This window comes from Myodes glareolus, chromosome 6 (assembly GCF_982192425.1).
Source record: "Myodes glareolus chromosome 6, mMyoGla1.1, whole genome shotgun sequence".
Taxonomy (NCBI): domain Eukaryota; kingdom Metazoa; phylum Chordata; class Mammalia; order Rodentia; family Cricetidae; genus Myodes; species Myodes glareolus.
In genome coordinates, this window is record NC_142031.1 from 25,128,331 (window position 1) to 25,250,226 (window position 121,896).

The 121,896-nt window shown below is 46.6% G+C and overlaps 2 protein-coding genes, 2 long non-coding RNA genes and 1 pseudogene across 4 annotated transcripts; 2 read left to right on the top strand and 3 right to left on the bottom strand.

The window, feature by feature from the left end:
* Nucleotides 1–48,006: 48,006 nt before the first annotated feature.
* On the bottom strand, nt 48,007–88,651 carry LOC146894167 (uncharacterized). The gene is made up of 7 exons (XM_087907544.1): nt 88,336–88,651; nt 87,989–88,070; nt 87,125–87,916; nt 86,580–86,667; nt 73,907–74,006; nt 49,497–49,571; nt 48,007–48,175 (listed from the first exon to the last, which is right to left on the bottom strand). The coding sequence occupies exons 1-7, from the start codon at nt 88,649–88,651 to the stop codon at nt 48,159–48,161; spliced, it is 1,470 nt and encodes a 489-aa protein (XP_087763670.1). The 3' UTR covers nt 48,007–48,158.
* Nucleotides 82,961–83,503, top strand: LOC125388424 (large ribosomal subunit protein uL11 pseudogene; annotated as a pseudogene).
* Nucleotides 88,390–90,069, top strand: Pcbp1 (poly(rC) binding protein 1). Its single transcript, XM_048416564.2, has one exon. The coding sequence runs from the start codon at nt 88,650–88,652 to the stop codon at nt 89,718–89,720; it is 1,071 nt and encodes a 356-aa protein (XP_048272521.1). The 5' UTR covers nt 88,390–88,649; the 3' UTR covers nt 89,721–90,069.
* A 5,036-nt stretch (nt 90,070–95,105) lies between these two features.
* LOC148121685 (uncharacterized) lies at nt 95,106–105,829 on the bottom strand. The gene is made up of 3 exons (XR_015737971.1): nt 105,538–105,829; nt 98,708–98,795; nt 95,106–95,767 (listed from the first exon to the last, which is right to left on the bottom strand). It is a non-coding gene; the product is annotated as an uncharacterized LOC148121685 (long non-coding RNA).
* A 7,575-nt stretch (nt 105,830–113,404) lies between these two features.
* On the bottom strand, nt 113,405–120,191 carry LOC146894168 (uncharacterized). The gene is made up of 3 exons (XR_015002258.2): nt 118,556–120,191; nt 116,833–116,926; nt 113,405–113,976 (listed from the first exon to the last, which is right to left on the bottom strand). It is a non-coding gene; the product is annotated as an uncharacterized LOC146894168 (long non-coding RNA).
* Nucleotides 120,192–121,896: the final 1,705 nt, after the last annotated feature.

A 121,896-nucleotide genomic window follows, 5' to 3' on the forward strand; every position in this document is an offset into this window, starting at 1 on the left:
ATGCAGTGCTAGGGAGCTAAGTCGGGGCTTCATGTACGCTAGACAAGCCTCTACCGACGCAGCCACAGTCTCAGTGTCCGAACTTATCCCCCCTCTCAGTTTTGGAAATCCCCAAGTGTCTCAAAATCACAATCCCCAGACAAGAGTGCCTAGGTAAACACGGGACTCGCCTCAGCCACAAGCCGCAGTGGGTGGGAAATCACCAGCAAGGGGAACTCTCCCCACACTGCTTCTGCAATCCTGGCAGGCTCAACTCCTGATCCTCTGCAGAGGGTAGGTTGTGTAAGAGGCCAGTTGTTGAAAGACTTGGGGGCAAGACCCCTCCTCTAAGCTCTCTGTGACCTTGGATGAGGCCTTTGAATGTCTGGGTTGCCCAGCCCCATGTCACCTAGAAAGGGCTTCGTAGAACAGATGGGAAAAACAGCCCGACTCCCCTGGACTCCCCTGGAGTTTAGGCTGAAATGTGGGTAGATACAGCGCCACTTCTCATTGGTTCCTGGGGAGAGCCTGGTAGGAGCCATCTTCAGAGGGCCAGAGGGCTTAGCGATTTTTTTAATGTTTGATCCTGGAGTGAAGGAGGAAAGGGGGGAGGTTAGAAACAGGGGTGACCCTTGCACAGGACCGCTCGTTGGTACCCTCCCAAGACTGAGCTGATCCATCCTCCACGCTGAGAAAACCAGAAGTGGGCCCCTGTCCTCTGGTGACATCTAAGAAAGGGTATGGGCACTCCTAGGGCAGGACCCAAGTATGTATAACCCTGTCCCGAAGGGCCCTATCTAGGAGGAGCCTGTCCGTGGGGGATGGCTGTCCAGGGAGGCCATGTTCAGGGGGCCTGCTGGGGACTCTGGTACCTTCCCTGCATGAGCTCAACTAGGCAGGCGCCTTTCCTGGGCCACAGTCAGGGCTCTGCAGGGCCAGTGAGCCAGAAGGGCCTCGGGACTCGGAGACAGGCTGCACCCAAAAGAAGCTTCTGGTGGTGGTGGCGGCGGCGGCGGTGGCGGTGGTGGGCTATCCAGCCACAGGCTCTCTGTCCCACCAGGAGACAATGAGGGGACACAAAGGCAAGTTTACTTGGGCAGTGCCTCGTAAGCCTATTCTAGAAGAGATGCTTTCCGGTTTCTTCTGTGCCTCCTGGAGACAGACCCAGAGGACTGTAGAACCCATGTTGAGTCCCATCAGTCCTGGCCCTCACTATGGGAAGGCCTCCTCCCTACAATGAGAGCAGCAGGTTCCATGATGTGACAACCCGGGGAGACACAGCTAAGACAGCACAGGGGACACCTGGCCTGAAACCCAGAGCTTGTCCTGGTGCTGACTGAGAACTGCGAGAACCTCCCCAACTAGGCCAAGGACAGGCCGCAGCAAGAAAACAAAGTCAGCAACCATGTCCCAGGCCGACTGCTGCCAGGAAGCGCCAGCATCACCACAGCCCCGCCCGCAGTGACCTAAAACTATAGGAGTCCTCCGCTCACCACTAAGGAATGGCGGCCAGGATGGAGGTCACATGGCAGTTTAAAGGCAGTCAGAACATGGGCGCTGTCTCTGCTGCCTCTCCACAAGGCTGGACTGTCACTCAGTTTTTCACGGCACTGAGCTGGGTGGTGCGCTTCTGTCCCGTTCCCAGGTATCACTTGGGCTTCAGGAAGCACCATCTCTCCTTCCTTGATTTTCCTGGAACTGGGTCTTGATCCTCCTGCTTAAGAAGGAGATGAGAGAGAGAAGGGAGGAAGTTGGGGGGAGATGGCCAGCTTCCATGAGGCGGGCCTATCCAGAGCCTGGACAACAAGCACTGGATAGCCACCGGCTGAGCCTCAAGACTCGACCACTCATAGGACACCCCATTTCCCTGGCATCCTGTTCATGTTTTTTGGGCAGTGGCAGCAACCTCCTGAATTGAGGGGGAACCTTGTAGTGATGAATCCAATCACAGCCAAATGGGGCCTCATTGGGCAACAAGAAGCTACTGTCAGGGCTGAAGTCAGTCCAGGAGGGGTCTAGCCACCCTGGGGGTGTTGTTCTCCCAAGGCCAAGATCAGTGCACCTCACAACATCCAAACAGTGTCTACTGCTGGCCCAGGGTGTCACAAAAGTGCCACAGTCGTCATTCTGGTCCCTGCACAAGCCTGAATTTACTTCTGTTGAACAGATGGAAACACACACACTCATCAGCACACACACACACACACTCACCAGCAGTGGAGGACTTCCTAACAGGGCTGGGTCTGAGTTCCCATAGAGGAGTAGCTCACGATGGGGTTCTGTTCCCCATACTGCACAAACTGGGCATGCGAATTCACCTCTGTAATCCCTGTAATTCACCTCTGTAATCCCAACCCATAGGAGGTAGAAGTAAGAGAATCAGAAATTCAAGGTCATTTTTGGCTACACAGGGAGTTTGGGACTAGCCTGGGCTACATGAGACCCTGCTAAAGATAAAAAGTTGGCTGAGGACGCCTAGCCTTGTGCTGTTGTTGTGGTTATCACAGTGTCGAGTACCCCAAACACTGCTATTGGGAACACAGATCCAAACAACTGGGGCAAAGCATATAGCTCAGCAGACGGCTTCCATCCCCCGGGACCCCAGAAAAGAAATAAACAAAAACCCGCAGTTGCCTATGCTACAGACATTCATAGAGACGTGTCCTGTGTGTATACACACATGCCCACACCCTAAATACAACATGGGGTCCCAGATCAGATCTATAGGCAAAAGATAGACGTTTGTGGGAAAACTAGCAAAGCTCAAATCAAATCTGGCATATCGAAGGAGGCCAGCTTAACTGTCTGCTCAGACACATGTGCCCTGGATAGGAAGAACTGTCTTTGGAGGTGTCGGGAGTGACAGGTGGGCACCCCCCAACCATTGCCACCTCTTCCTTGTAGATCTGCTGATTTCAAAATAAAAGATTTCTTCTAAAAACAAACGTTTACAGTCTTTTACTCAGAATTTCACTTCTAAGATTTTTACCTCAAAACTTAGCAAAGCCTAAGATGGTCTTCAAGGATGAAATAATAATAATAATAATAATAATAATAATAATAATAATAATAATTGCAGGAAACTGGATGCGTCAGAACAGCAGGGTCAACCACAGGCTTAAGGCCAGGCTGGGCTACTGAGACCGTCTCAGTGACAAAACACAAAGGTGTGATCTAGATGTTCAAATGTAGCAGGCTGGCTGCCTGTGGTACAATGGACGCTTCCAACAGAAAGCCAGAAGAGCCAGCCAGGACAGCTCAGCCCGGTCCAACTCTCAATTCTGAGCCTGAGGGAATGCCACAGAGCGCCACAGTGGCCGGTCACTCATCATCATCTTCCTTTGTCCTGAGCGTATGTATTTATATGAATAATGTTTCTATAACAAATGGGTATTTGTTTATCAGGATGAAAATTAGAAATTCCCTACCCGTATTAGTTCCTCAAAAAGCGGTTCGTAAAATTACCATCTGACCCACAATTCACGACTCACTGTCCACCTGAGAAGTGAAAACTCACGTCCAAAATACAAGAGCAAGCGCGTGTTCTCAGGTCTTTCTCAGTGTATTCATGTGTGGGATGTGTGTGTGTGTGTGTGTGTGTGTGTGTGTGTGCCTTCCTCAGAACACGTGTGGAGATCAGAGGACAACTTTACAGAGTCTTGTTCTCTCCTTGCACCTTTACGTGTGTTCCAGAAACCAAACTCGGGGTACCAGGCGAGTGCAGCTAGCACCTCACTTGCTGGCCAGAAACACTATTAGCAATTGCCAAAGAACAGAGGCAATCCATCGGAATAATGTTCCAGTGGAACAGTATGCAGCTTGGTACAGGTTACTGCAGGCTGGGCCTTGAAGACTAAGACACCAGGCACAAAGCTGCATAGTGTGTGATAATTTTTATATAAAATATCCAGAATGGACAAATCCAAGGAGACAAAGAAGATTCATGGTTGCCAGAGGCTGAGCCCCAAGTGACTGGTGATAGATTTAGAGTTCTTTTCAGGGTGAGGAAAATATTCTACAATAAGACAGTAGAAGCCAGGCATGGCGGGTGCCTCCTGGTACTCAGAAGGCAGAGGCAGGTGGGTTCCTGAATTCGAGGCCAGCCTAGTCTACAGAGTGAGTTCTAGGACAACCAGGGCTACAGAGAGACCTTGTCTCAAAAAACCAGCAAAGATAGTGATGAAAGCACTGTAATGTATTTAAAAAAAACAGAAACAGACAAACAGTAAGAACAACATTAAACTGACTGTTTTAAAATGACTGGCAAGATGGCTCAGCTGGTAAAGAGCATTTGTAGCCAAACCTGATGATCTGAGTTCAAATCCCCAAGACCCAAGGACAAGTAGAAGGGGAAACTAGCTTCTGCAAGTTGTCTTCTGACCTCTAAAGGAGCGCACTGAGGAGAGAGCACTATGGAGGGGAGTACTGTGGAGGGGAGCACTGTGGAGGGGAGCACTGTGGAGAGGGCACTGTGGAGAGGGTACTGTGGAGAGAGCACTGTGGAGGGGAGCACTGTGGAGAGGGCACTGTGGAGAGGGTACTGTGGAGAGAGCACTGTGGAGAGAGCACTGTGGAGAGAGAACTGTGGAGAGAGAACTGTGGAGGGGAGCACTGTGGAGGGGAGCACTGTGGAGGGGAGCTCTGTGGAGGGGAGCACTGTGGAGGGGAGCACTGTGGAGGGGAGCTCTGTGGAGGGGAGAACTGTGGAAAGAGCATTTTGGAGAGAGCATTGTGGAGAGGAGCACTGTGGAATGAAGCACTGTGGAATGGAGCACCATAGAGGAGCGCTATGGAGGCAAACACTCTGAAGGGGAGCATTCTGAGGGAGAGTATGATGACAGGTGCAAAACCATTCTACAGACACAAATAAATAAAACAGCAAAAGGGTGATTCTCATCATTTTTTAAATTAAAAAACAAACAAAAAAATTCTTCCTTATAAATGATGCTTGGACCTACAGGCTCTTTAAGGGGACCTGAGTGAATGAATGGCTTTCCTCAGAAAGGACATGGGAACAGGAAGGGCTGGCAGATACAGCCAGGCCCGATCTGAGCCATTCCTCCCTGGCCTGGTGGGGTTGCAGGTCCTGGCTCTTGTTTCCCAAGACTGTGTCCCTGTAGCTCTGTCTTAGCAGCCCACCTGATGCCAGGCTCTCTACGGGGTTTGGCCAGGAATAAAATATAAAGGAGAGCCTGTTTGAAAGAGGGAAAGTGGGAGGAAGCAGTGGCGTCTGAGGCTGAGGGTGAGTGGGTGCGTGGGGCCCTGGATAGCAGGCCTTCAAATAAAGGTGCCAACCTCCTGGCCAGGACCACCTGCGAGAGCTAGCCCGCTGATGGAACGCTGAGGAGGTGGAGAAGGTGAGAACTACCAGTTGGGCAACCAACACGGCAACCAGCACCCAAGGTGGCAAACACCGAGTCGTGTCACCCTGTGGTGGCCAGAGGCCTGCTCCTCCCTCCTGGGTCCATGCCTCAGTTTCTGCAAGGGGCTCAGCCCTATGTCCTGGCTGGGTGGTCCGCACAGGACACAGACCAGACGTAGACTGGAAGATGGGACCTACAGGTCACACGGAAGCCGGTAGCAGCCCTCCTGCCCTTCAAGTCCCAGGTGCCCCTTGCCTGGCTCTCCTGGGTCCCTTTCAACCCTGAGAGTTAGGTGGCTTCTAATAAATGCCCCTTCTTCGCCTTAAAACTGACCCAGGGCACAGAACATGATGGTATGGTCACTCCCAAAGGCTCCAGAGTGCCCGCCACACAATAGGCACAGTAACCATTGATCTCCCCACCCAGGGAGGGGTTCGCTCCAGCCTGTAACAGCATAGTCAGAAGATACCGCTTTAGGTCCAGCTTGATCCGGCTTCCAAATTTAACCTTTTTCCTTCCTTTCGTCTTTCTGTCCTTCCTTCCTTCCTCTCTTTTTCCTCTGGAGTCAGAGCTCAAGAGCAGAGAAGCTGGTTAACAAGTATCTCTGGTTCCTGGCTTAGGGTGCTCAGGTAAAGCTTGTTTGTTTTGTTCTTTGGTTTGCTTGTTTATTTGGGGTTTGCTTTTCTTACTCATTCATGTTGTGTGTGAATGTGTGTTTCCTATGGAAGTCTGAAGACAACTTGCCGTAGTCAGTTCTCTCTATGTGGTACCAGGAATCGAACTCAAGTTGTTACTGTTATTTGTTTACTTGGTCTTGCTCTGTAGCCCTGGCTAACCTGTAAATCAGTACGTGGATGAGGTTGACCTCTGGCTTGCTTGTGTCCTCCTGCCTGCCGACACATAGGCCCTTGTGCCTGTTTACCCAAGCATGCCCCTCCTTGCTGAGCTGCTTTCTTTGTGGCCCCTAATGGCATCCACTTGTGGCAGGGCAGGGCCTTTGGTTGGCAGGCACACCTGATCCCTGGTAGCATCAAGTTTTTGAATTCTTTGGGTTGTTTCTCACAGGGATTCGAATCCAGCCTAGGCTGGGAAACATTCCAGGATGGCTCTCCGGAAGCCCCATCAGCTGGCTGATCCATCAACCCTGCGATGCTCAGCTCTGGGCAGGGCTGAGGTGTGGAAGGTCGAGAAAAAGGAAAATCCAGTTCCTGACCAAGTGTGTCTGGAGACCAGGCTCATAGCCAGGGCTGAAGGCTGAGGGATGGCTCTGGGATCTGCCCTCCAAGAGGAAGACCCTGAGGAGTGAGGAGGGCGCTGCTTCTCTTTGTCACAGGCTGTGGACTGGATGTACAGTAGCAAGGCCTGGGTGTGGTACGTCAGTCACGGTCACTAACCACAGGTTGCTGAAGGACATACATGTATGTAAGTACCTCTAGGTGTTACGCAATAACAGTGGCAGAGATTTTGACACATTTAAAGAGGAAGTTAGAGAGGCTACAGGCTGGAGACATGGCTCAGGGTAAGGATCTTGCCACCTGAGTTTGGGCCCCAGGATTCATATGGTAGAAAGAGCAAACAGCCGAGCCTGATGGTGCACACCTTTGGTCCCAGAACTCAAAATACAGAGGCAGGAGGATCTTTGTGAGTTCAAGGCCAGCTTGGTCTACATAGCAAGTTCCAGGACAGCCAAAGCTACATAAGAGAGACCCTGTCTTGAGGGAAAGGAGCTGACTCCCAGAAGTTGTCCTTTGACCTCTACCACTGCATGTACGCATGCACGCACACACACAATAAATAAATATACAAAAATTTTATACGTGCCATATAGCATGTGCTCGTGTGTGTGTGTGTGTGTGTGTGTGTGTGTGTGTGTGTGTGTTTATTAGAGAACACTTTAGTGAAGGAACCAGTCATCCTGGACTCATAGAGGCTAAGACTGAGGGTTCTGCCAGATGCCTGAGTAGAACACAGATGTCCCCACATCTAGAGAAAGCCGTCAAGTAGGCTAATTTGAATCCCAATCAAAGTACAGGAGTGTGAAGGGCTCTGTCCTCCAGGTGGGCTCATGGCTGGGCTACTCTGAGTGTGACCCATGATGCATGCTACGGGGCTGCTTGACCACAGACTAAATGGTCCTCCTCGGAATCCCACTGCCCACAAGTGAGAAGGCACTGTGGTCCCTGTCCCTCTGCAGAAAGTCTCAAGTGGATCTGAGCAGAACCTGTTGGCTAGGAGCTTCCACTTAAGGGAGGTCAACGTCCCCAGATAAACAGGTCCCTTGACTACTGCAGTGATTCCTGAAATGAGATCTCTCTGACCGAAGCTCAACTGTGCTGAGTGGGGACCCCGCCCCAGATCCTCACTCACCCAGAGGGCCATAAGTGATGGCTGACAATCATCACCAGCCCCTCCCCACTGGGGAATCATGCCCTGGAGGTCCTCCAGGGTGTGAGGGTCAGCAGACAATGTAGAGCCCTCAGCGGCTACTGGTCATTTCTGTGTCTAGTGTCACAGGTTGGAATATAGATTCGGGCCCTACTTGTCTTCCTTTCTGGGAAGGCTCTGGTGCTGCTCAGATAGTACCGAGGAGGGTCCACTGGCCCAAAGTTCACCTTCCCCCATGACAGGCTGCTAGCTAGCCACACCAGGCTGGTCTTTGTGCACAAGAGTGAGGTTTGGGGACTTGGCATCAGGGTTGAGGCCTGCTGAAACTATGGACCAGCCTGGGAACTGAGTACCCACAGTGAGGAAAGAAGGAAAGGGAAGGGACAGAATGCTTGGCGGGGGGCAGGGGGGGGTCTATGCCGAGGGCAGAGACAAGGCTGGAGAGGTGGCTGTGAATCAGGGTGGAGTGGAAAGAATCCGTGTGCCCTGAGGAATCACAGAGCCTCTGGGCCAGCCTCCCCCTCTCCCCATCACAGGCTGAAGCACAGGACACAGAAGATAAGGGGTGTCCCCATGCGCCTAGGCCTGGACCTCTTCGGTCTCCCATTCCTGAACCCCTACCAGGTCCGAACAGCCAAACAGTCCACAGAGAACGAGGCGTGGAAGGGGGGGCTTTCCCAGCCTCACAGCTCCCTGCTTCCTGCTCCTCACAGCATCGCTGATCTTACTGTTTCCTGGATGATGTGAAAACCATCACACACCCTCCATTCCCGCTTAAGGCCCCCACTGCCCTCGGGTAAGCCCCGCTCCACCTCAGATGAGGCACACATGTCCATGCGGGTAGCTGCTATACAGTGAAGGGGGTCATGACCTCCTTCCCACAGACCTCTGCGTGACAGGCTCCCTGCAGAGAGCGTCCTTTACACATACATGTTAGCAGGAATGTATCCCTGTAAGCAGTGATTTGCCCAATGCATGTAGATAAATGATCACACTAAAGTAGAGTCCACCCAGGATATGTGTCCTTCTTCCCTTGGCATTTGGGAAGCTGGTGAGATGTCTTAGTGGGTGAAGGTGCTTGCTGCCAAGCCTGATGACCTGAGTTTGATCCCCCAGTAGTAGGACAAAACCAACATGCACAGGTTAGTCTCTGACTTCCACATGCTCACACATATACATACAGACACACATGCACAATTGAATGGATGTTAAACAAGCAAGCAAAAGCTGGAGATATGGCTCAGTGGTAGGATGCTTGCTTAGCATATGCAAGGTTCTACGTTCACATAAATTGAGTGTAATGGCTCATGCCTATAGTCCTAGCATTCAGGAGGTAGAGGTAGGAGGATCATGAGTTCATGGTCATCTTTAGCTACAAGGTGAGTTCAAGGCCAGCCTGGGGTACATGGGACTGTATCTTGTGTGTGTTGCGGAGGTATGGTGTGTGAGTGTGTGTATGTGGGGGGGGGGGGGTTATGGTGTGTGCGTGTGTGCTCTTTTGCTGTTTCTGTTGTTAGGGACAATAGCCTTGGGTATCACAGGCATTTATAGCCATGACACTTTGTCCAGATCTCTGATCAGGCTTAGAGAACCAATAGCTAGCAGGCTCTCCCCAGAAGGGGTCTGTGGGCAGCTGGGGCTCCCAGAACAGAGCAGAGCTGGCTGGCTCAGCCTTCCTGGCCTGCTATACTCTGGGTGGTCAGCTATCAGATCCCTGGTTCCCTTGAGGGCAGGGCTCTCAGCTGAGTCACGTTTAACGTTTACCTGGGGTGGAGCACGGAAGTGCACCTGATTTGGGCACTGGAAACCTTGGCTCTAAGTTCTGACTTTTTATATGACACCTCATGTCTCAGGCTGTTTTCTTAGCTGTAAGTAGGCTGACCCTGACACCATCCATGACTCAGGGCAGGCCGTTTCACCACCGCCCAGCACAGCGCTGAGCAGAGGGACCTGCGGGCAGTTTCAGAGTACAGGCCTGAAGCTTGGGATGGGGGCTGTGACCCTCAAGCTGTGTGTGGAAGACGCTGGGATAAGACTGTTTCTGTGAACCTGCCAGGCAGCCCAGCCTGTCCTATGCTACTCTGGGACCTGTTGGGGACACAAGTCCAGCCACGCCCAGAGCATACGTCCCTGAGGGACTGCACCTGCCTCTGAGCAGCATCATGGCTTCAAAAGCTGGATCCCCTTCCATGGTCTCCCCAGGGAGGGTGCAGCTCAGGTGATGATCAGCCCAGGACTGCTCCCAGCTAACCCCACAGGCGTTCTGTGCCTGCCAGGCTAAGGTGCAACATCACAAAAGCAGGCACTGGGCCTCCTCTTCACTCCCCGCCACACACAGAACCCCAGAACTGCAGAGTGACTTGGTAGATAGAGCTGGTATCGAGACAGGCATGGCAGGGTTCCCAGGGCCAGGATTTAACTTTTGTTTCATTTTGTTTTTTGTTTTGTTTTGTTTCTCTGTAGCTTTGAGGCCTGTCCTGGAACTCGCTCTGTAGACCAGGCTAGCCTCAAATTCATAGAGATCATTCTGTCTCTGGGATTAAAGGTGTGCACCGCCGCCGCCCAGCTGGATTTAACTTTTTAAACATCGAAAGACTTGGGGATGTAGTTCAGTTGGCAGAGGGCTTGCCTAGCGTACACAAAGCCACGGGCTTCCCTTCACGGTGGTGGTGCACATCTGGACTGCCAGCACTCTGTCTAGACTCCACTTCTAGCGACTCTTCTGGAATGAGGGCCGCTGCACAGAAACAAGCTCCTGACCGAGGACAGAACGAGCAGACAGATCCTGACAGGGGCACGTGCTGGTAGACTTGGCCCTTCCTTGCTCTCGGCATTCCCTCAGTGACAGGCTGGTGACTCTGTCCATCTACGGGCTGTGCCTCCCACAGCCGCCACCCAGTCCTAGAGATAGGAATAATGGCACTTCTCCACCAAGAGCCAAAGAAATGGTCACAATAGACTCCTGCCCACACGATGCCTGTTCCTCCAGGCTCAGCCTGCCTCATCCTCCACCTGCCAGCCCTCGCCCAGGTCAGCACCCCATGAATCACTGCAGGCTCCTCCCCTCCCTCCCACACATGGGTGCCACCTTCTGCCCAGCTGGGTCTCCTCCTGTACACCTGCACCCAGGCAGGACTGCCTATTGATGTCCCTCTTCCTGTCATGGCCACCTCCAGCCCTTGTTTTGTTTTGTTTTTTTATTTTGTATGAGTAACAGAGTGACCCAGATATGTGTATAAAGTCTATATTGTGACTCAGTGGGTCTGGCCCAGTTGAGCAGGTGGGTTTTGTGGAAACAGCCCAGGTAACCCTGATACATCTGTCATGGCCTCCTCCTCCAGTCACGGCTAACAACAACAAAACAATTAGCGTGTTTCGTGCTCTCGCCAGCTCTGCCTCCTGGAATCTTCTTGAGAAGTCTGAGGCAGGAGCAACCATCTGCTCCCATTTCACAGTTATGGAAACTGAGGCAAAAGCCGTTCAGGAAAGCAGGGGTCAGCAAGACATCCATGCGCCCCACAACACCCTCAGTGACAGCTATAGGAAAAATGGCAGTGTGGGAGCAAGTGTATCCCTGAGAGTCACTAACTCAAAGAGGAGATCTTTGAGGGGAGACGGTTACAAAGTGGACACTTTACAAAAATTCACTGAGATTCGCTCGGGATCTGTGACTTCATGTTCATTAGCTCGCAATAGAAAAAACACTTCAGGGGCTGGAGAGATGGCTCAGTGATTAACAACAGGTATTACTCCTCCAGAGGACCTGAGTTCAGTTCTAGAACCCACATCAAATGGTTCACAATATCCTGTGACCAGTTCCAGGGAATCAATGCCTCTAACATACATGTATGTGTGTGCACGCACGCACTAAAAATGAATAAAGAAGCTGGAGAGATGACTCAGTGGTTAAGAGCACTGGTTACCCTTCCCAAGGACCTGGGTTCAGTCCCCAACATACACATGGTGTCTCACAGTTATCTGTAATTCCAGCCCCAGGAGATCTGGCACCCTTTTCTGATCTCTGTGGGCAATACATACATGTGGTGCACAGACATAGGAAAAGCACATATACACATAAAATTAAAATAAAAGTTTCTTTAAATAAAATAAAACCCTTTTTAAGACCACTTTAAAAAAGAAAGATGGCAGCACATGCCTTTAATCCCAGCACTCAGGAGGCAGAGGCAGGGGGATCTCTGAGTCTGAGGCCAGCCTGGTCTACAGAGTGAGATCCACGATAGCCAGGACTACACAGAGAAACCCTGTCTCAAAAGAAAAAGGGGAAAAAGCAAAGAAAAGAAAGGATGGCATACAGGGTGGCTCCGTGGGTGGAGGCACTTGCTTCCTGTCAGTGCAGGCCTGATGAACCAAGTTTGATCCCTGGAACCCACACAAAGGCTCATTACACACCAATAGAAATAATAACAAACCACAGCCTTTAAAACTGTCCAGGTCCAGGGCCGGGGATGTGGTGCAGCTGGTAGGAGCATATGTAGCATGACGCTCTGGACTCTGCTCCACGGCACGTAACCCAGACATGGAGGCACACACCTTTGACCTCCGTACACAGCAGGAATCTGAGGCTAGCTTGCTCCACAGAGAAAGTTCCAGGCTAGTCAGAATTCGAGGTAAAACCCTGTCTTTAAAAAAAAAAAAAAAAAAGGAAACAAGCATCTTCCAAAGAAAGCACAGAAAGGCTTGGTCACACTGGGAGCAATGGGCAAAGATGGCGGTGGCAGGGACGCAGCTCTGAGGGGCGAGATTGCATCTCTTCTCTTCTCTTTTTCCTTTTTTCCTTCTTTCCTTCCTTCCTCTCTCTTTTCTTTCTTCCATTCCTTTTCTCCCTTCCTTCCTTCCTATCTGTCCATCTCTCTCTCTCTCTCTCTTTTTCTTCCTTTCTTTCTTCCTGTGACAGGATGTCATTATGTCACCACGCCTGGCCTGGAACTTACTACTCCCTATGTAGACAGGCTGTGGACCTCAAACTCACAGAACTGTGCCTGCCTCTGCCCCCACGTGCTGGCACCGTGCCTGGCTTTAGGACTGTCTTCAGGCCGGGGACAAGGACTGAGCTACCAGGAGGCCAGTGATGAGATGCTTTTGTGGCTTCAGCACAGGAAGGCAGTCCAATCCCTCCAAATTCATTCCCTCACCAGTACATTCAGAGGTCAGGATTCGAAGGGCCCAACTGGGGTCCCCTGTGCTCCCACAGCCCCTGGGGCCCTCCAGTTTGGCAAACTGAGCTGACGTTCATTCCCAAAGAGCAACGGAAATGCTGAAAAAGTGTGATGCGGCCCAAAGTACCTGTGAACCCCGAAATACACAAAGGGCCCAGGTGTGGGGACAGACAGCACAAAGGATTCAGCCAGAGAGACATAGAAGGAACGCAGGGAGATGTCAGGCATGGCCAATCAGAGGGATGAGAGGCTTCACGTACATCACACTGCACAAACAGCATCCAGACTCAAGTTCAAATGCACTTTGGTCCCTGCCTGTAATCCCAGCGCCTGGAGGTAGAATCAGGAGTTCAAGGTCACCCTCAGCTACACTATAAATTCAAGCCCAGACTGATCTGCCTGAAATACTAAAAAATACTTTTTTTTTTCTAAAAAAAAAGCTAAAGCATTTAGGACCATGTTTGTGTCGCTTTATAATGCAATAGCAGAAGAGTTTCCTGAGTTTGACAGGGGCCTCTTGGTCTTAGAAACCCGAACCTCAGCTGGTTCTCCCACCGGAGCTTGCGCTCATCCAGCTCACGGGGACTCTCCCACTCCTCCAGCTCCTCAGTGCCCCCCCACCTGCTGTCCCCGGCATGGCTCACTGTCCTCCACCTGCTCAGCCCTTACCCAGGTCAGCACCCCTGAGTCACTGCAGGCTCCTCCCCTTCACCCCTCCCACGCGTGAGCACCACCTCCAGGGCTGCCTCTCCACTCCTGCCACACCTGCACCCTGGCGCGCACCCCACTGCCCCCACCAGCAGCCACCTCCAGCCCAGGGCTTTGAAGAGCCTGCGTAGCTGACCTTGGCCACACAGATATTTTAGACTTTTGAATGTTACTATAATTAATGAAACTAAAATGGCAAATGATAATATTTGTGACATAAAAGGTGGTAAATTAATAATCTGAAACGGAATTTCAAGCTCCTAAAAAGGAATAAGGAGTGCTGGGCGTTGGTGGCGCACACCTTTAATCTCAGCACTGGGGAGGCAGAGGCAGGCGGATCTCTGTGAGTTCAAGTCCAGCCTGGTCTACAAAGAGAGTTCCAAGACAGCCAGGGATACACATAGAAACCCTGTTGGAAGGAAGAGAGAGAGGGAGGGAGAGAGAAACAAAGAGGGGGAGGGCCGAGAGGGAGGGAGAGAGAAACAGAGAGGGGGAGGCCGAGAGGGAGGGAGAGAGAATGTTGATCAATGAAGTGGCTCAAGGGGTAAAGACACCGAGCTGATGATGGAAGTTCAGTTCTCAGGACCCACATGATAGAAGAAAATCAACTCCTGGAAGCTGTCCTTTGACTAAGACACACACAAACACCATCAACAACAACAATAAAAACAAACATGTACATGTGTTATTAGAATTACACGAGGGAAAAAGATGTAAAAAGACCAAATGTTAACACTTATTTCTGGCAAGTGTTCTTAGCGGAAGTTTTTTTCCTTCCCTGGGTTTCCTTCCAGGTAAATCTGACCCCGGCCTCACCATCCTTTTGGGCGTTCCCTCTGGCTCTGAGCATTGCATTCTTTCTGTGTGGCATATAGGTTGGGTCTTCTGTGGCTGTTTAATTTTCTGTTTTGCTTTTTCATTGCTGGACATTGAACCTGGGGCCATGCGCATGCTAGGCAAATGCCCTGCCAACTGAGCTACTCCCCTCCTCCATGTAACTTCTCCGGCTTAATCTTGTCTCCGATATTCACTAGATGAGTAAATCTCTACTCTATTTGCTCCCCTCAGTGCCTAGGACAGAGCGTATTTTCAGAAAGCAGCACCAGAAAGACTGCATGGCTCTGTGGACACACCCTTTCGGCCTGGCCGGGCTGGGCAGGCTGGCTGGCCGAGCTCACCATTCTGGCACCCGGCCAGTTCTCGATCAGGTTTTCAGCTGTGTGTTGCAGCCTCCTGTCAATCTAGTCTGTGAAGGAGCACGGTGTTGCCAATTATTGCGGAGTGACAGGGCTGTCTGTTCAGAGCACAGGCTGCTGTTCCACTCCCAGAGTATCTGTAATTAATGAGTCAGAAAGTGTTTCCTCTTATTTCTGACACACAGTGGGCATCGGTTCAACAGACACACCCACTCCTGCCTCCCTCACCTCAGCTTTTGGAGGCTTCTTTCCAGAAACACTCAATCGTGTAACCCAGGGTCTACTCAGAACCAAGCAGCCCCACCAGCTCCTCCTACCCTGAGCAGTCAAGTGGGCTTGCAAGGTAAACTAATCTGCTAGACGCTCGTTCTAAGAGACCCGAGAGGAGCCACAGTGCGGCTTCTACTCAAATCCAACAAGCAAAGCCTCACGTTGCCCTTAGTCCTGGAGGGAAGCGTTCACTCCAGTTTCTCTCTCTGGAGAAGAGACACAGGTGGTGCACATCTGAACTCCTGGCTCTGAGGAGGTAGAGACAGGAAAAATAGAAGTTCAAGGTTCTCCATGGCTCCACAGTGAGACAGCCTGTGTACAGGGTCCTAGAAGGAACAGAGAGAGATTGGAACACACCCTGTGATTCTGGCTCCAGGAGGTCCCACCTTCTCTTCTGGGGTCTGCTGGCAAAGGCACTCACATGCCCACACGCCCTCCACAGACACACAGAATCACAGATAAATCTTTCTCTAAGTGTTTGTTAATATAGCTTCAAGCCAGCTCTCCTCATACCAGACAGCCACCCATCCCTCAGCTTCTCAGAAACAGATTCCAGAGCCATAGAGAGCAGCCATGTGTTAGGGCAGTTAGAAGACCACTGCCCTCCCACATACACCGTCCTAGCTCAGCCAGGTGACCGTGTGGGCAGAGCAGGTTTCTGCCGTGGAGTTGTCTGTGGGTGGAAAGTGTACACCAGTAGCCCTGGGCTCTTTCTACACAGAGTATCAGGTGTGTGTGTGTGTGTGTGTGTGTGTGTAGTAAGCACCCCAAGTTATGACAAACACAAACATCACCAGGGCTGGCGAAATGGCTCAGCAGGTAAAGGAGCTTGCCACCAAAGCAGACAACCTGAGTCCAATCCCAGGCACACGCATGATGGGAAGAGAGAACCAACTTCACGAGTTCTCAAACCTCTACATATGCTCTGGGGCGTGCGCCTGTCCACGACATGCACACGCTAAATAAACAAATGTAATTTTAAAAATGTAGAAACGTCTCCTAACATTGTCAAATGTTTCCTGCTGGGGGTGGGGAGAAAGTCACTGATGGAAGCTTTGGACAGCCACGCAGAAGCTATCTCAGACCACTGCCTCTGGCCAGGTCTGAAACACCGATCATGGAGCCTCAGCAGTGCTCCTAGTGGCTAGATGTGGAACTGCAGGTGGGAAGGCCTCCAGGGACCAGTTCCACTCCTTCAGGCAGCAAACTGCCTTTTTCTCATCCAGCAGGAGAATAATAAAACCACCCTGGGTGGTGGGAGTGGGTGCACCCTCGCCCTTGGGATGCCAAAACTACAGATGAAAAAGAATACCAGGGCAGACTCTGCCAGCAGCCTATTTCCTTGGCCTTACTTAAAGGGCATGAAAGATAGGTGTGTTCAGTGAAAGAAACCAGCTAGAACTCAGAGCCTGGCACCCTGGGTTTACTCAGGGTTATTAGAAAATCACACTGCTCTTTCAAAAAGTGACACATTCCCGAGCTGCACAGCGCAGTGAACCCTGACTGAGCAGACACGTGACCTGGGGGGATTATTGCCCTCTCTGACTCAGTTCCTTCATTTGGGAAGTGGGAGTGGTCAGAGTCCCTGATTGGTCTGGGACAAGATGTACGTGACTTTCCAGATGTCAACAGTAATGTGGTCATCTGTGCTCAACAAGTGCTAGCTGGTCACATGTTTATTGTTTCCTTAAAGCTGAAACCTGGGAGCTTAAATGCTGATTGACTACATACCTGTGGGATTTTAATCTATGGAATGCTGGACAGCACTGAACAAATGAAGTAGCCCTCCCTCTGCTTAGATAAGTAGGACCTACTTAATAAGTGATGGGAAACATTTTTATTGTGCAATAGGAAAATATATGTAGATAAGTATACACACTTAGAGCTTATTTGGTATTTTTACTGAATTTTTATTTATTTTGATTTTAAGATGAGGTCTTGTGTAGCCTAGGTTGGCCTCAGAATTGCTGAGTAACCAAAAATGGCTTGTACTTCTTCTCCTGTCTCCACCTCCCAAGTGCTGGGATTACAGGGGTACACCACCACACCTGGTTTATAGTACTGCTGGGATTACAGGGGTACACCACCACACCTGGTTTATAGTACTACTGGGATTACAAGGGTACACCACCACACCTGGTTTATAGTGATGCTGGGATTGGAATAAGGTCTCATGCATGCTGGGCAAGCACTCTACCAACTGAGCCACATCCATTGTCCTCCATCAATTTTTTTACTTTTTTATTTATTTTAATGTTTTTATTTTATCTTTAAGATTACAATTTGATTGCGTCATTCCCATCTTTCTTTTTCTCCCTCGAACACTCCTATATACCCATTCCTGCTCTCTTTCAAATTCAGGGCCCCTGTTTTCAGTGTGTGTGTGTGTGTGAGCGTGTGTGTGTGTGTTCCTCAAAACAACCTGCTTGGTCTGTCTGATATTGCTTGTATATAGGTGCCACAATAGCACACATCTGTAATTCCAACATTTAGATTGTGGAAGGGGGATTACAAGTTTAAGGTCAGCCTGGGCTACACAGCAAGACCCCCCACCTTAATACAGAGCAACAAAGAAGTTATATGCATAAATAGATATGGTATTCTGCGTGGGATACTTCTAGAACCTTCGAGAATGTCAGCAACCCTCAAGTCTAAGGAGAGGGAATGAAGGACCAGAGCACCAACTTCCTCCTTTGTTAATATCTGAGTTGTCACCTGAGCAGATACTTCTTGAAAGCTTGATAGACCCCACTGACCTCAGACTGAGGGAGAACCACCTCTGCCTCCCTGGTGCTAGAGATAAAGGCATGCCCACCACATTCTACAGCTTCAGGCCGCTCTGAGATTCATGAGATAAATTGGCCTTAGTACATCTCTGTCATGGGGAAATTTGAAAGTACAGTGTTTACTTTGAAGAGCAGAATAGAATAGTACAAGCCACAGGGACTAATCCCAGTTTAAAATTATGTATGCAAGAAATCCAGCCAGCCAGAGCGATGGCTGAGAGTGAAGGCACTTGCTGCTGGGCCTGACCAGGTGCGTGTGATCCCCAAGACTCACATGATAAAAGGAGAGCGCTTGCTCCCATAAACTGTCCTTTTGTGCACACACATTCACACGCATGCACTCAAGCGCGCGTGCACACACACCGTAGTAATTTTCAAAAAGAAATCCAATTATAGCCCAGACTGGTGATGCACACCTCTACTCCTAATACTCAGGGAGTGAGGTAGGAGGATCAGAAGTTCAAGGCCATCCTCCACTACACAGCAAGTTGGAGGCCATCCTGGTCTACTGACAACCTGTCCAAATAATGAATAAATAAGTAAATAAATAAATAGCTATGCATCTTTAGCCTCTAAGACAGTGGTAGAAGGTGAGGCAGGCCATACCCATGTGACATTCTTGTGAACAGCCCTTGGCAACCTTCTTTGTGCAAAGGGTAGAGAGAGCCACGAGTAAAGAGATTTTTCTGGGCACACGAGCTGACCAGAGTCAGTTGTCCAGTAACAAAGAGCTGATTAGGGTGAACAGCCATTTGTAAATTCAGCTCGATCCATGGGGCCACCCTGTGCGGTCCCACAGCCCTGCTCCAGTCTGAAGCCAGAAGGAGTGCCGGCGAACAACCTTCCAGAGGTGTGAAGTGCCTATTGGGCGGGACAATACTCAACAGAGCTAATGGGTGCCTTGGTGTGGAAAGGGGCAAAGGGAGGCCACACATCAAGAGGAAGGGAAGGGCACAATGGTCACTGCTTAACCTTGTCCACTAACACATGGAGACGTGCACCCTGGGACACCCACATGCTCATGGGATGAGGGTGTGGGAGCTAGGCTGCAGCTGGGACCACACACGGATGAGCCCTGACCACACGGGATGTGTGGGAGAATTCAGGTGTGTGCACTATGGAGAACACAGCAGACGGAAAGCCACACGGTCTGTGTGGGAGGGCCGGCCATCCCTGAGCATCCGTATGGGTGACTCAGAGTCCTCCGACAGGCGAAGGCCTGGAGCTGAGTACAGGCTTAGGGGAACTGAAAGCAGTTTGGGGAGTGGTAGACGATGCCACAAGGCTGAGCTCCACGTGAGGAATGTGGACTCTGTCCTCTGGGTGGTGGCAAAGTGAGAAGAGAGCCACCAGGCAGGGAAATGAGTTGGTGGTGCTGGCCAGGAAGACCCTGCTCTATCACCCAGGCAGGAGTCTCTCCCCTCAGCACCCAGGGGCACCAAGCCCTCCCACCACCTTCCCCCACTGATGAGTCTCAGGGACCTGTATTGTCCTCTCCCCCTTCACATCGTGAGCGCCAGAGGTCAGGAACAACTTCTGGCGTGCGCTACGCTGCTCCCACACATCCTACCTGTCTTGATAACTTCTCTGTACCCGTTTAATGGAAAGCAAAAGTGTGGGGAGTTAGCATGTGTGATTTCTGCTGGGACGTGGAGCCTCGGCTAGCAATGAGCAGCCAGGGGGACCTGAGGCAAGGGTGTTTTAGAAGTCGGGGTGAGAACTGACGGCAGGCTGAGCTAGGGTGCTTCTGGGGAACAGGGAGGAACTGAGAAAATGTACAGGAGGCAGAATGAACTGGCCTGAAATAGGGATTCCAGGGTCGGGGAAAAGGGCTTTTGGACTTTTGATTTCAGGAGCCAAACGGAAGAGCTAACCAGGAAGGGCTATTCTGGAAGAGGTGACGGGATCAGCTTCGGTCTGCTGACGTGGCAGCAGGACAGAGGTGAAGAGGTCCCAGGAGGAACGTGAGCTGCACACCTGCAGACTGCACACCTGCAGACAGACATCCAGGGAGACAGGGCTTGGCAGCTGACAGCCTGCAGGTGACGGTTCAAGTCCCAGAGCGGAGATGATGGCCCAGGGAGAGGAGGAGCTGAAACGGGGAGGAGGCCAAACCACAAGGGCGTGATGAGGAAGAGCAATGGAAAGGAAAATCAGAGGTGAGGGAGGAAGAAAAGACACTCAGGAAACACCGGCCACTAGAGACGCTTCGGGGACTAACACACCCGTGGGTGTGGAGAATGGGAGCCTGAGTTACCGTTCTCTTTTTTGTGACAAAGTACAGGCAAAGCAACTCAGGAGGAAAAGGTTTATTGCTTTCTGGCTCACAGACTGAGGGTGCAGTGCATCAAGGCAACAGTATGGCGGCAGGAGTGGGAGGCAATGGTCACACAGCGTCCATGGTCAGGAAGCAGAGAGACGTGGTGTAGGGCTCAGCCTCCTTCCTCCTCCTTCAGTCCAGGACCACAGCCCACAGCACAGTGCTGCCCATATTCAGGGCAGGTTGCTCCTTTTCAGTTGAACCTTTCTGGAAACATCCTCACAGACACACCCAGAGGTTTTCATGATGATCCTAAGCCCAGTCACGTTATCATCACAGCCTGCCCATGTGTACCTTACAGCAGAGAAAACTCAGGCCCGGGGAAGCTGACCAAAGCAGCCAGGATACCCAGCTGAGGCCCATGGACATACAGACCAGTGGCCCTCATATGAAGGGTTCTGGGGTACCCAAGACTCTCCCAAGAGTCCAAGAAACTGAGAACACCTTTACAAAAACACCAAAAGTTTTCTTCTGTGTTCCCTTTGTGGGTAGCTAGTAAAGTGTCTGGGACTTATCGCAAATCAACACTGGCAGCTACTTGAGGAAAGGGTGGAGGAGAATGGGAGGAAGAAAGGAAGGAAGGACGGAAGGAGGGGAGCTCATGAATGGAGACCTACTCTAAAGCTATCAGAATCACAGTGTGGGACAGGTGATACCACCAGCACAGAGTCACAGACTAATGGACTAGCATAGGACACCCCCGCATAGACCCACGGGTCTCCATTCGGTGATCTGTGACAAAGGCACCGAATTGCACAATGGGGGAAACTGGATATGCAGAAGCAGAGAATGCAGTTAGACCCGAACCTCACGGTACACAGAAAACACAAGCTCACAGAGTGAGTTCCTGAGACCTCAGGGCTAGAGGGATTGCTCAGTGGTTAGAGCACCCAGGGCTCCTGTAGACCTGGGTTCAGTTCCCAGTACCACATGGTGGCTCAGAACCAACTATTACTCCAGTTCCAGGGATCAAGTCCCTCTCCTGGCCTCGGGCACTGCACACATGTAGTACACACACATACCTGGAGACAAACACTCATGCACATAAAATAAAAGTAAGTAATTTTTTTTTAAAGCAAGACCTGAACCTACACAGCAGTGAAAAGTAAACAGCAAGGAAGCTGCTCTGGTCTGGGCAAAGATACTTTGGATTTCATAGCAAAGGCACAGGGATCCTGCCAGGCTTCTATCCAGAGAGCACAGGAAACGGTAGAGAGCGGAGAGTCACCCCGCAGAGCAGGAGGATGTGGGCGTGAATCATGCTTCTGATGGGAAATCGCTACAGGGGCTGGAGAGGTGGCTCAGCAGTTAGCACTGCTGCCTTTGCCGAGCATGTGGGTTTGTTTCCCAGCACCTACACGACAGCTTGCAACTGCTGCAGCTCCAGTCCAAGGAGTCTGAAGCCCTCTTCTGATGTCTCAGTCACAAGGCATGTGCATGGTCGACATGCATACATGCATATAAAATAATAAAGTAAATACATCCAAAATAATTTTAAAGAAATAACCTTATAAAACAAGCAGAGCTGGGTGGTGGCACACACCTTTAATCCCAGCGCTCAGGAGGCGGAGGCAGCCAGGCGAACCTGGTCTATACAGCAAGTTCCAGAACAGCCAGGGCCAAAGTGTTACACAGAGAAACCTTGTCTCAAAAGAAAGAAAGAGAGAAAGAGAGGGAGGGAAGAAAGAAAGGAAAGGAAAGGAAAGGAAAGGAAAGGAAAGGAAAGGAAAGGAAAGGAAAGGAAAGGAAAGGAAAGGAAAGGAAAGGAAAAGAAAACCCACAAAACTCAGCAGTCAGAAGACAGTCAACCCAATGGCTGTGGACAGAGAACCTGAATAGACATCTCTCAGATCAAGATGCACAGAGGACTAGCAGACCCTGGCAAAGGCACTCAGCTCCCCTAACCACCAGGAAAATCAAAATCAAAAAAATAAAGCCAGGCCTGTAACCTACCCATCCTCTCTATTTCCAACTCTCAAAAGGCCAAGATTCATAAACTGGAGGCTATCCAGGACTCCACATGTCCAGATAAATAAATGACATCATCATCATCATCATCATCATCATCATCATCATAAAACACTTCACACTAGTTGGGGTGACTACTAACAAGAACACTGAAAGTGCCGTCTGGAAAATGAAGGAAAGGGAGCCTTGTTGCATGGTTGGTAGGAATATAAAATAAACAGCCATTGTTAGAGTCCTCAAAAAATGAATAGATCTACCATGATCTGCCAACCCCAAGCCTAGCTATATATCTAAAAGAAATAAAATCGGGCCCTGGAGAAATGGCTCAGCAGTTAAGAGTGCTTACTGTTTGTGCAGAGGACCTGAGTTTAATTCCCAGCATCTATGTCAGGCGGCTTACAACTGCCTCGAACTCCAGCCCTATGGGATCCAGTACCCTTTCCTGGTCTCTATAGGCACTTGTGCGTGCGCGCGCGCGTGCACACACACACACACACACACACATGAAAGAAAGGAAATCAGTCCAGTAAAGCAATAGCTGCCCTCCCCAAGGTTTATTGCAGCATCATTTACAAAAGCCAAAAGCCAAGCTATGGCGTCACTGACCGAGAACGGATAAAGATAAGATGTAATGACTATTACTCAGTCTCCAAAAAAAAAAAAAGAAAGAAAGAAAGAAAAGAAAAGAAAAAAAAAGAGGAACCGAATCAGTTGAGAAGCAGGAACTGCCCTAGAGGGTATGATGTTAAGTGAAATAAGCTGGGGACAAAGGAGAAATGCCGTCCATGTGTTTGTGTGGGTGTGAAACAGTGGAGCTCAATCAGGAGAGTTCCTCCCTGGGGCCAGGTAAGGGGATGGTGGTAACATGACACTTGTCCCTCCCTGGCGTCCTCCCTCTTCTGCACCCTGCTACCCCTCCCCACACATGGCCCTTCCCCAGTAACCCACCTTCTGTTTCCAGGTTGCCATTTTCTAGTTATTGCTTTGAGGCAGGGTTTACTATACAGCCCAGATTGGCCTCAAACTCAGAATCCTCCTGCCTCAGTCTCCCACGGGCTTGGATTACAGGTCAAACCACCACATTGTTTTCCTATGAGAGAAAATATGTATTGTGGTATGGCTCTCTATCTTTACCATGAGAGCGTTATAGATTCGGGGGTTACTGCCTGGGCCCCAGTAAGCCAGCTGCAGCCACCCATCCTCAGTAAGCCAATGAAAAGAGCCAAATTACTTGTGAAAAGCAGAAAAAAGGAGACTTAGTCAATGTAGCCATGTTGAGAAGACAAACAGATATCGTGCATCTTCTAGGTACTGATGAGATGGCAGGGTCTTAACAGAAAGCAAGAGATACACACAGCTAAACAGAACCACACCGTTCAGTCCCTTGCCCACTCCTGTAGCAGCTACAAATCTCTCCTGTGAGGTCCTGCAACAAGTTCCTCCCCTGAGTGCCCCAGGGTTTCTGTCTTTTCCTGTCCCCACAAGAGATTCCTGGGGAAATTCTATCTTCTTGGGGTCCACTCTCTCAATAGCCAGAAAGAATGGCAGGTGAGTCTCTTCAGCCAGATCGTCTGGTTACAGTAGTCCCTAGTCCATCCGTTACCCTGCAAACACCATGGTTCCTTCAGTCCACTCCACTGTATACATCATTCTTTTTTCATAACTTTTATTTATTATTTAGTGTGTGTGTGTGTGTGTGTGTGTGTGTGTGAGATGGGGTGGTGCTGGCTACATTTTATGTTAATTTGACATACACTAGAGTCATCAGAGAAGAAGGAACCTCAGTTAAGAAAAAGCGATTAGGCTGGTGATTGATGGGGGAGGGGAGGGCCCAACCCATTGTGTGTGGTGCCAACCCTGGGCTGGTGTCCTGGGTTCTATAAGAAAGCAGGTTGAGGGACTGGAGAGATAGCTCAGTGGTTAAGAACATTGCCTGCTCTTCCAAAGGTCCTGAGTTCAATTCTCAACAACCACATGGTGGCTCACAAACATCTGTAATGACATCTGGTCTGCAGGCATACACATAGACAGAATATTGTATACATAATAAATAAATAGACATTTAAAAAAAACAAAAAAATAAAGAAAGCAGGCTGAGCTAACCATGGGGAGCAAGCCAGCAGGCAGCGCTACTCCATGGCCTCTGCATCAGCTGCTCCCTCCAGGTTCCTGCCCTCGATGTTTTTAAAGATGAACTGTTATATGGAACTGCGAGTGAAATCAACCCTTTCCTCCCCAAGTTGCTTTTGGTCATGGTGTTTCATCACCATAACGGTAACCCTAACTGGAACAGAGGGACACTGCCATGGTACATCTACGGATGTCAGATGACAACTCGGTGGAGCTGGTTTTCTCCTTCCAGCTTTACATGGGTTCTGGGAATTGGACTCAAGTCACCAGGCTTGCATGCAAGCACCTTACCGGCTAAGCCATCTCGTCAGCCCATTGGGCATTCTTTTGTATGTTGACTTCATTTCCTTCAGGTATACAAAAGATAAAGAGTCTGTGTTCTTCTGTATGCGAGGTGTGAGTGAGTTCTAAAGATCTGCCACTCTCCGAGCACTTAGCACTAACAGAACAGTACTGCGCACTGCAAAATACGGCCAGAGGATGCCCGTCACCTGAAGTTTCTGACCCACCAAACAGAAAGAACTTGAGGACAATGTGATGGCACATTTAATATCTTCAGACAAGCCATGGAGACAGTCGCTCAGGACCTCTGCCTCTCCAAACTGTGTGTTTTCTGTATGTCAATTATACTCCCCAGGCATAAGCTAAAGGCAGAGGGGACTGGGAGTGTAGAGTGATCTTGCAGCCAGACATTTGACACCCACTGATGGGGACCTTCCATTGCTGCCTCGGGTTCTAGGGCTGTTTCGGGCACACCTATCCTCCCATTCACCTCTCACAGACGCCAGAATCATCAAGCCCTAAAAACACCACAGCTGAGGAAGAGGTGAGGCAGCAGGCGCAGAGGGCACAGCTGATTAGACAGGCCAGTGTGCTTCACGTCCCCCACCAGCTGCCACCTGCAGGGAAGGCAGGGGCCAAGCCCTGAGCAGAACGCCAGGTGTCTTATCTGTCCTGACACAGCAGTGAGGTGTGGGGTGTGAGATGCAGTGAGGTGAGGCAGGAGAGAAGATGTCATAGAGCTGTGACTGACAGGGGAACCTTTAGTCCACACCTGAACAGAAGAGATGGCGCTGGAGGAGGCCTTCTAACTGCACCCTGGGGTCCCGCTGCACCTCTCCAAGCCTCTCTTCTCCACGCAAGCCTGGAGGCTGCACATAAAAGTTTACTAACTTGCTAACGACATCTTTCCTTGTGTTGACAGGCGTGCGGATTTTCTTTCTTTCCTGTGTTCCTTGGGGTTAGCTCTCTTTGTGAGTCTGTAAGAGAGGGGGCTGGAGAGAAGTAAAAAGAGCCTTGCCCACCATGTCTTCCACACTAGTTCCCTTCTTCCTTCCCTTCTCTCCTCCTTGTCCCCTCCGCACCACCCCTCTGTGCCCTCGCCCCCCACCCCCACTCTGAAGATGGAGTAGCTCTGAATGTCATGCCACCTGTCCCTGAGTCCCACCCTCTCCCCAGTCCCCCCCTGGCACCTCAGCTGGAGGACCTGCAGCAGACACGCGGCGTCCCGGTGCCTAGCCGGGTCTAGACGGGTCACCCGGTGCCGGTGACCAAGGACGGTCTTGGTCATTCTCCAGACTTGCCTCTCTCAGTGTGGTGTGTGGCCAGTGAAGACACCCAGGGAGGGCACAGATCTGCAGCCAAGGCAGGCCGTGGTCTCTCTCTGAGCTCAGCACTGCCGCTAACCCAGCAGTTCCACCATGTGCGCCTTGCTCTTTTCAGCCTAAACAAAAACCCTACACACACAAACACAGCTGTGTCTCCATTTCAACAATGCAAGCGGATGTGAAGGAACGAAATCCAGGGACTGGAGGGAGGGCTAAGCAGCTGTGCTCGCTGCACAGGCAGGAGTTCAGATCCCCACACCCTTGTAAAGAGCCAGGCACGCGGCATGGACCTGTAATCCCAGCACTAGGGAGGAGGACAGGAGGGTCCCTGGGGCTGGCCAGCAAGCTGAGCTCCAGGTAAGGTAAACGTTGGCAGTAGCCAGTTTCCTGGCACCGTGTGGTCAAGTTTTGGTGTCCCTTTGTGGTCCTGTCCTGGGCAATGGAGACGAGACCTCTGCGGAGCCCAGTCCAGACAGGAAGCATTCCTTGGGGACTGTCCAATGACACTAGCCCTTAGCAGCCCCTGCGGTAGGTCCTTCAGTGATGGATGCTTTACCTTGCTGAAAGCCTGGAAGATGGGATGGGGCTAGAAAGCAGAAAAACTCTGACTTCCAGCGTCTGTTGCTGTGGGTGGTCTAGAGAAGCCAGCAGGTCCAGAAACACAGAAACTGACGCAGTAAGATTTGTCACACCTGAGGCCATGCGCAGCTGGGCATGGTTAGTCGGAAGGATTAACATTCAATCCTGAAGCCAGACAAGGTAGCACAGGTCAAGAATCCCAGCATCCAGGAGCTGGAGGCCAGCCTCGGGTACATAGTGAGACTGTCTCAAAACAACAGCGAGAATCAACGTCTGGAACGCACAGGATGCTTGCTGGGTCTTAACAGAGTCAACCTTTGGTGAGAGCACGGCAGAAGTTCAGGCATGAGAGAAGGAAACGCCGACAAGGATAACAGAGGCCGCTTCCCAGACCAGGGAAGGTGACCAGGGCAGCCGAAGCAGGTCCCCAGAGCCGCGTGCGATGACACCAAGAGCGTTGTGATGGCGAAGGCGCACGAGTGACCGGAGCATTCGGTCTCTAACCCCAGCGAACCCGCCTGGGGTCTTCTTCAAAGTACGTTCACTCCCAGGGTAGGGAGCCTTCTGTGTGGACTCTAGGCAGACTCAAGGACCTTAATCATCTAAGGAGCTCAACACTCCCTCCCTGGGGCGCCTCTACTGTGGCACAGTAAGAGGCCGCAGATGTTCGAGATGTTGTAGTAGGCCAACCAAAGTCCTCCTTCCAAAAGGATCTGCTCCATTACATCTACCTGGCACCTAGTCTTCCTCTAGATTAAAACACCAATACCCCTTAATGTGCAGCCAGAAACAGGGGAGGACTGGGCAGTCATACAAGAACAAACCAGTGGTGGCCCTGGGACTCCTGTGTCAGGGGCTCTGTGATAGCCGTCCCAAGGGCAGGGGAGAGCAGTGAGGATAAAATTACATCAAAAAGTTATCTGGTGGATCAAAGACCTCAACATACAGCCAGCCACACTGAACCTCACAGAAGAGAAAGTGGGAAGTACACTCGAACGCATTGGCACAGGAGATCACTTCCTAAATAGAACCGCAGCAGCACAGACACTGAGAGAAACAATTAATAAATGGGACCTCCTGAAACTGAAAAGCTTCTGTAAAGCAAAGGACACGGCCAACAAGACAAAACGACAGCCTACAGAGTGGGAAAAGATCTTCACTAACCCCACATCAGACAGAGGTCTGATCTCCAAAATATACAAAGAACTCAAGACATTGGACACCAGAAGATCACATAATCCAATAAAAAAAAATGGAGTACAGACCTAAACAGAGAACTCTCAACAGAGGAATCTAAAATGGCTGAAAGACACTTAAAGAAATGTTCAATATCCTTAGTCATCAGAAAAATGCAAATCAAAACAACTCTGAGATTCCATCTTACACCTATAAGAATGGCCAAGATCAAAAACACTGATGACAACTTATGCTGGAGAGGTTGTGGGGAAAAGGGAACACTTCTGCATTGATGGTGGGAATGCAAGCTGGTACAGCCCCTTTGGATGTCAGTGTGGCGATTTCTCAGAAAATTAGGAAACAACTTTCCTCAAGACCCAGTAATACCACTTCTGGGTATATATCCAAAGGATGCTCAATCGTGTCACAAGGACATGTGCTCAACTATATTCATAGCAGCTTTATTTGTCAAAGCCAGAACCTGGAAACAACCTAAATGCCCCTCGATCAAAGAATGAATAAATAAGGAAAATGTGGTACATTTACACAATGGAGTACTACACAGCAGAAAAAATAACGACACCTCGAATTTTGCAAGAAAATGGGTGAAGCTAGAAAACATCATATTGAGTGAGGTAACCCAGACCCAGAAAGACAATTATCACATGTATTCACTCATACGTGGTTTTTAAACATAAAGCAACGAAAGCCAGCCTACAAACCACAATCCCAGAGAACCTAGACAACAATGAGGACACTAAGAGAGACAGACATAGATCTAATCTACATGGGAAGTAGAAAAAGACAAGATCTGAATAAATTGGGAGCATATGAACCTTGGGGAGGGTTGAAAGTGGGAGGGGAGAGACAGGGATGGGAGCAGAGAAAAATGTAGAGCTCAATAAATATCAATTTAAAAAACGTTATTTGGGGTAGGCGTGGCTGAGGCGAGACAGATTTGGAGTGCCAAAGACTCCCCTCAGCCAGCCCTTGATTCTGCAGTAAAACACACCAGATGACTAGAAAGACCAGGAAAATCAAACACAGAGACAGGGTGTTGAAGGGAGGCTTTCCAGCTCAAGACATTCTGCTGGTCAGGGCTAGGGTATACCCCCAAGGGACCACGGGTCCTCAGAAGAGATTCTTGGCAGACGCTGAAACAGGCAGAAAAGCCAAAACAGGCAGAAATCCTAGCCTGTTAGTCAGCCACGTGACGTAATCCACGTCCCCCTGTCACATGACCTTTTCCTTCCCCCACCTCCCTTCCCTCCTTTGGTTGTTTTGATTTGGTGAAAATAGATACAAACCTTGGTCTTCTCTATTTTTAACACTCAGTCATTACATAATCTACCCCATAATTGCTGACTTGAAACACAACCGGCAACAGCAGAAAATCCCTGGAGTTCTTGACAGGAAAGGGCTATCCAGCACAAAAGCCTCTGGCGCTCCACGGACTGCCAATTGCCAAGGGAGTCACATGGGCCCTGGGAAACCCCCCGGGGGGGTTTGCAGGGAGAACAGGCTTTGGGGGAAGGGAACAGCATCCTGACTGGGAGGAGGTGGCATTTTGAGATGGGCTCAGACTCCAACCAAACGCGCTGAAGGGTGCCCAAGTACCAGGCACCTCTTGCTGCTTGAGTTTTCTTCCTAGGGTCCTGCACCTCCACCATCACCTGTGCCTGGCCTCGCCCACAGCCCCTGAAACATCCCTGCAAGGGCGGGAGAACAGACGCAGAGCCAGAGAGTCGTGGTTTGGGCACAAGAGCCCTCTGCTAAGCCCTGCGGGCGCTAGTCTGGAACACCATTCAGTTGGTTAAAGGCTTTAGCCCCCTGAAGAGGAAGCGTTCTGCACTGCTGACAGTGAATGCTGGCAGTGTGGTACTGCAGGAGGTGCAGAGGGCACCGGCTCTCTCCCTTAATTTGCCAATCTGGCCTTAGTCCTAACCTCATGAACCGAGGCGGCCAGTCCGGTCTGTAATGGCTCATTCAGTCAACATCTGTGGAGTACTGGAGTGGGCAGAGAGTAAACCCATGCCCTGGTAGAACACTATTACCAACGCAGGGAAGGGTGAGGACAGAGAGGTGCTGAGGGCTTACAGAAAGGGCAGGCAGGGCTGAGGGGTCAGAGGTCACTCTCAGGCATTCAGGGTGCTCCTACTTCCTGCTTCCTTGATTCCTGCACTTAATATCTGCTAGGTTTTCACTATGTAGATTGCTAGCCTCTTGTAAGAAGGTCTCATTTGATAGCCAAGAATCTGCTGTGAAGGCCGCATCACATTCCAGCAAGACTACACAATTCATACACTAACATTTCCGGCTGATGAAAATCCAAACCAAACTTTCATTTAAAAAAAAAGAAAGGCCACAGGGGTGGCTCACGCCTTTCATTTCAGTACTTAGGAGGCAGAGGCAGGAGGACCTCTGAGGCCAACCTGGTCTACAAGGGAGTTCCAGGACAAGCCAGGGCTACACAGAGAAACCCTGTCTTGAAAAACTAAGTTTAGTTACCTGAGTCTCTTCAATAAGAAAGACTTTAAAACGGAAACTCAATTACCGTCGGCCTGAATTGGTTTCAGAGGTTAGATCAGGTTAGAACCTGGAGAAACAGGTTCCTGTGAAAAAGAAACCCACGGAACAGGTTTCAATGTTGGGTTTTGCTTTTTATTTTATTTATTTACTTATTTAGTTTTTCAAGACAGGGTTTCTCTGTAGCTTTGGAGCCTGTCCTGGCACTCGCTCTGTAGTCCAGGGTGGTCTCAGACTCACAGAGATCTGCCTGCCGCTGCCTCCCGAGTGCCGGGATTCAAGACGTGTGTCATCACTGCCTGGCTATAGGTTTCAATGCAAAGACTCAGTCTGCCATGTTATTGTCACTGACTCAAGATTTACCATTTTCTATCACTTTATTTAAAGGAACTTATGTTTCAATGACTGTTCTCCGTAACCAGTCACCTGTGTCTTATGGTGAGTGATCAGATATTTCCAGATGAAAAAAAGTATAAAATTTATGCAGGCCTGAAGAAATGATTTAAGGCATGTGAAAAGTGAGACTCAAAGATAATACATGATGTTAAGACTTCATTAACCATTAACTTCAAGGCCAGGTGGTGATGGTACATGCCTTTAAACCTAGGCAGAGGCGGGCGAATCTCTGTAAGTTCGGGGCCAGCTTGGTCGACAAAGCAAGTTCCAGGACAGCTAGAGCCACACAGAGAAACCCTGTCTCAAAAAAAAAAAAAAGAGAGAGAGAGAGAGTGTGTGTTCAAGCCCAAAGTTGACTATATTAATGGAGTTCTAATAAGTTATTACTCTAGCCTTGGTAACAATTGTAAGTATCACTGGCTACTAAACTTTAAAAAAAAAAATTCTAGTCACAGGCTGAATTTTTAAATTTCCTTTGGTTGTTTTCTAAATATAGACTTAAAGTGCTTCTCACTGTGTTGAAAGCAGCTCCATCCAATCTCCATCTCTCCAGTGTGGACAGAGCAGACAGTTTGCACTTCTACCCCAGAAGCATCTTTGGGGCCCGCTAGCTCCTCTCTTGATCTCTTTCCTGCCAGGACATTTCTGTCTCACCACAGATGAATGCTCACGCCTCTTCACATTGATGACTTCTCGGGTTTTGTTCTTGCTACGTCTCTCAGAGGCCTGAGTCTACTCCAGCTGTCCCCAGACACCCGCTAGCGGCTCTTTCTGTAAGAAGGATTTCAATGCAGATTACAGACAGCGGTCATGCTACCTTCTGTCCCGAGTCTAACTCTGTCCCAGAAGATTTCCACTCAGCTGACAGACACCGTCCAGGAACCAACTGTGTCCTGCAACTGCTCCAAAACGGGCTCATCTCCCCAGCCCGGGCAGTCCAGCAGAACCAGCAAGGCCTGAGCTTCCCTAACAGCTATTGTGAATCGGTCCAGTCAAAGGAAAGAGAACCGACTTGCTAACTGCAGCCTCCAGGGGCCGACTCCAAGGCTCCCCTTTGGTCTCCTTTGGCCCCCAGGGCGACCCCTTCTCAGCCTACTGGTCTCCATCTTCATAATCATAGTGTGATTGTTCCTTGTCTCTTCAGGTTCTTTCAGGTGAAATTACCTGATCAACAAACCAGATGCTTCTGATGGAATTTCTACAAGTCTCCTGCCATGACCACACACACACACGCACACACACGCACATACATACACACACACACACGCACACACATACATACACACACATGCACACACACGCACGCACACACACACGCACACACATACATACACACACATGCACACACACGCACACACATACACACACGCACACACATACACACATGCACACGCACACACACACGCACACATACACACGCACACACACGCACACACATACATACACACACACGCACACACACGCATACACGCACACACACACGCACACGCACACACACGCATACACGCACACACACACATACACACACGCACACACATACACACGCACACACATGCACACACACGCGCACGCACGCTCTCCTCAATATTCTCGCACTCCTATTTCATCATGGAGCAGCCATTTTGGTGGTTTTTTTACTGTGCCCTCAGCTAGAGCTGGCGCTCCTCAAAAGGTACACACCTTTCATCCCAGCATGCAGGAACCATTGACAGGTAGATCTTTGAGAGTCCCAGGACAGCCTGGTCCATGTAGCAGTTCCAGGTCAAGTAGGAGGCCTCTCCCAGGGAGAGGGAGGAAGGCAGGGCGAAAGCTCCACCCCACCCCCCACAGAGCAGCTCTGAACCTTGCCTCCCTGAGCTGCTAAGTTTCTCTTTTCTTTTCCCTTTTCTACTTCCCTTTCCATTTCTCCCTTTCCTTTCTCTCCCCTGCCCCCTTTTTCAACGGACCTAACAGGCCTCACATGACTTCACAGTCATGCCAAGTGCTAAGTTTTCCCCAGCTCCCTTCCCTTTCTGGAAGGCACGCATCAGACAGGGTCTATCCCTAGGCTGTGAATACACCAGAAAGCGCAGTGGCGAGCCTCGTGGCCAGGCAGCCTTCCTCAGCAATCCTTTAGTTCTGTGAGGAAAGAGTTGGTGAGAGCTCCCTAAATTCTTTAATACTCAATTAAACCAACAAAAGCGAGGAAGGTAAAGATGGAAGGTAAGTTTACATTGCAAAAGAGGGAGGCAAAATCCAGCCTTAGAGATTGTTTTGTTTCTGAGACGGGTCTCACTGTGTAGCTCTAGCTGGACTGGAACTCGGTAGGTTGGCCTGCTGACCAGGTTGTGAACCTCCAGTTCACAGTGGTAACCAGCGGGATGATGGCACCTGCTATAATCTCAGCTCTCAAGAGACTGAGGCTGGGTAGTATGCGTTTTGGATCAGGCTAAGATACACAGCAAGTTCTAAGCCAGCCTGAGCTACATGGCGAACTCCTATCCAAAAAATAGAAAATAAAGGAGAGAGAGCTCATGAAGCAAAGGCAATTTAACTCCTTCCCCACTGTGGGCACACTCCATATCCCAACTCCCCATAGAACTATAGAAGAGCCAGTCTCCCCACAGCAAGATGGGGAGACACAGGATGTCTTCATGGTACCAATGCTCCTGCCCCCACCATTCCTTAGAAGAAGCTAATGTGTAATCCCAGGGGCAAAACTACAGGCTTGGAGGAAGTGTGCCAAAGGTAAAAGGGTGGCCAGGAAAACCCAGGGCAGGGCCAGGTGACAGGCCCCAGTCCCTCTGGAGCCAGAGCCAGCACCTCCCGAGTTTGCTTTACCCTGGTGGAGAGCAGTATTGTTTCCAGCCAACCCAAAAGTCACCACTGGCACACATCCAGAAACAGGGCCAGACCGGGGAAGCACAAGCCAGCAACACGGCAGAAGGCCTGGCTTAGTATCAATCAGGAGGAGAAGTAGAGCCTCCTGCACGGCTGGGTAACCGCTACCTGCCTCGTCTAAAGCCTAGACTGCCAGAGGGCTGACTCCGATGGGCCTCCTCATTTGCTCCAGTGACTCTCAGTGCCAGGTCTTCCAGGACCGCTCTTTTGCTCAGGGACCAATGACACCAGTGAGTCAATTTGGAAAAGCCTGAGAAGCCACTGACTCCCAGAACAGACATTTCCCCGGCGTTTCTGGTTTTTTTTTTTTTCTTACCCCCTTCACTGTGAAAGCCGAGGGAGACTTGTCCTAAAACAACCCTCAAGCTGCAGCATGGAGCATGGGAAGCCTTCGCGCGCCGTCACGTGCCTGGCGGAGGATGCTCAGGTGCCCGCGGCAGCTCCTTCAGTCTTCATTTTTCACTGCCCCAAATTGAGAACGGGCTGCAAGGTTGTCTTACACAGCAATGCTGAGACGCCAGGGCAGTGACGGGGAAAACCTACTAAAGCTGAGCCTGAGCGCTCAGAACTTGGCAAGGACGGCAGAGGATGGAAGTGTTTGTTATCGGCGGGTACGTGATTTAGTACCATAAAGATGGTCACCTGTTGGGGAAGCAAGGTGACTTGAGAGACCTGATCTACCCTTCAGAGAAGATTTATCTTGGCTCCGTCCCAGCTTGTGAATGCACGAGTAGAGATGGCATGAGGTTGGAGAAGTGAACACGCCTCATGACTTCTCGAACGTTTTCTTCCCTCTAGCTCAGACAGGTCCTTTCTTCAAGGGTCTGAGCCAATACACTTTCACTGTGCTCTTTTCAAAGACTGGAGCCAGAATGAACGGAAATAACCAACTAAAGAGCCACAAACTGCGGCAATTGCACTGGGAAGTCTCACTTCCAAACACCTCGTGTCTCTTTATGGACAGGTAAGGCAAGCAATCTACAGATTCAATGCAATGCCCAGCAAAATCCCAGCAAAATTCTTCAAAGACCTCGAAAGAACGGTACTTAACTTCATATGGAAAAGCAAAAAACGCAGGATAACCTAAACAATAAAATACTGTACAATAAGAGAACTTCTGGAGGCATCACAATCCTGACTTCAAACTCTTACTACAGAGCTACAGTACTGAAAACAGCCTGTTATTGGCATAAGAACAGACAGGAGGGCCAATGGAAACGAACAGAAGACCCAGATATCAATCCATACATCTTCGAACACCTGATCTTGAATTAAAAAAAAGCAAAAAATATCAAATGGAAAAAAGAAAGCATATTTAACAAGTGGTGCTGGCATAACTGGATATCAAAATGTAGAACAATGAAAATAGACCCATATCTATCACCATGCACAAAACTCAAGTCCAACTAGATCAAAGACCTCAACATAAAGACAGTCACACTGAACCTTACAGAAGAGAAAGTGGGAAGTACACTCGAACACATTGGCACAGGGAACCACTTCCTAAATAGAGCCCCAGCAGCACAGACACTGAGAGAAACAATTAATAAATGGGACCTCCTGAAACTGAAAAACTTCTGTAAAGCAAAGGACACGGTCAACAAGACAAAACGACAGCCTACAGAATGGGAAAAGATCTTCACTAACCCCACATCAGACAGAGGTCTGATCTCCAAAATATACAAAGAACTCAAGACATTGGACACCAGAAGATCACATAATCCAATAATAAAAAAAAATGGAGTATAGACCTGAACAGAGAACTTTCAACAGAGGAATCTAAAATGGCTGAAAGACACTTAAGGAAATGTTCAACATCCTTAGTCATCAGAGAAATGCAAATCAAAACAACTCTGAGATTCCATCTTACACCTATAAGAATGGCCAAGATCAAAAACACTGATGACAACTTATGCTGGAGAGGTTGTGGGGAAGAGGGAACACTTCTGCATTGCTGGTGAGAATGCAAGCTGGTACAGCCCCTTTGGATGTCAGTGTGGCGATTTCTCAGAAAACTAGGAAACAACCTTCCTCAAGACCCAGTAATACCACTTCTGGGTATATATCCAAAGGATGCTCAATCGTGTCACAAGGACATGGGCTCAACTATGTTCATAGCAGCTTTATTTGTCAAAGCCAGAACCTGGAAACAACCTCAATGCCCCTCGATCAAAGAATAAATAAGGAAAATGTGGTACATTTACACAATGGAGTACTACACAGCAGAAAAAAATAACAACATCTTGAATTTTGCAAGAAAATGGATGGAGCTAGAAAACATCATTTTGAGTGAGGTAACCCAGACACAGAAAGACAATTATCACATGTACTCACTCATACGTGGTTTTTAAATATAAAGCAACGAAAGCCAGCCTACAAACCACAATCCCAGAGAACCTAGACAACAATGAGGACACTAAGAGAGACAGACATAGATCTAATCTACATGGGAAGTAGAAATAGACAAGATCTCCTGAGTAAATTGGGAGCATGGGGACCTTGGGGGAGAGTTGAAGGGGGGAAAGGAGAGGCAGAGAAGGGAGCAGAGGAAAATGTAGAGCTCAATAAATAGCAATAAAAAAACTGAAAAAATAAAAAATAAAGCATTTTATAAACTTAAAAAAAAAGAACAGGCGAGGCTTTCCCACCAACTTGAATTCAATGGAACATCCAATATTCTTCAGTTTAGGGAATGTCTAACAGGACCAGGAACGAGCAAGCAGCCTTGCCCTGTTGCTCTTAGCTCTGGCTACACCTTCTGCTTTAATCTCTCCCTCTCCTTGGGAAGTCAACCTCAAAAAATGGGACAGAAAAATGGAAAAGTAAATACTGTGTGTCTTAATTCCACTTTTGTTTATTTTGTTTTCTGAGACAAGGTCTTCCTATGAAGCCTTGAACTCATGGCAACCCTCCTGCCCCAGCCTCCAGAGTGTTGGAATCACAGGCCATACCCCATCTGCCCTGATTCTATTCTGAGCTTTAGCTCATATGAAAGGAAAGAGATCTGGGAAGCACAAGGCTTCTGATAGTTGAGGCTGTTTGTGTACATCGTGGGGCTCCTCAGTGGTGAGGTGACTTGAGAACGCCATGGCTGTACTTCTCCCCAGGCTCCCCACTCAAGGGTTCTGAGGCCCGCTCCCCTCCTCCCCAACATCGCTCACCACCTACAGCAGGAAAGGAGATGCCTCATCCCCCTGCCTGCCAAGGCTGCCAGGTTTAGGAGAAGTGCCTCTGCTTTAGAGAAACTTCTTCCGTGGAAATCTACAGTCACGGAACAGCTCACCTTTCTTGCTGTCATGCGTGATTGTATTTCGTTATTTCTATAGCTTTTGTCGTTCTTTCTCCTCCTCCATGCAGTCCTTGGATTGACCCTTGGTCACGATCCCACTGCCTGGCCTAGCTGAAGCCTTATCACTTCAGGCCTGTGCCTCTACTGCAGCTCACCTCCCACCGCATTCATTCACAGGCCACACGTGAAGGCTTCCGTGGGTCCTGCTTTTATCTCTACCATCTGCTCAAGAGCCTAGAATGGCTCTTCATTACCGCAGCCTGAGTAAAACCACTTGGTCAGGTCATTCTCAAGTCAAAATCCTATTTTTTGTTGGTTCGCTCTTTTGAGAAGAGTCTCATACAGCCCAGGCTGGCGTTAAACTCCTGGCTGTCTGCCTCTCTCTTCTAAGCACTAGGACTGTCGGCATGCACCACTGCACCCAGCTAGCATCCACTCTTAGGAGCAATTTCTCCAAATCAGAAAATTTGTGTTAAGCAATTTTTAATTTTTATTCTTTGTTTTGGTTTTTTGAGATAGGTTTTCTCTGTGTAACAGCCTAGCTATTCTGGAACTCGAACTCACGGAGAATTGCCAGCCTCTGCATCCCAAGTGCTGGGATTAAAGGCGTGTATTACCACCATCCGGCTAATTTTTATTTTGTGTATGTGTGTATGTGGTATGTGCGTGTATGTGGTATGAGTGTGTGTATTGCGGTATGTGTGTAGTATGTGGTATGTGTATAGTGTGTGTATGTGGTGTGTGCATGTATGTATGTGGTATGAGTGTGTGTGTGGTATGAGTGTGTGTATGTGTGGTGTGTGTGTGGTATGTGGTATGTGTATGTGGTATATGTATGTGTTATGAGTGAGTGTGTATTGTGGTGTATGTGTGTGGTATGTGTGTGTGTGTATATATGTGGTGTGTGTGGTATGAGCATGGATGTGTGGTATGAATGTATGAGTTTGTGTGGTGTGAGTGTATGTGTGATATGAGTGTGTATGCGGTGTGTATGTGTGTCTAGGTGGTGCAGGCCACTGCGCACATGTGGAGTCAGGAGTCAGTGCTCTCCTTCCTCCACGGATTCCAGAGACTGAACTTAGGTCAAGCTTGCAGAGGAAGAGGAAGTTCTGTTATCCACTGTGTTATGTTTCTGGTTCTGATTGTTAAAATTCATACCCAACTATGGCTATATTTACTTCATGTAAAAGAGATTTCTATGCTACTTATTTATGTATAATGTTGTAGTGATACTTCCATGTAAGTATGGATCTACTTCACTTGTCAATACATGGGCATACCATGATCTGGTCATTCATGGCCATTTTGGTTGCTTTCCAAACTCTTTGTAACAAATATCCATATACACAGATAGAATAGACATAGATTTGAAGAAAGTCCCCAGACGTAGTCTAGCTGGTGTAAAGGCATTGCGCTGACCTTCAGAGAGACTGTGCTAATTCGCATTCCCAGCCCTGTGCAGCCCCAGCCCCCAGCTGCTCTCCCTGAGCTGCTTGCACAGCAAGTGCTTTTACCCATTGAGTTATATTGCTGGCTGTTCTGTGCACACACCCTTCCCCCGCAGCAGCATCCCCTGAGCTGTACTCCCCACCAGCTGCACCCCAACCCCTCTTCTTTAATGTTTGTTGTTTATCTATATTGAAATCCATTATTTCATTTTTGTTTGTGTTTTCTGGATTGAGATTAAAACAGCCTTTTTCTTCGTACTTCATTTGTATTTGTTCTGACTTCGGCATAATTTCTTCAGGGGTATTGCTTTTTCCCTGCTAATTTGTGAGAGCTATGTATGTATGTATGTGTGTATGTTAGAGATATGTTCTTTAAAAACCTAATCACCAGGTGTGGTGGTGCAGGAGGAAGACTCAGGTGGACCTCTGTGAGTTCAAGGTCAGCCTGGTCTACATTTCAGGTTCCAGGCTAACAAGAGATTCACAGTGAGCCCCTGTCTCAAAGACAAACAAACAAAACTCTCTAATTTTCTTCTACTACATTTGTTAACTTTGTTACTTTGTTACTTTTGCTCTTGTTTTGAGACAAGGTCTCACTCTGAATCCTAGGTTGTTCTGGAACTCATAGATAATTCAAGCTGGCTTTGAACTCACAGCAATCCTCCTGCCTTAGCCTCCTTGGTGCTGCTGGGATTACAAGCTTTCTTGTTATGCTTGTTCACCTGTACACAGGCACACAAGCAACTGCTCTCCAGCTGTGCTGGGTCACCTGTCGACAGGCACAGGAGCACCTGCTCTCTGGTTGTGCTAGTTCACCTGTCGACAGGCACAGGAGCACCTGCTCTCCAGCTGTGCTGGTTCAGCTGTTCACAGGCACACGAGCACCTGCTCTCCAGCTGTGCTGGTTCAGCTGTCCACAGGCACACGAGCACCTGCTCTCCAGCTGTGCTGGTTTACCTGTCCACAGGCACACGAACACCTGCTCTCCACCTTGCTGGTTTACCTGTCCACAGGCACACGAGCACCTGCTCTCCAGCTGTGCTGGTTCAGCTGTCCACAGGCACACGAGCACCTGCTCTCCAGCTGTGCTGGTTTACCTGTCCACAGGCACACGAACACCTGCTCTCCACCTTGCTGGTTTACCTGTCCACAGGCACACGAGCACCTGCTCTCCAGCTGTGCTGGTTCACCTGTCCACAGGCACACGAGCATCTATCTTTCCTGCTGCTTCATGTCTTTTTTCTCTTTACTGTGAATTTTCTATAAAACATCTACAGTCCTTGCAGACCTCGAGGAATAAAAGGAAAGAACCAGGCCTTAGAGTTGATTTCTGGGCGGGCTGGAGAGAGAGCTAGATAGGTAAAGGCACTTCCAAGTTCAGTCCTTGGAATCCATGTGGTGGTGGAAGGAGAGAACCAACTCTAAAAAGCTTTCCTCTGACTGCCCAAGCACACCAAGGCCTGAGTGAACACACACACACACATGCACGCACGCGCGCGCACACACACACACACACACAGATAGAATTTCTAAAGTTCTTTCTGTCTCTGGTGAGAACACTGGACAACAGCAATGGGAACACAGTTCGCAAATGGCCTGGATGACGTTCCTTTCAAGGGCAAATGTGGAAGAGAAGGAAGTCTGGAGGAGGAAGACGGGTTGAGAGGAAATAGGAAATGTGAATGGGATATGCTGAGTTTAAGATACCTAAGTGCCATCAAGGTTACCATGCCAACAGTATGTGACTATTGTGAGTGGCAAACCCAGAAAAGAAATCCAGGCTGGAGACACAGACTCAAGAGCACTTGACAGACCAGATGTGGTGGTGCACACATATAACTCCAGCACTTGGTTGGGAGGCAGAAGCCAGAGACTACCATAAGTTCAAGAGTAGCCTGGTCTACATAGTGAATTCTAGATCAGCCAGAGACACAGAATAAGGACAATCTCAAAAAAAAAAAAAAGAGAGAGAGAAAGAAAGAAAAAGAAAGAAAGGAAGGAAGGAAGGAAAGAAGGAAGGAAGGAAGAAAGAAAGGAAAAGGAAAAAGACATTGCATACTGGTGTCAGTTGAAGACATAAGCAGGAGGCATCACTGGAGAGAGCTGAGAAGGGATGGGCTCTTAGGAAATGGCCTCAAAGGTTGTGACTGGCTTCCTCTGGGTACTAGCTATGCCAGAATTCTAGGTACTTGCTCACTTGTCTTTCAGATTTACATGGCCCTGCCCACAGGTCACTGCTTATCTCTAAGGACTGAAGGGAGACTACAGGAGGGAGATTTAACAGGGAAAGTGGGAATTTTATAATGTTATATCTGCTCCATAAAAATGAGCTACCTGACTCTGATGACCCTGTGCAGTGAGGTCCTGAGCTGATGTTGAGATAAACAGTCCCCAACAAGAAGGCAGGGCTGCTCAGAATATAGCCCATAAATCCTGAGAGGCTGGCGGGGGTGGTGGGGGGTACAGGAGAAGCCTCAGTCCTTAGAGCAGGAGCCCGTGACACCTAGAGACAAGAAGGTGGAGCCCCATTCTCACTTCCTGTCTCAAAGTGGGAGAAAGTCGATTTCTGGAGCTTCACTCTAGCTTGGGGCTGCTACATGCCCCCTCAGCAGGGAGTCAGGGCATAGTGATCAAATCCTGCCCCTCAGCAGGGAGTCAGGGCACTGTGATCAAATCTTGCCCCTCACACTTTGTTTTGGGGTGTTTTATTTTGTTTTGTTTTGACCTGAACTGGCATTACTGTTTCTTGGCATGACTCCATCTGCCCATCCTTTTGTGACAAGCCCTTCAGAACTACATTCCATCAATACTGTGTTCTGGTAGTTTCTAACTATTCGGGGACTACCTCAGTAGTAAAAGCACTTGCTGCTTTTGCAGAGGACGAGAACCAGGGTTTGGTTCCCAGAACCATTATGGCAGCCCATAATCATCCATAACTCCAGTTCAGGGCATACAACCTTCATCGGCACCAGGCATGTATGTAGTGCATATATATATGTGTAAGCATTTATACACAGAAAAATTAAATAATAAATATAAAAAACTTCCTTAAGAAAAACAAATGGCTTAGAAAACGCCTTCTCTGCTTCCTTTTTGAGGATTTATGAGTCTTCCTGACAACCTCTCCTGAGGCAAGGGCATGGAGAACATGGAATTCAAGACAAGAACCCAGTTAAGCTGCAAACCTTTTCCCAGGAGTAGACAGACCAACATGACATCCAGTTAGCCCCCAAAGCAACAGGCTGTCCAAAGTGGCCAGCAGAGCAGACAGGACTTTCTTCCCCACTGAGGTCTGGTCACAGCACACTCCCAAGTGTGCTACTGGACAAGAGCAAGGAGTCTCAGAGGGAAGGTGCATGGTGGACAGGGCCTGGTACTATAAAACACATACTAAAGGCAAGATGGAGGAAAGCGGAGACAGGAGGCAGTATTGTTCTTTAGGGCACAGAACACATGTCAGGGGTCCCTCCCTCCTGGGGCTGCTAGCCCCAGAATCTTCTATCAACAGTAGACACAGCTGACATTTGAGCCTGCATATGAGATTGCAGATTTTGAAAGGCTGGTATTCTAGAAACTTCCAGAGTCCTACTACTCTGTTAAAAGAGGTCCACAGCTTATCAAACTTGTGCGGGGGTGGGCAATAAGAACAGGAATTAAACCTACAAGGCCTGAGTGAAGTTAAAGTCTGGGTCCAAAGGAAATGGTATAGGCAGGGTGCCGAGACCTGAGCTGGCCCTGCCCGAGATTTCCTAGAGCAAGAAAATCGGGAGAATCCAAACCACTGAGCACCAGGAAGACTGTCTGGGTGAGGGCAGGCTGGATTTGGGTCTGACTCTCAGGGCTGTTCCAGAAGCTCAAGGTATGGACAAAGGAGTTGTGTATAGGTAGTGAGTAGCTTCTCACATGCGTATTTGCTTCCCTGCAAAGCCCTTTCTCTCAGCACAGCTCACTGGGAAGCCTGTGACAGCAGCAGCGACAGCAGCGCAGAGGAAGTGCCCCGCCCTTGCTGTCACTAGAGGCCTCTTTTACGCCATCATTGTGCATCATTTCTGAGAAGCTGAGCCTCCCCTTCCTGAGATCTATGACAGTCTGAGGACACCACAGCAAACCACAGACCCAAAAGTTTTGCACTCCGGGGTGTAGTTTGGACATCAACCGCTGTCCACACCTCTGTATCCCAGCCCCCCATGGAAACCTCCCTGCCCAGCATTCACTTTTGGGTCAAGAACCTTCAACCTCAGCAGTACTCAGTACCTGTCTTCCTATAGGCAAACTGAAGGACACAAGTGTTTCCTTAGGACCCAGCCTTTCTTTGTAGAGCCTTTACCTCAGATCCACTGGAGTCTCTCTCCTGTCCCTACCACTAAGGGGAGCATGCTGCTCCCCTCTCTATTACTTCCACAGTCTAGTTCTGAAATCGATCTCATGTTCATTTCCAAGTCCATGCCCAAAAGGTCCTCTCTCTCTTTCCCTCCCTCCCTTTCTTCCTCCCTCTCTCTCTCTCCTATATGGTGTTGGGCAGTGAACTCAGGGCTTGGACATGCTAAGTGCGTGTTCAATCACTAAGATACAGCCTCAGCTTTCATTTTCAATTGAGTCCCAAAGATTTAAATCAAGAGCCAGAACTGAAGGGAAAGATCTGTATTCCTAGCTACTTGGAAGCCTGAGAAAGGAGGGTCACAAGTTCAAGGCCAGCTTGGGCAACTTTATGGGACTCTATATCAAAACAAAGAGCAAAAAATAGACTGAGCATGTAGCTTAGTGATGGAGTGCTTGACTAGCATGTGTGACCCTAGGTTCAATCTCCAATACTCCTACACACACAGGAACACAGTGCGCGTGCGGCACACATGTATGCGCATACACACACACACACACACACACACACACACACACATTAAGTTAAGAGAATTTTCAGCTGTGAAATTCCAAGCACTAGCAAAAGGCCAGGGAAAGCCTTTAGAAACAGGACATTCTTGGTCCCTCGGAGCTCACACCAACCCTCTCTTTATCCTATCACCTGGCACCCTCTAGCTGTCTCCTCTGCTGGCCAGGGCCAGGACCACTTGGACCTGTGCCATCTTCCACAGACATCTGGTCTTCCTCAGAAAGGCAAAAGAGCGCCAGCCTTATTTACTCAGGAACAATTCACTGTAACAGTCACAGGACAGGTGTGGCTGGCTCCAGCCCAGGCAATGTGGCACGCTACACCCTCTCTGCTGCATCATAGCTTACTCACTGGGACACAGCAGACTCCATGTGAGACATAACAGGGCCATTAAGCCATAAGTCAGCCAGTGGTTGGATTTCAACACTTGTGGGCAAAGCAGATGCACTGGCCAAACAGGTTGCTATGGGCAAAACTGTGAGGTAGAGAAAGACGGCATCTTTCCATGGCTCCCCAGCCTCCTTTCCTGAATCTCACCAGAGACAAAGTTCTGGGAAACAGCACCAGCTTTGGAGCTTGTCGGAGCAGGAGGAACTAGTCCTAGCATAGCCTTTGCTAGCTGTGTGACCTCGAGCACGGCACACAATCCAGCTCTTTTGTTTTTGGCCCACTCCAGCAGGACAACCTAAGGCAGTGGCTCACAACTGGTGGGTCGAGACCCCTTTGGGAATAAAATGACCCTTTCACAGGGGTTGTCTGAGACCATCAGAAAACAGATATTTACATTACAATTCCTAATAGTAGAAAAGTTACAGTTAGGAAGTAGCAACAAAATAATTTTATGGTTAGGATCACCAGAATATGAAAAACTGTTATTAAAGGGTCCCAGCATTAGGTAGGTTGAGAACCACTGCTCCATGACTTGAATTACAACTCAATAGTATATGAAAGGCAAAGTGGACACTCTTGGCCAATGAGAACGTGAGCTTGTTCTTCCCATCTGATCTTCCTTATCCATGGGGTCCTCACCTTGGGCTAACAGAGGGTATAGCTTGAGGGTGGGGTGACAGGATACAAGGGGCCTTGGCACCCCAACTACTCTATTCTCCAAGCCAAAGTATGTACCCTACAAAGCCTCTTGTCCTTTTTGCAACCCTATCAAAGTTCCTTCCTATCCCTTGTCACACTTGATCACACTGCTCCACAAAAGCAAGTCTGAGGACCCAAGTACCAGAACACACGAACACAACTTCAGTTCTGGATTAACTCCATGAAGAAGGTCAGGTCTTTAACAAAGGAGGGAGCTCAGGTAGGCACTTGTCTAGCATACACAAGGCCTTGGGTTCCATCCACAGCAATGCAAAAACAGGGCATGGTGGCACATGGCCGTAATCCCAGCATTTGGGAGGCAGACACAGGAGGATCGGAAATTCAAGGTAATCTTCATCTACATAAGCAAGCTCAAGGCCAGGCTGGGCTATGTAAGATCCTGCCTCAAAAACAGACAAATAAGTAGCAACAGCTCTAAAGAGTTTGAAATTTTGAACAGAAGAAAGGATGTGTACTGGCTCTCTCAGAGGTGGAGAAATGAGTATCACCTCCTTCTCTGTAAGCCAAGTTTCCATGGCTCTGAGCTGGAAAAGAATCTAAAGTCACAGGCCATCAGCCCAGACTGCTAGCTGTCACAACTCAGTCAACAATAGGTCCAGAGTGCACTCGGGAGGCTGTCCCTCCTGCTCCAGCCAGACTACTGCGGTGCTGTTTTTCTAGGAGTTTTCCAACCTGCAGCTCTAACAGAACCTGGCTACAAACAAAGCTTTGCACAAGTTCTTGGGAGGCCTGGGCCCCACTTCCACTATCAAACCTTTGTTCATAAAATGATTTCAGTAAGGCCCAGTATACAGGAAGCAGAATGGTCCTCCATCTTGAAGGGCCATCTCAGGGAAGTTTCTAGGCTTTCCACATACAGGATTGTAGAAGCAAATCATTATGGCCAAAACTGGCCTGGACATAATCAACTGGATGATATTATACTGACTACAAATCACAACTCAAGTGGGACACAGCAAGGGGTATTTACAGCCATGCCCGTGTTCTGTATCTTCTTGCTGGTATGTTCCCAGAGAGCCATGGCTACTGGCCCAGCCTGAAGTCTCAGGAGATGGATGCATCTTGGAGCGAAAAAGTCCAGAAAACAGCACATCAAAGAGGAACTGAAAAAGTTGGGGCAGCAGAGGGCCAGGGCCAAGTGGGGTTACCCAGCAGAAGGCATTGTTTTTTTCTACGTTTAAATTTTACGTGTAAGGCTGTTTTGCCTGCATGTATGTATGTCTGTGCATCATGTGCATGCAGAAGCTGTGAGGGTCTGAAGAGGGTGTCCATCTCCAGGACTGAAGTAGCAGATGCTTGTGAGCAGCCATGTGGAAACCAAACCTGGGGCCTCTGGAAGCAATCAATGCTCCTAACTGCTGAGTCATTGCTCTAGCTCCTCAATAAACATTTCTTAAGGGTGTTGGTAAGTACCAGGCCTTTGCTTAGACCCAGGATATGAGAAGGAACAAAACCAATGATGCATTTCTAGAATTTTCAGAGATGAAAGCAGCATCCAAACCAGCAGTCTAGACTGAAGAGACTCATGTCACTGCCAAGTGCAGGTTCCCAGAAAAGTCACCAGCAGGTGAGGAGTTGGGCAGGAGCTGGCTCCCTTCAGCAGCAGAGCCACTGTGCACCTACACACACACACACACACACACACACACACACACACACACACACACACAATGCTACCAGAAAAGTTTCTTCTCTACTTACAGCTGTGAATTTCAGGCTACCTGCATCATCCTGAAAGTTCCAAAGAATGTATGGCATGTGCTGTCAGGACAGGATTCTAGAAGACACAGTAACCCAAAATGGGAAGCATTAAAGTTTTTTTTTTAAAAAAAAAAAAAAAAACTTCCAGAAAAAAGAGGGGCAGCAGGATTACCTTATGCATGGGAAGGAAAAGTTAAGGCAGAGCTATGGAGGCTAGAGAGATGATTCAGTGATAAAGAGCTGGGTTCATTTCCCAGCACCCATATGTAGCTCACACTCATCCTTAACTCCAGTTCCAGAGGATTCATTGCCATCTTCTGACCTCCACAGGAACTAGGAGTGCACATGGTACAAGAAAAGCATCATATACATAAAAATAAAAAATAAAAGGGACTTATGGAGAAGACACCCGGTGTCAACAAGAGGAGTGTCTACTTAACAGGGTGAAGTGGCCTGACATCAGTCATTTCAATAGCTCGGTGTACAGAGTAAATATGCAAAGCCAGAGAAAGTGAGAGCAGGACCCAGAGGGTAGGGTAGTGGCTATCGAGATCTCCAATGTTTGGTGTCTTTGGGCCTCCATTTTCATTACCAGAGTGCAGAGATAATGGTTTGTGCATTAGTCTCTAGAGATATTCTGACTGTCAGGCTTCTGACTGTCAGGCTTCAGACAGCAGAAACTGATTCCAGAGTTTGGAGACCACAGACTACAAACAGGTGTCAGTAAGACTACAACTGGAAAAGACAGAGGAAAAATTTGTTTCTGGTGATAGCTGGCTGTCCTTGGAGCAGTGAATGGCAGCATGCAGAACCCTAACCCTGCCTCCACCCCCATGGATATCTTATAGAACACTATGACTGATCATCATCTGCCACCGTATTCATCTCAGTTGCGTCTGCAAAAATGGTTATGTCCCAGTTGGAGAGAAGGCTCAGTGGTCAAGAGCGCTTTTGTCCTTGCCAAGGATTAGAGTTTAATTTTCAGCCTACAAACCCTGTAACTCTAATTCTAGGGGATCCAACACTCTCTGGACTCTCTTGGCACTGCACTATTGTGAACACACATACACACTACATTATCTTAAAACAGGAAAAGAATCTCTAAAAGTCTACCACTTGTATTTACAGGCTCTGATCAACAGACAAGAAGTCTGAGGGGTGCTACTCAACCCAGACAGAGTACTTCTTCAAGAGGGGCTTAACGTATCTGGTGCTCTGGACCTTACATACCAAGTGTTTCACATGAACATCAGCTTCCATTCATTTATTTGTGGCCAGCAGCAGCTGTACTGATATTACACAATTATACCTGGGTCTTTCTTCCATTTTAAGTCCAGGCAAGAAACTTCCTGGAACTAGAATTCCAGGTGTTAAGGGCAGAATTGGGGTTCAGTGGGGTTATTACCAATCAATACCCCTTCACCAATATTCCACAGTACCCACACGTTGGAGAAAGTGTCTGTTATAGTCACCTGACTGTTTCTGTGATGTTGGAATCAAGACCAGAGTCTTGACAGGCTAGACCAGTGCTTTCTGCTATGTCCTGAGCCTGTCATTTGTTTATGAACAAAGCAGAATATTACATTCACATGAGTGAGTGAACCCTGTAAAGTAATCCTTTACCAGGATCTGCATGGGAAGTTTACAGAGCCATGCAAAGGTTGCAACCAAGGACAGCAGTCTCCTCACTTCAGTTCACAACTAATCACAAGTCAGCAACTCTAACACTCTTGACCACATTCAGACACTAAACCCACTCTCTGAAACAGAGACTTGTATCTATGAGGATGCGCTGTTCAAGGAGCACACATCTCAGCATCTGCATATACCTCAACCCCAGCCCTGGGCAGATGGAGGAAGGAATATAGACTGTGGACTGTGAAGCCACCCAGGGCTTTATAGGAAGACTGTCTCAAAACAATCAAAAAAGGACTCTGCTTTTTACTTCTCCTTCAGTGAAGGTTTAGATACCTACCCAAATGAAAGAGTGGAAAGGTGGGGAGATAGTTCAGCAAGTAAAGATGCCTGTCACCAAGCCTCATGACACACATGCTAGTGGCACAAGCGCGTACAGGCTGAACACAACTTCTCACACACATACACACTAAATAAAAATATAAACAATTTTTAAAAATTTTTCTTTTGCTTTTATTTGTGTGTGTGTGTGCGCGCGCACGCTTGAAGAGGCTAAAAATGGGGCACTGAATTCCTTGGAGCCACTGGGTATGGATGCTGGGTGTTGAATTCTGGTCCTCTGGAAGAGCAGCAAACACTCTTTAACATTTCTCCCACCCTTAAAAAGAAAGAAATTTAAAGAAAGAAATTAATCAATACTCAAGACTTAACCACTTTTAACCTAACAAATTCTATATGGAAAAGTTGTTGAAATTTAAATATTCAAATTAATAAATTAAATACACATAGTACTCAAAAGAACAAGAAGCCATTTTTTATAATTTCAAGATAGGAAAGTATATTTTTTTCTAAACACTGATCTTATGGCAGAAAAGACTGTAAGGGAAAATAAAATCGCCAGGTGGTGCGGGAGAATTGTCTGTATTCTGTCAATCTGTTTATTTTGAATAAACGCTGATTGGCCAGGCAGGAAGTATAGGCGGAACAATCAGACAGGAAGTAGAGGCAGGGCAATGAGAACAGGAGTATTCCGGGAAGGAGGAAGCCATTCCTCCCAGTCCAGCCCAGACCACCGAAGAAGAAACATGTGACATGCCCCGCTGAAAAAGAAACTGAGCCACATGGCTAACATAGATAAGAATAATGGGTTAATATAAGCTACAAGAGATAATAAGAAGACTGAGCTAATGGGCCAATCAGTTTTATAACTTATGGAGATCTCTGTGATTTTCTTTGGGATTTGTTGGCTGTGGGGTACCGGGTGGGACAGAAGCCCCAACAAGCTGGCCCTCATGTTACAGTCAGGCGGTGTTGGCACATGTCTTTAATCCCAGCACTCGGGAGACAGAGGCAGGTGGATCTCTGTGAGTTCACGGCCAGACTAGTCTACAAGAGCTAGTTCCAGGACAGACTCCAAAACTACAGAGAAACCCTGTCTCAGGGGGAAAAAAGAAAAAAAAGAAAGAAAAGAAAATCTACAGAGAGAAGATAACTGTATAAACAACACTGAAAGACAAATGGGATAATTTACAGTTCATGAGTGTCAATAAGCAAAACAATCAGAAAGCTGGGATGCGACTCAATGGCAGCATGCTTACCCAGCGTGTATATGTAATGGTGGGGCAGGCCTGTAGTTCTAGCACTTGTGAGATGGATACAAAAGGATCAATTCAACACAGCCTTAGTTACAGAGCTTTTAGTTTGAGACAAGGACAGACAACATGAGATTCCTGTTCAACTTTTTTTAACAAAGAAGTAAAAACCAGACCATGTCTATTATCTTACCCAGTACATGTGAAGTCCTGGGTTGATACCAGCACCACAAAAGGAAATCAGTCCTACTGGAGTGACTGTCTCAGTTACTAGCCTAAACATTTTCCTTAGCCTAACTGATGAGTCTTCAAAAATCCCTCCAAATAGGTACCATTATTACCCTCCCTTACCAAGAACTGAGGGACACGGGAAAGTAAAGGACTTACCCAAGGTCAAGCCGACTAGCTCCACAGTCGCATTCTGAAGCATGGTGTTACCAAACCATGTTTTCCACCTGTCAGCTGGGGAATACATAGAAACATAGGACTCAGTGTTCTTAGAACCATAGGGAAACCACCAAGCATGGTGGTACCCAAACACCTTCAAACCCAGCACTCAGGAGGCAGAAGCAGGGGAATCTCTAGGAGTTAGAGGCCAGCCTCATCTACCCAGTGATTCCAGGCCAGTAAGGCTATATAGTGAGACACTATTTCACAATCAACAACGAGTGCACATAATCATCATACATGGTACTGTGTACTCATACATAAGACATTTTCACACAAGTACACTGTATACTGAGCACATTCTCCACTACTACCCTCCACTTTCTTACCCCATTCTCATTAGAGCCTACATGTTACACATACCTATGTGATTTTATATAGCTATATAAAACCTAGGAGCCACACATGAAAGAAAGCACAGTATGGTTTTTTTTTATGTCTGAGTGAGACTGGCTTAATTTGAGAAAGATGGGCTTTAATCATATTGTGCAGCCCAGGCTAACATAGCTTGACCTTCTTCCACTTGTTTGGGTTTGTTTGTTTGTTTGTTTGTTTGTTCTGTTTTAGTTTTTGAGACAACACCTCAGGTAGCCCAGGAAGGCCTTGAACACACTATGTATAGAGGCTAACCTAGAATTCTTGATCTTCCTGTCTCTATGTCCTTAGTACTAGTATCATAGCTATGTGCTACTTGAAGGTTACATTTTTGAGGGATGCTGGTTCCATGAACTGGTATGGTAAATGTGCATATACTTTAACTCTATTGTTCCATTCCTTAGGTGACAGTAGACAGAGGTACAGTGATGTATATATGAGCACACTGTGTACATAATGCCCAAAATATAACAAATGAAAGTCACATTTAACCACTCAATGCGTAAGCATTGTGTATACAAGGAACTGTTCCAAACAGGTACTGAGAAGTACATAAAAAGGGGAAGAAAAACCATCTACCTGGAGTTGGCATCCTATTGGAAGGAGGTAGGTAATAATCAAATGAGAAAGTATGTAGTGAATCAAACAGTATGAAATGTTACTGATAAAAAGCAAGAGAGAAAAGATACAGGGACTTTCAAAATATTAGGTAAAGGGTCAGAGCATGTGCTGCTGACAACATAAGATGAACTGATTAAATATTATGAAATAGTCAGGCAGTGGTGGAGCATGCCTTTAATTCCAGCATTTGGGAAGAAGAGACAGGCAGATCTCTGTGAGTTCAAGGCCAGCCTGGTCTATAGAGTTCCAGGAAGGCACCAGAGCTACAGAGAAACCCTGTCTCAAAAAAAACTAACTAAATAAACAAACAAAATAAATATTATGAAATAGATGCACTACTATGGAACTACTCAGTGAAATAACTACTAAGCTATCCATTGCTGCATCCCACAAAGCTTGGTCCTAGAACTCTGACCAGGGCACTGAAATATACATACAGAAAATCTGGGGCCAGGCACATTCTCTGATGGAGTAGGACCCTGGAATCCCAGAACCTTATTCCCAGAGGAGGGAAGAAGCTAATCCCAGTGGAGAAGTCTGTAGGACACAGTCTCAGGCTGTAAACATCATGAATGAAGCTGCAGTTGCTATTTTTTGCATACATTGGTCAATCACTAGTAATACTGGACTAAAGAAGGCAAGCTTAGCCAGCATGAAGAAAGGCTTAACCAGTTCTCACAGGTCCAAAACCTTGATCCTTGCTATGTCAGCAATATACATTCATTCAGGGCTTCCATGGCTCCTTAGAATCTATTCTGTACTTGTTGACAGGAAAAGGTGTCTTTTGTTTCTTTTACATTTATTCATTATTTGTAGAACAGATTCTCTCTATGTAGCCCCTGACTGGCCTAAAACTGGCTCTATAGGCCAGACTGTATCTATAGGCAAGATATTCTTGCCTCTGCCTCAGAAGTGTTGATATTTAAGGCATTTGTCATGATGCCAGGCATGAAAAGGTGTATTTATTGTTGTTTAAAGATTTTTTTTGCTGTGTTATTTTATGTATATAGGTATTTTATCCTCATGTCTGTCTGTGTACCACATGGTACACAGTGCACCAGTTCAGAGCTACTTTGTAAGTCTTAGGAAATAAACTAGGGTCTTCAGGAAGAGCAACCAGTGCTCTTAAGGGCTGAGTCATCTCTCCAGTCCCGAAAGTGGACATAGGCTCCCATGCCTAACCAAGAAGTTACCTGCAATTGACACCCACTTGCAAAGGAAAAATTAGTTTTTTTCTAATGGAGTCTCACTGAATAAATTAATAAATTATTAATTAAATTAATAAATTAAATTTTTTAAGATTTATTTTTATTTTATGCAAGTGTTTCCGTGTGAGGATGTTGACTCCCCCTAGAACTGGAGTATATAGACAGTTATGAGCTGTCATGTGGGTGCTAGGAATTTAAGCCAGGTCCTCTGAAAGAGCAGTCAGTACTCTTAACCACTGAGCCATCTCTCCAGCTCCCATTTTTCTTTTCCAAAACAGGATTTCTCTGTCTAACTCTGGCTATCCTCAAATTTGGTGATGCATCTGCCTCTGCCTCCTAAGTGCTAGGATTAAAGGCATGAGCCACCACAGCCTGAGGGAAAAATATTCAATTAAAATAAAATAGCTGGGCAGTTGTAGCACGCACCTTTAATCCCACCACTCAGGAGACCGAGGCAGGTAGATCTTTGTAAGTTCTAGGATAGCCTGGTCTACTATAGAAGGAATTCCAGGAGAGTCAAGATGTTTGCCTGTGATGTGTGATGTGTGCCATCAGGTGGCTCAGGCAAGAGGATCTCAAGTTTGAGAACAGCCTGTAGCCCAAAACCTGGTCTCAAGATAAGCAAAATCACAGTCTGTGCTCATAATCTACTAAGAGAGAGGAACAACCAGAGAAAGGTAGAAATATTAAGAGAGGTCTAGGCAGAATGCCAGACCAGTGGCCCTCCCACTTACTCCCTCCACCTCCTCTGTGTTCCAGAGGGGACTTAGGGACAGCAAAGGCAAAGCCTTCAAGTCATTTCACAGTCTCCATGCTCCCTTCTGTTCCCAGAAGGCAGGCTGTTCAAGGTTGGAATAGGGGTCTGAGGAAGGTGAAGGCAACCGTTAAGCAATCTGGACAGGATGAAGAAGACAGGTCCCAGAAAGCACAACTCCCTAAAGATCCCTGGGGTTTGAAGTCAGGCCATTTAGCTCCTAATTCTTTCCCTCCTGAGCTCCTGATGCTTGCATCACAGGGAGACAACAGGCCACAGCCAACCAGAGCTCCTCCCCTCGCGCGCAAGTGTCTGGTTCTATGGTGAGCACAAGCACCAGATCTAGCATAATTGTGCCTCCTATCTTCCCCTCCTCCATTCAAGCTATGAGCTACTTTGGTAAAGTTAACTCCTGCTCAGTCCCTATACCTGCTGCCTTACCACAGCTGCCCCAGAGATGTAGGATTTCCTCACTAGGGCCGTCCAGGGAACAGCTTGGAGCAAAGTGTGGTGACTTACACCAGCAGCGCTTGAGAGGCTGAGGCAGAAGGATTAACATAAATTTGAAGCTAGCTTAGGTGAGCTCCAGGGCAGTCTAAGCTACAGAGAGAAAGAGACTGTTGTGAAAAAAACTTTTTTTATGGTTGTCAGTGAGACATTACCAAGCCTGCCAAAAAAAATTTAATCACTAGAACCCACATGATGAAAAGAGAGAACCTGTATAAACAAGTTGTCCTCTTCACCTCTACATACAAGCTGTGGTACACACATACATGTATACACATACACACACATACAATAATAATAATAGTAACAACAACTTTAATAAAGAAATGAGATTAGAGTATAGTTAAGTTGGTAGAGTACTAGCATACATAAAACCTTAAATTCAATCCCCAGCACCACATAAAAGTAGGCATTTTAGCAGCCACTTGTTAACTTCAGCACTTGGGAAATGGAGACAAGATCAAAAGTTCAGGGTCATCCTCAGGTACACAAAGAGTTCAAGGCCAGTCTGAGCTATCTGAGGCTCTGCTGGAAGGAAGGAAGGAAGGAAGGAAGGAAGGAGGGAGGGAGGGAGGGAGGGAGGGAGGGAGGGAGGGAGGGAGGGAGGGAGGGAGGATATAAGTCTAAGTGGACTATGAAATCTGATCAGAAAGAGAAGTGGCGGCATCAAAGCACAAGTACAGAACAGTGTGCCATGTCGGAGCATCCTTGGAAACTAACTATAGTCACCAGGACCACTCTCTCTGCTTGGAGAGCAGATATGCCTTACACAGGACAGATGACTTGCCTAGACTATCCTATCTGTGTCACTCTCTCCAGCCTTCCAGAGAGCACACTCTGTCTCGGCAAGTACTGTTTTTACTCCAGTTCTTCCCACCTTACAGAAAAGTCCAAGCTACCCAGGAAAACACACAGCATATCTCCAAAAGGATTAGTGATAGCCTCTCGTGTCTTTTTGGCACGTCAAAGCCCCTGTTCTTGCTATAAACTCAAAGACCATTCCAGGCAATGGTCTGAAGCCTACTGTAAAAACTCTGGAGCCTACTGCAAACCTGAAATCCCACAGAAGATGGCCAGCCTGTTTTACACTACTAAGATAGAATCTTGCTTCACAGCCCAGACCCTCCTGTTTCAGCTTCTCCAGGCATGTATTACCAAGGTCTGACCTATTTCTTTTTTTTTCTTTTTCAACACAGGGTTTCTCTGTGTAGTTCTGGCTGTCCTGGGCCTAGCTCTGTAGACCAGGCCGGCCTCGAACTCACAGAGATCCACCTGTCACTCTGCCTCCCGAGTGCTGGGATTAAAGGTATGCACCATCACCGCCCTGCTTTCTTACTTCTTTCTGTGACTCACTGGCAGATTCCCACCCATAGTTAGTACTCTCATGTCCCGCCTCAAAATCCAGGGATCAATTCTAGATTGAGACTCAATCCAGTCCTAAGGTCCTACAGATGTGTAGTCCAGTTCTTAAATCTGATGAACATTCCCTCCCTCCAATCAGGGAGCTCCAAGATTACTGCAGACATCCATGTAGGAAGCGTGTTTAAAGATAAACTAGCTGACACATGGCTCAACAAGGTAAAGGCACTGTTATGCATGACTATTTGAACTTGCTCTCTACGATCCACATGGTGGACGGAGAGCGCCAACTCCTGCAAGTTGCCCTCTGATGTCCATAGTGCACTATGGCACCTGCATGCCACCCCACACCCTACCTCATGCACACAAAATGGATAAATAAAAATGTAGTCGTTTTTTAAAAGATAAAATAGTTGAATCTATTATGTTTACAGAGCTAGAGAGATGGCTCAACAGATATAGGCACTTGCCACCAAGACTGACGACCTGAGTTTAATTTCCAGGACCCACATGGTAGAAGAGAACTGATTTCACAAAACTGTCCTCTGACCACCACACATAAGCACTGTTACACACACACACACCCCTAAAATTTAAAAATTAAAAACATAATTTAAAAAACTGTAGAGACTGTAGAGATGGTTTAGTTAAAAATATTTGTTGCTAATCCCAGCAATTAAAAGACAGAAGCAGGCAGAGCTCTATGAGTTTGAGGCCAGCCTGATCTACATAATGAGCTCCAAGACAAAGCCAGAGTTACATAGTGAGACCCTGTCTTTAAAAAATAGCCAAATAATAACAATTTAAACAACAGAAAACAGGCTCCTGACAGCAGAGACAGGAGGGAAAAAGAAAGGCGGGTTTCTAGGGACTTTGAAGCACGCAGCACACAAAATGCAGAGAACATCAGGCAACCTCCCCTGAGTCCTGCATGTTATTAACTACCAGATCCTTTCTATATGATAAAAGAAAGAGGTCTAGTGAAATGGCTCAGTGAGTAAAAGTGCTTACAGCTAAGTCTTTTGCACCTGAGTTAGATCCTGTAAACTCACAAGTGAAAAGAGAGAACCAATGTCCTCAAAAGTTGTTCAAAGACACACTATGGCACTCACGCACCTCCACATACATACAAATACAATAAACGCTTTAAAAAGTAAACTAAAAAGAAGGGAGAAAGGGGGAGGAGGGGGAGGAGGCAACAGCTGAGACTATTTCAGTGATCCCTGTCCTGAGACGCTTGCCCAGCCCTCCTGACTCTCCTGTTTACCATTCTGTTCTGGGGTGACCTCAGGACTGCCTTTGCTTTCACCCATGCTTGTGTCATCCTGCAGGCCTCTATTTCCTTACTAACTACTCCATTTGCTCAGCCTTCAGCAACCATAGAAGCAGCGTCCTGTCTTCATCCTCTACTTTATTTTCAGCATGCATGCCCTCTCCAGGGCAAGTCCCTGCCATCCTTCTCTGGTTTCAGGAAAATGATTCACAGACTCCAGACAAGCAAGTTAGGTGACACATCCCAGCACGTATAATTACCAAAGGGGATCAAATAACAATGATAAAAAGTCAAGGTCAATTCTACTCAGAGATTATAAGAAAAATATGCAAATAAATCAGAAAAATACTAGGTAATGACAAGTGTTATGCAGAGAAAACTATGGGGCAGAGAGATGACTCAACAGTTAAAAGCACTTACTGTTCTTGCTGAGGACCCAGGTTCAGTTCTCAGCACTCACATGGCAGCTCACTGTAACTCCTGTTCCATGGGATCCAATACTCTTTGAGACACACACACAATAGATAGATTAAAAAAAAATAAGAAAAAGTATTAAGTCAAATTGTAAAAAGGACAAATAAGGTAATGGACAGACAAGTGTATGGAATCCTCAGGTGGTCAGGCCTCTTTAAGGACAGCAGTTAAAAGTTGGGTTCTTAATGGAAGAACACAGACTGAAGAGTAAGCTTTCTAGGTAAGTAACACACACTGTAAATGCCCAATGGAAATACTGCTGATGTCCTTTTATTTTACTTTTGGTTTTCAGGACAGGGTTTCTCTGCACAACAGCCTTGGACATACTAGAACTCTCTCTGAAGACCAGGCTGGCTTCAAACTCACAAACATCCACCTGCCTCTGCATCCTGAGTGCTGGGATTAAAGGTGTGCGTCACCAATGTCTAGCTTTAGTTTTATGTGTATGAGTGTTTACAAGGATGTCCTTGCACCATGTGCATACAGTGGCCTACAGAGGCCAGAAGAAGGTATCAGATTTGCCAGAACTGGAGTTATAGGTGGTTGTGAGCCACCATGTGGGTGCTGAGAACAGAACCCAGGTCCTGTGCAAGAGCAGCCAGGGCCATTTTATTTTCACACAATTTTGTATTTCTTCAAGCACTTGGTATGGGCTAGTTCAGTCTCTTCCATTCAGTAAGTCCAGTAAGTAAGTAAGTTTTAAATGTGTGCACTAAGTGAACTTTGTATTTCTCAAACATCTGTTCCTCTTAGGGTTCAAAAAAAAAAAAAAAAAAACAAAAACTCTTTAATAAGAACTGCTTAATTTGCCGGGCAGTGGTGGTGCGCGCCTTTAATCCCAGCACTCGGAAGGCAAAGAGGCAAAGGCAGGTGGATCTCTGTGAGTTCAAGGCCAGCCTGGTATACAAGAGTTAGTTCCAGGATAGGCTCCAAAGCTACAGAGAAACCCTGTCTCGAAAATCCAAAAACCAAACAAACAAAAAAAGAACTGCTTAATTCATAAATGATTCCTTGGGTCTGTCTCCCTTCCTCTGGACTCCTAGAACATATACTTTCTCCATATAGCCTAGACTTAGACACTGCAGCTTTTCTGTCCCCATAGCAGCTGCATGTGTCACTCTGTATATCTGAGACATATGGTCTTCAATTGATGAAATATGAAGCCATCTTTATTGCAACCAAGCTCTGACAATCACTCTTCCCTTTCTTTCTGTTCACTAGTAGAATTTATTACATTATTAGAATTTATTTCTAAAGGTTTGTTTTTTTATTTTTAATTCTGTGGATGTGTCTGTGTAAGCACAAGTGAGTGTGGGAGTCCATGGACACTGCAGCTGGAGTTACAAGTGGTGGTGAGAAGCCAGGGTAGATGCTAGGAACCAAACTTATGTCCTCTGCAAGATCAATCAGCAAGCACTCTTAACTACTGAGCCATCTCTCCAGCTCCTTGATTACAATTGAAAATACAGTATTTGCTGCGGGAGCTCCTTCAGCCAATAGTTGCTGAGATACCAGCCCATTGGGGCATGGTCTCTCTCTCTTTAAAAAAGCAGCGGCTGTCCTCCACACTCTCTCTGGCTTCCGGCTCCGCTTCCGGCTCCTAGACTCCTTTCCTGTTTGCAGAGGGGATGTTGTCTGGGACGGTAATCTGTAAGTTTTTTCCCCTTTGAATAAATAACCATTCTATTAATCATAATTCCAAACTGGTGTGGGATTGTTTGTGACTTACGCCTTCAAGTATTCTTTTTTTTTCCTCCCTGAGACAGAGTTTCTCTATGTAGCCTTGGCCGTCCTGGAACTTGGTCTGTAGACTAGGCTGGCCTCAAAGTCACAGAGATTCACTGCTTCTGCCTCCCCAAGTGCTGGGATTAAAGATGTGTGCCATCATTGTCCTGCTTTTAAATACAATATTCTTTTAAGGACACTCAAATACAAAATAAGTTCAGAAAGTTTGACAATGCAAAAAAAATTGCACCTGACACAAAGTAAAATTAGCCTGCACCCAAGGTACTGAATTTCCCTACAATTCTCTCAGACTCTGGGTTTTCAGGCCAGGAGGGCCTTTGAACCTGGTCAGGATTCAGGAGCAGAGCCTCAAAACAGCAACAAAATGTCAAGCCTGTACTCAGATATAGAGCCAACTACAGGTTACCACCACACATCACCCGGTGACCCCTGACTACTGTAAGCACTTTATACAGCAGATAACCTGATAAATTAGAAAATCAAAGCAGGAAGCTGAGATCGATGCCTAGAAACAGAACACCAACACTTAAGTCATAGTAAGCATCATCTACAACAGAGAAACACCTTCATGTCTCTCAATAGCAAAGTGGCTAAATAAAACAAAGCATTATCCATTTTATGAAATACCATATAGTGGCCAAAAAGAATGAAATACTACTTACTAACATCAAGTCCTTACTAACCGTCAAGGCCCATTCTGTTGTTTTACTTTTACTTTGTTTCTGAGAGTCTTACTATGCAGCCTTGCATGACCTGGAGCTTGCTATGTAGATCAGACTCATAAAGATCCAGCTGTCTTGAACTCATAAAGATCCAGCTGCCTCTACCTCCCTAAGTGCTTGGATTAAAGATGTGCTCCAGCACAGTGGCTAAAGGCCCATTCTTGAGACAAAGAAGGAACTATCAGAATAATACATAGCATCTATGTCATTTGTGGAGATAAAACTCTAAAGACATAATTTTTTTCTGGGTTCACACATTCTGGGTTCACACATTCTCTCTAGGGAACAGAAATGGGAGAAAGAATCAAAGATTGCTATATCCCATGTAAATTACTAAATTCCAAGCATGCTGATGTTTGTGGTACTGGGGATAAAGTGCTCCACAACTGAACTGCACGCTATCTCCAAACAGAAGGAGCAGTGGAGGAAGGCTACAAAGGACACCTGCGTCAAGTATTTCAAGTTCCTCCCACCCAACACAGCCTTCATGGTCACATGGCTTCAAACTGCCCACATCTGCGCATATTAACATAGCCTCCCAATGCCATATTCTCTTCTTGAACTTCTGGATCCAGGAAGTCTTGGTCACTAATCCTCTACTGGGGCCACTGAATGTAGAGGACAAGGGAAGACATGCAGCATCCAGAACAAGGAGCAGCTGGCATTGTTCCAACAGAAATTCCCAAAGGGGACAAAGGTTCTATGGATTAAAAGCAATTCTGTAGTACTAGGAAATGATGCAGGGGTAACCCAGTGAGGTCATGTGGTGACCCAATCTTACTAGAAAGGGTTAAATGAAGTGCTATGCTCTGGTGGGAGTTTTATAGTAAAGTGCAAAGACAGTAGAGTAGCAGAAAGAGGCCAGAGACTTGGAAAGGAAGGAGGTGAGGAGGTCATACAGATGAGACAAGAAGTAGAGATAAAAACTTTTGTAGCAAGGCATGGTGGTGTACACTTGTCATCCTAACACTAAAGGCTGAGACAGGAGAATTAGGAGTTCAAGGCTAGTCTGGACTAGCTACACAGAGAAATCTGGGCTGGAGCACTGTGGGTAGAAGATATTCTTCTCTTCAGGAATGCAAGGCTGAGGTTGTGCAGCCCTCTGGCGACTGCATTCTAAACTTTCAGATTCCTGAGCATCAAACATGAAATATTTGGTTGTGTTTTCCTGGTTACCCAAGGAAATGACACTGCCCAGATCTCACCTACAGCTGACTCATCACCTCTCTCACCACAAGCTCACATACCAGCTGGCTCTAGAAAAAACAAGCTGGTGAGAGCTGTCAAAGTCCTCTTGGGCCTGACCTCGCCCTGTAGAGCAGGTTTCATTTCAAAACTGAAAGAACTGAAGGACTGGGGAAATCCAAAGCTCAACAAACCAGGAACAGGTGGTTCCCATCAGAAGAGTCCCAGGCTAGAACTCAAACAGAAACCAGACCGCTGATAAGACACAGTTTATAGTGTCTGTCTCCAGCTTTGGCAGCTGATTAGGTTGTCCAGTATTTACAACAGGGCATGGTCACACTTATCCAGCTCCAGGCTACTCAAAAACCTCTATTCTCTATAGCTGAAGCAACTTTCTGATGTTATTGAGTTTGAGAATTATGAGGTAGATCCATTAACTGGAATACCAGGGCATAGGGATCCTGCATCTTTCACATGGGCCTCATTTTGAGTGTAAAGAGTTTTGTTACCTCTTCTTGATTCCTCATGAACTGCTGACAAAATTCCTGTCTCAGTAAACACTTTTCAATTTATTCCTAATGACCCCATGCTATGGAGAGACTGGAGCCCTGGAGCACAGCTCAGCAGGAGTTACGTGGCTGAGGTGGCTACCTGTGACTCAAGGCACATCACCTCACTTTTCTGGATTCAGTTTCAGTCTCCTTACCCGTAACAGAAGGAGACTGGAAAGCACCTGCACCAAGAAAAGGCTTAAATGTTCTTAAATCGGGGTTACTTTTAAAGGCACACCTCAGCACTCTATGACAAAATTCAAAGCGTAAATAAAATCCACAAGCTCCAGTAGTAACCGATTACTACTTATAAAGAACTGAGGAAGGACCAGCACTGGCCACTGGCACATGCTCCTCGCACTGGATACTTCATCTGCATTTCTAGAAAGAAACCCAAAATGCCAGAAAGCTGCAGACTGTGATCAGCAGTCAAGACACCATTCACACAGGGCCAAGGGCCAAGTATAGTGAGACATGCAGATGATCCCAACACTTGGCAAGATCTGAGGCCGGACTGTGTAAGTGAGACCGTGTCAAGAACAAAAGATCAACACAAAAAGAAATCAAGGATTGGAGAAGTTAAGAGCCCGGGCTGCTCTTCCAGAGGGCCAGAGTTCAATTCCTAGCAACCACAGGGTGGCTCACAACCACATACGATGAGATCTGCTGCCCTCTTCTGGCGTGCAGGCATACATACAGGCAGAACAGTGAATACATAATAAATAAATCTTTTTTTTTTTTTTTGCTTTATTTTCACTTGGTCCAAAACTTGAGAGGGGCTCCAAGGCGTTTGCAAAGCTGCCTAGTAGCTTCTTGAGAGGTTCGGGTGAAAGTCCTGAGGCTGGCTGGTGCAGAGCAGAGGTGGGAGCCTCTAGTCATACTTGAGAGTGAGCTATTCAGAGTTACTCGCCCAGAGATGCCTAGGGCCAGCAGCCAACCTGCAGAGGTTGGTCAGGTGGTTGCCCACCTTCTTGATGACCTTCACCCCCTCATCCAGGAAGTGGTTTTTGAGGAGGTCACAGAGATGGGGATCTGTGCGAGCAGAACCCAGGAAATTAAAGATCCAAGAGGGCCTGGTTCAAGTTCTTCTCCAAGGCAAAAGCAGCTCCTGGGTTTTACCCCACTCATCTTGAGATGGCTTCTGCACATCCTGAAAGAATGCAAGGCCTCCGCGACCGTTCTGCAACTTGATCAGCCAATTTGAAGAAGAAGTGGCCTACACAATCCAGAGCCATTATCATCCCGATCAAAATAGTAGCCCAGAGAGAGGTAGGTGTAGGAGGCCCGCAGGTGCAGGTTGACTAGGTGGTTCACAGCAGCCTCCACTTGGAATAATTCTGACGAACCTGGGAGGTCATGGCTGAGACGCAGTCTGGAACTACAAAGAGACGGTGCTGGCTGGTCCTGGGAGCTGAAGACAGCAAGAAGATGGTCCCAGAGGCTGCAACTGGAGAGGATGAGGAGCGGTGGAAGCTAACAGAGGGAGGCCCCGGGTCTGTTCTGTCCAAACACTGTTGAAGCAAGGCACAGATCCCCAGGATCTCCCAGGGCTGCTCCATAATAAATAAATCTTAAAGACATTAATATCCCTGTGTTCGCTACAGCACTATTGTCAATAACTACATGATGCAAGCTAGGTATCTCTGGTAGAATGCTGACCTACCATTCATGAGGACTTGAGTACCATACTCAGCTCAAAGAGAAACAAAATTTTAAAAAGTAAAAAAGGGGGGGGGGAGTAGGACAGTGACAGTGAGAAGGAGGGAAAAGGAAAAAAATGTAAATCACACCATAGAATCCTATTCATCCAATAAAAGTAAATTTTTTATAAGTCTGTCATTTGCAATAACATGGACTGAAGCAGGGGATGATCATGTTAAATGATTCAAGCTAGGCACAAAAGCAAGCACTGTACAATCTTTTCATACAGGGAAATAAGGAACGATGATCTCATGACAGAGAAAAATGGAATGGTGGTCAGAGGCTGGAGAGAGAAGGAATGGAAGATGGAGAGGCTACAATTAAGAATATGTAGTTTGGCCACGCTACACCAAAGAGGAAGACTACAAAGAGTGATAAAGTGCCATATATCCCAGAGGCTAAAAGATAGAGCTTTAATGTTTTTTTTTGTTTGGTTTTGGCTTTTGGGTTTTGTTTTTTGTTTGTTTGTTTGTTTTCACCACAAAGAAGTGGTTAATGTTTAAGCGGATAGGTGCTGTTTAACCTAATTTAAACACTGAACAATGTACATACATGTGAAAACATTACACTGCCCCTCCAAGAAATATATTTGGTTTCTGTTTTTCAGCTTAAAAATTAACTTAAATTTTAAAATTTATTATTTATTGGGGGGGTGCTATGTCATGTGAATGAGGGTCAAGGTACAGCCTATGGGAGCTGATACTCCTGCCACCATGAGTTCCAGGGACCCCACTCTGAGCCACTTTGCTGGCCTCCATTTAAATTGTTAAGTCACATTCCCCTCTTCTAAGAAAACCACTCCAAGAACTTTTTCACACTAGTATTTAAAACTAGAACGACGCCAAGAAAGACAAAGCATATGAGAAACAACATCTCTTCTCAGAACCTAAAATACCTTACAGTGAGGTTACCTGTGTCTTCCTTCAGACAGCCCAGGTCTGTGAGTTGCTCAACACCTAGTGGTCTACTGAGGTAAATGCAGCTTGCCTAGAGCCCAAATAAATTCCAGCCATTTTGTGGTTTTTCTCAAAATGCACAGGAGAGCCCTCAATACAATTCCCCAGCTTCTGTGAAATGAAGACTCCACCTCCATACATTCTCCAAGCTTGGAAGGACTGCGTATATCCCTCATTCATTCTCCACGGTGAAAAAGGCTTTGGACCTTGGAGTAAATATGACAAGAAGTGGTATACATCGGCTGGGCTGCATCTACCAAGTGCTTGGAGGTAAGAGGGCTTTTGTGCAAGCTGACCCAAGTGAAAGAAAAAAAAGAAAAGGCTATGGGAAGACGACGAGTGTGCCTGGAGACGAGCTAAGGCTGCCTACAGAAGATGGACGAGCCCTGTGGGGTTCCAAGTCAGCCTAAACTTAATGAGACATCTCAAATTTCAACTCAAAACAAAAAATAAAGCCTGGCATCACAGCAATCCCATGTACTCAGGAGGCAAGACTATAAAGGCTAGGCAGCAGAATCAATCATGTCTCAAAAAAAAAAAAAAAAAAGAAAAAGAGAGAAATAATGTTTAGTTAATGAGAACTATTTAACAACAGTATCAGTAAGTAAGTCAGACATTGTGATATATACCTATATTCCTAGGACTAGGGAGACTGAGGCAGGAAAATTAAGACTATCAGGCCAATCTGAACTATACAGCAAAACCATTTCAAAAAAACATAAAAAAAATATTCGCCCATCAGTGAAAGCACTGGATAGAATGAGGGTGGGTGTCTGTCAGGGGAGAGTAGAAAGCAAGCCTGTAGCAGACAGAAGATCAGAGACAAGAGACTATGTTAACACTTCAAAGGTTCTTCCGAGTTCTGAACTATCATCATCCTGAACTAAAAAGTCACTGACAACACTAAAAATTCTCTCTCCTGCTTGTTTTTTCAGATCCCCTAGGCAATATAACCCAGTGGCTAGAGGCACAGACCTGACACTACATCTGAACAAGTGTAAGCAAGTGTGAACACATTACTGAGCTGTTTTCTGTAAATCTTGTCTAGCAGTCACTACTCTCATAAGATTACTATGAAGATAAGGTATAGGGTATAGTTAGGTACTTAAAACAGCACTACACACATGAAAAGGTACAAAACCAGCATTTTGAAAAGACAAGGAAAGGAAAGGTGGAGCTGGGGAATGGCCTACTTGCTTGAGCTAACCTTACCTAAGCCTCAACCAAAGTGGCCATGGCTGTTGCTGACTAGAGGCTGAGTTTCCTTGGCAACCAGCATCAAGAAAGCCAGAGTTGTTGTGTTCATGGAGTGCTCATCCCTTGCCCTGAAAGTTGGCATCTTCTGTATGTTGAGACAGGCCCCCTTTGACTTGACAAGTGCCTCACTCCAAATTTAGGAGCTGAGTAGTGCTACCCTCCTTTTTATGATATGTCAGCATTCAAAAGGACCGCAGAGACCCTCTAGACCCACACTTTGCTTTATACATAAGGGTAAGAAAGATGAAATAAGTGAAGTCCTAGAAAAGAAAAACGGTGCTTTTAACCTGCTGAGCCATCTCTCCAGCCCTTTATTACCTCTTAAATCACACAGTAATACAACTTACTTTTTGAATTTTGTATTTTTTTGGACTAGGGGATATTCAACTAGTGGGGGGGGGGAGAAGAAAAGGAGGAGGAGAAAGAAAAACCTTGCAAATACAAAAAAAAAATCAAAAAATATTTTTACTCCTTATTTGTTAGTATTTCAGATATGGGGTGTTCAACTGGCACAACACACTTTTCATGGAGGCAGAAAGGTGCAGGGATCTAGAGCCAGAACACTCTGCTCAACTCCCAGCTCTACCACTACTAACAGTAGGCTCTAAGTGAGCTCCCTAACCCTCTTCAAACAATATAAAACACGCGTGAAAGTCAGGCAGTGGCAGCGCATGTCTTTAATCCCACCCCTCAGGAGGCAGGAGGAGGAGGAGCTCTGTGAGTTCAAGGTCAGCCATGAACTCTACAGTCTACAAGAGCTAGTTTCAGGATAGCTAGAGCTGTTACACAGAGAAACCCTGTCTCGAAAAACAAATAAAAAACCATGCCTACTCATAAGGTTTAAGAATTAGAGGAGATAATTCCAAGTAAAGCCCACATTAGAGCTCTCAGGGTGAGCGCCGGCTGCTCTGCTTCTCATCATTACTAATTGCTTGTAGATAGACAGGAGCTGGAGAGACAGCTCTCAGTGGTTAAGAGGACTTGCTGCTCTTGCAAAGGACCCGAATTCAGTTTCCAGCATCAACATCAGGTGGCTCACAACTGCCTATACCTTCATCTCCAGAAGGACCCAACACCCTCTTCTGGTCTCCACATGCACCCACACACATGTGCCTAACAGACACATAAATCAAAAGAACAACCACAATAATGGTAAATATAACAAGAGACAAGATCTTACTTCTAGTCCAAAGAATACTAGAACACTAAGGCATACATCTTTATTTAGCTCCTATTTGTGGCCCAGGAAACACACAGCCCTTCAGCAACTAAGGACTCTTTCATTTCTCTGCATGTGGGGAAGAACCGACTCAGAACAGAGGCACAGGCAGTAAGATGCTTAAAATCACAAAGGAAGGTCAGGACAGAGCCCAAGCACACCCAAAAAACTAAAACTCATCTCAAGTTCAGCAAGACACATCTCTCGTTTAGTCTCTCAAAAGTTATGTAGCGGAATGGTTAGCAGCAAAAGCTTTGAAGTTTAACTGCCTAAGACAAACTCTAGTCCAGTCCTTACACACTGTGTGACATATGCAAATGAATTAGCTTTTCTCTTGACTATACTTCTTTGTCTGTGAGAATTACGCTGTAATTATGACAGACATTTGAGAAGTACATCCTATTTACTTAACACTATGTCAAGCACCATACTTGGTCATGCACTTTGCATGCCACAACAACCTTAAGAGGGAGGTACTATTACCATCATTCTACAGAACTGCTCAATGCCACACGGTTACTGGTAAAATTGAAACGTCTGTTTAAGAGGCCTGATACCAGAGCCTACGTTCCAAATAGTCTTCAACTATTCTGCTTCTCCAAGTACCATGTACTGAAACAAAAAGCCACTCCATAAAGCGCTCAGCACAGGGTCTGGTCAGCCTTGCTGTGACAGCAGCCAGCATTACCCCTGCAGGAGTTCTGATCACACCTTCACTACAGGAAAGGGATAGTTTGATATTCTGTTGCTGTGACCAAACACTCTGACCAGAATATTAGAAGAAAAGAACTTATTTAGCTTCTACTTCCAGATCACACTCCATCACTGAGGGAAGTCAGGGCAGGCACTCAACCAGGAGCTAAAAAAACTACAGAGGAATGTGCTTGCTTATTCACTTGCTCATATTCAGCTAGTTTTCTTAAACAGCTCAGGCCCACCTGCCCTGGGATAGTGCTGCCTACTCTGGGCTGGGTGGGCCCTCTTCCATCAATCAAGAAGCACTCTTACAGACACAGGCCAATGATTGAGGCAATTCTTCAATTGAGGTACTCTCATCCCAGATGATTCTACTTTGTGTCAAATTGAAAATAACTACGACACACACCTAGGTATTTGGTTCCATTACTTCATTCCTTCATGAACAATACAAGGGCCTTTAGTCCCAGCACTCAGGAGGCAGAGGCAGGTAGATTTCTGTGAGTTTGAAATCAGCCTGGCCTACAGATTGACTTCTTAAGACATTCAAGGGCTACAGAGAGAAACCCTGTCTCAACCCCTCGTCCCTGAATAGAAAGAAACAAGACAGAATTGCTTGCCTAGAACATATCTCTACTCCAAGAGCTGGGGAAATGGTTCAGTGTTTCAGAGTTACTGTGTAAGCATGAGAACCTGAGTTTAGATTCCAGTCCCTATGTAACAAGCTTGGCCTGGTGCAGACCTGTAAATCCAGTAATTTGCAGGGAAAAGACAGAAGGAAGATCACTGGTACTAGCTGGCTACTATCCTAGCCAAAATGAACTCTGGGTTCAGGAAGAGACTTTGTCTCAAAGAAATAAGGCAGACAATGATAGAGGAGGACAATCAAAGCCCTTCTGTGGCCTGTTTAAACATGTGTACATGAACACATACTCCATACATACATGCACAAACATCATACATACCACATGCACATATATCCCTCCCACCTGATCTTAAGGGTATGCACATTTTTACGTGCGCACGTGCACACACACACATGCACGTACGCACGCACACATATACAAAATTCTCTATTCCATAAAAAGTGGTATACTATAAAATCTTTATTATTGTTAGTTAGGCAGGCATGTTGAAGCACACATAATCCTAGCAACTTAGAAAGCTAAGGCAAAAAGATGGAGCCTTCAAGGCAGCCCACGTTACACAACACCCTATTTTGAAAAACATAGGCCACTGAGACAGTTCAGCAGGTAAAGGAACTTGATGCTAAGGCCAACAATCTGAGTTTGATCCCTAGGACCCATATGGTTGATGGACATAATTGATACCCACAAGTTGTGCTCTGACCTCCACATGTATTGTGGCACCAGGTGAACTATGGCATAAGTGCATGCACACACATGCAAAATAAAAGTTTAAAAGTTTTAAAAACAAAGCATAGTAAGCTGGGCACAGTGATACAAGCCACTTGGAAGGCAGATGCAGAAGGATCAGGAGTTCATAGTCATCTTTGGCTATCTAGCTAGTTCAATGCCAACCTAGGCTGTATGAGATCCAGTTGGTCTCAAAATAAAACCTTTTATTCCTACCAAAATCCCAGCAAAATTCTTCAAAGACCTCAAAAGAACGGTACTCAACTTCATATGGAAAAGCAAAAAACCCTGGATAGCCAAAACAATCCTGTACAATAAAAGAACTTCTGGAGGCATCACAATCCTGACTTCAAACTCTTACTACAGAGCTACAGTACTGAAAATAGCCTGGTGTTGGCATAAGAACAGACAGGAGGACCAATGGAAACGAACAGAAGACCCGGATATCAACCCACACATCTTCGAACACCTGATCTTGGATAAAGAAGCAAAAAGTATCAAATGGAAAAAAGAAAGCATATTTAATAAGTGGTGCTGGCATAACTGGATATCAACATGTAGAACAATGAAAATAGACCCATATCTATCACCATGCACAAAACTCAAGTCCAACTAGATCAAAGACCTCAACATAAAGCCAGCCACACTGAACCTTATAGAAGAGAAAGTGGGAGGTACACTTGAACACATTGGTTCCCACTTCCCCTAAATATAGGAAGCACAGACACTGAGAGAAACAATTAATAAATGGGACCTCCTGAAACTGTAAAGCTTCTGAAAAGCAAAGGACACGGCCAACAAGACAAAACGACAGCCTACAGAGTGGGAAAAGATCTTCACTAACCCCACATCAGACAGAGGCCTGATCTCCAAAATATACAAAGAACTCAAGACATTGGACACCAGAAGATCACATAATCCAATTAAAAAAAAAAATGGAGTACAGACCTAAACAGAGAACTCTCAACAGAGGAATCTAAAATGGCTGAAAGACACTTAAGGAAATGCTCAACATCCTTAGTCATCAGAGAAATGCAAATCAAAACAACTCTGAGTGAGATTCCATCTTACACCTGTAAGAATGGCCAAAATCAAAAACACTGATGACAACTTATGCTGGAGAGGTTGTGGGGAAAAGGGAACACTTCTGCATTGCTGGTGGGAATGCAAGCTGGTACAGCCCCTTTGGATGTCAGTGTAGCGATTTCTCAGAAAACTAGGAAACAACCTTCCTCAAGACCCAGTAATACCACTTCTGGGTATAGATCCAAAGGATGCTCAATCGTGCCACAAGGACATGGGCTCAACTATGTTCATAGCAGCTTTGTTCGTCATAGCCAGAACCTGGAAACAACCTCAATGCCCCTCGATCGAAGAATGGATAAGGAAAATGTGGTACATTTACACAATGGAGTACTACATAGCAAAAAAAAAAAAAAAAAAAGACATCTTGAATTTTGCAGGAAAATGGATGGAGCTAGAAAACATTATTTTGAGTGAAGTAACCCAGACACAGAAAGACAATTATCACATGTACTCACTCATAGGTGGCTTTTAAATATATATAAAGCAAAGAAAGCCAGCCTACAAACCACAATCCCAGAGAACTTAGACAACAATGAGGACACTAAGAGAGACTTAGACTTATATAGATAGATCTAATCTACATGGGAAGTGGAAAGTAGAAAAAGACAAGATCTCCTGAATAAATTGGGAGCATGGGGACCTTGGGAGAGGATTGAAGGGGGGAGAGAATAAGCAGGGAGGGGAGCAGAGAAAAAAGTAGAGCTCAATTTAAAAAATGCCTTTTATTACTCTCCTAATAAAATAAATACTCTTACAATTTTTTCAAAACAAGGCAGATATATATTTTCTAAAATTAACATATTTCTACCCTTTTCCTCTTATATTCTCCTGTTCTCAAAACTGACATATTCATCATTTAATTCTCACAAGGAGAAAGATGGGTCTCATTTGCCATAATCTCTACTTGACAGGCATAGAAACTGGCATTTGGAGAGACTCAAGACTACAACAGCAAGTATGTGAGTGCCCATTGCTAGGGAATATTATTTTAAGATGTGTGACTTTTGGGGCTGGAGAGATGGCTCAGTGGTTAAGAGCATTGCCTGCTCTTCCAAAGGTCCTGAGTTCAATTCCCAGCAACCACATGGTGGCTCACAACCATCCGTAATGAGGTCTGGCGCCCTCTTCTGGCCTGCAGGCATATACAGAGACAGAAAGAATATTGTATACATAATAAATAAATAAATATTTTTTTAAAAAAAAGATGTGTGACTTTTGTTTATGCTGCACTTGTTTAACTCTGTAAAGCTATGGTTCTCTGCCTATCTAAAACACCTGATAGTCCTAATAAAGAGCTGAATGTCCAATAGCAAGGCAGTAGCAAAAACAGGTGGGGCCAGCAGGCAGAGAGTATAAATAGAAGGAGAAATCTAGGCAGAGAGAGAAAGAAGAACAACAGAACAAGGAGAGAGGATGTCAGGGGCCAGCAACTCAGCTAGTCACAGAGTAAGACTAAAAGTGAGATACACAAAAGATAAAAGACTAGAGGGAAAAGGTAGTTTGGGTTAATTTAAGTTATGGAAAGCTGGCTAGAAACAAGACAAGCTAAGGTCAGGCATTCATAACTAAGAATAAGCTTCTGTGTGTGATTTATTTGGGAGCTGGATGGTGGGCCCCTCAAAAAACCGAAAGAACAAAATACACAATAGGCCACAACTACTAGACAAAAACATCTATAGCTAAGAAGAGGCCAAGATGGAGGAGATGGCAGTGTCGGAAGGACACCAAATTGAACTAGGCATGTTGGCACACAACTGTATTCTAGCTATATTCAAGGTTGAGAGAGGAAGATCACTTTACACTCATCAGTTTGAGATCCACCCCAGCAATGGAGTACCACCCTGAATCCAGAAAAAAGAGGGTGGCTGAGTGTAGTAGAGCATGCCTTTAATGCCAGCACTTGAGAGGGAGGGACAGGTGGATCTCTCTGAGTTCAAGGCCAGCCTGGTCTACAGAGTAAGTTCCACCACAGTCAGGACTGTGTAGAGAGACCTTTGTAGTACAATTAATGAAAACCCAGAGACAGATACCTGAAGGTCAGAAAAGCAAAACAGCCAGTCAATGGTTCTTATCTCTACTTCAGTCCAAAATGGTAATCCTGTCTCCAGAAATCCTCAGAATGAGACTGAGAGCTGTCTCTTCCCATTTTATATTCCTCTCTAGTGCTGGGATTAAAAGCATGCACCACTACCGCCAGGTTTCTATGGCAACTAGTGTGGATACTAGGATTAAAGGTGTGTGTCACCACTGCCTGGTCTGTACGGCTGACCAGGGCAATTTTACTTTCTGATCTTCAGGCAAGCTTTATCTATTAAAACACAAATGAAATTATCACTACAGACCTTGTCTAAAAAGAAAGAAGAAAGGAAGAAAAAAGAAAAGGGAGGGATGAGAAGAAGGGCAGACCAACAGCAGGCACAATGAAAATGGAATTTCTTTTCCACACTGGAAATAGAATCCGGGGACCTGACACCTAATAACAGGAGCGTAGATATTTGAATGTGTGAGTGCTCTTGAATGTGGAGGCCAGAAGGTGACATCAAGCATCTTCTTCAACAAGCACAGTGGTAAACACCTTTAATTCCAGCACTCCAGAGACAGAGATACACAAATGTCTTGTGAGTTTGAAGCCAGTCTGGTCTACAGATCGAATTCCAAGCTACACAGTAGTAAGATCATGTCTCCAAAAAAAACCACACAAAAACAACTTCCTCATTTCTCATTCATTATTTACTTGAACAGGGTTTCTTACTGTCACCAATTTAGCTAGTTCTATCTAGCCAGCTTGCCCCAGGGATCCTATCTCCAACTCCCTTGCCCTTGGATTACAGAAAGGGCACCATAATCATTTCCTCTGAGTTTATGCGGTTCTAAGGCTCCAATTCGCAGGTCTCTGCTTACTGAGTTGTGTCCTCAGTCCTAATAAGAGGGTGGGAGGGGGTTGGTATTTTAAGACAGGGTTTCTCTGTGTAGCCTGGGCTATCCTGGAACTTATTCTGTAGAGCAGGCCAGCCTCTAGCTCACAGAGATCTGCTTGTCTCTGACTCTGCCTCCCAAATGCTAGGATTAAAGGCATGCACCACTGACTGGCCTAATAATCGGATTTTAAAGAAGCTCTTAAAAAGATCATAATGGGGGAACAGAAGAGGATAACAGAATATAAGTGACAAGAAGGAGACAAGGACTACTTAGGAAGTCCTGGGATAAGGTACAGAATGGGGCTAGGCGATAGAAAAACATTTTTTAAAAGTCATAACCTCCAACCTATAATTTCAGCACTAGGAAAGCGGAACCAAAAAGATCCAGTTTAAGGCCAGCCTGATCTACATATAGCCTGTCTCAGAATATAGCCATTCTCAGAATAAGAGAATGAATGAATAAAAAGAAAGAATGAGTCAGGCAATGGTGACACACGTCTTTAATCCTAGCATTTAGGAGGTAGAGAAAAGAGGATCTCAGTGAGTTCAAAGCCAGTTTGGTCTACAAAGCAAGTTACAGGACAACCAGAACTATTACACAGAAAAACCCTGTAACCCTGTCTCAAAAAAAAACAAGACAAGACAAGGAATAAGAGTGATTAATAAAGGAATTGGAAAGTCAGGCAGTGGCAGCACACACCTTTAATCCCAGTACTCAGGAGGCAGAGGCAGGCAGATCTCTGAGAGTCCAAGGCCAGTGTGGTCTACAAGAGCTACAGGGCAAATAGGGCTGTTACACAGAGAAACCCTATACTAAAAACCAAAAAAAAGTAAATAAATAAATAAATGTAAAGGAATTGGGACAGGGAGAGCACAGTGAGCACAGAGATCAGTCTGTGCTACAGTGAAAGCCTATCTCAAAAACAATAAAAGTTGGCATGATGGCACAAGTGGGAACTTCACATCTGATATCACTTGGTTAGACAGTCCAAAGCCAAGGACACTACAGATACTATGAAAAATGTCCTTCTAGCCAGGTGGAGATGACGCACGCCTTTAATCCCAGAATTCAGGAGACAGGCAAGCAGATCTCTTTGAGTTTGAGGCCAGCCTGGTCTAGAAGAGCTAGTTCCAGGACAGGCACCAAAGCTACAGAGAAACCTTGGCTCGAAAAAAACAAACAAACAAAGAAAAGAAAAGAAAAATGTCCTTCAAAGCTTCATGTACAGTATGTAACAAATGCAAGCCTCACATTCAGACTGGGGTTCCACTTCATACAGCTCATATGTATATAAATATTCTGGAAACAAAGCACCTCTGCTCCACAGCATGCTGGAAACTCAACCTCTAATTTCTTACCAGCCTTTCCTTGTATCCTCATCACATAGAGGAGACACCCTTTTCACTGCTGATATGGTCTATGAAATTCTTCTGACATTTATTTTACTTTCTTACATATGTGAGTGTTTTGCCTGCACGTATTATCTACACACCACACTTATGCAATGCCAGCAGAAGCCAGAAAAGGGCTTCCGAGCTCCTAGAACTGGACTTACCGACCATTAGTTGTCATGCTGGAGCTGGGAATCAAATTCAAGTCCTCTGGGTAAACAGCCAGTGCCTTTAACTGATAAGCCATCTCTCTAGCCCTGGAGACAAAGATTTTAATAATCAATAATGTTGAACAAATGTTTTGTCTAGTTGAAGTAACTGTCTCTGAGAACAAAAGTATCTGACAGCATCTCACTTGGTGCTCAGTAGGTGGGATCAGAGAAACGATCTAGCGAAATATGTTATTCTGAATAAAGTAGCAATTTCTCTTGAATTCTTTTTCCTCCTTTCTAACTCAAATATCCTCACCAACTATACAAAGCCCTAAGTTTACACATATATTTCTCCCTAAAGACAAACCCTGACAGATGACTCAGTGGTTAACAGCACCTGCTCTTGCAAAGGACTCTGGCTCAAACCTATATGGTAGTTCACGACCATCTGTAATTCCAGTTCTAGAAGAAAATCCCTCCTCTGACATCCTTTGGCACAGACACATGTGGTACACATACTTATATGCAGTCAATGACTCATTTACTTAAAAAACAAAAACACAAACCAAAGCCAGACAGGGTGGAGAACACATACATGCCAGCACTTAAAGACTAAGGTAAAGGACTAAGAGTTCAAGTCTCATTATGAGCTATGTGGAATGGTCCAGGTCAGCCTGTACGATACTGTGGTGAAATAGAATTTGTTTAACTAAGATGTGTTACATTTGTTGGTGTTGTAGAACGATTGTTAACTACGTAAAGGTGTGTTGCTTTCATTTCTGATGCATTTGTTTAACTAGGTAAAGATGTGAGAGTACTCACTGCTCATGGCACAGGCGAGGCAGCCCCAAGCCCTGAAGAATGGTAGTATGGAGTCCTGAGGTGGAGGTGTGCCTCTTCCACGCCATGCTGGGCCACAAGCCTGTCGGGGTGAAACAACACTGCCACAGGATTTGTATTCAAGACAAGTTCAGGCAGAATATTGGGCGCCAGGTCCCATCCAAGGTCATCTGGGACCATCTGAGCACTATGTATGACATGCAGGCACTGCATGAGTCTGATTCTTCCATTCCCAAATCCAGAGGAACTTTGTCCTTCCCAATGAGATCATTCAGGTAGTCCAAGACGGAAAAGTGGTCATTGAAGAGGAGATGAAGGAGGAGACGAAGGAGAATGTGGACCCACACACACACACACAGTGGGGCTGATGATTTTTCATCTTCAGGGAGCTTGGGGAAAGCATTAGAAAAATCCAGCAAAGACAAGGAGAGTAATTCCTCAGATTTGGGGTACAAAGAAGGGGAGACAAGCGGAAACACAGCCAGGTCACTGACAAGAGCCTGACTGCCAACAGCAATCCTTCCAGCCCCAATGCTGCCAGGAGGCGCTGAACATAGACACTTCAGTCCCAGGTGACCACAAAGATGCTCCAACGCTACAGGCCCTCACTGCCTGTTATTAGGTACCTGGGTGAATGCGACCATCCAGCAGAGATGCTAGTAGGGGCGTCTACTGTGTCATCAGACCAGCAAAGCTCCTGATTGGTCCAGCATTCACTCTGCTTGGATGGTAAAGCCTCTGAGACAGCTTCTCGCTTTCTCCTGGTTGGTTCCATCTATGCCCACAGTGTGTGAAGAGGAGCAGGTGCATGGGACAGTCCTTTGACGGAGGGAGCCACTCATCTTCCCCGGATGCCCACTCTTTGCATTGTCTTGTCCTGTGAGGCTCCAGTGTGCACCAGCATTAGGAAACGATGTCTTTGGAGTTCATGCAGCACATGCTGTGCACCAAAGGCCTCCCCCATCTGGGAAACAGAACTGTATATTTTGCCTCATTCACCTGTAGTGTAACAATGTATAATTTGGTTGGTATTTCACTATTTTGTTTGTTTTGTTTTTCAAGACAGGGTTTCTCTGTAGCTTTGGAGCCTGTCCTGGAACTAGTTCTTGTAGACCAGGCTGACCTCGAACTCACAGAGATCCACCTGCCTCTGCCTCCCGAGTGCTGGGATTAAAGGCATGCGCTACCACCAGCTGGCTCACTATTTAATTTTTAAGAAGCCTATTTTACTAATGTTTTGTGTGAAGAAAAATAATGCAGAAGTTAAACTTGTGATGTATTTTTTCTGAGATGTTTTGTTTTAAGGTAACTACTGAGATACCTCTGGCTCTGTTTTTATATGCCATATACAGAGAATTTTTAGCAGTTATTTTTATAATTTTTGTAACTTGGAAAAGACCAATTAAGGACGTGGAATAAAGGCATAGCCATCAGACTGAAAAGCCACTGGAGGGGGGTGGGGGGAGATGTGTTGCTGTTTTGCCTTACCTACCTAAGGCACCTGATTGGTCTAATAAAGAGCTGAATAGCCAATAGCTAAGAAAAGAAGGAATAGGCAAGGCTGGCAGGCAGAGAAAAAAGGAGAGCCAGTCAGTCAGCTAGGACTCCATCAGCCAGCCAGGGAACAGCAAGGGGCCATACAGACAGACATGGAGGAAGTAGGACACACAGAAAGGAAGAAAGGTAAAAGCTCCAAGGCAAAACATAGGTGAAGAGAAACAGGTTAAATTAAGTTATAGGAGCTAGTGGGATAAGCATAAGATATGGCCAAGCATTCATAACTAATAAGTCTCTGTATCATGATTTGGGGGCTGGCAGTCTGCTATAATACAACACAATGATTTCCGTCTGAACCACACAGTAAGGTGAACCTGCACTACAGTGAAACATTATGTCTCAAAATTCATAAAGCAAGCCCACATGGTAGCACACACCTTCAATTTCAGCGCTACCGAGAAAAAGCCTGGTGGATCTCTGTGAGCTCATGGTCATTCAGAGCAACACAGAGAAACCCTGCCTCAAAAAAAAAAACTTTATTGTCGTTATCTTCTTCTTAGGTACTGCTCCAAAATAAACACTTTCACTTTCTGCAGTCTGGCAAGGACAGCTGAAGTGTCAATAACCCAGGGCTGGAGATATGGCTCAGTTATCAAAGTGCTTACTAGAATGCACAAAGCCCTGAATTCCATCCCAGAACCACATAAATTGGGTGTGGTGGTATATGCTTGTAATTCTAGCACTCAGGAAGTAAAGGCAAATCAGGAGTTCAAGGCCATCCTCAATTACATAGTCTTAAACCAGTCCAGGGCTAAAGACCCCCAACTTCAAATAAATAAATAAATAAATAAATAAATAAAATAGGTCACGCTCTTCAAACAGAACAAAAACAGCCATTAGAAATTAGGTAACATGCAGGGCAGTGTTGGCGCATGCCTTTAATCCCAGCACTTGGTCCCCGTTAGTATAGTGATGAAAAAAAAATCCCAGCACTTGGAAGGCAAAGGTTGGTGGATCTCTGTGAGTTCAAGGCTTGGTCAATAAAAACTAGCTCCAGGATAACTAGTGCTGTTACACAAAGAAACTCTGTCTCAAAAAAAAAAAGAAAAAGAAAAAGAAAAAGAAAAAGGAAAAGGAAAAGAAAAGAATTGGATAATACAGGTAATACAGGCTGGAGAGATGGCAAAACACTTCCCAAAGCCAGGCAGAGAAATGCAGGTTTGAAAGCTGGAGAGATGGCTCAGAGGTTAAGAGCACTCACTGGCTGCTCTTCCAGGGGTTCTGAGTTCAATTATCAGCAACCACATAGTGGCTCACAACCACCTATGATGAAATCTGGTGCCCTCTTCTGGCACGCAGGCAAACATGCAGGCAGAACACTGTATGTATAAATAAATAAATCTTAAAAAAAATTAGGTAACAAAGTCAGGCAGTAGTGGTGGCACACTAGGGAGGCAGAGACAGGTGGATCTCTGTGAGTTTGAGGCTGGTCTGGTCTACAGAGTAAGTTCTAGGACAGCCAAGGTGGTAAAAGAGAAATCCTCTATCTTAAAAAACAAAAAACAAAAAACAAAAAAAAACACAACTCCATTGTAGCACAAACACTCTCCATTCCTTCCAGAAATGGCTGGCTTTAGAATGACTGTGCTCTCGGCCTCTATGCTCTAACCAGAATCTCCTTCCTTTCCACCCACTTTACCTGTGAGACTCCGAATACCATCCTTACCATTCTCAGATTTGTTCCAAAGCTAAACGCCCTCTGCATCATCACTGCACCCTCTGCTATTTCATATCCTAAGACTTAACATACTATCCTGGATTGCTTGTCTGTCTCCTTCCCTGAACCATAAATAATTTGAAAAGCAAAGACAAAAATCTTTTTTTTTTTTTTTTTGGTGGGGGGAATGACAGAGAGAGGGTAGGGAGTGGTTGGTTTAAGAAAAAGTCTTTCAGCAATCCACACCTCAGGTTCCCATTGAAATTATAGGGGTGCACCACCACCTGGCTTCACTCCTTCTTCGATCCCAGTATGTAGCATATATCAAGCAATTAGTTATTATTTACTAACTGGATATAATGACTTTTATGCAAGTATCGTCTGTGATTTTTTTTTCCTTGTATGAGGCAGAATTTCATACTATCTCCTAGACTAGCCTCAAACTCATTAACCTCCTGACTCAGTCTCCCAAGTGCTGGGAACACAGGTATGTACCCCATTCCCAGTTCCCTTTGGTGACTTTGGTAATACATTTTCCCTGATGAACCAACTGAATTTAGGCTAGTATTAAAATTATTGACATGGAAACCTATCTCCAGCTGATAGAAAAAAAAATCCTTACTTGTTAAAGGGAATAGAGAATTGGGGGCTGAGGTGGCTCAGTGGTTAGGGGTACTAGCTGCTCTTCTGGAGGACCCAGGTTCCCAGTATCTACAAAGCAGCTCACAACTATCTATAACTGCAATTTCAGGTGATTGGTGCCCTCTTCTGGCCTCCTCAGCGGTTAACAGTGTATGTACATTATACCACGTGTTAACAGAAAATAGATAATCACATATTTTCTTCTGTCTTATTCATTCAGCATTTTCCTTCCGTTCCTCATTTTCTATCTTTTATATCAGTATTGTGTCCTCTTCTTTCCCTTTAAGTTCTCTCCACACACCCATCCACATGCCTTACTATCCAGGTTATCTGTGAGCACCATTTTATCCAATAGGGAAAACTTGGGTCAAGAAGGGCCCAAGAACTTGGGCCAAGGATATTTCTTGTGTCTATCAGGGAATCAGCAAATGACATCCTAACAGAAAACAGGGTCACCAGGACAAACTGCAAAGTAGGTAGGAAATGTTTCTAAGCTGTACTTTCTCAATTTACATTTTCTTTATTTGGGGGGAGCAGTTAAAAGGATCAAACCCACAGCCATGACACACCAGGCAAAGACTCCACCACTGAGCTACATGCCCCAGCCCTACTATCTATAACTGTTTTATTCATGTTTATGTGTATGTACAAATACCACATGTATACGGGTGCCCACAGTTGCCTAAGAGGCCAGAAATGGGTGTCAGATGCCCTAGAGGTGGAACTATAAGCAGCTGTAAGACACCTATGGGTGATAGGGCAGTCAGTAGGCACAATTAACTGCTGAATCAGCTCTCCAGTCCTTATTAATTTTTATTTTTTGGCCAGATGTGATAGCACACATCTTTAATTCTAGCACTCCAGAGGCAGAGGCAGGCGGACCTCTGAGTTCAAGGACAGCCTGGTCTACACAGTGAGACTCTACCTGAAAAAATACAAAAAAGAAGCTAGAGGAAAGGCTCTGGGGGTTAAGAGCACTTTCTGCTCTTACAGAGGACCCGAGTTCAGTTCCCAGCATCCACAATAGGCAGCAGTAACTCCAGTTTCAAGAAACCCAACACCTTCTTCTGGCTTCTGCAGGCCTGCACACATGTAGTATGCATACAGACAAGCAGCCATATACACACAAAAATAAACAAAAAATTTTAAGTCTTTTAGGGACTACAAGATGGCTCAGTGGTTAACAGTGTAAATTATTCTTCCAGAGTACCTGAGTTCAAGCTCAGCACCCGTATCAGTCAGTACATAACTGCCTACAACTTCAGCTTTTGGGGATACAATAACTTATTCTGGACTCTATGGGCACTGCACTAGTGTGTACTAACCCACGCAGACACACATACATACACATAATCAAAATGAAGGTTTCTTTTTAAAAAGTAATTTTATTTTAACTGTGTGTGGGCAGGTATGTATACATGAATGTTATTTTAAATAAACATGAAATAGGGGATAGAGAAATGGCTCGGTGGTTAAAAACACTTTTGTGTTTAAAAAGATAAAAACTAGCGTGATGTACTAGCACAATCTTTTAATCCCAGCATTCTGGAGGCAGAATCTCCAGATCTCTGTGAACTCAAGGCCAGCCAGGTCTATAGATCAAGTTCCAGCCCAGCCAGAGCTACACAGCAATACCCTGTCCCTGTTTCAAAATAAATAAATAAATAAGGAGCTGGGCGTGGTGGCGCATGCCTTTAATCCCAGCACTCAGGAGGCAAAGGCAGGTGGATCTCTGTGATTTCTCGGCCAGCCGGGTCTACAAGAGCTAGTTCCAAGACAGGCTCCAAAGCTACAGGGAAACCCTGTCTCGAAAAACAAAACACACACACAAAAAAAAAAAGAAGAAGAAAAAGAAATAAATAAGGAGTAGTCAATTTGGTGAGATTCTAGCACTTAAGAGTTTAAGGTAGGGGCTGGAGAGATGGCTCAGTGGTTAAGAGCACTGGCTGCTCTTCCAGAGGTCCTGAGTTCAATTCCCAGCAACCACATTGTGGCTCACAACCATCTGTAATGGGATCTGGCGCCCTCCTCTAGCAGTCACATGATGCGGGAGAATTGTCTGTATTCTGTCAATCATATTTTAATAAAACGCTGATTGGCCAGACAGGCAGTATAGGCGGGAAAACCAGACAGGAAGTAGAGGTGATGCAATGAGAACAGGAGAATTCCGGGAAACAGGGAGGTTCCTCTGCCACTCCTGCGCAGACCACCGAAGAGGCAACATGTAAGCTGTCACACTGAGAAAGGTACGGAGCCATGTGCTAACATAGATAAGGATAATGGGGTAATATATGTTATAAGAGCTAATAAGTAGCCAGAGCTAAGGGCCAATCAGTTTATAACCTTATGGAGTCCTGTGTGTGATTTCTCTTTGGGATTTGCCAGCTGTGGGGTACCAGGTGGGACGGAAACCCCAACAAGCTGGCCCTCTTATATATTTCAGATATGCATTCTTCATATCTTTCAAAGACTACAAAACATGGCATTTAATGTTTTAATAACTTAGAACTTTTCATGACAATGAGACACGTCTCCTCCTGGCAGCACCAATCTACTTCAAGAGGAAGATGGGCATCGAAGAGGCTCCTTATGGAGTTTGATAGCCATTTTGGGCAAGAAACTGCTCTTGCCTGAACTGTTATATAAACTGGACACAGAACCCGCAGAGAGAGGACTGTTAAACTTGCCTAAAGGTGAGATGATCTTTCGGGGTTCCTGATTCATGAAAGAGTCTGCGAGACATTCTGCAGGACACAACAGATAGTGACGGAACTGCCTTTAAAATTTCCTGCTTCATGAAAATGTCTGCTGAATATTATGGGCCTGAAGGCCAAAAATGGATGCCCCAACGATACAGAGAAACTTTGGGTGACTGTCCAGGCAGCGAGATGTCTCTGTCATTTCTAGAGTTTTGGAAGTTGCTTACTTCTTGTTTACTTAGGTAATATATCCTTCTGGAGTCTTTGATGGAGTTGAAGAATGGATAGTCATAGTTATAGTTTTCCATTATTATGATAAAGATATAGTTATAAATATTATGACTAAAATTCTTGCTTGATAACTGTTTTGTTATATGTAATTTTACTATGTTAAAATGAAAGCCTTTCTTTTTTGTTTAAACAGAAAAAGGGGAAATGATGGAGGAGGTCCATCAATATGTCCATTGTGTTATATTCATTGGTCAATAAAGAGACTGCCTTGGCCCTTTGATAGGACAGAAAATTAGGTAGGCAGAGTAAACAGAACAGAACGCTGGAAAGAGGGCAATGGGGCAAAAGCCATGGAGCCAGCCACCAGGTCAGACATGCTGAATCTTTTCCGGTAAGCCACCACCTTGTGGTGCTACACAGATTATTAGAAATGGGTTAATATCAAGATATGAGAGTTAGTCAGTAACTCTCTAGAGATAATGGGCCAGGCAGTGCTTAAATGAATACAATTTGTGTGTTGTTATTTCTGGGACTAAGCTAGCCGTGCGGGAGCCGGGTGAGGTGAAAAGCAGGCCTGCCCACAGCCCCTCACTACAGTCATACATGGAGGCAGAATGTTGTACACATAATAAATAAATAAATCTTAAAAAAAAAAGATAGGTAGGAAAATTACAAATTTGAGCCAGGCAGTGGTGGCACACACCTTTAATTCCAGCACTTGGGAGGCAGAGGCAGGCCAGTCTGATATACAAAGCGAGTTTCAGGACAGCTACAACTGCTACATGTAGAAACCCTGTCTCAAAAAAAAAAAAAAAAAAAGAAAGAAAAGAAAAGAAAAAAAATTACAAATTTGAGCCAGCCTGGAGTGTATAGTGAGACACAAGAACACAACAGGGCCTGAAAAGATGGTTCAGCAGTTAAGAACACTGATTGTTCTTTCAGAGAATCCAGGTTCAATTCCCAGCATCCACATGGTAGCTCACAACTGTCTGTTACTCCACTTTCAAGGGACCCAACACCCATGGCAAAACACTAATGCACATTAAAAAAAAAAAAAGTATAAGGAATACAAAAACAGGTGTAGTAGTATACGCCTTTGATCCCAGCATTCAGAAGGCAGAAGCAGGCAGATAAATCTCTGTGAGTATGAGGCCAGCCTGATCTACAAAGTGAGTTCCAGGACAGCCAGGGCTGTTATTGTTATGTTGAGAAACCCTATCTCAAAAAACCACACACACACACACACACACACACAGAGAGAGAGAGAGAGAGAGAGAGAGAGAGAGAAGGGAAGAAGAGTCTCTTAACCCTTAACTCAAGAAAATCAAGGGCCTGAGGTCATTCAAGTAGATGTTCTTCTGAGTCTCGAGTACTACTTTTTTGCTGTCAAAGTCATAGCCACAGGCATAGTCAAAAAAAAAACAATCTACAGTAGTTGAGAGTCACCTCAAGTCCTAACAAGCTGTCTAATCTTCAGCAAGTCTTTCCCCACCCACAGATTGCTCTTCTGTGAAGTGCACATTTAATAACAGTTGAATGGCAAGGTTGTCTGAGATAAAGAATGTAAAATCACTGTGAAAGGGTTTATGTAGCATGTCAACATAAGCTAAGAGGAAATAAAAATCATCCCTCTGAATGGAGCATAAATCCTGTGGTTCAACTTACAAAGTCTAGGCCTGACTCATTTTCCCAGACTTCTTAAGCCCCTTAACCAACCTGTGGTCACTTGAATTCAAGAATCATGAATGAAATATAGGGGACTATCCAGTCCACTGTTCCATTATCTCAGTAGCTTCATGGGCAGCTATCCAGAACATGGAGTTGGGTACAAGGGGAAAAAAGAATTTGCTCAATGTGAGGTAAAAATTCTCCCCTTACCCAAAAGAATAAACAAGCAAGGTCATCAAATAGTACCATACCAGGACAAAAATGAGAAAAGTGCTTAGAGATTAGTTGGCCTTTTGTTTTATAAATGGGAACACTTAGGCCCAAACAGCTGGGTTATACCAGTCTCAAAGTAAGTCCCAGTGGTAGGACACATATCTGGGGAATCAAGGGTCTCTTCTGACCTCATCAGGCACTTCACACAGGGTGCACTTACATACATGTATGCAAAAACACTCACACATTAAATAAAAATACTAAAAATATCTCTTTTCAAAAGAAGATAAAATCACTTTTCGGCTTTTGGCTCAAAGGAGACAATGGTGCAACTTTCTTCAGTCATCCTGAATCTGGGTTCATCCGACACCAGCCGCCTCCACCATGCTGCCCAAGTTCAACCCCAACTAGATCAAAGTTCTGTACCTGAGGTGCACCAGAGGTGACGCTGGCCCACATCCACCTTGGCCCCCAAGATCAGGCCCCCTGGGTCTGTTTCTGAAAAAGGTTGGTGATGATATTGCCAAGGCAACTGGTAACTGGAAAGTCCTGAGGATTACAGTGAAAGTGACCATCCAGAACAGACAGGCCCAGACTGAGGTGGTGCCCTCTGCCTCTGCCCTGATCATCAAAGCCCATAAGGAACCACCAAGAGACAGGAAGAAGCAGGAGAACATTAAACACAGTAGAAATACTACTTTCGATGAGATCATCAACATTGCCCAGCAGATGCGACACAGGTCTTTAGCTAGAGAACTTTCTGAAACTATTAAAGAGATCCTGGGTACTGCACAGTCTGTGGGCTGCAATGTGGACGGCCACTACCCTCATGACATCACTGATGACATCAACAGTGGTGCTGTAGAAAGCCCAGCTAGCTAAGAAGCAATAAGAGAAAATATTTCAATAAAAGACCATCTAAAATTTAAAAGAAAAAAAAAGATGAAATCAGCTTGACAGTGGTGGCACATGCCTTTAATCCCAGCACTTGGGAGGCAGATACAGGAGGATCACTGAGTTCAAGGCCAGTCTGGTCTACAGAGCTAGTGCCAGGACAGCTAAGGTTATACAGAGAAACCCTGTCTCAAAAAAACAAAAGCAAACAAACCAAAAATAAAGGAAATGAAATATTCCCTGATTTTTATACACACACACAATTAATATATAATTAATATAAAATACATACAAATATATAATTTAAAAATTTAACCAAAAAAAAAACAAAAAAACAAAAAACAAAAAACAAATCTGGCTTTTCTTCCTGAGTCTACCTATTTTAAGCCTTTTTTGTCTCAGTGGTCTTTATATATATTGGTTTTGTTTTTTTCAAGACAAGGTTCTCTGTGTAGCCCTGACTGTCCTAGAACTTGCTCTATTTACCAGGATGGCCTCGAACTCAGATCCATCTGCCTCTGCCTCCCCGGGGCTGGAACTAAAGGCATGTACTACCACCATCTGGCTCTTTTTATATGTCCATGGATATTTTCGTCTGAATGTATGTCTGTATGTCACTTGCATGCCTGATTCCTCCAGATGCCAGAAGAGGGCATCAGGTCCCCTAGAATTAGAGCTAACAAATAATTGTGAGACACTATGTGGGTTCTGAGAATTGAACACAGGTACCCTGGAAGAGGTAGGTACCTGGAAGAGGTAAGTACCCTGGGAAATGTACTTTTTTTTTTTCCTTAAATGTGTAGTCCAGGTTGACCTCGAACTCCAGATCCACCTGCCTCTGCCTCCTTCAGCAAATCCTACCAGCCTGTGCCACCAGAACTGGCGGAAGATGTACTCTTAACTGCTAAGCCATGTCTCCAGCCTGAGCTAATAGCTTTAAGTTTGGCAAATTCAGAACCACAATTTTCTGAATTAGGACACTCCCTCATTATATTTAATTTCATCCTTTTGTTTCCTGATTTTGCATTTTGTTTGCTGGTTGTCCTGGAACTCACTATGTAAGCCAGGCAGGCCTCAAACTCACAGAGATCCTCCTGCCTCTGGCTCCAGAGTGCTGAATTAAAGATGTAAACCACCAAGCCTGACTTTTTTAAATATTTATTTATTTATTATGTATACAGTATTCTGTCTGCTTGTATGCCTACAGGCCAGAAGAGGGCACCAGACATCATTACAGATGGTTGTGAGCCACCATGTGGTTGCTGGAAATTGAACTCTGGACCTTTGGAAGGGCAGGCAATGCTCTTAATCACTAAGCCATCTCTCCAGCCCCCTTGCCTGACTTTTTAATATTTATTAATATTCTAAATTCCTTAATCTACTCAGTCACCATGCAAGAAGAGACAGCCAGCAAAATCCACACGTAGTTTAGGGGTTCAACATATAGCTTCTGAACTCAAACGGCCTAGACTCTAGTCCTTTACCTGTATAAAATGGAAATATCACCACTCATATCAAGTTCTGTGAGAGTTAAACATGTGCATCTGTTATAGCCTACTTACAGGCTCTTAATTACTTTAGTTTTAATGGCTTCTCTTTTCTTTGACTATAAAGAAACGAGCAGACATTTCCAGAGTATATTCCAAACAGGAATGCTATTTTCTAATAGTTTTGTTATATATGTGTGTACATGTGAGTCACGTAAATTTATTTTCAGTGCTTTCCTTTTTTAAAATGTGAGAAGCACTGACTAAAGTACCCAATAATGCTCATACCAGTGCCTAGCACACATTCCATGGTGTCTGTTATTGTCACTGCCGATGTTGTGTACCTATTAAAGCTGTGTTTGCAGAGCTATGTAAACTAACATTAATTTGGAACGTCTGACACACCATCTCAATGGAAAGGTCTTCTCTTCCTGAAGCCCGCACAGTTTAAGGCACTTAGGTACATGTTTGCTGCTTGGCCCACTACCAATCACATTGAAGAGTCCACAGATTATGACTTATCTAACACTCTCCCACACTGTCAATATTTGCAGAAAATAGAGGCTTGGAGCCAGGTAAAATAGTTTATTTTCTCTGCTAAGGTACTGGGATGGGGACGCCAGAAAACCACCACATGAATAACTGAAACATACAGAACTGCTTGCTCCCCTGGAGCCAGGTAGATGAAACTGCCACAGATGAGGCCAGACTAACCTTGACCTGTGGGCAAAACTGAATCACTTCCACTCCGGGTCCTTACCCAGAGGTTTCTTAAAATAGTATTTGAGCCTAAACAAGTGTCACCTGCACCAGGAAACTCTGGAAGATGCTAAACATACAACAGGAATCAGCTATACAGCAATTGGTTATCTGAGTGGCTCCTTTAAAAATGACAAGCTCAGCCAAGCGGTGGTGACATGTGCCTTTAATTCCAGCATTTGGGAGGCAGAGGCAGGCAAATCTCTGCGAGTTCAAGGCCAACCTGGTCTACAGAGCATCTAGGGCTACACAGAGAAACTCTGTCTTCAAAAACAAACAAAATAAATAAATAATAAGTAAAAATTAAAAAATGAGAAACTCGCCGGTGGTAGTTGCACTGGCCTTTAATCCCAGCCCTCCCAGTTAGAGGCAGGTGGACCTCTGAGTTCAATCAAGGTCAGACTGGTCTACAGAGTCGAGTTCCAGGACAGTAAGGAACTGCCTGAAAAATACAAAACAAAACAAAACAAAAAGCTCATCTAATGCACTGAAAACAGCACTTAAATAAATGCTTTTTCTTTTTGAAATTGTGTCTTGCTATATAGCCCTGCCTGGCCTCAACGCTCAGAAACTCACCTGTTCCTGCCTCCCCAGGGCTAGGTTAAAGGTGTTTGTTATCACGTCCTGCAACATTTAAATTCTATAATCCTGCCAGTGGTGGTGTATGGCTAAAATTCCAGTATTTGAGAGGCTGAAACAGGAGGATACATAGTGACTTTGCACTGAAAAACACAAGGGCTGGGAATGTGACTTAGACAGAGTTTAACTAAAAAACGTTCTGATCTCCAGCTGTGCAAAATTAAATTCTAAAACTCTGAATTAAATAAAAATCTGCAAAAGGTGCTCACCGGTAAGAAAATCAGAAGACTATGGAGTCCATTCGCCACACAGAGTGACCTTGAATCAGTCACTTCATCCCTTTGGGTTTGTCTTACTCTGTTGGGGAAAAAGAGAGAGAAAAATAAATACCCATTTCCTGTCAGGGTACTGTGATTTAAAAAAAAAGTTACAGTGAAATGTTTAGAATGAAATTAAAATCTGGCAAATCCACAAACACCATCGGTTCCTCTTGGCTATAAAAGTGGACATAACTGTGAAGCGGGTCACAGTTGAATAGTGACAGTTGAATAGTGAGACACAAGCATCTAATGGCTTCTTCGCTATAAAATCTTTAATCAGTTAACACCACAACCTGTACAGGTCTAGAAAAACAGGTTTCTAGATGCTTGGGTACTTGGCTAGGTACTGCACTCGCGCGCTCGCGTGCGCGCACACACACGTGCACACACACACTTGCCATTACTCAAAAATAAAAAAAGTGTTAGGCCTGCATTTTACTAATTCGCGTGCCAAACGAAAAGTGGAGAACACAAGTTTCTGCCAACAAACTTACAAGCGGCCTTCCATTTCATCCTGAAGGCACTGGGGAAGGACTGAGAACTCGCACATTCTAGAGTTTTCGTACCCACCCCAATTTCTCGCTGGCGACACGTGTCGCCATTTTGTTGGGAAACATGGCTGCCAGCCCTCCCCGCCGTGGGGAGACAAGGGGGAGGAGGAGAGCAAGGTTAGCCCTTTCTCCGAGGTGTCAGACACGTTCACGTTCACACGACCGCCTCTTGTCCGGCTAGGCCGGTGGAACAGAAAAAGGCAAAGAACCCATAACGGGCTCTCCTGCGTCCCGATGGCCATTTCCTGGCGTGAGGAACGCGGGCGGGAAGCCCTTCCAAAATGGCGGCCGCGCCGAGGGCTGGGCGCCTCCGGAGAGCGCGGCCCGGGAGGCCAAGCTAGCGAGCGCGGCATTGCGGGGCCGGGCCGGTCGCCGTTCAATGAGTGTGTCTGCTCTAATGTCTGACGAGGCTGCCGCGGGAGACGCCAACCCGAGGGCAGGAGGTGGGGCTCCCGGGGCTTCACGGCCACGGGCCAACAAAACGCAAACAAAGCATTATGTAAAGGGCCGCCATTCTTCCGGCGGCCCGCGTTCCTGCCCCGTCCCCGCGCCGCCCGGGCGCCGCACGCCGGGCTGGGGGAGTCGTAGGTCGCCCTGCGCACCGGACGCGGCCGCCGGACCGAGGCCAGGGTGGGGGAGGGGACGAGGCGCCCGGACGCCGGGGACGAAGGGGCCCCACGTGCCCACCCGAGCGCGTGCACGCCCGCCCTCCCGCCCGGCCGCGCCTCGCCACCCCTCCCCCCCGGAAGACGCCGCGGGCCTCGTCCGCCCCCCCACGCTCCCGCGCATGCGCCCTGGCCGCCTCACGCGCACGTTTTAAACCCGCGGGGTCCCCCGCGACCGCCTGCAGTGGCCCGCGCCGCTGCCTGTATCGCGGCGCGTTCGATCCCTTCGGCGGGAAGGGAAAACGATCGCTTTCTCCGTCATAAAACAGTTATTTTCCCCCGTCCCCTGCCGGTGCCTCTCGAGTTAGTAAAACACGTGTTCCCTCGCCACCCCTACGGCTTCCCAGGCTGGCCCGCGCCGTGCGTTTCCTCCCCTCCAGCGGGGCCACAGTTACTTTTCTCAAGGACCGCGCGCGCGCTGGCGCAGTCTTGTGACCTAAAAAGGCCGGTCCTCTTTTTTTTTTTCTAGGGGTCCTGCGCGGCAAGCACTTCCGGGGTCAGAGGGTACGCGGGGTTGAAAGCGGGCTTCCCGCCCCGCCCAGACCGCCGAGGCTGCCGCCGGAGTCGCCACCGCCGCGCCCTCGCCCACCCGCCCGTCCGCCGCTCCCGGCCCCGCTCGCCCCCGCCGCTGCCGCCGCTCGCCTTGCGACGCCGCCGCGGCCTCCCTCCCGCGCCCGCCCGCTCCCGCGGCCCCCCGCTCGCCTCGCGCCGGCAGTTCGGGCCTACTCCTCCCCTCCCCCGCCAGCCGCCCAGGACTTGACCACGTAACGAGCCCAACTCCCGAACGCCGCCCGCCGCTCGCCATGGACGCCGGTGTGACTGAAAGTGGACTCAACGTGACTCTCACCATTCGGCTGCTGATGCACGGAAAGGAAGTAGGCAGCATCATCGGGAAGAAAGGGGAGTCGGTGAAGAGGATCCGCGAGGAGAGCGGCGCGCGGATCAACATCTCGGAGGGGAACTGCCCGGAGAGAATCATCACTCTGACCGGGCCCACCAATGCCATCTTTAAGGCCTTCGCCATGATCATCGACAAGCTGGAGGAAGATATCAACAGCTCCATGACCAACAGTACGGCGGCCAGCAGGCCCCCGGTCACCCTTCGGCTGGTGGTGCCCGCCACCCAGTGCGGCTCCCTGATCGGCAAGGGCGGCTGCAAGATCAAGGAGATCCGCGAGAGCACGGGGGCCCAGGTCCAGGTGGCGGGGGATATGCTGCCCAACTCGACCGAGCGGGCCATCACGATCGCCGGCGTGCCGCAGTCGGTCACCGAGTGTGTCAAGCAGATCTGCCTGGTCATGCTGGAGACGCTCTCCCAGTCTCCGCAAGGGAGAGTCATGACCATCCCGTACCAGCCCATGCCGGCCAGCTCGCCAGTCATCTGCGCGGGCGGCCAAGATCGCTGCAGCGACGCGGCCGGCTACCCCCACGCCACCCACGACCTGGAGGGACCACCTCTAGACGCCTACTCGATTCAAGGACAACACACCATTTCTCCGCTCGATCTGGCCAAGCTGAACCAGGTGGCAAGACAACAGTCTCACTTTGCCATGATGCACGGCGGGACGGGATTCGCCGGAATTGACTCCAGCTCTCCAGAGGTGAAAGGCTATTGGGCAAGTTTGGATGCATCTACTCAAACCACCCATGAACTCACCATTCCAAATAACTTAATCGGCTGCATAATCGGGCGTCAAGGCGCCAACATCAATGAGATCCGCCAGATGTCCGGGGCCCAGATCAAAATTGCCAACCCAGTGGAAGGCTCTTCTGGAAGGCAGGTCACTATTACTGGCTCGGCTGCCAGCATTAGCCTGGCCCAGTATCTAATCAATGCCAGGCTTTCCTCTGAGAAGGGCATGGGGTGCAGCTAGAACAGTGTAGGTTCGCTTGTAACCCCCTTCTGCTGTTTTCCCATGATCCAACTGTGTAATTTCTGGTCAGTGATTCCAGGTTTTAAATAATTTGTAAGTGTTCAGTTTCTACACTTTATCATCCGCTAAGAATTTAAAAGGAAATCACATTCTCTGTTCAGCTGTTAATGCTGGGATGCATATTTAGTTTTATAAGCTTTTCCCTGTTTTTAGTTTTGTTTGGGTTTTTTGGCTCATGGATTTTATTTCTGTTTGTCGGTAAGAAATGTAAGAGTGGAATGTTAATAAATTTCAGTTTAGTTCTGTAATGTCAAGAATTTAAGAATTAAAAAAATGGATTGGTTAAAAATGCTTCGTATTTGAAAAAGCTGGGAATTACTATCTTACTCTTTTGTTGGTGCTTTTTTTTTTCCCCCTTCCCTTTTAAGTGTAGGGTGCATGGAGGCCGGAGGGAGAAGGGTGGGCCACGCTTGTTTTAGTTCTTTGAAACCTTTCCCTGCCTTATTGGTAAGATTACATTCCCTCCGCTCCAACAAAGGAATGGCAGGTTGGGCCTGCTTTGGGATGTTTACAAAGGGGGTCTCTTCCTGCGAGTGACGGCTCCAACTAGTCCAGAGAGGCCTCTGCCCATTTCTCTGGTAGAAAATACCAGGGTTTTCTTGGGTGGAAGAATTGCCCATTCAGTAGGACAGGATGAATGAAGAGCATCCTGACCGTCCAGCCCGTGCTTCTCCTAACCCCATCTGGCGGGGAAAACTTAGCCAGAACAATAAAATATTCTGGGGGCGGGTTGTGGGGGACAGGAGCTAGAAGGAAGGGGAAACACAAGGGTGGGAAGGAGGGCCCCAGCTGCAGGGGGATTGGAGCGTCTTGGGTGAGCCTGGGCTGACACCAACAGAAGGACCACGTGGGGAGCATGCACCTGTGGCAAGTAGCCTGTCAGAATGTTACACCTGTCAAGTGAGGCGGCCAGAAACAAAAGGGCATTTTCTCTGATTTTCCTCAGCTGTGTGCAATGTTTAGCTAATTATTGCAGGACATAATCCTGCCTAAGTGGGACAGTCCTCCCAGGAATGTAGAACAATCCAGTGAGTTAAAAATGCAGATTCCTGAGTCCCACTACACACTGGCCAGAAAACTCCATCTTTAATGCCCATTAAGAGATCTGTGAGAATTTATCTTCAGATTGAGAACAGCTGTGGCAAAGGCCTAATACCAAAGCCCCTGTCAGCTGAGTCTAGGCTGGAACCAGAGCTAAAGAAAAAGTGTCTCCTAGCCACAGGCAACGGAGACAATAGACAATGAAGGTGCCCAAGTGGGCAGCTCAAGTCCAGGCAAAGAAACCATGTGGGAAGGGGTTATCCACAATAAACATTTGTTGACGCTGGGCAGGATAGGCATGGTACAGGCCTTTTCAGTCCCTGGAGTTCCGTGCTGTGCAGGCTGCTGAGAGGAAAGCTCAGGTTAGAGAACAGACTCGTCTGCCGCTTGTTGCCTGGAGCAAAGCCCTGCGAGCTGAAGGTGTTGGAAGAACACACTCCCTGTGCTTGGGCCACAATAAACCTGACGGCAGATGGCCTATGTCTGAGAGTAGGAACTGACTGGAATACAGTGGCAGAGAAGGCAGGGACAAAATAATGCATCCTAGCCAGCTGGGTGCATAACTTTCATTCCAGTACTCGGGAGGCAGAGGAAAGTAGAACTTTTGAGTTTTAGGTTTTAGCTGGCCAGGGCTTCCTAGAGATGTCCTGTCTCAGAAAAAGAAAAAAAAAATCAAATGCCTGGTGGTGGTGGAATATGCCTTTAATTCCAGTACTCAAGTTTGAGGCCAGCCTGGACTAGAAAAGTTGGTGGTGGTAGCACGGGCCTTTAATCCCGGCACTTGGGAGGCAGAGGCAAGTGGGTCTCTTGAGTTCGAGGCCAGCCTGGACTACAGAGTGAGTGCCAGGACAGGCTCCAAACCTACACAGAGAAACCCTATCTCAAAAAAAAAAAAAGAAAAGCCAGAAAAAGGGGGGGGGAGAGAATAATGTGTACTAAATTTAACTGAGTGACCAGGAGGGCTATGGGGCCAGGGAGGACCTAGTAGAGTATTTTCTGGAAACAGCACTAAGAGCAAGTGGACAACAAACTTGAGTCTTCAGACAAGCCGGTGGAGTCCCTGAAGGAGGTAGATGGCTCAGATGTACTGTGGGAAAGCACTTGAACTTTCTTAGCCCTCCTCCCCGACACGCCCAGTAATTTTAAGGTACTTTGGGCAGCAAAGCGTAGGATGGCTCCCACCTTGAAGAAATGAAAGGCAGGAGCAGCCACTGCAAAGTCTTCTAGCCAAGGAGGTCCAAATACAGGCTGAGATGTGACAAGCAGACTACACACTGGGGAGGCTGGAGACAGACATAAGAACAGTGTATCCTGGGCAGGGCATGGTGACAGATTTGTAAACAGGCAGAAATACTCCACCAGTAACTAGAAATGAAGTTACAGCTACATGTCAGCAAGTAAACATGGACCAAAAGCTAAGTGGTGGGGAGGTGTCGTTTTGATGATGAGGGACTCAGTCTTCGGTACTGGTGTCTCGGCACCTGTCAGTCACGGCCTGACACAGCAGGGCCTCAAAAGTAGTTTAGTGATAGAACAACTGTCTGGTATGCACAGAGCCCTGTGTTCAGTTCAATCCCCAACACTGTACGAATAAATACTTTGAGAGAAACAGTTGAAACATCAGGATAGTTCACTAGACAGTGCCCTTGAGAAAAAAGAATGTTCCACGCTGATGGAGGAGTACTAATGCTGGAGACTAAAAAAAAAAAAAAAAAAAAAAAAAAAAAAAAAAAAAAAATGGATGTGGTGGCATAGGCAAGCCAAGCCCCCAGGAGGCTGAGAGCAGAAGCTCAGGAAGCTCACAGGTTTAGAGACCAAACTACATACTGAGAGCCCCATCTCAAAAACCCCCGCAGAGAGCCAGGCACTCAAGAGACCGAAGCAGGCCCAGCTCTGAGTTCAAGGTCAATCAGCCAGGTCTACAAATTAATTAAGTTCCCAGGCCAGCAAGAACCTGTCTCTAAAGAAAAGAAACTCCCTTACCCTCCCTTCCCCTACCCCCTACAGAAAATTAAAGGTCCAGCATTTAGCCAGGTGTGATGGTTCTTGCCTTGAACCCAAGCACTCCAGTGGATGCGGGAGCACCTCAAGGTCATCTTCCGTCACAAACTGGGTTCAAAGTCAACTTGGGCTACAAAAGATCCTCTCTCAAAAAAAAGGGGGGGGGAGCTACAAGGCCCCACCCCTCCCTGAGGATTATTTAGGCAGTTTATGGCTGCTGGGGGAAGAGAAGGACATTTTATTCAGTGGTGTAGCCACTGGTAAAGTGCCCATGCTCCTATAAATACACCCTCAAAATGAAAGAGAAGACTGATGTAGCTGGGTTGGTGGAGCCCTTGCCGGCCTTGTGAGTGCCTGGACTCTATCCCCAGCACTAACAGAGCACACCTGCAATCCCAGCACTTGGACGATGGAGGCGAGAGAATCATGCTCACACATTTTGGGAATCCTGAGAGTTACCACTTGAGAGAGAAACTATTCCTGGTTTGCTAAAACAGAAAGCAAAGCCAGGCGTGGTGGTGTGGGATCCTAGTACTTGGGAAGCAGAGGCAGGTGGATCTCTAAGTTCGAGGCCAGCACAGTCTACAGAAGTAGTTCTAAGACAGCCAGGGCTACACAGAAAACTGGGGTGGGGGGGTTGAGGGTGGTGGGGCGGGGGAGAGGGAGGGAGAGGAGGGAGGGGAGGGGAGGGGAGGGGGGAGGAAGGGAGAGGAGAGGGGAGGGAGGGAAGGGGGAGGGAGAGGAGGGGAGGGGAGGGGAGGGGAGGAGAGGAGAGGAGAGGAGAGGAGAGGAGAGGCAGGCAAACACACACACTCACACAGAGAAGTTAAGAGATTGGGAGAAACTTCAGTTCCCACCACTGTAGAATAAAAAAGTAAACTGAGCCAGGCATGATTGCACATGCCCTTAATCCCAGCACTCAGATGACAGAGGCAGACTGATCTTTAAATTTGAAGCTGGCCTGGTCTGCATATGAAGTATAGGTCAACCAGGGTTAGATAGTAAGATCCATCTAAATAAATAAATATACTAAATTGTTGGGCTAGAGGGAAACTCAGTAAGTTGTTTGGTTTTGGTTTGGTTTTTACATGGAGTGCTGGGATTAAAGGCATGAACCATTGCATTCAGCAGCTGGTTAAATAAGAGCGCGTCCTGTTCTTCCAGACAACCTGAGCTTGGTTCCCAGCACCTCACCAGGCTGACAAACACCTCTAACTCCACTTTCTCTTCCTTGTCGGGCCTCAGCAGGCACCTGAACTGTACACTTGAAATCTTTCTTTTAAAAATTAAATCACCAGGCAGTGGTGGAGCACACCTTTAATCCCAACCCTCAGGAAGCCAAGGCAGGTGGATCTCAGTGAGTTCAAGGTCAGCCTGCTCTGCAAAGTGAGTTCCAGGAAAGCTAGGACTGTTACACAGATAACCCCTGTCTCGGAAAACCAAAACTAAATAAATAAAATCTCAATCTTAAGGGTTATTTTTGTCACACACCCTGCTGGCGCCCCCATCCCGTACCCCCCACCCTCCCCACCCCACCTCCTACCCTCCATCCCCCACCTTCCCCCCACACACTATCATTTGTTGTTGTTGTTGTTTTTCGAGAAAGGGTTTCTCTGTGTAACAGTCCTGACTGTCCTGGAGCCAACCCACTCTGTAGACCAGGCTGACCTCGAACTCACTGAGACCCACCTGCCTCTGCCTCCCAGGAATGCGACAATTAATGGCATGCACCACCACTGCCCGGCCCATGTACTATCATTTTTATGACCAAAATAACTTGGGGCACACATTTCAAAATGTGCATGCTTGAAGAACAAAGATTTAGAACAGTGAGGAGCATCAGGAGAAGCAGGCCTGGGAGCTGAAGGAGCCCAGGCAGAGAGAAGGCCACTCAGATTCTCACAGTAGAAAGCATGGGAGTGATAGGGAATGTAAACAGCACCAGGGGAAAGATGAGGGTGTTTCTGTGAGGCCTCACTGTGTAGCTAGGTTGGCCTTGAGTTGTGACCCTAAGCCTGCAAAGTCCAAGGGCTGGAATTCTAGGAATGAATGATGAATGGCCACACCTGTCTGGTATTTACACACACACACACACACACACACACACACACACACACACACACACACACATGGTTTTAAGCCTGGGATGGGTTTAGTGGTTTACCCCTTTAATCCCAACACTGGGGAAGCAAAGGCAGGCAGATCTCTAAATTCAAGGCCAGCCTGGTCTACACAACAAGCTCTTGACTAGCCAGGATCCCAGAGTCAGACTCAGATGGAAAAGAAGTTTATTTAGCCAGGTGGTGGTGGCACACGCCTTTAATCCCAGCACTCAGGAAGCAAAGGCAGGTGAATCTCTGTGAGTTTGAGGTCAGCCTAGTCTACAAGAGTTAGTTCCAGGACAGGCTTTAAAGCTACAGAGAAACTAAAAAAAAAAAAAAAAAAGTGTATTTATTAAAAAGGCTTCTATCATTTACCTTTTCTTTTGATGAACCAGGGTTTTTCCATATAGCCTTGTCTGTCCTGGAACCAGCTCTGTAGACCCTACTGACCTGGAATTCACGGAGATCCACCTGTCTCTGCCTTCTGAATGCTGGGATTAAAGATGTGTGCCACCCGTGTGCTTTTGCTTTTGTGTTTAACCATTTTAATTTTCTTTAAAAATCTCAATTTGTGTGTGTGTGTGTGTGTGTGAGAGAGAGAGAGAGAGAGAGAGAGAGGGGGGGGGGGGGGAGAGAGAGATCAGATGGGCATTAGATCCCCCGCAGCTGGAGTTACAGGCAGCTGTGAGTTGCCGGATGTGGGTGCTGGTGATCAAACTCGGGTCCCTGCAGGAACAGCCCTGCTCTTCACTGCTGAGTCACCTCTCCAGCCTGCACTGTTTCTGATTCCAGCCATCAGCTGTTAGGCCACAGCCACTCGGCAGAGGAGCCCGCAAAGGTTGCCTGGACAGATGGACAGACAGCCTTAGGAGCTGTACCGTGGACCACGAGGGCCATCTCCCTCCAGACCACAGTCCCCTCTCTCACCTGGCCTGTTCCTCTGCACATTCACCCCTGGCTGTTCCTGCCACAAGGACAAGCTTTGCCATCCCCAGTCTGGACAGTGAGTCACCACCCTCAGGTCATCCCTAGAGCAGCCACTGACTCTCTGTGACCATTCCTCCTCCCCCCACCCCCAGCACTACGTGCTGATAGCTGAGACCTCTGAGTTGAAGCAGCTTCACCCCTGCTCTCGGCTCTCTGGAGCGCCACCCCACACCCTGTCTAGTGTCGTCTCTGTGCTTGCATCCCCCACGAGCAAGACGACAAGATGGCAGACAGAGGAGCAGGCTGTCGCAGAAAGCGTATTCGCCATTGAGTCTTCTGCTCACTTTGCTGACCACTAATAGGACTTTCTAAAAATCTTTTGTTTGTTTGGTGGGACAGGGTCTCATGTAGCCCAGGCTTGATGTGCAGGATAACCTAGATCTGACCCTCCATTTTCCACCTCCTCGTGCTGGGATTGCAGATGCTCACCACCACCTGTGATTTTCTGTGGGCCGGGGGAAGGGAACCTAGGGCTTCCTATGTGTTAGACAAGCACTCCACCAACCGAGTTACAACCCTAGTCCATATTTCCAAACACTGAAATCTGGTTATATCCTTCCCCTACTCAAAGTAAATCCCGTTTCTACCCACGCAAGAGAAAAGTCTATGGAGTCCAGCCTGGGCTAAGAAGAAAAGATCCCGCAACCTGTTTATGGTTGTTCCTTTCCAGCTTGCTGTCCAAGTGACAGTCACTGTGAGCCCTTCAGTCCTCCGTGTAGATCCCCTGTTACCCTGCTGGGCATCCTTGCACAGGGATGTGGCATTCCTGGCTGGGTGCTTTGTGCACGTCTGCCTGGGCTTCTAAGGCCCCTGACTCTGAACTTCCGGATGTGCAAGGACCTCTGGCTCTGGCTCCTGGCTCTGCTGAGGGATCCCAGGTCCAGTGGCTCTGGCAGCTGCTTACAAAGACCTTGGACAAGTTGCTCCAGCCTTCTAGGGCTCGGTCTTCCACGTTGGAAGACAGGGTGAGATAATATCCACCATTCTCTGGCTGCCTTGGAATATAATGCTGCCTTTGTGGCCCCCATCTCTGCTCTGCCTCCTGACACTGGGCCGCCTTCTGACATACAAGCCCTCTTTCTGTCAGCACCAGTGAGAAGAGTGGGAGAGAGCTGAGCTGGCACTGACCAGTTTCAGCTCGGTATTTGGCTGTTTTTTTTTAGAAAGAATCTCATGCATCCCAGGTGGACTCCAAACCACTATGTAGCTGAAAAATGATCTTAAACTCCTAATTCTCATACCTTCAGTTCCTTTTTTTTTTTTTTTTTTTTTTTGAGAAAGAGAGAGAGAGGGGGTCTCTCTATTACGTAGCTCTGACTGTCCTGGAAATGTAATAGTGTAGTTGGCCTACATGAGTTTCAGGTTGGCCTCAAACTCACAGAGATCCATCTGCCTCTGCCTCTCGAGTGCTGGGTTTAAAGCCATGTGCCAGTGCACCCGTTGCCTCCAGCTTCTGAGCACTGGATTGCAGGTGGGCACAACGATGCCCAGCCAGCTTGGCATTTGGTCAACTTCCTGGGTGTTTGGTTGAAGAGGAAAATGAAAGGAAATGTTTCCGGGGAGATTTGTTCTAATATTGTTGGATATTGTTGGTCACACTTGCTCACTTCAGAGGCCAATAGATGGGACAAAGAAGAGGGGACAGGCATCCTAGATAGAGCAGATTATCAGGAGAAGATTCAGCCAAGCCCCTCCTTTCCTTTCTCCTGTTCCCTGCCCCCGCAGGGAGGGTCCTGAGAAGTCTCTGCCTCCCTGGTGACCTCTTGGACCTTGTATCCAGTTCTTCCCAAGTGTTGAGATTATAGATGTGTGCTTCACCCAACTGAAGTTTTGATGCCATTTTACTGGTGAGAAAACTGAGCTCCCTCCTCCAGCCCTGAAGGAACCCATCCCAGGTCACAGTTATTGGATGCTGAGATGCAGAGAGACAGAGCCAAGCTGTGCTTCAAGTCAACTCTGCTGGACTCTCTTCAGGCTGCAAAAGCCACCTTTAGGCACACTGTCTTCTTTTGTTTTTAGTAACTTAAAAAAACAGGGTCTTACTATGTCGCCCAGGCTGCCCTTAAACCAATGAGTGATCCTCCTGTCTTAGCCTCCCAAGGGATGGGGTTCCAAACATGAACCACCATGTTTGACTGTCCTTAGTGACTTTTATTGTCCAATTTTCAATAAAATGAAAAAAAGAAAAGAAAAAAAGAAAGGCATGCCAGGAATGGCGGCTCACGCCTGTAATTCCAGCCCACATTCCAACACGTAAGAGGATGCGGTGCGTGACTATGAGTTCCGGGCCAGCCTGGACAGAAAGAACCCTTGTCAAACATTGGAGATGTGGAGCTGGCCAGGCAAGCATGAGGACCAGAGTTTAGAACCCACATAAAAGGGGCCCTGAGCCCCCTGTAACCGAAGTGCTGATTAAGGGGATGGAGACAGGAATTCCAGGGGTTCCTGGCCAGCCAGTCTAGCTATGTAGTAAACAGCAGGTTCAGGGAGAAAGCCTGTCTCAAAGAATAAGGTGGAGTCAGGCAGTGGTAGCCGCATAGAGTGAGTTCTAGGACAGGCTCCAAAACTACAAAGAGAAACCCTGTCTCGAAAAACAAAACAAAAAAATAAGGTGGAAAGGGCTAGAGAGACAGTAAACAAAGCACAGGCACTCATACCCCCAACCATAAAAATTTTTAAAAAGATAAATAAAGTAGATAAAAATCTCTAAATAATAAATAATTTTTAAAATGCTTTTTTTTTTTGTAATTTTTAAACAAGGTCTTCCTATGAAGCCCTGATTTTGCTGGAACTCACCATGTAGACCAGGCTGGTCTCAAACGCACAGAGATCCTCCTGCCTCTCTGCCTCCTGAGTGCTGGGACTAAAGGTGTGGTGCCACCACCTACATTTGGGAAGACAGGTGGTGGAGAGGGAACACATGAATGTTGGGTACATATGGAAAGCCCCCGCCCCCCGCTGCTGTGACTAAGGCCCCAACTACTTACTTTATACACAAGTATGCAATTATGTTTTTTCTTTTTCTCACATTGAGATCTTGATCCACCATAAAATCCATTTTATGTATTTGCCCCTTATTTGGTACCACCACCCATATTCACCATTTTATTAGTTTATTTCAAAATTTTTAAAAGATTTATTTATTTATTATGTAAGAAGATGGCATTGGATCTCATCATAGATGGTTGTGAGCCACCATGTGGCTGCTGGGAATTGAACTCAGAACCTCTGGAAGAGCAGCCAGTGCTCTTAACCTTTGAGCCACCTCTACAGCCCTAAATTTCTTTTTCTTTTCTTTTCTTTTTTTTTTTTTTTTTTTTTTGACAAAGGCAGGGTCTCACTATGTAGCCCTAAAATTCACTGTGGGCACAAGATTGACCTCAAACTTGAATCTTGTTTCTGCCTTCTGAGTTCTGGTATTAAAGGCATGTGCCACCGTGCCTATTTATGCCGTGTGTGTGTGTGTGTGTGTGTGTGTGTGTGTGTGTACATGTAACTGCAGGGCATTGGATAAGGCAGCTGTGAGCCAACTAAAGCGAGCACTGAGACTTGAACTTGCATCTTCTGCAAGAACAGCAGAACTTAACTGCTAAGTTATCTCTTTAGCCCCAGGATTTGTTTGTTTGTTCGTTCGTTTATTTTAGTGTGTATGTATCTATATGAATGTATGTGTTTCTGTGTGGGACGGGGGTGGAGGTGTGCCTGAGACCAGGAGGAATATAGAACCCCTTGGATCTGAACTGTATTTTACCCCTCACCTTAGAGTGTACTGTTTAGAGGGTTTTAGAGTATTCAAAACTGAAAGTCATTTCTGCTGTCTGGCAAGCCAGCCTCCCTGCAAGCTTCCCCCATCCCACCCCCTCTCCCTCCACTCTCTCTACCTTCCTTTTCTTGTCCCCTTTTACTCTCATTAACTAGCACTGCCCTCCAAACAGGAACCACCATCTTCAGAACACCAGCTATGACTGTTTGGAAAAGATCCACTGGGCCTGTCTTTTAGACCTTGTAGACTGTCGCGTCAGCTGTTGGCTCTCTTGAGACTCGAAGACAGTCACTCCTCTCAGACATTTGCACGAAGTTCTGCCCTAATTGGAGGTAGACTCCTCTGGGCTGAGAAGGTGCTAGAGTAGACAGGCTTGGAAAGAGTCAGAGAAAGGAGTTTCATCTTCAGCGGTGGGGACGCCATCATCCATGCTGAACACAGTGTGGTTGCTTCAGCGTCATTCATGCTCCTGCCTGTAACCTCTCACCCGTGCTCTGGACAGAAACCCAAAACCTCATTGGTGAAATCAAGGAAGACTTGTTCGTATCTCCCCCAATGAGAAAAGCTCTTATTTGTTTGTTTGTTTGTTTGTTTATATTTTTCAAGACAGGGTTTCTCTTTTTTTGCTTTGGTACCTGTCCTGGAACTCACTCTGTAGACAAGGTTGGCCTCAAACTCACAGAGATCCACCTGCCTCTCCTCCAGAGTGCTTCCTGAGTGCTGGGATTAAAGGTCACCACGACCCGGCTAGAAAAAAAAAATTCTTAGAAGTTTCCATCCTCTCCCTCCCCTTTCCCAGCTTCCCTGACTTCCAGCCCTGAGCCTGCTGTTTCTGAAAACACTCGTCTATTTCCTGTATCTAGGTATTTGCTGACTGAACGTTTCTCACCTACAGTATTGCAGACAGTGTACTTGGTGGTTGTTGTCTGACCCCTGTCATATAATGTATAATTTCAAGGTTTAGCCGCATTGTGGAAGGAACCAGGGCTCCTTGCCTTTTTGTGATACACAGATTCAGAACCAAATGCAGTCTGGCTACACAACATACAAGTCGTGGGGCCCTCACTCCATATATTTGTTCCTTTACCAGAACCCAGGCTGGCCTCAAACTTAACAATCCTCCTGCTTCACGCTGCTGAATTTGGGGTATTGTTCAAACTAGCCTCAGACTCACTAGATAGCCTTGGTCCCCTGATCCTTCCTTCTCCATGCTGGATTTACAAGTACACCTAACTAGACCCAACCGCAAAGGTCTAAATTTGGTTTATCTTGCCGCTGATCATGACATCTTCAAAAGCGTTTCCTCATTCAAGATGGTGAAAGTTTGCTTTCTTTTAGGAGTTTTATAGTGTGAGGCTGAGAAGATGGTTCACTCAGTAAATTCCTTGCTATGCAGGCATGAAGACCTGACTTTGGATCTCAAAAAAACCACCTAAAACCTGGGTGTGGCGATGCTTGTCTGTGACTACAGTGCTCAGGAATTGGGGGACATATGTCTCCATAGAGTTTACTGGTCAGCCAGTCTAGTCAGCCGTAAGCTGCCATGAAGGGACCCTATTTCAAAAAAATAATGTGGAGGGCCTGTGCCCTCTCCCAACCAAGTTTGTCCTCAGGGTTAAGGACATCAGTTAGGGGTTGATCTTGATCATAACTGGTACGGGGTTGAAGGTCACAGAAGCCATCTTTGTTTCTCACATTCATTTACTTCTCTACTTTACATTTAGCTTTGTGTGTGTGTGTGTGTGTGTGTGTGTGTGTGTGTGTAGCGGGAGGGGCCTCACGTGCACCATAGCACGCACGCACGTGGACGTCAGAGGACATCTTTTTGGGGCGTCAGCTCCCTCCTTCCACCGTGTGAATCCAGGAATTGAACTCATCCTCAGGCTGGATGGCAAGCACCGTCAGCTGCTGTGCTGTCCCCTAGTCCCCTAACTTCCCGTTGTGTTTGTTTTATTTATTTGGACAGGGTCTCCTGCAGCCCAGGCTGGCCACGAACGCTCTATGTAGCATCACCTTGAACGTCTGCTCTCCTCTACCTGCCCAGTGCTGGTGTCACAGGCCTGGGTTCTACGTGCCTGGTCTATGCTGTGCACTACCACCGCCTGGCTTTTTTTTTTTTTTTAATGTGCATTGGTGTTTTACTTGTGTGTATGTCTGTGTGATAGTAGTAGGTCCCCTGGAACTGGAATTCCAGACAATTGTGAGCTGTCATGTGTCTGCTGGGAATTGAACCCGGGTCCTGGTATTTTACATCTTAATGCAGATGATATTTCAAGTCTTCAGTAGCCACATGGGCAAGCAGCTATTATGCTGGCTGTTCGTGGTTCATCCAAGTGTTCAGCATGACTTTCCTCAGATGAGAGTTCCCAGTAATCAGTGTGCCCCTGTGGCTGGCTGGGTGTGGTAGTGTGTGCCAGTAATCCCAGCACTCTGGAAACTGAAGAAGGAGGAAGTCAAGGCCAGCTTGAGCCAAAACTTTGTGTGGTAGAAAATACTGATGTTATTGCTGGTTTAATGACTTGCGCCTTTAATCTTATCATTCAGGAGGAAGAGGCAGGCAAAACTCTGTGAGTTCAAGGCCAGCATGGTCTACAAAATGAGTGCCAGGACAGGACACAGAGAAAGCCTGTCTCTAAAAATCAATATATGGTAATACAACCCCAGTGCTACTGATATGTGTGTGTGTGTATACATATATATGCATATATAGATATATACATATTTTTTAAAGTGCAGTGCTTGTTGGACTGGTTCTGTCGCCTGGCCCCTCCTCACAGCCTCACCTGAGTTTTGCTCAGCTCCAATCTCACCCCAGCCTGAGGCTATTTTTTAAAAAGTCACCTGTTGACACACCCAGCAACATACAGAAAAACCGCAATTGTATGGTGGCCTTGGCAGCACATGTTCTAAAGCATGAACCACTCAGAGGTGAACATAGTGTCTGCTCAAGAGAATCCGTGAAGTGTTTCATATTTTCTATAAACTGAAAAAAAGGAAGAAAGAAAGAAGGAAAGAAAAGTGAAACTGTATAATGAGCCTTTATTGTTGTTGTTTATGGGTGGGGGTTGGGGTAGGGGTGGGGAGTGGGGGTTGGGTGGTGGGAGGTGAGGAAGGTGGGGGTGTGTTAGGGTTTCTCTGTGGAGCCCTGCCTGTTCTGTAACTCCATTTGTAGACCAGTTTGACTTGGAACTCACAGAGATCGTTCTGTCTTAAGTGCTGGAATTAAAGGTGTCCACCACCACCGGCCGGCCATGACTGTTTTTTAAAAGGTCACATGTCATGTTGGACAAATGGCTCAGTGGTTAAGGCAGTTTGCTTCTCTACCAGAGGACCTGGGTTCAGTTTTTAACCGAGATTCACAACAATGCCTGTAACTCTAGCTCCAGGGGATCCAATGCCCTCTTCTGGCCTCCAAAGGGACCTAGGTACACACATACACACACACACACACACACACACACGCATGCATGCACACATATACACATACATGCACTATAATATTTTTTATAGTCACATGCTTAGCCTGTACTGTTTAGTTTAAGATTGGACTCCTACATTGCAGATGATGCCCTTGAACGCTTGGTCTTCCTGCTCCCACCTCCACAGTGCTAGAATTGCGTGTACCACCATATCAGGCTTTTTTTTTATAATTCATTTCTTTTTATTTTATGTGCATTTGTGTTCTGCCAGCATGTACATCTGTGTGAGGATGTCAGATCTCAGAGTCACAGACAGTCATGTGCTGCCATGTGGGTGCTGGGAACTGAACTGGGGTCCTCTGGACGGGTAGTCAGGGCTCTTAACTGCTGAGCCATCTCTCCAGCCCTGCTGCTTCTTCTTTTAATTGTGCCAGTAAAGAAAAAATATATTTTCTGTTTTAATTTTCTGAAAGTATTTAGTTGGTCCAAAAGGAGTCTGGCCCTGGGGCCGGAGGGGAAGTTTGGGGCAGATCTTCACTGGGCCCCCTCCTTCTGGGAGGGCGGGTATTGCCACTCCATGGCCCTCCCAGCCCAGCAGCGTGAGTCATACTGGCTCCACACTCAGGGCTACTTTAGTACAGTAGGCAACACATCTGCATTTGTGTACACACACACACACAGACACACACACATATACACACAGACATACATACCACATACACACACCATACACACACATACAGACATACACACCACAAACTTACATGCCACATACAGACACCACATACATACACAGATTTTTATACCACATAGTTACACTCCACACACACACACACACACACACACACACTTATATACCACACATACACCACAATTACACACAGAGAGAAGCTCACATACCACATACATACAGAGACTCACAAACCACACCACACCACACCACATACCCACAAAATCTGCCTGCCTCTGCCTCCTCAGTGCACAGAGGAAAGGCAGAGGTCTGCACCATGCCAAGCCCCACCCTGGTCGTCTTGTGGAATAGCTCTGTCTCCATACTCTGAGAGCGTCTCAGGAGCCCACGGCTCTCTAAGCACTCAGACATTCTGTCCCAGAGAAAAACGTCAGCACGTGCATGCTCACACACCACTTCAGTTCCAGAAATAAATCTTAAAAACAACAATCATGAAAATCCTTACAAAGAAAACCTTGCAGGTGTGGAGGCACATATCTGTAATCTCAGCTACGTAACAAATGCCAGGCAGCCTGGGCCACATTCATACTAAGCACAGAACCAAAGGAGAAAGAGAGAGCCAGGCAGCAATGCAATGGAAGGTTAGCATGGAGCTTCATTATTAGTATAGTGGTTCTGGGGTTGAATACAGGGCAGGCATTTGCAGTTCCTCAATAAGACAAAATCAACAATTAAAAAAAATTAAAATAATGGATTAGGAGTCAGCAAGATGGCGTGGCAAGCAAAGATGTTTGCCACATGCCTGGTGACCCAAGGTGGATCCCTGGAACCCACATACTAGAAGAGAACCAACTTCTACAGGCTGCCATCTGATCTCCACACCCACAGTGTGCCATCCAGAAGTGCACACACGAATATAAATAAGTCAAATATCCTCGGTGACATAGGCCGTTTGTTGCATTCTCAATAGAAATGGCTCAGGTATATGTAAGTTCTGCTTACCCTTCCGCGAATCAAGTGAGAGGTCATATGATGACCTGTGATGGCTTGTTTGTCTGTTTTAACCTGCCAACCTAGTAGGGAAAAATCTCCAGTGTGGTTAAGAATGTGAGAAATGAGTCAGGGCTACATAGAAAGGCCTTGTCTCAAAAACAAACAAACAAAAAGAATGTGGGAAATGAATCTAAAATGGAGAAAATGTTCCTGTAGAGAGGCCTAGTCACCTTACATGAAAAGCCACCGTCTGGGTGTGATGTGTGCGTGTTGGTATGCATGTAAAGACCAGAGGACAACTTTTGGGAGTCAGTTCTCTGCCTTGTCAAGACAGAGTCTTTCTTGTTTTTGCCACTGTGCCTTGTCCTCCTGGCTAGCTGGCCTGGGAGCCTCTGGGGGAGTTTCCTGTCTCTGTTTCCTTCTCAAGCAGGAGTGCCGGGATAAAAACAGTTCAGTATTACTCCTGACATTTTATATAGGCACCAGAGATTCGAACTCAGGTCCTCAGGCTTGCACGACAAGCCCCTTCACCTGACCACCCATCTTACCTGATTCTGTTATTTTGTGTTTGAAGGAGGGTCTATTGCAGCCCAAGCTAGCTTCCAACTTGCTGTTCTCTGAGAATGGCCTTCAACTCCTGACCCCCCCCCTTCATCCTCCCAGGTGTTAGATTAACACGCATAGGTTGGGCTACCGTGAACTCTGGGCCACGCCGTCCCAAGATCCTGAGTGCAGGGATTACAGACACAAGACTCCATACCTGCTGTTTGTTTTTGAGAAGGTCTCCCTCTGTAGCACTGGCTGGCATGGAACTTGTTATGTAGCTCAAACTGGCCGTGAACTCTGAGCAATCCACCTGCCTCTGCCTCCCAAGTGCTGAGATTACAGGTTAGAACCATCAAGACCTTGTACTGGTGTGGTAGAAGACCCTGACCGAAGAGTCTTTCAAAGGGTCCTGAAAGGACGGTAGTCAAGCGATAATTCTGTACGGTTGTGGTTAGCGAGAACATCCTGTCAAACTGTCAGCTCCCACTTTCTTTTTCTAAGATCATTTCTCGTCTACAGAAATAGGCCATAAGGATCAGGCTCTCTGTAACAAAGATTCAGTTTCTCAGATTCCCAAATCTGTTGCTGAAACTTTGGACGTAAGCCACTCTCACCCCAGTGTACAGAAAGAGACTGTGTCCTGCAAGGCTACAGTTTGTTGGCCTAAAGCCAGGATTGAGCTCATTGAGCCAGCCAAACCTCCAGCCTCTTGGCGTGGTGAGACCACCTCACACTCCCGTCACACACTAACACCAAACACCACCTTTGTCTCTTTGTTCAGTGTGAGCCCCTGCCTTCTCCCCAAGAACATGGGAGGTGTCATCAAAAATCACCTGTGTAATCCAGGCCTGGAGGGACACATCTGTAAACCTAGCATTTAGGAGGTGGAGGCAGGAGGATGGCAGAAAGGTCAAGGCAAGAATGGTACTACTGAATGAGACCCTGTTCCAAACAACAATCACACATCCACAGAAGTCATCTTCAAAGACGGACACGGTACTGTGCACACCTGTAATCCCAGTACTCAGAGATGGAGGCAACGGTAAAATCCTGCTTCCGAAAACAACAACAAAATCTCCATAAATCAGGCATGGTGGTGCACATTTGTGTGCCCAGCACTCTGGAGGCCGGGGCAGAAGGATAGGATTGCTAAGCTATCCTGAGAAACCTAGTATGACCTTGCTCAAGGGAAAATAAAAAGGACCATGAATGTACCTCAATGGCAGAGCACACATTAGACCCTGGAAGGAAGGCCCCAGGTTCAATCCCAACCATTACATAACAGATCAAGGTGATCTCACCTTTTTTCCTTTTTTTTCTTTTTCTTTCTTTTTGTTTTCTTTCTTTCTTTCTTTTTCTTTCTTTCTTTCTTTTTTTTTTTTGAGACAGGGTTTCTCTGTATAGCTTTGGAATCTGTCCTGGAACTCACTCTGTAGACCCAGCTGGTCTCGAACTCACAGAGATCTGCCTGCCTCTGCCTCCTGAGTGCTGGGATTAGCCAAAGAAGCCCTAGCTGTGTTGGCCATGCCTGTAATCCCAGCACTCGGGGTAGAAGCAGGATGTCCTCAGTTATATAGCAAGTCAGAGGCCAGCTTGGTTTGTGGAGATCCGGTCTCAAAAGTGAGCAAATAAACGTGGTGGTGAACGCCTTTAACCCCAGACTTGGGAGACAGATCTGTGAGTGTCAGGTCAGTCTGGCCTACAAAGAGAGACCCTGCCTCAGAAACAAACAGCACAAAGTTGAACAAAGAGCAAACACACACCTGGTGGGCACTCTGCTTAGTGGTGCCACACTTACCTAACACCTTGAGGCCACAGCAGTATCTAACTACAAAAAGATAAAATAAGAAAACAAAGAAACAGCTCAAATAATGCCCTGAAGGCTCAGTGTGGTAGCAAATGAGTTTTGTTTGCTTTTTGTTTGTTTTTCAAGACAGGGTTTCCCTGTAGCTTTGAAGCCTGTCCTGGAACTAGCTCTTGTAGACCAGGCTGGTCTCGAACTCACAGAGATCTGCCTGCCTCTGCCTCCTGAGTGCTGGGATTAAAGGCATGCACCACCGCAAGTGATTTTAATACCAGGTCTTGGGAGGCAGAAGCAGGAGGGTTTCTCTAAGTTTGAAGCCAGCTTTTTCTTCATTTTGAGAACGGTCTTGCTAAATTGGCCAGTTTGACCTTGAACTCCTGGACAAGGCCAGGCAGCCAGGGTTGGTGACCTTGGTCTGTGGATCTAGCAAGTGTCTCTTCCCAGCATCCGGGAAGACGTCCACCTGACCAGAAAACTGGTGGTCACTTGTCTCAGTTCATTACAGTCCTCTCCCTTCCCCTAAACACCTGTCAATTTTCTGGGAGGAAGGAGGAAGTGAAAAGTTAGGGGTCAGGGAGGACTCATACTTGGTAAAGAGCCCATGCTTCAGGGAGAAGTGTGTGAGCCTCTCTTCTAGGAGACCCGAGTTTGGTGTGATGGCTCACAATCACCTGTAATTTCACCTGAAGCAACTCTGAGCCCATCCCTTGGTGAGAGCTTACCTCAGGCTCCTGACTTCTGGAATGGCAAGCCTGTCCTATCATGCCTTGACATGGCCTCCTTATTGATGTTGCTGTTGTGGAGAGCAGAGGTTTCAGGATGTAGCCCTGGCTGGCCTGGAACTCAGGGAGACCTGATTGGTTCCGCCTCCTTCAATGGGGATTAAAGATGTGCACCACCTCTGGGCGGTGTTGGTGCACGACTTTAATCCCAGCACTCCAGAGGCAAAGACAGGTGGATCTTTATGAGTTTGAGGCCAGCCTGGGCTACAGAGTGAGTTCCAGGACACGCTCCAAAGCTACAGAGAAACAGGTCTTGAAAAAAGCAAAAAGGCGTGCATCACCATGCCCAGTTTTCTTTTCTTTTTACCTTTATTTTTAAAATTTGTGGGTCTAGAGTGTTTGCCTGTATATGTATATATGTACCACGTGTGTGCCTGGTATCTAGGAGACCAGAAGAGGGCAAGGGACCCCTGGAACTGGAGAAGAAGAGCTGTGGATGCTCTGCCCATGCTGGGAACCAAACCCAGTTCCTCTTCAAGAACAAGCCTTCTTGATTGCTGAGGTGTCTCTCCAGTCCCATGGGCTAGTTCTGAATTGGTGCCTTTTTAAAACTACAGGTACTTGAGGGGCATTCAGTCTCACTTTCCTGTTCCCTTGAGGTGTTCTTATTTATAAACACCCCCATACCCCCACCACCTCTCAGTGAGGCTGAATGAACAGCACAGTCTCTCCGTCTCCGATTCACACAACGGAGCTCTGACCATGCTGGATCCTTCAGTTTGGACACTGTAGGATTTAGATGGAGGCGGGACTGATCTGGGACTTGCATCTGACCCTGCAGGAGATGAGAATGAACTTCTGTGCTAGCACAGAGCCTTGGCTGCGAGCAGGGACGGAGACCTCAGAACCGCCCCTCCTGTCCTCTCAGCGGGTTAGTCTTCCTCCCTCCTTCCTCCCTCCAGATCCTCTCCTCACAGAAACCAACCTGGGGAATCAGATCTCGGGGGACCTTTGATCTCTTTATCTGGAAGGCAGGAAGGTAAGCCTACGGAGCCTGAGGGGAGTGAACTCAGGCTCAGGAATGCTTCACATTTTTCTACCTTCCCCACAGGGAGGCTGGAGGGAAATGGCGAGAGCAGGAACGTGAGGAGGGACTGGCATGGCAGGGTTTGGAAAAATCTACCCTAGAGAAACCCTGGCCTGGGCTGGGCACTTACCCCTTACTGTGTGAGTAGAAAAGACCCTTAGGGCTGGGTGTGCAGCTAGTTAGAAGCCTGGGTTCCTCCTCAGACTCACACTCCCAGAGCTGAGGAGTTCAGAGGCAGGAAGGTCAGAAACTCAAGGTCACCCTTGGTTACAGATTCCACAGTCAGTTGGGGGCACACGAAACTGACAAAATCCAAAAATTTTTGTTTGTTTGTTTTTTGAGACAGGGTGTCTCTGTGTAGCCTTGTCTGTCCTTGAACTTGATTGTAGACCAGGTTGGCCTCAAACTCAAGAGATCTGCCTCCTTTGCCTTCCAAGTGCTGAGATTTAAGGCCTGTGCCACTACTGCCCGATCCAAACTTTTTCCAAAGTGTGTGTTTTTTGCTGGCCTGTATGTGTGCTCCCAGAAGAGATCCCTTGGGACTGGAGTTAAAGACTTGTGAACAGCCATGTGGATGCTGAGAATTGAACCAAGGTCCTCTAGAAGAAGACCAACAAGTGTCCTCTCTCTGTCTTGTTTTGTTTGTTTGCTTTGTTCGTTTGTTTTTTGAGATAGGAGTTTGTTGTCTGAAGTTTCTGTCCTGCCCGGTTCCCACAGTCATTAATTCCCAAAGAAATCACACAGAGGTCTACATTAATCATAAACTGATTGGCCCAGTAACTCAGGCTTCTTATTAATTCATTCTTCTTGTAACTTATATCAGCTCATAACTCTTGTCTGTGTTAGCCACGAGGCTCGGTACCTTATTCCATGAGGCAGTCACATCTTGCTTCCTCTGCGTCTGGGTCACAACTACAGCTGAAACTTTCCTCTTCCCATAATTCTCGTTGCCATGCCTCTACTTCCTGCCTGGCTACTGGACAATCAGCATTTTATTAAAAACAATACAAGTGACAGGATAAAAGACCACTGTCCCACAGCAGGGGTTCTCTGTGTAGCTCTGGTTGCCCTGGAACTCCTCTGTAGACCAGGCTGGTCTCGAACTTAGAGAGTCACTTGCCTCAGCGCCCTGAATGCTAGGGTTAAAGATGTGTACCACCATGTTTGGCCTTCATCTCTCCAGCCCTTAATAAATATTTGACAGGGGCTGAGGGTATATTCAGTGGTAGAGGACTTGTCTAGCAGGCCTAAGGCCGCGTTCTGTGCTAGCACTGAATGGATACATGCATTAATTCACTAATTGGTTGATTAACCACTTAATTTGCCAGTGGTGGTAATCCCTGCACTTAGGAGGCAGAGGCAGGTAGATGTCTATAAATCTGACCCTGTTCCAAAAAGCTAAAACATAACAAACAAAAAAGAAAAAAGTGCTGGGCGGTGGTAGCACATGTGTTTTATCCCAGCAGTGGGAGGCAGAGGCAGGTGGATCTCTATGAGTTCGAGGCCAGCCTGGTGGCTCATGCTTGCTATCCCAACACTCCAGAGGCTTGGGCAGGAAGACTGACAATGTATTTCAGGCCAGCCTGGGCAACATAGTGAATTTGTAGGCCAACCTAGAATACAGTGATACCTGGCTTAATACTGGAAAGACCACGAATTCCATCCCTAGCACAGCCAAAATTTAAACCAAAACCAAGTAAAAAAAAAAAACAACCCACGAAAGGATAACTAAAACAAATTAACTTCATGGGTGGGACTTGCCCACATTAAAGCTGAAGAAATTAAGACTCATGGTGGAAATTTTCTAACTGTATACAGGGTGCAGCTGAAAACAGCAATTCAAAACTTCTTTGATACCAGTCACGGAGGTATACCCTGGTAACCCCAGTATTCAGCAGTTGGAAGTGGGAGGAACAAGAGTTCAAGGCCAGCCTTAGCTACATAAGAGTTCTGAGTTAGCTAGGTCTCCATGAGACCTTGTACTTAAAAAAACAAAACAGAACAAAACAAAAAGCCAGGCGGTGCTGGCACATGTCTCTAATCCCAGCACTTGGGAGACAGAGGCAGGTGAATCTCTGAGTTAGAGGCCAGCCTGGTCTACAGAGTGAGTTCCAGGACAGCCAAGGCTACACAGAGAAAACTTGTCTCGGAAAAACCAAAAACCAAACCAAAATAAAACAACAACAAATCCCAGCGGGGCACTCAGGAGGCAGAAGCAGGCAGATCTCTGCGAGTTGGAGGCCAGCCTGGTCTACAGAGCGAATCCCAGGAAAGGTTCCAAAGATACAGATAAACCCTGTCTCGGAAAACAAAACAAAATAAAGCAAAACAAAACAAAGTGGGTCGGGTCGTGCCTGGAATCCCAGTGCATGGGAGGTTCAGGCAGGAGGATCAGGAATCAGAATCAAAGTCATCTTTGGCTAAATAGTCCCAGCCTGGGTTACATGAGTTCCTGTCAGAAAGAGAAAGGAGTAGTCAGAGAGGAAAGGGAGAGGAAAGAGAGTGTGCCCCTGAGATGGATGCTTCCAGCAATACCTGCATTCATGAGCCTGGAGCCAGCAAGCCACAGCAAACACTACTTCAAGTATGAAAAGAGTTAAAACAAAGCCACAAGCCCGAAGTTCCTTCTCTCTCCACACCACGCCTCCCAGGCGTGCTTTGTTTGTGACTTGGAGTTTTAATTTTCAGGGCTGGAAAGCGACTCTGCCCACCAAGATCAAGTGCAACTTATTGGAAGGACATTGGGGTGGCACAGAGGACCGAAGGAAGTGCTAGTGCGGCAGACAGGCAGAAACCAGGGCAGCTCGGACCTTCTTTCTACAACACCGTGGCTTGGATGCTGCTGCTGCTGCTGCTGCTGCTGCTGCTGCGCTGGCCGCTAGGCCCGGTCTTCACGTTCAGGTTTCAAATTCCCGAGAGAATCTGAGTTGGCCGCCTGGATCAGGTGTCTGCAACCCTGTCTCTTCTTGGTCCCCCGCCCCCATCTCTTCTGTCCTCTCTCCTCCCTTTTTTTCTCTCTCTTCCCTCCCTCCTTCCCTCCTTCCACCTTGCCTCTTGTATTCCAGGCTGGCCTCAAGCTCCCTTAAGTAGCCCAGGATGACCTTGAATTTGTGATCCTCCTGCAGCTGCCTCCCTGGCGCTGAGGTGGCAGGCATGCCCCACCAAGCTCCGTTTCTTTGTAACTAAGCAAGCCAGGCAGGCCAGGCAAGCACCGTACCACTGAGCTGCTCGCCCCGCCCAGATCTCTGCTCTCCTGAGACTTTGAAAGGAAGTCGTTTATGGGTGAAGCAATCCCCCCAGTATTTTCTGCCAGAAGTAGGGAAAAGTCGTCAGAAGTGCCTTGTCACTCAGGGGGGCGCGTGGAAGTGTCACGACCATAAATTCAGCCTGGCGTCAGGATGTTCCACTCAGTTTCACCCGTCAGCAGTTTCCAAGAGGCGGGCCAATCTGCAATGCCAATCATATTGGGTCCCTCAGGAATTAAAATCCTAGTGGTCCAGTGGCCAGTGTCTGCTCAGGCCCAGGCTACACCACCTGCCAGGAACCCTGAAGGCTCTCCGTAAAGGAAATTAAAGACCACATACCAGGGACTAATGAGATGGCTTAGGGAGTAAAGTTGTTGGCCAAAAAACCTGAGGGACCTCAGATCCATCCCTGGGACTCAGGCAGTGGAACAGAACCAACTCCGGCACCTAATGCTCACCCCTCCATTCCCCATACACAGATGAATGAATGCAATTCCAACAGTACAAGGCTGCATGTCCTGTGGAGCAGAGTGTGTCTCACATCTCAGCACACACTCATGTGGACAGATCTAATGATCTTTCCAAAAGCAGAGGTGCTGGCCGATGTTCTGAAGCCCCTTTATGACTCTCGGAATTTTCTTGAAGAGTCTGTGCAGGCACACAGCACTGTCTGAATTCACTGGCCAGCTGCTCAACAGCCTTTCAAAGTCAGGACGGCCACTGTTCAAGCTGTCAAAGACAGCCCTGTGCTACTATGGCTTGAGTTTCAACCGCTTTTCTTTTGGAGGAGGGTGTGAGCAGGATGGAGGGAATTTTTGTTTTGTCTTGAAACAGGGTCTCACATACCCTGAGGTGGCCTTGAACTTGCTATGTAAGGTGCTGGGGATGTGACTGAGGGCTTCATGCTGGGCAAGCACTCAACCAGCTGAGTTACGTTCCCCACCCAACTCAAGTAGACCCCCAAGCCTTTCCTATGTCTTGTGAGCTCTATGTACGTTCCCTGTCATTTTTATTTTATTGGGGGGATTTTGCTATTGTTTTCATTCTTGACACTAGGTTTCCTGTAGCCCAGTCTGGCCTTGAGCTCAGCAGGAGCAGGGTAGCCAAGGAGACCTTGAACTCTTGATCCTCCTGCTTGTGGGTTCTGGGACTACAAGTGTTTGCCTCCACAACTGTTTTATTCATCATTTATTTTAATTTTAATTTATTTGTGTGTGTGTGTGTGTGTGTGTGTGTGTGTGTGTGTATGTATGTGAACATACGTCTGGTTGCCTCCCAGAGCCAGAAGAGGGCATTGGTTCCCCAGAGTTGAGTTAACAGGGTTGTGAGTTGCCTGCCATGAATGCTGGGAACTGAGGTCCAGTCCTCTGGAAGAGCAATGGCATTCTTAGCCCCACAATGGTCTCTCCAACCTGTCATCATTTCCTTTGTCATTGTGTTCAGTGAGAGAAGAAAGTCACGTGACGAGTCTCCAGTCTCAGGCTGTGACCATCTGTCCATCTGTCCTTCCATCTCCAGCCACCCTGTATGTAGCTCCAGGTTAGTCTCTCTGGCCAGGGAAATAATGTCCCCTTTAACTGAGTTCTGACTGCAAGAATGGTCAAGTAGCAGCTCTGCCAGGACTGGGGGCTGTTAAGGACCCCTGCCTCCTTACATGGAACCTCAGGATTGAAACCACTGCTTGGGCTCTGGCCTCTTAGCTGTCAATCAAAGCTTAGTTCAGCCCAAGGGCTCCCCACTCCTTCCTCTACAGATCTGAGCTCTTCCAACCTCTGTATTTTCCTCAGGGAAAGGCCTGGAAAGAAAAAAAAAAGACAGGAAGCAGGAAGATGTCAAGAGCATTCCCCTCTTTATTGTTAAATCTGTTGTTGACTGGGTCAAGACCTACACTTGGTTTTGTTTTGTTTGTTTAGTGTCTTCGTTTGGTTTGGTTTCTGCTGTTGTGATAAGAACCATGGCTAAAACAAACAAACAAAAAAAAACAACTTATTTACTGGCTGCTCTTGCAGAAGAACCTGGTTCGATTCCCAGAACCCAAATGGTGGCTCACAACTGTCTGTAACTCCAGTTCCCAAGGACCTAAGGCCCTCTTCTGGCTTCTGGGGGCGGGGGAGGAGGGAGTGCATTGAGACAGGGTTTCTCTGTAGCTTTGGAGCCTGTCCTGGAACTAGCTCTTATAGACCAGGCTGACCTCAAACTCACAGAGATATGTCTGCCTCTGCCTCCTGCGTGCTGGGATTAAAGGTGTGCACCACCACTGCCTGGTTTATGGTTTTGTTTTTTAAGACAGGATCTCACTATATATGTCCTGGAACTCTGTGAACCAAACTGGCCTTGAACCCAGAAATCTGACTGTTTCTGCCTCCCAAGTGCTGGGATTAAAAGTGTGGGTGAAGGCACTGCCTGGCAGAATTCTTTAAATTTAAATAAACAAACGAGTAAATAAATAAATAAAAGATCCAGACTGTGGTGGCATATGCCTTTAATCCCAAGCTCTAGAGGCAGAGGTAGGCGGATCTCTGAGTTAGAGGTCAGCCTAGTCTACAGAGCAAGCTCCAGGATAACCAAAGCAACAGAGAGAAAAACCAAAAATAATAATAAATAAATAAGAGAAGTTTGACATCTTAAAAGTGAAGGAACAGACATCACTGAGATGATAAAAAGTTCTATCCTGTCCTGACAGCAAAAGCAAATACAATTCATTCTCTCAATGTATTTTAAATCCCCGCTTGTCAGACAGAGCAGCTGGTTTGAGTCTAATTAGGTAAACTGGGGGAGAGGTGGCTGCGCCCGATTCAGTCCTTCCTTGTTATCTCGAGGAAACAATCAGAGGCGTGTCTAAGGTTGTCCACCACCGTGCAAACACAGAAACCCCCTTTCTGTCCTTTGGTCTGCACGCTAGGATTTCCTGTGTGCAAAAAGGGAAGTCAATGAGATTGCTGGCAAAGCCAGGCCTGGGACTTAGGTGTGGTACCTCCTCCCCGGTCCTGAACTGACTGACAGGTGAAGGCTACAGGAGGCGGGGACTCCAGACTGCTGAGTCTCAGTGGGAAAGACACTGGAGACTGAAGCACACTCTGTGAGGTTCTAAGTCTGGGAGCCTCAGCTTAAAGTAGACGACTGGCTGCCAAGATGGCTCGGCTGGTAACGGCATTTGCTGGTAAGCCTGGCCACACGAGTTACACACAAACGCACAAACCACATATACATAAATAATCCGGCCTTGGTGGTGCACACCCTTAATCCTAGCACTTTAGAGGCAGGGGCAGGCAGATCTCTGAGTTCTGATCTAGAATGAGTTCCAGGACAGCCAAGGCTACAAAACCAAAATAAATAAATAGACAAACAGATAAATAAAAGATATGTACCTGTAAGAAAAGCATGGCAGGAACCACAGCATGGGGAGGCAGCCTAGGAGAACTCTGGGGCTACCGAGTGTTACTGAGGGGTGCTGGGGAAGGCCCCTCTAAGGAATCCAGATTATTCAGGTACTGTAACATGACCGCCCGGCTTGTTGGGGTTTCTCTCCCGCCCAGTACCCCACAGCTGGCAAGCCCAAAGAAAATCACACACAGGACTCCATAAGATTATAAACTGATTGGCCCATTAGGTCAGGCTACTTATTAGCTCTTATAACTTATGTTACCCCATTATCCCTATCTACGTTAGCACATGGCTCAGTACCTTTTCCAGTGGGGCAGCTTACCATTCCTACTTCCTGTCCGGCTTTCCCGCCTATACTGCCTGCCTGGTCAATCAGCGTTTTATTAAAATATGATTGACAGAACACAGACAATTCTCCCACAAGGTACCCTAAGGAAAGAAGAGAAATCTAAACCCTGGCAAGATAACAAGGTTGCTGGCTCATGCCTGGAATCCCGGCACTCTGGCAAGAGCATTGCTGCAAGTTTGAGTCCAGTCGGGGCTACACAGTGTGTTTGATGCCACCGGAGACATCAGAATGGGACCCTATCTCAGAAAACCAAAGGAGGGAGGGAAGAGGTAGAGAACTAGAAGGGACGGGAAGAGAAAGGAGGAAGGGAGGAAGGGGTGGGAAGGGCAGAGGAGGCAGAGGGGAAGGAGGGCCCAGTAGATGCAAAGGCCCGGGAGCAGCAATATGCCATTGCTGAGTGCTGAGATTACAGATTTGCCGCCTGGGGACAGAGTCCAGCGTTTCTTACTTCTCTGTACCCACTGAGCCCCAGCCCCGATTCTCCACCTTCCTTGGAGGTTCCACAGGAGGGCCTGATGTGTAGCCAGGCTGCAGATGGGGAGGCTAAAAGACACCCTAATCCTTATCTTTTGTTTCGAGACTGGGTTTCTCTGCATCCTTGATTGCCCTGGAACTCACAGAAATCTGCCTGCCCCCGCCTCTCAAGTGTTGGGATTAAAGGCATGGGATACCACAGCCAATTCATCTTTCTTTTTGTTTGTTTGGGGACAGGGTCTCACTTTGGAGCCCATGCTGGTCTTCAGCTCTCAGCTCTTCCGCCCACAACCTCAGAATGCTGGTGGGAGTTCTTACATAGGTGTAAGTTATTACACTTGGCTAGACTTTGGGTTTGTGTCGTTAATTTGTGTCTTTGTTCTTTGGGGACAGGGCCTCCTTTAAAAACCCAGACTAACCTGGAATTCACAGTAACCCTCTCACCTCAGCATCCTGAGGTGCGTTCCATCAGGCCAGGCTTGACTGGAAGTTTTAACAAGGGAAACGGGATGCAGAGCTGCCACAGATGTTAACAGTACTGAGTACAGAAAACAGAGGATCTGAGTTCCATGCCAGCACCCAGGTCAACAGCTCTACCTGCCTGGGACTCCTGCTTCAGAGAATCCAATGCCTCTCTGGACACCTGAACTCATGCGTGCATACCCCCACACATCCAGAAACTAAAAGTAATAAAAATTAAAATAAAAACAGTAAACTTGACTTTAAAAGAACAGGCAAGGGAAGGCAGGGCTGCGGATGTGGCTCTCTGTGGGAAAGCCTTGAGCTGGGGGCCTCAAGCTCCATATAACCTGGGTGTGGCGTCCACACCTGCAGTCCCAGCACTCAGAGGCTGGTCACCTGAGATCAGAGCCATCCTCACTGACATCACAATTGGAGCCAGCCTGGACCAAACAAGACCTGTCAAAATCAAATTGAAATTGAAAAAGAAAAGGCCAGGTATGCTTATACACACCTTTGGTCCCCAGTACTCAGGAGACAGAGGTAAGTGGATGGATCTCCGTTGAGTTCCAGACCAGCAGGACCACATAGTGAGACTTGCCTTAAAATAAGGGGTGGTACTGGGACTACAGTTTAGTAGTAGACAGTGTTGAGGCCCTGAGTTCAATACTTGGTATTGTGGAGGAAAATTAGAAAAAACCCTCTTACTTTTTTCTTTTCCCCCTGACTTCATCAGCAACAACAAAATCTGTCTAAAGAGAATATATATATATATATATATATATATATATATATATATATAGTGAAATTTAAATAAATAAGCAGATGAGTTTTAAAACAGCCAGTTGAAAGTATTAAAGAAACATCACAGGACCAGCAAGATGGCTCAGTGGGTAAGCTGAGCAAGCCTAGAGTGCTGAGGCCCATCCCCAGAGCCCAAGTAAAGGTGGAAGAACCAACTGCACAAATTATCCTCTGATTGCCACACATGTTGGTACCCACAATTATAATCCTAAGTTTTTCTGCTCTAACTGCCCACTCTGTATCCAGGCAGCTGCTTCCAAATTACCACAGAAAGGTTTAATATTGCTTGTACATGCTTGCCCAATAGCTCAGGCTTATTACTAGCTAACTCTTATATTTAAATTAACTCATTTCTATTAATCTATGTATTGCCACATAGCTCGTCTTGCTTCCCAGGAGAATGGCTGGAATCACTTTTCATTCCAGCCTCCCTCTCCCCATCATTCTCAGTTTGATTCTCCTACGTAACTTCCTGCCCAGCTACCAGCCTGTCAGCTTTTAATTAGCCAAGGAGAATAATGCATATTCATAGTGTAGAAAAGGATTGTTCCATAGCATTTATCACTAATTATGTCTAATTAAAAGGAGGGTGTTAACCTTAATATAGTAAAACTATATACAACAAAACAGTTATTAAGCAAGAATTACAGTAACAGTATCCAATCCATTTGCATTTGGCTAAATTAGAGAAAATATTTATCTATCCTATTTTGGTGAATCTAAACTTTCTCACCCAATTCACTTTCTATCCTAACTTAAATTACCAACCAAAACTATCTTCTGTGTCTCTCAACCTTATACACTTTACACATTTTTTTTTAGTTTCTTTTCTGAATTTGCTAACAAGGAAAACTATAACTATCTAGTCTTCAACTCCATCAGAGACCTGAGGATATTATATTACCTGAGTAAGCAGAAAGTGCAGAGCAAACTTCCAAAACTAAGAAATGAAGAAAACAGCTGGATGCCTGGACAGTCACCCAAGGTTCCTCTGTAAGGTCGTGACATCCATCTTCAGCCTACAGGCCTAGAATATCTGACTTTTCTGTGAAGAAGGATTTTTGAAGGACTGTCCCACCTTGTTTAGCAAAATTTGACAGTCACTAGTCACTTTTCTTTTCCTTTCTTTCTTTCTTTCTTTCTTTCTTTCTTTCTTTCTTTCTTAGGGGGGTGGTTTTCAAGACAAAGTGGGTTTCTCTGTGTAACAGTCCTAGATGTTCTGAACTTATAGACCAGGTTGGCCTTGAACTCACAGAGATCCACCTGCCTTTGCCTCCTGATTGCTGGGATTAAAGGCTTGCACCACCATCGCCCAGTGGCAGTCACTTTCTTTTCTGTCCTGATTGTCCAGTTTGTACAGCAATTGTCAGCAGTTGAGGCAAGGACAGTTTCTTGCCCAGTGGCTAACTTTTGTCACAAAGAAAGTAAACTCCATATGGAGTTTCTTTGATGTCCATCATCTCTGAAGTAGATTGTTGGTGCCAGGAGCAACTGTCATAAAAAAAAAAAAGAACCTTATGATATTAAAACATCTTAAATGCCATATTCTGTAGGTCTTTGAAGTGTTCGAAGATCACCTGTCTATCTAAAATATATCTGTTTGACCTTGAAAACATACCTAACATGACTACAAGTTTGATTTTAATAAGTGACTACTATAACTCGCAATTCCTTATTATCCAAAATAGTCTGTAATAATAACTTTCAATGGTTAGAAGTTTATATTACATTGTTAAATGAGCTGTATAGGTACAAAACCTTGAGCAAGAGTAGAATTGTGCTGGGTGGTGGTAGCTCACACCAGCACCCAAGAAGCAGAGACAGGCGAATCTCTGTGAGTTTGAGGCCAGTCTGGGCTACTGAGTGAGTCCAGACAAGCTCTAAAGCTACAGAGAAATCTTGTCTTGAAAAACCAAACCAAAACCATCAAAAAAAAGGGGCGAGAGTAGAAACGTATGTACACTAGGTTCTAACAAAAATAGCCTTAAAGGGCTGGAGAGATGGCTCAGAGGTTAAGAACACTGACTGCTCTTCCAGAGGTCCTGAGTTCAATTCCCAGCAACCACATGGTGGCTCACAACCATCTATAATGAGATCTGGCGCCCTCTTCATGTCCAGCAAGCATACAGACAGACAGAACACTGTATACATAATAAATAATAAATCTTAAAAAAAATAGCCTTAAATTTGTATCAATATACAAAAATATCTTGTATAGAAAACATATATACCACATACAAAACCCCTCAAATTTGTATCAGTATACAAAAATCCATACCAATGTACAATATTTAAGATTGGTAATAGCTTTTTAAAAAATTCTTTCTACATGCCCCTTTTTCTTTTCGGAACAAGATCCCTAAATCTAATCTCCTTTGTTCAGCCTTTTTCCTGACCATTACCAATGACAATTTGAAATCAACCTCCCTAAATGATGACAAATATTCATAACCCACTGAATGACTTAAAACTGCCCACCCCACTGCTTGGAGATGTGGGCATTGTGGGTTTTTTGTTTTTTGTTTTTTTTGGAGACAGGGTTTCTCTGTGAAACAGTCCTGGCTATCCTGGAACTCACTCTGTAATCAGGTTGGTTTTGAACCGCCTGCCTCTGCCTCCGGATTGCTGGAATTTAAGGCCTGCACTACCACTGCCTGGCTTTTTTTTTTTTAATTTACTTTTATTATGTATACAGTGTTCTGTCTGCATGCATGCCTGCAGGTCAGAAGAGGGCACCAGAACTTACTACAGATGATTGTGAGCCACCATGTGGTTGCTGGGAATTTAACTCAGGACCTCCTGAAGAGCGTGCAGCGCTCTTAACATCTGAGCCACCTCCCTAGCCCCTAAGAATATTTTTGAGACAGGGATTCCCTGTGTAGCTTTGGAGCCTGATCTGGCACTTATTCTGTAGATCAGGCTGACCTCGAACTCACAGAGATCTGCCTGTCTCTGCCTCCCAAGTGCTAGGACTAGTGCATGTACCACACTATCTCCACAACTATCCTTCCTTTCTCATTAGCATTTAGAAAATTTAAAGTAATAAAGCATTGTGCAATCTATCTCTGAGGGTCTCTGTTACCCCATTCTGTTTAATAAGCATATCTTTTAGAGTTCAGTTAGATCTTTCCCTCTTTCTTTTTTCTTTTTTTTTTTTTTTTTTTGGTTTTTTTTTTTTGTTTTTCAAGACAGGGTTTCTCTGTAGTTTTGGAGCCTGTCCTGGAACTTATTCTGTAGACCAGGCTGGCCTTAAAGCCTTAAATTCAGAGATCCACCTGTCTCTGCTTTGCTAGTGCTAAGATTAAAGGTGTGCACCACCATAGCCTGTTTTAAAATTAGATCTTTCTATAACTGCTTATTCTGTAGGTTTGTGTGGTTTACCTGTAATATGCTGTATTTTGTAATATGCAAAAACTGCTCCATTTTCCCTTGTTCATCTGTGTTCATTAATCCAATGTCAGCCTTTGCCTCACCTTCAGCATACTCCAGAGGACAGGGACCTTCTTTTTGAATTATCTCTAGAAAAAAACATTATTTCTAGGAATGTCTTGCCTACAATCTCTATTAAAATGACCTTGCTTGCCAAAGCCAAGACATCTGACAATTTGTCTTCTCTCTTTTTTAAAAAAAGTATGATTTATTTATCTTTTATTTTTATGTGCATTGGTGTGAAGGTATCAGGTCCCCTGGAACTGGATTTTCAGACAGTTGTGAGCTGCCATATGGGTGCTGGGAATTGAACCTAGGTCCTCTGGAAGAGCAGTCAGTGCTCTTAACCGCTGAGCCATCTCTCCAGTCCAGTTTGTCTTCTCTTAAAACCTTTAGAGAGTACTTCTATTAAAGTTGCATCGTAACTATGAGATCCAATATCAGCCATGTTTCTAATCCATTCATCTATCGATACCGATCTTGCCTTTAAAGGCCTGATCACCTTTCTGCACTCAGAATTAACATTTTTATAAGCCAAAGAGTAGATTAATATTAGACTGATTTCTGGATCTGATGCTATTCTGTTTACAGATGGGGGTCAATCGTTGCAAAAAAAAAAAAAGTCAGTGAAAGCTTCTTTTGGGCCTTATATAATTTTTAGTAAATGACTCAAAACTCTTTTTCTGATTCTTTAACCTTGTCCCAAGCATTTAAGGCGGCTAACTGACATAAGACCAAGGCGTGGTCATCAAATTCAAATTGCCTTTGCAATTCAGCATACTGGCCTTCACCTAGCAAGTGATCTTGAGGAATTTC

Excerpts from the sequence above, each read along its gene's own strand:
- LOC146894167 (XM_087907544.1), bottom strand. The coding sequence starts at position 88,651 with ATGGCGAGCGGCGGGCGGCGTTCGGGAGTTGGGCTCGTTACGTGGTCA. Across the intron at positions 88,071-88,335 it reads CGTACCCTCTGACCCCGGAA|GGATCGAACGCGCCGCGATA; the intron begins GTGCTTGCCGCG and ends TTCCCGCCGAAG. Across the intron at positions 86,668-87,124 it reads GATGAAATGGAAGGCCGCTT|AGTAAGACAAACCCAAAGGG; the intron begins GTAAGTTTGTTG and ends TTTCCCCAACAG.
- Pcbp1 (XM_048416564.2), top strand. The coding sequence starts at position 88,650 with ATGGACGCCGGTGTGACTGAAAGTGGACTCAACGTGACTCTCACCATT.